The sequence below is a fragment of the Felis catus genome, chromosome B1 (assembly GCF_018350175.1).
Source record: "Felis catus isolate Fca126 chromosome B1, F.catus_Fca126_mat1.0, whole genome shotgun sequence".
NCBI classification, from domain to species: domain Eukaryota; kingdom Metazoa; phylum Chordata; class Mammalia; order Carnivora; family Felidae; genus Felis; species Felis catus.
In genome coordinates, this window is record NC_058371.1 from 172756768 (window position 1) to 172900331 (window position 143564).

Below are 143564 nucleotides of genomic sequence, written 5' to 3' on the forward strand. Positions count from 1 at the left end.
CACCGACCACGAGATCATGACCTGAGCTGAAGTCAGATGCTCAACCAACTGAGCCACCCAGGCACCCCTCAATGTTTTAAAATTGTATAAATAATGTCCTATGTGCCATTTTATTTTTGAGAATCATTTATGTTCATAGATTGTAGATCTAGTACATTCATTTTAAAGTCCTTATAGGATTCCATTGTACGATTATTCACAACTTATCAATTCCCCAATTGATGGACATTTAGTGTATTTCATGTTTCACTATTACACATAGTGCTGCAATGGCCTCCTTTGTGTATATTGTCTTATATTGCAGGCTAGAAATGGAATAGCCAGGTCACCTTTTTTAGATACTTGAAATTGTCCTCCAAATTGGTTCAACTGAGGGAAGCTGAAGGTCTCCATAAAAATCTCCTTCTTGCTTTTTTTCTTGCTTCTATTCTTGCTAGTACCTGCACTCATACATGTTCCTCATAGTACAAATAATGCATGTCCTCCTTGTAAGGGACAAGGAGTTAATGATTTCTTTAGTCTTCCAACACAACAGATAACATCAAAGAAAGGACTGGGAGAGAATGATCGGATAAACCCATCATGTGCCTATTCCAGACCATTGGCGCTAGACATCTCAACACCAAGACCCTTTGGCTCCAAGGAATAAGTGAGTTATGGAGGATACCTGGACACTTGTCTTTCTTGTAACCAGTTCTTGGATGCCTGAGAGGACACCTACACCAGACCACAGTCCTCAATAAAAACTTCAGACCGGGAGCAAAGAAGAGACTCTCTTTCCTTTTCCTTTCTGAGTCTTCCAGATGCTCTATCTGTATGTGCACTGTCTCTGTCTCATCAACAAACTCTGCTCTCACTCCATCCTGGCTATTTCTATCCAGTGTATAGCCAAGGACCCTCTTGGCTGGTCCTGTGGGACCCCCTCTGGGTCCATGGCCCCAGCCTGCCTACATCACAACCATTCATTAAACCCAACTTTTTTTGAGTATGTGCCTAGATCTGCTCTAGCTGCTCTAGAACTTGCATTCTGTTGAAAAGGAGATAGACTCTAACTAGGTAACATATCAGGTGGTGGCATAAAGCAATGTATAGTGTCCATAGGTCTAGAATATCATGGGTGGGAGTAACCGTGGTCAGGGAAGGTCTTGACAATAAAGTGACATTTCAGTGTAGATTTTAAGGAAGTAAGGGAGTGAACAATGGTGATATGTGGGGACAGTTTCAGGCAGAGAGGACTGCAAGAGCAGTGTGGGGGCATGCTTGGTGCACTCAGAGAATGGTCATGTGGCCAGTGTGGCTGGAGCAGAGGGAGGATGGGGCAGAGTGGAAGGAATGAGGCCATCGAGATAGTGAAGTCTAAAAGATGAGGCAGATAAGGCAGATAAGGCAGTGCCTTGCAAACCATAATAGGGATTTTGGCTTATACTTTGAGTGAAATGAGAACCCTTACAGATTTTGAGTAGGAGTGTGCCGTGATTCTAGTGTCTGATTGTAATTGGGTTGGGATAGGGTGAAGGTTGGTGGGTAGCAGGAAGGGCAGAAGCAGACAGACCAGTTAGGAAGTCATTACAGTTATCTGTGTGAGAGATGACTATGGTTTTGGCCACTTTGGAACGGTGGAGGGCACGAGGGGTGTTTTGCTTATGGAGATGTTTCAAAGAAAAGCCCAGCCAAATTTGCTCAAGGATTGGATGTAGACTTGGAGGAAAAGAAAGAAGTCATACATTAGTTCAAGGGTTTTGACCTGAATGACTGCAAGAACAGAAGTATCACTTATTGAGATCAGTAAGGATGCAAAAGGGACAGGTTTGAGGTTTGAGGTAATGAAGATTCAAGCACTTGATTTGCAACAAGAAAAGTTTAGCAAATGTTTAGCAGGCAGTTGGGTGTAAGAGTCTGGAGTTCAGGGGAGAAGTCTGGGCTGGAGATAGTAACTGGGGAGTCATCAGTAAATCAATAGTTTTGAAGCTATGAACCAGGATGAGAATGCACAGAGTTGCAGAAGAGAAGAGGCCCAGGACTGAGTCTTAGCTGTGCCAAGTCGGAGAGATAAGGAGAACCCAGAAGGAGACTGGGAAGGAATGCAGTGATTTAGCAAGAAGTTGGGAGGGAGGTGTATGGGAATGGCAATGAAGGAGGGGAGTATGGGGTCCCAGAAGCTAAGTAAGAAAACTTTTCAAGATCTTTTAACTGTGTTGAATACTGCCAATAGATCTGATGAAAACTGAGAATTGGTCAGTCCAACTGAAAATTGGATTTGGCAATGTGGACGTCGTTGGTGACCTTAATGAGAATGATTTCTCTGGAGTGATAGAGGAAGAAACCTGATTGGAGTAGGTTTGAGAGAATGGAAGGAGACTTTAGAGACAGTGAGGACAACAACTCTTTCAAGGAGTTCTGGTGGAAAGGGGAGCAAAGATGAAGAGACTGAGGGTTCAAATATGAGAGAAGTTGTAGCATTATATGCTAATTAGAACCATATATTAGAGCAAAAAAAATGATGATGTAGTAGAGAAAAGATCATTGCAAGAGTGAGAGAGTGATTTCCTTGAGTGGACAAGCAGGGATGGAAGTCAATGCTCAATGGGGAGGAAGCTCTTGACTGAGTTCATTCAGGTGAACAAAGGAAGACACGTACAACAGGTAGACACATACAAGTAGGCTAGTAGAGTCTTGGGGGAGGATGTGGAAATGCTCTTCTGCTTGCTTTGCTTTCCTGCATGAAAAATGAAGCATCATCAGCTGAGAGAGGGGAAGGAAGGAGGTGTTGGCAGCATAAGAGAGGAAAGGAGGTATAAGATAGGGGAGAGTGAACAGGCTTAGGAAGTGGGGGGGGGGGTAGATAAGGTAGTAGGATTGCTGCTCCCTCTTGAGGTTGGGACCCAGTCATGAATTTCGAGTAAAACAGTCAGCGTGGGTATTTTCTCCAACTGCATTGAGCTGCTCAGGCTCTGTGTAGTCCAGTGGTGAGTTGGATTTAACCTGGGTAGAGGAGAGTGGAATAAGGTAACTGAACGTAAATGTAGAGGGATGATTAAAAGGATGGATCATGAGCTTTCAGTCCAATGCAGCGGGGCTGAGGACTTGTTGGCAGCAGAGGGAGAGAATTAGAGGTCATAGCTGGAGAGCGGGATGCTGGCGAGTGAGATTATGAAGAGGGTACAGCCATTGGCAATAATAATATTTAGGGTATAATGAGGGAATGGATGGCTGAGGTGGGTTGCAGTATAAGATCATCAGCAGAGAGAATATCAAAGAACTAAGACGTGGGGGTGTGTGGAATGAAAGTATCTCTACATAGTTATTGGAATTACTGGAATTATGGCAGGGGTGGTATTGTACTTGGACGGTGAGCATTGCTGAAATACTCAGTGAATGAAGGAATTGATGGGACTCTGTGGGTGATTGCAACCAGGAGGGGTAGGTTTCAAAGACTGATCTGGAGGTAGCAGTGAGAGTCAAGGACACCTACATCATTTCCAGGCCTGAGGTGTGAAGGGTGCAGTTGACGAAAACAGGGGCCACTAGAGGGCGATGTGTTTAGGATGACATTTACATCTCAGTGCCCTGATCCTTCTGAACTGAATCACCTGGAGAGCTTTTAAAATAATACTGATGCCTGGTGCCATCCCGGACCACTTAAGTCAGAATCTCTGAACATGTATGAGAGTTCCCGTTTCCTCATGATCTGACCAACATTTGGTATTAGATGTTTTAATTTTTGTCCATCCCAGGTGTGTACAATGGTGTCTCCTCGTTGTCTTGTTTTGTATTTTCCCATATTCTAATAAGGATTCATTCCTTACTATATGTTGAATCTATTTCTTTTTACTTTTCTGTTGTCCATCTGTTTATATCTTCGCTAATTTCCCACCATTGGGCTTATTACTCATTTTCCTATTGGTTTGTAAGAATTCCTAATATATTTTGGATATTAATACTTTTGTGGTTACATGTGTTGCAAATAATTTTCCTAGACTGTGACTTGTCTTTTTTTTTTTTTTAATTCAGCATATTTGGATTTTTTTTTTAAGTTTATTTATTTTTGAGACAGAGACAGAGCATGAACAGGGGAGGGGCAGAGAGAGAGGGTGACACAGAATCGGAAGCAGGCTCCAGGCTCTGAGCCATCAGCCCAGAGCCCGACACGGAGCTGGAACTCACGGACCGCTAGATCGTGACCTGAGCTGAAGTCGGACGCTTGCTTAACCGACTGAGCCACCCGGGTGCCCCAGCATATTTGGATTTTAATACAAATTTTAAGTTATCAATTTTATTTTTAATGGTTTGTATATTTTATGATATAATTTTAATATAACCTGTTTTTAAAGCTGTTGATGGGGTGCCTGGGTGGCTCAGTCGGTTAAAAGTCTGACTTAGCTCAGGTCATGACCTCATGGTTCGTGAGTTCAAGCCCTGCATCTGGCTATCTGCTGTCAGCACAGAGCCCACTTTAGATCATCTGTCCACCTCTCTGTGCGCCCCTCCCCAGCTCATGTGTGCGTGCACCCGCGCGCATGTGCGTGCTCTCTCTCTCAAAAATAAGCATTAAAAAAAAAATTTAAGCTGTTGGTAAACAAAAGTAATTGTTGATTGATTTTTCCAGGGAAAGGAAGGCCAGTGTTTTAAAAAGTAAAAATCATCAAAATAATGTTTTGCTTCTCTATTGGGATAGTATATTTGCATTTTTAGACTGTTATTTTACCTATCCCACTATGACACTTTTGTTTTTAAAAAATAAAACTAATGCATGCAAATAGTAACAAAAAATTCAAAAGGGACAAAAGAGCATAAAATGGTGAATATAAAGCTCTCTCTCTGTGGGTTCTTCTGCTCAAAGGTAACAATTTCTTAATTATCCTCTCAGAAAAAAAATATTTTTATGCATATATCAGCATAGGTATGTAGATTCTTGTATTAGTTTCCTGTGGCTATCATAACAATTTCCCATAAAATTGTGTGGCTTAAAACAGAGATTCATTCTCTCACCGTTCTGGAGGCCAGAAGTCCAAAATCAAGGTGTTGACAGGGCTACTGGTTTCTGATGCAAAACTCCAATCTCTGCCCATTTTCTAGCCTGCTCCTCTCTCTCTCCTTCCCTCCTCTGTGTGTCTCTTAAGGATAGGTGGACGGCAGCCTGGGGTAGTGCTGAAGCACACAGATGCTGGTGCTAGACTGCGTGTGGATTCAGACCCCAGCCCCACCGGTGACCAGCACGCACAACATTGATTGGACAGTTACCTGATTGCTCCTCCCCCAGGTTAAGTGAGGATAATGATAGTACTTACCGCATCTTTATGAGGGTTAAGTGAGGTAATATTTGTAAAGCACTCAGAACAATGCCTGGCAAGGAGATAACCTAAGTAAATAGACCAGATTTTATGAAAATGATAGCATGCTCTCCATACACTTCTGCACCTTGCTTTTCTTCACTTATTAGTATATCCTGAAGTCTTTTCATCTCAACAAGGAAAAATGTAAGGCTTATATAGAATTCCAAAGCTCCTTAGTATTGTAACTTCTCTTGTGTTCCCTGTCCCACCCACTTTATATTCATTATCTTCCCTAAAAATCATAAGTACTCCCATTTTAGATAAGTAAATGGAATCTTTGTGAGGTTAAGTAATTTGCCCAAGACCACACAGCTAATATTTGGCATTGTGAGTTCAGCCCAGTATGATCTGTTCCTCTGCCGTCCTGTCTTCCATGTTACCTGACTTCTGTGGGTTTTGTCATGTCCTTAAAGATGTTTCTCAGAATTATAACAGCTCCGAATAGCAGCATTATGAAATGTCCTAGTGAGGGTTTGTTAAGTCATTGTGCAATGTGACCAAATCTGCAGTGATGTGTCTGTGTGTGCGCACGTGTTGTGTGTGTAAATACATGTGTGTGTTTTCTTCAAGGCTTTAGTCCACTGTTGCTTAAAACTCCCTTAAAACCCCAGCTGGCCCCTTTCTCCCCTGCCTGTTGCACAAAGCTGGTTTCCCAGTGTCACAGATACCTACTACTCCCTAGCTGTTTCCTTTGGTTGGTCCATCAGAGACCCATCGGCTCCTTGCTGACCCTCCCCACCTAAGAAGACTTCCTGTTATGTTTGATGACTAAGAATGAATAGTAAGAAGCTGGCCTTCCCTTCCTCCTGAAAGCAGAAGTGATTCTTATCCAAATGTCTCACTTTGTTATGGGTCAGATTGTAGGGTCTTAACTTGTTTTTTGTATAGATGAGGTAATGCCAGACAGTGATTGTAGAATGGTTATTTAACTCATATGTTCATTTCTTTACATATTAGTCTTGGTTAAGTGGAAAGTCTGGGGAATTGGATATCCTGGCTGCCTAAAGTATCTGGTTAACCAGACACCTTCTTTTTGTATTAACCTTTGTTGATTGTTCTAAAATTATTCTAAATGTCCTTCAGAAAATTGATTTTTAGTCCTGCAGCATCTGTGTTATTTATTATTCTAGAATTAAGAATTAATGCATCTAATAATACAAAATGTTGGGGGTGCCTGGGTGGCTCAGTCTGTTAAGCATCAGACTCTTGACTTCAGCTCAGGTCATGATCTCACAGTTTGTGAGTTTGAGTCCCATGTCAGGCTCCTTGCTGACAGGGTGGAGTCTGCTTGGGATTCTAGCTCTCTCTTTCTCGCTTTCTGCCCCTCCCCCATTCTCTCTTTCTCTCCAAGTAAATAAACTTAAAAAGATCATAATACCCAATGTGGTCAGAATGTGGAGAAACAGGTTCACAACTTCCCCTAGATGTGGCTATATATGTATCAACTACCAAACTTCCCTTGAAAGTTGATTTTTTAAAAAACAAATCTTGGACCTAAGCTTATTCTGCCTTAGAGTATCTCATCCAGCTAAAATAATGCTCCAAAATTGCTTGATAATGGTGGGTTGCAATGATTTTTGGAAATGTTAAATATCCTGATCATGGAAAACAGGCAGTGTTCAATAACTTTCTCCTCTGGGTGACAATTTCACGTTCTGGCTGCACACTTTGCAGATAAACATTACCTTAGAAAAAGCATTTTTTCTTCACACTGAAATTGTCCTAAGTCGTGTGCTCATACGAATTTAAAAATTGGATTACTGTTTTAGTCTGTAGCCCGGGAAAATCTGCTGGCCCACATGCTTGTCACGTGACTGTTGAAAGGGAAATTCCTGTCTAGGAGTAATTCCAGGAAGGTCCAACAGATGGCAGAAAACGGTTTCTATGGTCCTGCTCTACTTCCACGAAGGACGCGCAGTTTGTCAAGCACTTTTATCTTCCTGATCACTTAGAAGTTACTTTCTCTTCTTCTGAGAAGGAAACACGTCGGTAAGTAAAAAGGCTTTTATGGCTTTTTCAAATTGTGGAATAATTACTTCATATATGCAGGAACATATCAACAATTACATAGGAAACAGGTACTAAAAAATGTTTCTTTGAAATATTTGCAAGATGATTTTAGGTGTCTTTTTAAAAATGTTGTGAACGTCCTTGGAATTCAGAAGGCGGATAAAAAGTAGGGGGTCTTTTTATGACTGTCTTGAAAAGGTATAAAAGTCACTAGCACTGCAGCCATAGTTCAGGGAAAAACAGGATGTTGGTTCTGTTTTCGTCTACATTTCTCATCACCTCTCTCCAGTTGGTCTCTTTCAGCAACATGCGCAGCAGTTTCTGCCACTCCACAACTTATGTATTTTTGTAGTAGGCATGGGCATTTGATCTTCCCTGCACACGGTACTGTATTTGTTCCTTGGTCTCTGTCACTAATGTAGAAGTATTTTGAAAGCAGTGCTGTTCATAGTTCTATCCCTGGCTCCTGCCGTCTGGCATAGTGCTGACACGTAGTGCCCTCTGAATAAACATTTATTAAATGGAGGAAGTGGCAGAGACGGGTCTAGCCCTGATTTCTTCCAGGTCTCTTATCTAAACGTTGACAAATAAAGCAGTGTCTTTCTTGCTTATTTGCTAACTTGACTACGGACTCACACTTAACCTCACTTAATATTTTTTCATCTTGTTTTTTTCATAGACTGGGATTTTCATGGATCCTATCCACCACAGTTTCTTCCCCCTTGAAACAGGGCTTCTTCCATCTGTCTTTTTTTCTCCCTCTTTTTATTTGATGCATTAAAGAAAGAAAAAAAAAAAAACGTTTACCTTTTATCTCTCTTTACTTCCTTTTAAAACAAATGATGAACTCTCTGAACTTCTGCTCCCCTTTTCCCCCTCTCCTTTATTTTTCTTAAATAGAAAAGCTCCTGACTGGCTTGTTAAGTGTATACACGAGGAATCACTTGAGGATATAAATGCCCTTGGAGGAATATTTGTGTTTGGGGGGCAGGATGCTCACAGGGCAGCTGGTCAGCTTTCCGACAAGGTGGCTAAGTTTCAGTCCCTTGAACAGACACCGTGGAGGGACCTCTGGGTGGGTTCCCATCCACAGCGTCAACTATCTAGCATCGTGTGGAAGACGTTCTCTGTATATGTCGATATCCCAAATAATACAAGCATGCTTCTTTAAATATAAAATATTTTTACATTAGCTATATTTGAGGTAAATCTTTTGAGTTAAAAACAGTTCAAAATTAAAAATTTTGCAAATATACACAAAAGTATAAGAAAGAAAATTAAATGTATCTATGATTCAGAGATGCAGAGATAATGACTATTAACATCTGATATATTTCTTCCCATCCTTTTTCCCTAGGCTTTGTGTATTTTGTCAGATTTTATCACATTTTACAAAATTAGATCCTCCTACATGTACAATTTTGTATTCTCTTATTCACTTAACATTATATTATTTATAATTTATATTTAAAATAAATAGAAATTGGGGCGCCTGGGTGGCGCAGTCGGTTAAGCGTCCGACTTCAGCCAGGTCACGATCTCGCGGTCCGTGAGTTTGAGCCCCACGTCGGGCTCTGGGCTGATGGCTCAGAGCCTGGAGCCTGTTTCGATTCTGTGTCTCCCTCTCTCTCTGCCCCTCCCCCGTTCATGCTCTGTCTCTCTCTGTCCCCCAAAAAATAAATAAACGTTGAAAAAAAAATTTTTTTTAAATAAATAAAAGAAAATAAATAGAAATAGAAATTATACTTATATAACATATTGCTTCAAAAGTGCAATATTTGAGGCTGCATGCTATCCCATGTTATAGGTTTAATAATTGATGAAACTATTTTCTACAGTAGACATTATCATTTTTTTCAATTTCTCATCACGCCAAGAGCATTTTCATAGCAATGTTTTTAGGTGTATTTCTGATAATTCCTTTAGAAGAAAATTCTGAAAAGTGGGATTGCTAAATTAAGGGTAGGCATGTTTTTAAGGAACTTCTATATGTGACCAAATTGTCCTTCAGAAAGGTTGTACTAATTTTTCATTTCTGCCAGTAGTAAACAAGAGTTCTTATTTTAGTCCCACTTGCCAACACTGGCTGTTATATTTTTGAATATTTCAAATTTGGCAGGTAACAATAATAATACCTCTTTTTTTAATCTTTAAGAAATAAAAAATCCCATTTGATTCACTTTATCTTTTTACGGTTAAAAATCTTAAATTATAGACATCCTAACATTCCATCTGTAAGTGCTTCATTTTATATCTCTAAAAGAAGGACATTTTCCTACATGACCAAAGAACATTATAAAAAATTAACATTTATTATTTTTTAATAGAATCTAATACTGGGTTCATCTTAAAATCCTTTCTCCCCTTGTTATTCAAGTGCCTTCTTTGCTGGGTCTGTCTAAACTGATCATGATTCATCTAGATGTTATGTCCTATTTTGTTTTAATGTGCATTTTTAAAAATTGAAGTATAGTTGATATGCAATGTTACATTAGTTTTAGGCATACAACATAGTGATTCAACAAGTCTAAATGTTATGCTATACTCACTATAAGTGTAGTTACCATCTGTCACCATAAAACCCTATTATAGTAACATTGATTATATTTCCTAAGCTGTACCTGTTATCACCTTGACTTATTCATTCCGTAACTGGAAGACAATATCTCCCACTCCACTTCACCCATTTGCCCATCTCCCCACCCTCTCCCCTCCAGCAGCCACCAGTTTGTTCTCTGTATTTATGGGTCTGTTTTCTACTTTTTGTTTGTTTATTCATTTGTTTTGTTTTTTAGAGTCCACATATAAGTGAAATCATATGATATGTGTCTTTCTCTGTCTGACTTACTTCACTTAGCATTATAGATCCATTCATGTTGTTGCAAATGTCAAGTAATAATTATGGTTGAGTCACAATTCCATTGTATAAATATACCACATCTTCTTTATCCATTCATCTATGGTTGGACACGTGAGTTGCTTTCATATCTTGGCTTTTATAAATAATGCTGCAATAAACATAGAGTGCATTTTTATTTTTTGTGAGATTGGGCATAATTCATATTATTAACTATTGATTTTGAAATTTTTGGTAAATGTTCTGAGCAAATAATGTGTTCTTCTTAATTTTGATTGTTGAAAATTAAAAAAATACAGGTAACAGCTAAAAGGAAAATAAAATTCCCTTATAATCCTACCATGTAGAGATGATTACTATTAATATCTTGATATGTATCTTAATTTTTCCACATATATCTACACGTATTTATTGCTACCTGTTTAAAAAATAAACTTTATGTCACTTACATAAAGATAGTAGCAATTTCTCATGGAATTCGATTTTCATTATTTTTAAAGGCCATGTAGTCATGTTTAGTTAAATGGAGATAGTAATGATTTATTTGACAACCCACTATTTTTAGACAGTTAGATTTCTTTTTCAAAAAATAATTTATTTTGTACTGACTGCTTTATCATACTCTTTTACTGGTTCTAACAGTTTTTCCATTACTTCTCTTGGATTTTACACACTAACAATCATATAATCTAAAAAGAGTGATATTTTTATTTTTTGCATTCCTGTATTTCTGTCTCTCATTTCCCTTTCACCTTAATTGCAATGGCTAGAACTTCTAGAACAGTGTTAAATAACAGTGGGCATCTTTGACATTGAATGTAACAGAAATGCCTTTAAGTTAGATACTTAATATATTTTTCATCAGGTTTTCAAAGTATCTCTTCTTTTTTTTTTAATGTTATTTTTGAGAGAGAGAGAGAGACAGAGAGAGAGAGAGACAGAGACAGAGACAGAGACAGAGTGTGAGTGGGGGCAGGGCAGAGAGCAAGGGAGACACAGAATCCCAAGCAGGTTCCAGGCTCTTAGCTGTCAGCACAGAGCCCTATGTGGGCTCGAATTCACAAACCCCAAGATCATGACATGAGTCAAAGCTGGATGCTCAACTGACTGAGGCACCCAGGTACCGCCCTTTTTTTCTTTAAAAATTTTTTAAATGTTTATTTTTTAGCGAGAGAGACCTAGCGTGAGCAGGGGAGGGACAGAGAGAGAGGGAGACACAGAAACGAAAGCAGGCTCCAGGTTCTGAGCTGTCAGCACAGCCTGAGGCAGAGTTTGAACTCACAAACTCCAAGACCATGATCGGAGCTGAAGTCAGATGCTTAACCCACTGAGCCACCCAGGTGCCCCTCAATTTATCTTTTCAATATCTACTTTAATTAAAGTTGTATATTTGGTCAAAGATGAATGCTAAATTTAACAAGTAAATTTTTAACATCCATGGAGATGCTCATCTGTTCTTTTCCTTTTATCTATTGATGTGTTATTGTCATAGATTTGCTAATAATAAGCCATTCTTACAATATTAGAAACATATTAATTAATCATTATGTGCTATTCCTTCAGTACAGTGCTAGATGGATTAGGGTTTCTTCACTCTAACTTCTCCCCACCCTCAAATGATTGGAGTTTGTCTCCTTCGTTGTATTTTCTTTTTTTTTATTAAAAATTTTTTTTAACGTTTATTTATTTTTGAGACAGAGCATGAGCAGGGGAGGGTCAGAGAGAGAGGGAGACACAGAATCCGAAACAGGCTCCAGGCTCTGAGCGGTCAGCACAGAGCCCGACGTGGGGCTCCAACTCACAATCTGCGAGATCATGACCTGAGCCGAAGTCGGACGCTTAACCAACTGAGCCACCCAGGCGCCCCTCTTTTGTTGTATTTTCTAATAATTACTCTTAATTTTATAATATACATACTTAAACTTTTATTTTTCTTGAATTAACAGTTTGAATTAACTTGTCTCTATCTATAGATTCTCCTCAATCAGGCAAGGATCACAACCTACTTGTAGTTCACTCTTTCCCTCTCCCCCACTGTCTACTAATTCCCTTGTAATTATTGGCAATTTTAGTTCCAGATCATTATTAAAATTTTTGTCATCAATACTTATTGGAATTTAGCAATAAACTTTCCTACTTTCTTTGCAAAATATTCGTTCTAGCATCCCTGTTATGGCTCTTTTGGGGATGGGGTGATGAAGTTATCAGCTTATTTTTCAGAGGATAGTCCATCCTCTGGTAATTCAGATGGTGGATCTGTCTTGCATGTCTTTTAGTATTTCTTTGATATATTCTGTCTCTTATGCTTCTTGTACTATGTTTTGGGGAAATTCCTCTTCTTGGTCTTCTCACTAATTCTCACATCAGCATTGCTACTCTACAATTCAACTCATTTAATGAGTTTTCTATTTCAATGATTAAGTTTTTAATTTCTATGATTCCTACTCCATTCTTTTTTAGAATTCTTCTCTCTCTCTTAGGATATCATTATCAATCAATCCTCAGTATCTGAGGATACCATTGATAGTTTCCTTGGGTGTTAACTTCTCTTGTATCTTGAGTTTGGTTACTTTCTATTATGGTGTTTGCTTTGTAAGTGCCATGCTTTTTGATTGTGCAACCCAAAATGTGGTTGAGGCTCCATATCAAACTGCTTCTTGATCTGTTTTCACAGCCTATTTATCAGGAGGGTGGACCAAAGTAGTCTGTATTAATTTTATATTGCTGCTATAGCAAATTACTGCAAACTTAGTGGCTTAAAAAACACATTTATTATCTTACAGCTCTGTAAGTTAGTACTCCAACATAAGTCTTTTTGGGCGTATATAAAGGTGTTGACAAGATTACATTTCTTCCGAGGCTCTAGAGGAGAATGCATTTACTTGCCTTTTTTGAGCTTCTGAATGCTACTTGCATTTCTTGGGTCATGGTCCCTTCCTCATGGCAGCTCAAGTCCTTCTTATATCATATCACTCTGACCTCTTCTTCTGCCTCCCTCTTTAGTTTTTAAGGACCCTTGTGATTACATTGGTTCCACTTGAAAAATCCAGGATAACCCTCTTATTTTAAGGTCAGCAGATTAATGCATTTAATTCCATTTTCAACTCAAATTCCCTTTTTCCATGTAATAGAATATTCACAAGTTCTGGGATGAAGAGTTGGACATCCTTTGGAAGTTAGTACTCTATCATAGTCCAATCTGCTTGTGGATCTCAGAGACTTTTCTTGGTTTCAGTTTCCCTAAAGACTTTTCTTTCTTTTCTTCCTGTGTGTGCGTATTTTTTCCACAATCATTCTGGGGATTTAGAGCAAGAGGAGAAGATCAGCGTATGTGTATATCACCCTGTTGACTCTCATACTTTCTAATGTTTGCAATTGAAAATGCAATGTTTTTGATGCAGAAAATGTTTAGGACATTTAAAAAAATGGTTTAAAAAGTTTATTGTGGGGTGCCTGGGTGGCTCAGTCAGTTAAGTGTCTGACTTTTGGTTTTGGCTCAGGTCATGATCTCATCATTTGTGAGTTCTAGCCCCACATTGGGCTTTGTGCTGACAGTGTGTGGATCCTGCTTGAGATTCTCTCTCTCCCTCTCTCTCTGCCCCTCCCCCACTCACTCTCGCTGCTTCTCTCTCAAAAATAAATAAATAAACTTTTAAAAAAATTTTATTTTTTACCCAAAAATATGACTTTGACAATTTCTGCTTTGGGGTATTTATTAAAAAATTTGACTTAAGAATCAATATTAGTAAATGCTCCATGAAACCTGGGGACTTAGATATATAATATACTTTTTTTATAGAGTCTAAGTCTCTATTAAATCCTTTATTAATTATTTCATCCAAATCCTCCTATGATTGTCTTATGCTGTTTGATCTAATTGTAACCCAAAGAAATGCACTAAATGTTTTCACTATCAATATCTCCTTGTGTTTTTAGCATTTTTACTTTGTAAATTTTGATGCAGTTATTCACTGTGTAAGTGTTCTTATCTGTTATATTTTCATTGTGGGCTATTTATTTTTACCAGCATGAAGTAGTAGCCTCTTTTATTCTCATTGCCCAATTCTCTGATACTTTGACCTAATGGAGTATTATATATACAAACTGTAATTTCTGATGATACGGCTCCCTAGTGTTCTTATCTTTAACCCCTTTACAAGTATTGTATGACTTGCACATCTCAGAATGTAATATGTACCCTCAAGTCCCTCCCTACTTCTTTTTCCCCCAGTTTTATTGAGATAATTAACATACAACACTATAAATTTAAGATCTGCAACATAATTGTGTGTATATGACCACCGCAAAATGGTCACCACAATAATGTTAGTTAACACATCCATCACTTCACATAATGATCTTTTATTTTTGGTTGTAAGAATCTACTCTATTAGCAACTCTCAAGTATATAATACACTACTGTTAACTATAATCACCAGGCTGCACATTAGATCCCTAGAACTCATTCATCCTTATATCTGGAAGTTTTTAACCTTTGACCAACATCTCCTCATTTCCCCTGTCCCCCAGACCTTGGCAACCCCTTTCCTTTCTACTATCTGTTTGGCTTTTTTAGATTCTACATATGAGATCATACAGTATTCATTTTCTCTGACTTTATTTCCCTTGGCCTAATGCCCTTAAGGTCCACCCATGTTGTCAAAAATGGCAGAATATCTTTCTTTTAATGACTAAATAATATTCCATTATATCTATTTCTATCTCTCTCTAAATATCTCACATTTTCTTTACCTATTTATCTGTCAGTGGATGCCTATGTTGTTTGCATGCCTTGGCTATTGTGAACGATGCTGCAATGAGTATGGGGATGCATGATTTTCAAGACAGTGATTTCATTGCTTTCAGATATATGCCCAGAAATGGGATTGCTGGATCAGATGGCAATTCTATTTTTAATGTTTTGAGGAAAAAATTAAATATTAAAATGGAAACTCCTTACTGTTTTCCACAATAGCTATACCAATTTACATTCCCACCAATGGTGCACAAGGGTTCCCTTTTCTCAACATCTTTGTCAACACAGGTTACCTTTTGTCTTTTTGATAATGTCCATTCAAACAAGTGTGAGGTGATAGTTCATTGTGGTTTTGATTTTCATTTTCCTGCTGATAGTGACAATGAGCATCTTCTGATATGCCAGTTGGCTATTTGTATGTCTTCTTTAGAAAAATCTCTACTCAGGTCTTCTGTCCATTTTTTAATACAATTATTTTAAAAATTTTATTATTACTATTATTATTATTATTATTATTATTATTAGCTATTGAGCTGTATGAGTTACTTACATATTTTGGATATTAATCCCTTATCATATATTTGTTTATTTTTGTTTTTGTTTCCTATAAAACATAGGCAGATGGTGTCAGATCCCAAAAATTATTGCCAAGACCAATATAAGGAAGATTTCCCTCCATGTTTTCTTTTAGAAGTTTTATGATTTCAGGTCTTATAGTTAAATCTTTAATCCATTTGGAGTAATTTTTTTTGTAAGTGGGGTAAGATAGGAGTCCACTTCTTTTACATGTGCATATATCCAGTTTTCCCAACACTATTCACTGAAGAGACTACACTTTCCTTATCAAGTATTTTTAACTCTCTTGCCAAATATTAGTTGACTGTGTATGCATGGGTTTATTTCTAGACTCTTGATTCTGTTCCATACTATTTGTCTGTTTTTATGCTAATAACATACAATACCATACTGTTTTGATTAGTACAGCTTTGTAGTATAGTTTGAAATCAGGAAGTGTAATGCCTCTAGCTTTATTCTGTCTTAGGGCTGCTCTGGATGGTTGGAGTCTTTTGTAATTTCATATGAATTTTAGAATTCTTTTTTCTGATTTTGTTAAAAATGCCATTGGAAATTTAAGAGATTGCACTGAGTCTGTAGATGACTTTGGGTAATGTGGACATTTTAACAATTTAACAATTTGAAGAATTTACCAATTCTGATCCATGAATATGGGTATCTTTTTATTTATTTGTGTCTTCTTCAACTTCTTTCATCAAAGTCTTATAATTTTCAGTATACGGGTCTTTCACCTCCTTGGTTAAAATTATTCCTAGGTATTTTATTCTTTTTGATGTATTTGTAAATGGGATTGTTTTATTTCTTTCTTTTTCAAATAGTTTGTTCATGAATAGATATGCAACCGTTTATAAGTTGGTTTTGTATCCTGCAACTTTACTGAATTTAATAGTTCTTGGAGTTTTTTTTTTTTATGAAGTCTTTCAGACTCTCTACATGAAAGATCATATATCTGCAAACAGAGATATGCGAACAGAAAGAGGAATAAAATTCTTTCCCACCCTTTGTCAGGAAGTCTATTTTCCTGAGACAAAGGTAGAATATACCATGTTTTCCTTAATATATTCCTGATACCTCTCATGAGTGTAGATGCTTTTGGATCCCTCCATTAATTTTCTACCCTTCTTTGTTTTTGGTGGCAAGGTGAGTTTTAAAAGTTTCTGTGTTTTCATGGCTGTTTTGCTGGCAATTGGGAGAGGTTCTACAAGAGAAGAAGTGAGGGACTTTTAACCATATGCCATTTTGTAATGAAATTCTCCAACCCAGAAGAGTTTTACTTTTTTCAAAGACTGGTTAATTGAAACACTACTTATCTCTTAACTATTTTACTATTTCCAATTCCCAATATACCCTTAGATGATGAACAGTGGATCCTTTTGTTAATAAAACTGAGCAACAAGTAGTCAAAACTCTGCTTTCAATTATTCCTGCTACACAAGGTCCTACTTAAGAAATGTTGTTGTCTGCTCTTGTCTCCTGGGAGCTTCTAGATATTTACTTGTGCAGATCACCTCCTGAATGGGGTAGAGTGAACCTCACATTCCAACCGTTTGTACCAGTTCCAAGTATGGGGTCTGTGGGTTCATGCACCAGCCTCCACCCTTCAGACAGTAATCTTTCCTCATTCACTTAGCATCAGTGTCATGAATATCATTGTCTGTAATTTGTCATAGTACAGTGAAACTTTCTGGGCTCTGGAAAAGCTGTTATCTCTTATATACAGCAGCTCCAAATTTACATGCTTTCTGACTTCTTCATTGTACTTTTTAATATCTCTCTATCTTTTCCTGTTTTTTTCAGTGTGTCAGCTGTAGGAACTTGATGTATTCAGATTATCATGTCTCTCTCAATTTGTTGCTTTCGGTCTGATATGAGTTGGAAAAAACACATATCCATTTTTATGGGAATTGTGTCAATGAATGAGATCCTATGACTAAAAAAAAAAAATTCCTGTGTCCACAAAGAGTAGAGTATATGTTATCTTGTCTACCTTTTCCCGGTTTGTAAGAATACTTCTAACGTCTACCTGTAGGTGGTTCCTAGGCAGGTGTGGTTGTGGGCGCTCCAGTGTATGTGCAGGATGCTGCCCAGGGGCCATCCCAGCTGCCATTGCTGCTTTTAGGATACTGCAGTTGGAGTTAGGCAGCTGTGGAGCCCCATCTGTCCTGCTAGCTTGTGTTCCCTGCAGGAGCTCATAAATTATTTTCCACACAGATCAGAGCTGGAATGGTATAGACTAATGAGTGTATTTCTTAGTTTCTGAGACTAGCTTCTTGCTTGCCCTTTTGCACAATTTTATCCCCACTCCTTTGTCTCAGTCACAAGCATGGGATCTGTGGGCTGGTGTGCCTGCTTCCACCCCTTCACCAGTCATGAATGCCCAGTTTGGACTATATTAATCATATCTTTTCAAATGGCTCCATAAACAGTGGTATCACCTGTGCCAGCCCAGCCACAACTGGTTTTGGTGAGGTGCAAGTCATGGAGGTGGAGGGAGTAGGTGGTTCTTCCTTGTGACACAAACTTGGCCTTATTCCAATCTTCACCCTCACAAAAGGACTTATCCTGTCATGTGCCACAGAGATTTAGCCATCAAGCCACAGGTAGATTGGCTTTCCAACCTGTCACCCACCTTCCTCTCTGTTCCTTTTATCTCATGTTGCCCTGGCCAGACTGGGTTGAGGATCTGAAAGTCTGGCCAGTGGTGGGCTTGGCTTCACAATGACCACGATGAGTTTTTCTCAGGCTCACCTAGTCATTCAGACTCACAGCCCCAATAGGCCACACTTGGTCCATTTTTCTCAGAAAGATATAGGAGAGGAAATACAACACAGGCTTCCTACTTTTGTACTTCTAGTTCATACACGGTCCTTTTAGCATGGATGCTGTTTACCATTCAAGAGTCATTTTACCCAAAAGTAATGTTTTTGGTAACACAGTGGACATTTTACATGTGTCAGATTTTCAGAAAAGAGCTAGAAAGTTAATCCTATGTAAGATTAGTCACTAGAGAAAGAGATAAATGGGTTTGTTAACCCTTCACCCATGAGCAGTCACGGGTTGTAGCAGATGGCAGAGTTATGGCCAAATTGAATACTGGTGTAGACTCTTGAGAATGTCTTGTAGTTTCTGGCAATAGCTCCTTGATTGCCCTTTTGTACAATTTTAGATTCTCAAAAGGAGTGATATAATATTTTGGAGGGATAAAAGGACTGCCCTTTAAAAGAGAATAAAGTATTCTCTGAGTCCAAAGAAAAGAGACCATAGTCACATAGTTAACTTCTAAGACAGTTGATTTAAGCCTTTGTCTAGTAAGTCAATGCCTATGTTTCTTCAGAAACTATTTATATTAACTTCTTCTCCTTTTTTATCCAATTTTTAAAATCCTGGGGCGCCTGGGTGGCGCAGTCAGTTAAGCGTCCGACTTCAGCCAGGTCACGATCTCGCGGTCCGCGAGTTCGAGCCCCGCGTCGGGCTCTGGGCTGATGGCTCAGAGCCTGGAGCCTGTTTCCGATTCTGTGTCTCCCTCTCTCTCTGCCCCTCCCCCGTTCATGCTCTGTCTCTCTCTGTCCCAAAAATAAATAAAAAACATTGAAAAAAAAATTTAAAAATAAAATCCTTTGTGATTTTATTTTTGTGTTCGGTGTAAGAAGTGGTCCAGTTTTCCCAACACCATTTGCTGAATAGACTGTCTTCCCCTCATTGTATATTCCTGCCTCCTTTATTGTAAATGAATGGGCCATGTAAATGTGGGTTTATTTCTGGGCTCTCTATTCTGCTCTATTGATCTATGTGTCTATTTCTGTGCCGGTATTGTTTTGGGTTTTTTTGTTTTCTTTCTTTCTTTCTTTCTTTCTTTCTTTCTTTCTTTCTTTCTTCTACTAAAGCTTTGCAGTGTATTTTGAAATCTAACACTGTGATACCTCTGCTTTGTTCTTCTTTCTCAAGATTTCTTTGGCTATTCAGGGTCTTTGGTTGTTCCATACAAATTTTCATATTATTTGTTCTAGTTCTATGAAAAATGATGTTGGCATATTGCACTAAATCTGTAGATTGCCTTGGGTAGTGTGGACATTTTAACAATATTGATTCTTCCAATCCATAAGCATGGAATATCTTTTAATTTTTTTGTGTCATCTTCACTTTCTTTCATCAGTGTTTTATAGTTTTTAGAGTGCAGACCTTTTACCTTCTTGATTAAGGTTATTCCTAGGTATTTTATTATTTTTGGTACAATTATAAATGGTATTGTTATTCTTAATTTCCAATTGTACAGCATAGAAGAAATGGATAAAATCCATTTGTAATAACCTACTGAAACAGAATCAGGAAGAAGAAAATGTGAATAGACTGATTGCTAGCAATAAAATTGGATCAGTAATCAAAAAACTCCCAACAAACAAAAGTTCAGGACCAGATGGCTTCACAGATGAATTCTAGCAAACTTTAAAGAAGAGTTAATATCTAGTTTTCTCAAACTATTCCAAAAATAGAAGAGGAAGAAAAGTTTCAAAATTGATTCTATGAGACCAATGTTACCCTGTTATCAAAACCAGATTAAAGACACTAAAAAAAGAAGAACTACAACCCAGTATCTCTGATGAACATAGATGCAAAAGTCCTCAACAGAATATTAGCAAACTGAATCCAATAATACACTGAAAAAAAATCATTGACCACTATCAAATGGGATTTATTCCAGGGATTAAGTGTGGTTCAGTATTTGCAAATCAATCAGTGTGATACATCACATCAACAAGAGAAAGGATAAAACCATAGGATCATCTTAATAGACGCAGAAAAAGCATTTGACAAAGTATAACATCAATTCATGATGAAAACTGTCATCAAAGTGGGTTTACAGAGAAAATACCTCAACCTAATAAAGGCCTTATATGAAAAACCCACAGCTAACATCATACTCAATGGTGAAAAACTGAGACCTTTTCCTCTAAGATCAGGAACAAGTCAAGGATGTCCACTCTCACCACTTTTATTCAACATGGTACTGGAAGTCCTAGCCACAGCAATCAGACAAGAAAAAGAAATAAAAGGAATCCAAATTGGCAAGGAAGAAGTACAGTTTTCACTACTTGCACATGACATGGTACTATATATAGAAAACCCTAAAGAGTCCAACCAAAAATTACTAGAATTGATAAATGAATTCAGTAAAGTCACAGGATACAAAATTAATATACAGAAATTTTGATGCATTTCTATATACTTCTCTGTTTAAATTAATGGACTCTATTTTTTTAGAGCAGTTTTAGTTTTACAGAAAAATTGAGTAAATAGTTCAGAAAGTTCTCATGTACCCCTTCTCCACTAGACAGTTTTTCCTATTACAACATTTTGCATTAGTGTGGTATATTATATAATAGATATATTAGTATTAACTAAAGTCCATAATTTACATTTGGATTCAGCCTTTGTGTTATATAGTTCTGTGGGCTTTGAAAAATGCATAAGGTCATATATCCACAATTATAATATCATATGGAAGGAACAGTTTTACTGTACTAAAAATCCTCTGTGCCCTGGTTATTCATCCCTCCCTCTCCAAAACCCTAAAAAACACTGATCTTTTTATCTTTAGTTTTACCTTTTTACAAACGTCATAGAGTTGGAATTATACAGCATGTAGCCTTTTCAGATTTGTTTCTTTTACTTAGAAATATGCCTTCTGGTTCTTCTATGACTCTTTGTGGCTTGATCACTTATTTCTTTTCAGGACTGAATAACATCCCATTGTTTGGATATACCACAGTTTGTTTACCTTTCAACCCACTGAAGGACATCTTGTTGCTTTCAGTTTTGGGGAGTTATGAATAAAGCTGCTACAAACATCTACATGCAAGCTTTTTTTGTGGACTAGATTTTCAATTCATTTGGGTAAATACCTAGGATTGTAAGTGCCAGAGAATATGGTAAGAGTGCACCTAAGAAACTGTCAGACTGTCTTCCAAAATGTCTGTACCATTTTGAATTCCCACCAAAAATGAATGAGAATCACTGTTGCTCCATACCCTTACCAATATTTGGTGTTGTTTCAGGATTTTGGCCATTTTAATGGGTGTGTAATGGTATCTCATTGTTTTAATTTGCAATTCTCTGGTGACATCTGATATTGAGTATCTTTTCATATGCTTATTTGCTATTTGGTGAGGTCTCTGTTCAGATCTTTTCCCCATTTTTAAATTGTGTTATTTTCTTATTGCTGAATTCAAGAGTTCATTGTATATTTTGGACACAAGTCCTTTATCAGATACGTGTTGTGTAAATATTTTCTCCCAGCCAGTGGCTTGTTTTTTCATTGCCTGAATTGTGTCTTTTGCAAAGTAGAAAAATTTAATTTTAATGAAGTCCAATTTAACAATGTTTTCTTTGATGGATTGTACTTTTGATGTTGTGTCTAAAAGGTCATCTCCAAACCCAAGGTCACCTAAATTTTCACCTATATTATCCCCTAGACGTTTTCTAGTTTTATGTTTTACATTTAGGTTTATGATCCATTTATGGCTAATTTTGGTCAAAAGTGTAATACCTGTGTCTAGATCCTCTTTCTCTCTCTCTCTCTCTTTTTTTTTTTTTTTTTTTTTTTTTGCATATGTATGTCTAGTAGTTCTAGCACCATTTGTTGAAAAGACTATCTTTTCTTTACTGAATTGCCTTTGCTTTTTTGTCAAAGACCAGTTGGCTATATTTGTGTAGGCCTATTTCTGAGTTATTCATTTTGGTCCATTGATCTGTTCATTCTTTCACCAGTATCATACTGTCTTGATTACTGTAGCTTTATAGGAAGTCTTGAAGTTGGGTAATGTCACTTCTCAGTTTCCTTTTTTTTGTTTGTTTATTTTATATTTGAGAGAGATAGAGCATGAGCCAGGGAAGGACAGAGTGAGAGAGAGAGAGGCACAGAATCCAAAGCAGGTTCCAGGCTCTGAGCTGTCAGCACAGAACCCAACATGGGGCTCGAACTCAAACTGTGAAGTCATGACCTGAGCTGAGGTTGGATGCTTAACCGATTGAGCTATCCAGATGCCCCAGGTAGTGTTAGTTCTCTAATTTTGTTCTTTTCCTTTTTCTCCTATAAATGGGTAATAGTTTATAATTTATTTGCATGCCTCTGTTGTTTAAAGTAGGCATTTTGTTTTTTGTTTTTTTTTTCAACGTTTATTTATTTTTGGGACAGAGAGAGACAGAGCATGAATGGGGGAGGGGCAGAGAGAGAGGGAGACACAGAATCAGAAACAGGCTCCAGGCTCTGAGCCATCAGCCCAGAGCCTGACGGGGGGCTCGAACTCACGGACCGCGAGATCGTGACCTGGCTGAAGTCGGACGCTTAACCGACTGCGCCACCCAGGCGCCCCTAAAGTAGGCATTTTGAATATTATAATGTGGTTACTCGGGTTCTCCTGTCTCCCAGGGTTTGCTGTTGCTGATTGTCGTGGGAGTACTGTTGGCTGTTTAGTGACTGCTCTAAACTATTTTGTAAAGACTATATTCTTTGTTATGTGTGGCCATTGTATTCTTGATACACTTGATTCACTTAGTGGCCAGCTAGTGCTTTGATAGAGATTTTCTTAAATATCTAGAGATAAAATGAAACAAAACTTTGGATTTTTGTAGATTGGTTCTGTGTGGAAACATTTCCTGGATGTTTATCCAGGCTGTTTACAACTCCGCCCTAGCTTTCACTTTCGGCTTTCACAGAGCCAAAGGTCAACCAAAGGTGAAAGTTTAGGATTTTCTTAGCTCTTTTCTGAACATGCATCCAGCCCTAGACATGGGTGGCTTTCTAGATTTCCTGGTTCACATGGAGATTTCCGAAGACTCTTATCTACCACGTATCTCTTTTGTGAGCTTCTTCCTTCCCTGGCTTTTTGATGTGTGTGCTGTTTGTCACATTTGCTATTCCTTGTTCCAGTGCCTGTGGCTAGTATATTTGCCTATAAAGATTTTCAGTAAACATTACCCAGGAGGTTTCTCCAGCCCTGAGAAAGTTCTGAAAAGGGTGAAACAAAGCCAAGCCCCTGAGTGCATCCCTCAGAGAATGCCTAGACAGGTTAAAACACAGAAGCACAATTTTTTGATGATAAGGTCTGTATTGCCTCCCCTGGTACCAGCAAGCTGCATAACTGGAGAATATATCACATTTAATTATGCAAACAGAAATGACTCTGATAGTGAATGAAAAGATCACTGGGATTTTGTGTTAGGAAGTGGAGGTCTGAGAGCAATCATCCAATATTTATATGTCTTAATGTATATTGTATTTCTAGAATTTGGACACATATCAAGATGCCCTGAAGAACAGCACAACCCTTTGGGGAATAGCCTTTTAAACATCATGACCAAAGACAAAGAATCTATCACCAGAAGCTTTTGCTTTGTGTACATTTTGACCTTAATAGTTGGAACCATAATCCAGTTCTCTGATGAAAGTGAATTTGCAGTAGACATGTCAAAAATGAAACTTACGCATGTTCCAAAAGACCTGTCACCAAAAACCAAAGTCTTAGATATATCTCAAAACTACATATCTAAGCTTCACATCTCTGACATTAGCTATCTCTTAGGGCTGGAAGTTTTGACACTTTCCTATAATAGACTCCAGTGCCTCGATTTTAGCATTTTCAAGTTCAACCAGGATTTGGAATATTTGGATTTATCTCACAATCAGTTGCAGAAGACCTCTTGCCACCTTATCAGGAGTCTCAAGCATTTAGACCTCTCATTCAATGACTTTGATGTCCTGCCCATCTGTAAGGAATTTGGCAACTTGACGCAACTGAATTTCTTAGGATTAAGTGGTACAAGGTTACGACAATTAGATCTGCTACCAATTGCTCATTTGCATCTAAGTCACATCCTTCTGGATTTAGAAGGTTATTATGCAAAAGAAAGTGAAACAGAAAGTCTTCAAATTCTGAATACGAAAACACTTCACCTTGTTTTTCACCCAAATCAGTTATTCTCTGTCCAAGTGAACATATCAGTTAACAGTTTAAGGTGCTTACAACTGACTAATATTAAATTGAATAACGACAACTGTCAAATTCTAATTAAATTTTTATCAGAACTCATTAGAGGCCCAACTTTACTGAATTTTACTCTCAAACATGTGGAAACAACTTGGAAATGCCTGGTTAGAGTTTTTCAATTTCTTTGGCCCAAACCTGTAGAATATCTCAATATTTACAATTTAATAATAGTTGAAAGCATTGATGAAGAAGATTTTACTTATTCTAAAACAGCACTGAAAGCATTGAAAATAGAGCATGTTACAAACAGAGTTTTTATTTATTCACAGACGGTGTTATATACATTTTTTTCTGAGATGAACATTATGATGTTAACCCTATCAGATACACCTTTTATACACATGCTTTGTCCTCAGACATCAAGCACATTTAAATTTTTGAACTTTACCCAGAATGTTTTCACAGACAGTGTATTTCAAAACTGTTCCAAACTCGTTAGATTGGAAACCCTTATCTTACAAAAGAATAAATTAAAAGGCCTTTACAATATAGGTCTCATGACTAAGCATATGACATCTTTGGAAATATTGGATGTTAGTTGGAATTCTTTGGAATATGATAGACATGATGGAAATTGCACTTGGGGTGGGAGTATAGTGGTGTTAAATTTGTCTTCAAATATACTTACTGACTCTGTTTTCAGATGTTTACCTCCTAAGGTCAAGGTACTTGATCTTTATGATAACCGAATAAGGAGCATTCCTAAACTAATCATGAAACTAGAAGCTTTGCAAGAACTCAATGTTGCCTCCAATTCCTTAGCCCACCTTCCTGACTGTGGAGCTTTTAGCAGCCTTTCTGTACTGATCATTGACCATAATTCAATTTCCAACCCATCAGCTGATTTCTTCCACAGCTGCCAGAAGATTAGGTCCATAAGAGCAGGAAACAATCCATTCCAATGCACCTGTGAACTAAGAGAATTTATCCAGAATATAGGCCAAGTATCAAGTGAAGTGGTAGAGGGTTGGCCTGATTCTTATAAGTGTGACAATCCAGAAAGTTATAAGGGAACCCCACTAAAGGACTTTCATGTGTCTCAGTTATCCTGCAACACAGCTCTGCTGCTTGTCACCATTGGGGTCACTGTGCTGGTGTTGACTGTTACTGTGACTGCCCTCTGTATGTACTTTGATCTGCCCTGGTATCTCAGGATGGTGTGTCAGTGGACCCAGACCCGGCACAGGGCAAGGAACCTACCCTTAGAAGAACTCCAAAGAACCCTTCAGTTCCATGCTTTTATTTCATACAGTGAACACGATTCTGCCTGGGTGAAGAATGAACTGGTACCTTACCTAGAAAAAGAAGACCTAAGGATTTGTCTCCATGAGAGAAACTTTGTTCCTGGCAAGAGCATTGTGGAAAATATCATCAACTGCATTGAGAAAAGTTACAAGTCCATCTTTGTTTTGTCTCCCAACTTTGTTCAGAGTGAGTGGTGTCATTATGAACTCTACTTTGCTCATCACAATCTCTTTCACGAAGGATCTAATAATTTAATCCTGATCTTGCTGGAACCCATTCCACAGAACTGCATTCCCAGCAAGTATCACAAGCTGAAGGCTCTCATGACACAGCGGACTTACTTGGAATGGCCCAAGGAGAAGAGCAAACATGGACTTTTTTGGGCTAATATTAGAGCTGCTTTTAACATGAAGTTGACATTAATTGCTGAAAACAATAATGCAGAAACTTATAAAAAGTCAGGAAATTCAATTTAAGAAACCATCATTAACTTGGATTCTGATGAACATGATGATTTTAAGTTTCTGTCTAGATGATACCTCTATTATATCTACACATTCTGGAAGACTAAATGAAAACTAGGTTTTAACGAAGCTGAGGACCAAGGCTGGAGGCTGAGGTGGTGCTCAAACTTGCCTATTACAGGTAGCTCAGTCTCTTCTGGTTCAACCATTCAGTTTTGAGTGGAAACACACAAGTAAATGGTCATTCAAGGACCTTTCCTCTCCCTTCTCCTTTCCCAAAGAGAGTCTGTGTGAGCAGGAGTTTATGGGACTTCATGGCAGCAAGGAAAGTCAAACTCAGAAGTGTACCCAATGGCCCTTGGAGTGTCCTATGGAGCCTCATTGAACTCTGGGTGAGCTTTGTCATCCTGTTCAACTTTGGAGCTTGGGAAAAAATTAGACCATTTATGGAAAATAAAGAATTTTTGTTCACATCTGAGGAAATTATTAAATTTCTGACGCTGTCACACAAATATGCAATTAACCAGTGGGGACTCATGACATAATAATTTATATATATAAAGGAAAATACAGTTGCCCCTTGAACAACATGGGTTTGAATTACATGGATCTGCTTGTAGTTCTTTTTTTTTTTAATGGACTTTTTACAGTACAGTACTATAATTACATTTTCTCTTCCTTGTGATTTTCTTAATGTTTTCTTTTTTATAGTATATTTTATTGTGAGAATACAGTATTTAATACATGTAACATCCAAAATGTACGTTAATTATTTACGTTATCGGTAAGGCTTCTGGTCAACAGGAGGCCATTTTGAAGTTATTAAGGTAAGTTGAGGTTATTGAGATAATTAAGTTTTGGGGTTGTTAAAAGTTATACACAGATTTGTGACTACACAGGGGGTCAGCACCCCTAACCCCCATGTTGTTCAAGGGTCAACTGTATAGCCTTTAGTTACAGGCTGTTAAGGACAAAGACATGGATTTATTTGTTTGCAAAGGAAACTCCGAGCCAACTTTATTTGTAACTGGTTATTGAATAGGAGTTTTCTGGTTGTCTTAGTTTTAGCAAATGCCTCAAAGCTGACAAAAGGTAATAAATGCCACCACATTTTAAGTGGAGATACTAGACATAGCCAGGCTGGATGTATTAAAGAATAGCAGAAAGAGCCTTGTAACTACCAACACATATCACCTATCTCCAGAATAGATTCAAAAGGGTGGTTAGATATCATTAAGTAGAGGTTCTAGACCTATGGGGAGATTGCTTTGGATTTCTTCCAAAGGTAAATGAGAGGGTCTCTAAGCATAATATAAAAGTATCCTGGCATCCCACTCTCAGCCTGCAGCTTATAGAATAACAAGAGTACACAAATTCAGTGCATGATGTGAGAGCTCTTGGAAGAGCTTGATGAGTGTCCCTGGGAGTTTTGTGGCAGGGGTGGGGATTGTGCACATAAAGATTGGTAAATAATGTTTTGAAAATATAGGTGCTTGATAAATTTTGTTGAAATGAATGGATGAGTGCTACCCACCTAGAGAATTCAGTAGATGAGAGGTTGATGTGGATAGCCCAAAATGGGAATATGAGGAGAGAAGAGAAGCAATGATTGCAACCTGACTTCCATTTTTTGTCATGGCAAAGTCTGTGAATTTCTTGTAGATCATGTTGACTATGGGAAGGGTAGGTGGGCTTGAGTTGTCATGATGGGACTTCAGCTACCAGGGCAACCTGTTTGCAAAGGGACTATAGTAATAGAAGCCATGGGGTTAGGCAGAAGAGATGTATGGGGGGAATTGCTGCAAGCAATCAGCCAGAGAATATGCCCCCTGCATCAAGGAACTGTGCAATGGGGTATCCACCTGAGACCTCTGAATAACCAACAGATACATCCTGTGAAAGAGACAACAGTTGGACTCTGCCATAATAAGAGCCGACATGATGGCTTGTCTGCCTTATCCAATAGTTAAATGCAGGGATATTTGCTCTTTGTCTAAAATACTCTTCCCTTGAAGTGGTCTGGGTACATCCAGAATATAAAGAAAGCAGAGAATATGGTGGAAGAAAAAAGAAACTGACCACACTTATTCCCTGATTCACTGCAAGAAAGACCTGAGATGGAGCCAAGTAAAATTTTAAATTAGGTGTGAGAGTGATATTACTTGGACTGTCCCGGACATTTTAATGCCTGAAATAGAGGTGCAATTATTATAATATGACTTGTCAATAAAATCTATGGCATCTGCCCAAGATTCAGGGTAGATTCTGAATAGATCCTGATAGAGAAAGATTCCACAAAACCTGGTTGTAAGGCAGTGGTTAGATAAAAAAATAAAGTCCTTTCCTTCTGGAGTTAGCTCATTCAACAATAACTGAGTTTATTTAATAATAAACCAGTTTCATAATTAATAGTTGTAAAGAAATAAGCTTTAAGGGAATTTTATTAGAGTCATTTTTTATTGGCATTAGCCCTCCTCTGCCTTTCAAGAGAGCACTTAATTCTCCTTCACAGGACCTCTCTCAAGTTGTAAATTTTCCTTCGGCTCTGTTGGACTGTTTTTTAAACCAACAAAACAAAACAAAACAGCAAACAAACTATGTCACACATTTATGAATAGCTCTGAATGGCCACAAGCATAAAATGCCTTTGAAATCCTCATTTTTATCTTAAAACTCCATGCAAATAGAATGTCCCCTTCCTTCATATTTGTGTGATGCCTTTCCATGCTCCAAATCTACTGCCACAAGTTGGGAAGTTTGCCTTAATATATTTTTAGTTATTAACACCGTGATGAGAATAAAAACTAAGCACGTCAATAAGGTGACAGGTTCAAAGGAATGGGACATGGCAAAGATGATTAGGGAGTGCTTCTGGCTTCAGAGGTTTTGGGCAAGCCTTGTTCAGCATAAAGGACCTCAGCCTGTGGCGGGGATGGCCCTTCAAAGGGAAGGCACAGTGGGCACAAAGTTGGAATTGAAAGGGAGCCATGAGCAAAGAAAGCATCCAACTGGCAGTCTTACTGGATGTGTTAGGTTTCCACGGCTGCCATAACCAATTACCACAAAGCTTAGAACACCAGAAGTTGATCTCTCACAATTTCGGAAGCCAGAAGTCCAAAATCAAGGTGTCAGCAGGCTTACTTCCTTCTGGAGGCTCTAAGGGAGAAATGTCACGTGCCTTTCTCCCAGTGTCTGGTGGTTGCTGGCAATCCTGGCCATTGCTTGGCTCGTGGATGTATCACCCCAGTCCCTGCCTCTATCTTCGCATGGCCTTCTCCTGTCTTCTTTTCCGTCTCTTATAGGGACACTCTCATTAGATTTAGGGCCCTTCTTAATCTAGTATGATCTTGTCTTAACTTCTCACTGTATCTGCAAAGACCCTGTTTCAAAACAAGGCCACATTCTGAGGTTTCAAGTGCACAGGAATTTTTTTTGGAAGGGGGCATTATTCAACCCACCACCCTGGGGAAGACACAACTGTCTCTGGTGGCTTGGAGACTCAACTGGGTGTGGCAGTAGAATAAGTAAATGCTATCTTGGAGAGAGGGAAAAATATGGAAGAAGCAGCTTGGGAAGTCCCAAGGTGCAAACGAGAGATAGTGGTAAAGAGATTGCAATGGATGGGTGGGGGAGAATGGGAAAGAGATGGTGGGTGACTGGAATATACATGGGCTAGAGTCTGGGTTTTAATGAGAGTGAAAACACAAAAAACAATGCTGAGAAAGGAGGAAGTCAGTTTCTGTCTAGATTTCTTGAGAGTGATTTGATTAGAAAAGAATGAGAATAAATCACAAAGAGACCTGGAGGGATTTCTAAGGCCATAGGGACTTTCTAGAGGTTTTTTTTTTTTTTTTTTTTTAAACGTTTATTTATTTTTGGGACAGAGAGAGACAGAGCATGAACGGGGGAGGGGCAGAGAGAGAGGGAGACACAGAATCAGAAACAGACTCCAGGCTCTGAGCCATCAGCCCAGAGCCTGACGCGGGGCTCGAACTCACGGACCGCGAGATCGTGACCTGGCTGAAGTCGGACGCTTAACCGACTGCGCCACCCAGGCGCCCTTCTAGAGGTTTTTAGTTATGGTAAGTTTCTAAGGAATCTCAACAGAGCCAAGCGTAAATATGAAGTAGTTTTTATTTTTCCCCACTCAGTTCTCCTCTTCTCATCCCTTAGTGATATCTCAAGCAGATTTCATATCTCTCTAGCCCTTCGAGGTATTAAAAGTGCAATCTAGGGGCAACAAGGAGGCTCTGTCGGTTAAGCGTCCCACTTCGGCTCGTGTCATGACCTCAAGTTTATGGGTTCAAGCCCCACGTTGGGCTCTGTGATGACAGTTCAGAGCCTGGAGCCTTCTTTGGATCCTGTGTCTCCCTCTTTCTCTGTTCCTCCCCTGCTCGTGCGCTGTCTCTTCTGGACCTGATGTAGAGACCAGGAATGAGGGGTTGGAAGGCAGATGTCCTTTTCTATAATTGTGTTGGTTAAGGTACAGAACAAGGAGACCTCAAACTCAAGGGCTTAAATAAGATAGAAGTTTCTTTCTTTCTTAAATGTAGGACAAATATAGTCAGGAGGTTTAGGATAGGTAGCTTTGTCTACTCCACAAAGTCATTCAAGAGCTCAGACTGGCCAGTTGGCTCTGTTTTCCATAGCTCTTGCCTCCATTCTTTTTACATGGAGTCACCGGGATGAATGAAGTCCTCCTGTGCTTTCTCTGAGTATGTGAACCAAGGGAAGGTGAGTGGAGATGTACCCCTTCTCCCAGGTACATGGTCACAGGTCTCTAATTACCTGTTGGCAAGGGTTACTCCAACAGAAACCTCCATGAGAGTAGATACCGGGTCCTCTGTTTAGTTACACTCCTAAACTCCCTGGGAGTTTCCTCAGAGAGGGACAACCCTTGGGTGAGGGGAGGGGTGTCCTGCACATTTGTGTATCAAAGCCAGCATTCACCTGAGGAAACAAATGCTTAGTCTCTCTGTCCAGTCTCCATAAATGATTCTACTGGCATAGCCCCTTTACTTGGCTTGAAAAGAAGAGAGGATGTTACTTCTCCCCTGAGGAGAAGAGGGTGCAGCCTAAGATCATAAACCCCGGTATCCCAGTGCTGCTGACTTGCTGCCGTCCCCAGCACTCTCAGGTGGCTGGGAAGTATGAGAGTGAGGCAGTGGTGGGGAGGGCCATTGTCTGGTTCAGCTGCTTTTTAGAATGCCCTGATGGAAGTCCTTGGCCTTTGGCAGCTCTCTTAAGAACAAGGGGTATATAACACTTTCTTGTCTTTGGTTTTGGATCCAAATCGTAGGGAAAGTTCCAGTCAATACCCTGTTATGTAATCAGTAGAACCAATAGATGGGAAGGGAAATTGAAATTGTTGGTGGGCTACTGAATTACATAGAAGATGAGCAACTTAAAATTCTATCCTAAATTTGGATTAAATAATCATAGAAAAGACATATCACTCATAGTAGTAGAAGAACAAGCAGAAAATAATAGCATGGATTTATGTCCATTGATTAAGAAAGTCCACTTAATGGATATATCCTAAAGAAATAATTGTTCAGACACATCCTAAGGAAATGCATGAAGATGCTGCTTATGGCAGAATTGTTTATAATAGCAAAAATTGAAAACAACTTAAATACCTAACATCAGAAGATTGGTTAAATACATTGTTAATTAAAATATGCATTGTAAATAAAATGGAATGTTATTTAGCCAATACTAAAATTGTAGGTGATGAGGAGAACAGAGGCAAAAGAAATGTGGATAAAATTAAATTTCCTCACAACTTGCAGCCCGTTGACAAATATTGAGACAGGCAGAACATGACACTCAAGGAATTCACAACTGCTCTAACTTTAATGTTTTGCTAGAAGCCAAACACCTTAGCTTGACAATAGCCTGATCTCCAGGATCCTGTAAATCTTCTTTAACATGTGAAAATCCTTTTGGAAATTTCTTTGTCTTTATCCCCCCAACTTAAAACTATATAATCAATCTTTCCTCACAATCACAGCGCAGCTCTCTCTGTCTACAGGTCCTGTCCCTGTGCTTTGATAAAAACACCTTTTGCAGCAAAAGTGTCTCAAGAATTCTTTCTTGACCATTCACTCCTGACCCACATTACATCATAGATATTTACTGACATGAAAAGATATTTATAATGTGTTATAAATTAAGAAGAGCAGATAACAAAACAGCATACAGTCTAATGCTATCAGTGTGTGTGTATGTACAAATTTTCTGTGTGTGTGTGTGTGTGTGTACAAATTTTCTGAACAGCAATTTGGCAGCAGGCATCAAGAGACTAAATCATGTTCATTTACATTAAAAAAGTTTGCATGGTTACTACAAAAATGATATTGGCTTATCTGTATACAGTGAGATTACCATTGATTTATTTTTTTCCTTATTATTGATTTATATTTTTTGATTCTATTCAGTTAACATATATTCCTTGGGTAATAAAAAAAGTAAAATAACGAAGAAACTTTTCTTGAGAACACATACACATATATTTGCTTGACCTTGTCGTAGAGAAGAACTTTCTAAACCTAAAAGCAATGTAACAGTAGTCTGCTGGAACTTGTCTGTATAGATTGTGAGAGCTTCCTGTTAAACATTCAGGAATTTTGCAATCATGTCAGTTGGCAGCTAGAAATCAACCATAGTGGAAATATTTATACTGCAGGTATTGGCAAATGCTACAAATCAGGCTTTTTGGGGGAGTGGTGGTGGTGGTGAGCAACCTGGTTTACCAGCACACAACTGAATGACAGTGCTAGCAAAGAGAAAGTCAGTTTTCTTGTTTATATAAAACTATGCATTTATTGGTTCAAAAGATCATGAAATGAAAAGTAAACAATGGGGGAAGGTGTTTGCAAAAAGTCTGACAGTGTCAGTGACATAAAATAGAATGCATAGTTAAATAGTAAAAACATAACCCTGCTAGAGAAATAGGCAAATGACATGAACAGGTAATTCACTAAAAGATACAAATTGCCAATAAACGTGAATAACTATCTGAGACATTTATAATAAAAGAAAATAAAAATGAAACATAAATATCACTCTTCATGTATGAAATTGTCTCCAAAATGTTACTTTTGTGGAGAATGTGGAGAGTGAGTATTCTGACCCCCTTGGGAGCAGGCAGATTGGCACAAACTTAATGGAGAGCACTTGGCAGCTATGTGTCAAGAACATAAACTTGTCCATGCCCTTTAACCTGTTAATTTCTTTCAAAAATATATCCTAGACAACAGTAGAAAACTCCAACCAAGATTGTGTACAAAGTGCTTATTGACATTTTATGAAACTGAAAGAGGGAACCTCCTACCAGGTGAATAGCTAGAGACAAGGATGGCCTTGGCCTACGATTTACTCAGGTAGCAGTTTCAAAAATTTGGCTGGAAAACTTTCAGTAATTAAGGGAGAATTAATGAAAAGGCAGATGTCCAGGTGATGCCATTTTTTATTCCCAGCCAGCTTGATAGGACACAATTTGAGCTCTAGGATCAGGTGGGTAGGAGGAATGGTGGTGTGGGGGAGAGTAGAGAGGGAGGGAAGGAAACAGAGGCACCCCCCCCCCCAAACTAAGGCACTGTGGTCATAGCATTGTTCTTGTCCTTATTGATTAAGAAACCATACTCTATACCCCTTCCTGATAAAAGTACTCAACAAACAAGGACTAGACGGGAACTTTCTCAGCCTGGTGAAAAGCATCAGTGAAACATTCCCAGCTAGCATCATACTTAATGGTGCAATACTCCACGCTTTGCCCCCTAACATAAGGAACAAGATGAGGAGTCTGGTCTCATCACCTCTATTTGACATTGTCCTGGAAATGCTAGCCATGACAATAAGGCAAGCACGTGTTATAAAAAAGCATGCATATTGGAAAGAAAGAAGATGACATTTTGCAGATGACATGATCTTGTTTGTAGAAAATATTTAGGAATCCACTAAAAAACTAATTAAAACTAATAAACAAGTGTAGCAAGGTTGCAGAGAAGATATACATACAGCCAATCTACACATGAAAAGATGCTCAACATCATTAGGCATCGGGGAATTGCAAATTAAAACCATAACGAAATACCACTTCATTCCCACTAAGAAGGCTATAGTAAAAGTCAGACAATCACTAGTGTTAGCAAGGATGTGGAGAAATTGGAAGACTTTCACACTGCTGGTGGTAATGTAGAATGGTGCAGCTGCTTTGGAAACAGCCTAGAACTTTTCAAAAGGCTAAACATAGCTACCAAATGATGCAGTAATTCCACACCTAAGTACATACCCAAGAGAAAATGTGTCCATAGAAAAACCTGTACCCAAATGTTCACAGCAGCATTATTCATAAAAGCTGTTAAGTGTAAGCAACTCAATTGTCCATCATCTGTCAAGTAGATAAATAAAATGTGGTATATCCATACAATGGAAAATTATTTAGCAATTAAAAAATGAAACACTGATAGCAGCCTAATATGGATAAATCTTGAAAACACCAAGCTAAGTGAAGAGACCGATTACAAAGAAGCACATATTGTAGATTCCATTTACATGAAATGTCCAGAATGGGCAAATCTATAGGGATTAGTACAATGTGTAGTGGCTTTCTAAAGTTGGAGCACATGCAGGTGTGGCCGGTGACAGCTAAGGCGTATGGTGTTTCTCTTTAAGGTGATGAAATATTCTAAATGGATTGTGGTAACAGTTGCATAATTCTGTGAATATATTTAAAACCATTGAATTGTGTACTTTAAGTGGGTAAACTTTTTTATGGTATGTGAGTTCTATCTCAATAAAGCTTTTGTTTAAAAAAGAAGAAAAAAAACAACCATAGGTCATATCTTAGAGGCAGGATATTTACAATGCCCTAGATCCAAAGAGAATGCCTGGGAATGGAATTAGGGATGGGCAGAAACTGCTATTGAGAGAAGGTGAGGAGTGGCCTGGAGTGTAAGATATGGGAGCTCTATTTGAAGTTAGTTCTCTGGGCTGCTATTAACTGGGCTTAGGTTTGTGCTTATTTGCATGGCTGTGATGACACTCCATCTAGACCTGGGCTTTTCAATATCTCCAGCCCACTGAGCACCTGAAGTGCGGGTAGTCCAAATAGGATGTGCTGTAGGTATAAAACACACACTGGATTCTCTGAAGACTTAGAATAAAGCACATATAAAATATCTCATTAATAATGTTTGATATTGATTACCTGTGGAAATAATATTTTGTAGCTATTAAAGTAAAATGTTAAACATTTTACAAAGAGGGGTGCCTGGGTGGCTCAATCGGTTAAGCATCAGACTTTGGATCAGGTCACGATCTCATGGTTCGTGGGTTCAAGCCCCACATCAGGCTCTGTGCTGACAGCTCAGAGCCTGGAGTCTGCTTGGGATTCTGTCTTTCTCTCTCTCTCTCTCTCTCTCTCTCTCTGCCTTTCCCCTGCTCATGCTCTGCCTCTCTCTCTCTCTCTCTCTCTCTCTCTCTCTCTCAAAAATAAATAAATTAATTAATTAATAAACATTTAAAAAATTTTTTTACAAAGAAATTATATTCTGAAAGGGCGGGCCTACACCGGCCGACTCCATCTTGTTCTGTCCTTCACCTTGACCACACCTCCCCTTGAGTAAACCCCCCCTCACCTGCCTAACAGGACTGGGACCCTTCCCCAGGACCCTTCCCCAGCCAATCGGCTGAGGCCATAGCCATTACCTCACCAACTGCCCCCAGGCCCCAATAAAACCTTTGTCCTTTTGAAACTGGCTCTCTCTCCCTGGTATCTCACCGCCGCGTCGGTGCAGGTAGGGGATTGAGCTCGAGCTAGCTCGAATAAAGGCTCTTTGCTTTTGCATCGGACTCGGCTCCCTAGTGGTCTTTGGGGATCACGAATTCTGGGCATAACAATTCCTGAGAATTAAAGTTTTCTTTAGGACACATGGATCAATGCATGGGTGTACATGATTACAAGTATGTGTTCGTCCAATGGCAATAGGGAGGAAAGAAGGAGGTGGGTGGGCAATCAGAGTGGTGGGAGGAAATTTGAAGGGAATCACAGGACTACAGAGTGCTCACAGGCTTTGCTTCCTGCCCTGTGGGTTTCCTCTCCAGACCTGGTTCAAAGTCAAATACGTCTGGGAGCTGAATTCTTACTCAGAAACCACCCTCGTCTCCAGTGAAGGGTCTGAGGGAAGAAATGGTAAGAGTGGAGGAGGGGGAGGTTCATTCTTGCAGTTTCAGAAATATATTTATAGATACATTTCCCCTATTAAACAAAGTGTAGGGGCGTGGTAGGAGGAAACAGAGAGATACACAGAATATTAGAAGAACCCCAAGTTCTGAGTTAAGGGAAGTTGGCCTTGCTCACTGGGGAAAAAGAAGCTGATCACAGCAAAAAATTGTATCCAGTCTATGACTGCCTGTCGTACAATACTAGGCTGGGGACAAGTTCTGAGGCAGACAGCTGGCATTTCTTAACCTTATTTGCCCATTTGTGGTGGTTGCTGATGAGGTTTTGGGGTGATGGTGGGGGGTCCGGAGCTGACAACCAAGAACATTCTTGAAGACGTCTTTGGTGCAAAAAAGATGATTTTATTAAAGCATGGGGACAGGACCCATGGGCAGTAAGAGCTGCCCAGGGACCATGAGGAGAGACTGGTTATATGTTATGGAGTTGGGGGAGGTAAAGTCCAGGGGAAGTTTCCGATGAGATTTTCATACGCTAAAGACTCCTGGGATACTGGAGGCCTAGCTATTGTCAAACTAAGGTTGTTTTCCCTCTAGCAAAGCATTAGCATTAAGACAATAGGGAGTCCCTGGAAAAAAAGCCTCAAGTATTTGTCTGGGCTGCAGGTTATAAGGAAATATAATTTTTTCTGCCATTTCTTTCTGCCTTTGTTTCCCACATCAGTTGTTGCTTTTGTTATGTGAAAAGAATGGCACTATCAGAATGAATTCCTAGAGTGTGCAGACAACTAACCAGAAGGAGATGTCTTCGACTTTACTGTTAGATAGTATGTTTCTCACATGGAGTTTTAAAAAATAACTTAAGTTTATTTATTCATTAAGAGAGAGAGAGAGAGAGAGAGAGAGAGGGAGAGGGAGAGGGAGGGGGGGGAGAACAAGTGCGGGAGGGGCAGAGAGAGAGAGTCCCAAGCAAGCTCTGTGCTGTCAGCACAGAACTTGACTCGGGGCTCCATCCCCTGGAACCGGGAGATCATGACCTGAGGTGAAATCAAGAGACGCTTAACTGACCGAGCCGCCCAGGTGCCCCTAAAAAATCACTTTTTGAACTAAGTTTGAAAATATCAATGGCAAAAAATTCAAGCACCAGACTGTCTCGGAAAACAAGTTTGTTAAAAACAAGGGACTAGTTAGCATCCATTCTCTATTAGCACATGAATGATCTTCTCTCTCTAGGAGTTTTAGCAGAGTGCTGATCTTGACCCCTCCCTCTTTAATGGGGGACTGATCAAAACGCCAGAATAGAAGCAAAGCATCTGAGACACAGCCGGGTCTGCTCTTCCTTTCTCAGCCCAGCCGCCACAATATGCATTTTGAATCCAGCCAATAATCATCTGTGGTTTATCAACAGCATGTGTTTCACTTCGCACAGAAACAGCAGTCAGCTGTCTAGAATGAAAGAGCCACAGAAATTCTATTTTAATACAGGCCTATCAATGAACCCACCAGCCCCTATTCTACATATGAATAGGAGAAAATTGGTTTACACTTCCTGTGTAATTTCAGTGGGATTCAGTAGATGGCACAAAAGAGCTTTTCTTCCCACCCCCAACATTTAAATACAGTTGCTAGTGAAATAAATGTTCCAGGAAGTACTTAAATTTCCTACAGATTGCCAATGCGACCGACTGGCAGGTTTGTTGGTAAGCAGCAATATATATTTTTTAAATATCCTATAGAAAGAAAATAATGGTTTAACTAGTGATCAGACACAAAAATCTCAAAAGTCTCTGTGATTAAGAGACACTGTGGGTTTGGGGTGTTTTTCTAAGTGGGTTATTTCTGACGCGTACTTACTGTGGTTTGCACTAGTGTTTAATTATCAGCTGCTCATCCTAAGTCAGAGAAAGGGTTTTTTTGGCGTGTCTTTGTTTTTCTCTGGATGACACCTCATCGCATGCATGGCTGGCTCTCAGGAGACTTATGTGAGTTGAAGGATGAATATTCCAGTCGCAAACACCTCACGGTTTTCTTACAGAGCTTCTCTCTGTTGGTTTCAGATGGCATCGTTCTTCTTCCCGTCCTTCCCCGTTTCTCCCTTTGCAATGAGAATGCTGCGGAAAAGGGGGGTGTGGGTAAATTAGTCCTGGAGGTGGTGCTGTCCTATAACCCCTCTGTTTTATGGACAGGTTTATTTTATTTCTCTGGGCTGTTCCACAAGATCTTCTTTTCTGTTTTCTCAAGCCACCGAAACCATTCTGGGTGCTACTAGTCAGATGGAATTGTAGATCTTGAAAATGTTTCCCAGGCTACACCCACTTTGATCAAAAGAGTCGAAAGTAACTGCATCTTGGGACATCTGGGTGGCTCAGTCCGTTAAGCTTTCAACTGTTGATTTCAGCTCAGGTCACGATCTCCTGGTTGGTCAGATGGAGCTCTGTGTTGGGCTTCAGGCTGTCAGTGCAGATTCTCTCTCTCTCTCTCAAACTAAGTAAACTTAAAAAAAAAAACAAAAAAAAGGAAGTTCATCTTTACAATAAAAAGGAAAAGTTTACAAAACCACTTAGGAAACAAAGCCAAAAAACTCTTGAACTGGTTCTGATCTTTTCAACTTAATAGCTAGTTGGCCTTGTGTAGAGAAGACTTGTAAATACTATTTGTGGTGCCGAACTTAATAGTGCCAGATTGATTGTATGGATTTTATCCATTCAATTTCCCCAAAGTCTCTAAAGATAATTCAAATGTATCGATGCATTGTCTCATATAAAGTGAGGCTAAATCTATCTTTTTTAAAATGTTTATTTTTATGGAATACTTGGGTGGCTCAGTCAGTTAAGCCTCTGACTTCGGCTCAGGTCATGATCTCATCGTTCATGGGTTCAAACCCCATCTTGGACTCTGCTGACAGCTCAGAACCTGAAGCCTGCTTCGGATTCTGTGTCTCACTTTATCTCCACCCCTTCCTGCTCGTGCTCTGTCTCTGTCTCTCAAAAGTAAATCAACACTAAAAAATGTTTTAATGTTTGTTTTTATTGGTGTATAGAAATGCCACAGATTTCTGCATATTGATTTTTATATCCTGTGACTTTCCTGAACTTCACGTATCAGTTCTAGCAGTTTTGTGGTGGAGTCTGGGTTTTCCATACAGAGTATCATGTCATCTGCGAAGAGTGAAACTTTGACTTCTTTCTTGCTGATTTGAATGCCTTTTATTTCTTTTTGTTTTCTGATTGCTGAGGCTAGGACTCCTAGTACTATGTTAAACCACAGTGGTGAGAGTGAACATCCTTGTTCCTTAGGGGGAAAGCTCTGTTTTTCCCCTTTGAGGATGATATTAGGAGTGTGTCTTCCATATATGGCTTTTATGATCTTGAGGTATGCTCCTTCTATCCCTACTTTCTTGAGGGTTTTCATCAAGAAAAGATGCTGTATTTTGTCAAATGCTTTCTCTGCATCTATCGAGAGGAGGTTCTTGCTTGTCCTTTCTTTTATTGATGTGATGTATCACATTGATTGTTTTGCAGATATTGAACCAGTTCTGCATCCCAGGTATAAATCCCACTTGGTCGTGGTGAATAATTTTTTTAATGTATTGTTGGATCTTATTGGCTAGTATCTTGTTGAGAAATTTTGCATCCATGTTCATCAGGGAAATTGGTCTATACTTCTCCTTTCTAGTGGGGTCTTTGGTTTTAGAATCAAGGTAATGCTGGCCTTGTAGAATGAGTTTGGAAAATTTTCTTCCATTTCTATTTTTTGGAACAGTTTCAAAAGAGTAGGTGCTAACTCTTCTTTAAATGTTTGGCAAAATTCCCCTGGAAAGCCATCTGGTGCTGAACTGTGGTTTGTTGGGAGAATTTTGATTACTAATTCGATTTCTTTACTGGTTATGGGTCTGTTCAAATTTCTATCTCTTCCTGTTTCAGTTTTGGTAGTTTACATGTTTCTAGGAATTTGTACGTTTCTTCCAGATTGCCCATTTTATTGGCATATAATTGTTCCTAATATTCACTTATTGTTTGTATTTCTGTTGTGTTGGTTGTGATCTCTCCTGTTTCAATCTTGATTTTATTTATTTGGGTCCTTTCCTTTTTCTTTTTAATCAAAGTAGCTAGTGGTTTATCAATTTTGTTAATTCTTTCAAAGAACCAGCTTCTGGTTTCACTGATCTATTCTCCTGTTTTTTGTTATTGTTGTTTTGATAGTATTTATTTCTGCTCTAATCTTTATTATTTCCTGTCTCCTGCTGGTTTGAGGTTTTATTTGCTGTTCTTTTTCCTGCTCTTTAAGGTGTAAGGTTAGGATGTGTATCTCTGACCGTTCTTCCTTCTTTAGAAGGCCTGGATTGCTACATACTTCCCTCTTCTGACCAACTTTGCTGTGTCCCAGAGGTTTGGGGCTGTGGTGTTATCATTTTCATTGGCTTCCATATACTTTCTAATTTCCTCTTTAGCTTCTTGGTTAGCCCATTCAGTCTTTAGTAGGATGGTCTTTAGTCTCCAAGTATTTGTTGTCTTTCCACATTTTTTCTTGTGGTTGATTTTGAGTTTCATAGCATTGTGGTCTGAAAATATGCACAATATTATCTCCATTTTTTGTACTTGTTGAGGGCTGATTTGTGTCCCAGTATGTGATCTGATCTGGAGAATGTTCCATGAATGTGTATTCTGCTGTTTTAGGATGAAACGTTCTGAATATATCTGATAAGTCCATCCAGTCCAGTGTGGCATTCAAGGCCATTGTTTCCTTGTTGATTTTCTGTTTAGATGATCTGTCATTGTTGTAAGTGGGGCGTTGACGTCCCCTACTATTATGGCATTGTTATCTATCAGTTTCTTTATGTTTGTGATTAATTGATTTGTATATTTGGGTGCTTTCACATTTGGAGCATAAATGTTTACAATTGTTAGATCTTCTTAGTGGATAGACTCCTTAATTATGATATAAGGCCTTCTTCATCTCTTGTTACAGTCTTTATTTTAATGTCTGGATTGTCTGATATAAGTGTGGCTACTCCGGCTTTCTTTTGGTGACCATTAGCATGATAGATGGTTCTCCATCCCCTTACTTTCAATCTGAAGGTTTCTTTGGTTTAAAATGGGTCTCTTGTAAACAGCATGTAGATGGATATTGTTTTCTTATCCATTCTGTTACCCTGTGTCTTTTGATTGGAGCATCCGGTCCATTGACGTTTAGAATGAGTGCTGAAAGATATGAATTTATTGCCATTATGTTCCCTGTAGAGTTGGAGTTTCTAGTGGTGTTCTCTGGTCCTTTCTAGTCTTTGTTGCTTTGGTCTTTTTTTTTTTTTAATCTTTTCTTCCCTTAGAGAGTCCCCCTTAAAATTTCTTACAGGGCTGGTTTAGTAGTCACAAACCACTTTAATTTTTGTTTGTCTGGGAAACTTTTTATCTCCCCTTCTATTTTGAATGACAGTCTTGGTGGATAAAGAATTCTTGGCTATATATTTTTCCAATTCTGCACTTTGAATATATCCTGCCACTCCTTTCTGGCTTGCCAAGTTTCTGTGGATAGGTCTGCTGTGAACCTGATCTGTCTTCCCTTGTAGGTTAAGGACTCTTTTTCCCTTTCTGCTTTCATGATTCTTTCTTGGCCTGAGTCTTTTGTGAATTTGGCTATGATAACCCTTGTTGATGGACAGTTTTTGTTGAACCTAATGGGAGTCCTCTGTGCTTTCTGGATTTTAATGTCTGTGTCTTTCCCCAGGTTAGGAAAGGTTTCCACTATGATTTGCTCACATAACCGTTCTACCCCTTTTTCTCTCTCTTCATCTTCTGGGACCCCTCTGATTCTGATGTAGTTCCTTTTTAATGAGTCACTGATTTCTCTAATTCTTAAATTGTGCTCTTTTGCCTTAGTCTCCCTCTTTTTTCTGCTTCATTGTTCTCCACAAGTTTTTCCTCTCTATTGCTGATTCACTGCTCTGCCTCATTCATCCTTGCTGCTGTGGCATCCATCAAGATTGCAGCTCGGTTATAACATTTTTTATTTCATTCTGACTAGCTTTTATCTCCGCAGAAAGGGATTCTAATCTGTTTTCAATCCCAGCTGGTATTCTTATTATCGTGATTCTAAATTCTGGTTCAGACATCTTGCTTTTATCTGTGTTGATTAAGTCCCTGGCTGCCCTTTCTTCCTGTTCTTTCTTTTGGGGTAAATCCCTTCATTTTGTAATTTTGAAGGAAGAAAAGAAATTAATAAGGTAAAAAAAAGTAAAATTAAAAAATTAAGAATACAAAAAAATCAAATAAAGGATGCTAAATCCTAGGTGTGTCCTGATTTGGTTGTTGAAAGGAGCTTGACAGGTTAGAGAAAAAAAGGGAAAGAAAAGAAAAGAAAAGAGGAAAATGCTTGCAAATTTGAAAAAAATGAATACAATTAAATTGAGTAAAATGAAATACTGGAAGTAAAAAATAAAATTTGAAAATTTTACAGAAAAGTAAAAAGATATAGTAGAAAAAATTAAAGAAAAATATTTTCAATAGAATGGAAACTAAAAATAATTTTTTTCTCTTTTTGTATTCAAGAATAAGAAAAGAAAAGAAAAAAAATTGGATAGATGGACCAGCAAAAAGACTGAACTATGATTGAAATTACATCGGTTTCCCCTGGAAGTCAAACTATGAAGCACTTTATAATCTGTAAACTAAGCAGGTGGAGAGACTTGTGTCGTTCTTGAAGAGTGAGGTTTGCCAAGTTGGGCAGAGCTCAGTGTAATGGCTCCATTTTCCACTAGAAGGCACTGCGTAGCTTACTGGGATGGATTGTTGTGGCACTTGTAGGTGTGTATGCACATGCGTAGGAGGGGTGAAGATGGCATCACCCAGGTGCCCAGTCTCTAGTATCAGAACTCTGTACTTATAGTTTGTCTCTATACTCTTTCCGACCAGCAGTTGCACACCCTTCCTTTGTCTCCAGCTTTCCGCTCCCTGTTTTTATATTATTCTTGCTTCCTTTCCCTTATGTTCATCTATTTTGTATCTTAAATTCCACATATAAGTGAAATCGTATATTTATCTTTCTCTGACTTATTTCACTTGCCATAATACAATCTAGTTCCATCCACGCTGTTGCAAATGGCAAGACTTCATTATTTTTCATTGCCAAGTAACATTCCATTGAATATATATGCCACACCTTCTTTATCCATTCATCAGCTGATGGACATTTGGCCTCTTTCCATAATTTGGCTATTTTCGATAGTGCTGCTATAAACATGGGGGTACAGGTGCCCCTTCAAATCAGCATTTTTGTATCCTTTGAATGAATACCTATTAGTGCAATTGTTGGGTCATAGAGTAGTTCTATTTTTTTTTGAGGAACCTCCATACTGTTTCCTAGAGAGTGGCTGCACCAGTTTGAATTCCCACCAGCAGTGCAAAAGGGTTCATCTTTCTCTGCATCCTCACCAACATCTGTTGTTGCCTGAGTTGTTAATTTTAGCTGTTCTGTCAGGTGTGAGGTGGTATCTCATTGCGGTTTTGATTTTCATTTCCCTGATAATAAGTGATGTTGAGCATTTTTCATGTGTCTTCTAGCCACCTGGAGATCTTCTTTGGAAGAAGAGAAGAAAAGAAAATCTTTTGCCCATTTCTTCACTGGATTATTTGTGTTTTTTGGGGGGGGCATGTTGATTTTGATAAGTTTTTTATAGATTTTGGATACTAACCCTTTACCTAATATGTCATTTGAAAATATCTTCTCCCATTCTGTTGGTTGCCTTTTAGTTTTGCTGATTGTTTCCTTCGCTGTGCAGAAGCTTTTTAACTTGATGAGGTCCCAATGGTTCATTTTGCTTTTGTTTCCCATACCTCCAGAGACACATCAAGTAAGAAGTTATGGGACTGAGGTCAAAGAGGTTGTTGCCTGTTTTCTCCTCTAGGATTTGGATGGCTTCCTGTCTTACGTTTAGGTATTTCATCCATTTTGAGTTTATTTTTGTGTATGGTGTAAGAAAGTGGTCCAGTTTTCCCAACACTATTTGCTGAAGAGACTTTTCTTTTCTATTGGATATTTTTTCCTGCTTTGTCAAAGATTAGTTGGTCATAGGTTTGTGGGTCTATTTCTGGGTTCTGGAAAACTATTCTGGGTTTTTGATCTATGTGTCTGTTTTTGTGCCAGTACCAGACTGTCTTGATGATTACAGCTTTGAAATACAGCTTGAAGTCTGGAATTGTGATGCCTCCAACTTGGGTTATCTTTTTCAGGATTGATTTGGCTATTTGGGGTCTATTGTGGATCCATACAAATTCTAGTATTGTTTGTTTGAGCTCTGTGAAAAATGCTATTGGTATTTTGATAGGAATTGCATTAAATGTGTACACTGTTTTGGGTAGTATAGACATTTTAACAATATTTATTCTTCCAATCCACGAGTGTGGAATGTTTTTCCATTTTTTGTGTCTTCTTTAATATCTTTCATAAGCTTTCTATAGTTTTCAGTGTATAGATTTTTCACCTCTTTGGTTAGGCTTATTCCTAGGTATTTTATGTTTTTTGGTGCAATTGTAAATGGGATCGATTCCTTGATTTCTCTTTCTGCTGCTTCCTTATTGGTGTACAGAAATGCAAGTGAGGGGCACCTGGGTGGCTCAGTCAATTAAGCATCTGATTTCAGTTCAGGTCATGATCTCGCAGTTTGTGTGTTCAAGCTCCGTGTTGGGCTCTGTGCCGACAGCTCAGAGCCTGGAGTCTCCTTTGGATTCTGTGTCTCCCTCTCTCTCTGCCCCTCCCCTGCTCATGCTCTGTCTCTCTAGCTCTCTTAAAAATAAATAAAACATTTAAAAAATTTTTTTATAAAACCACACTAAAAAAATGCAACCGATTTCTGTAATTGATTTTATATCCTGCAACTTTCCTGAGTTACATATTAGTTCTAGCAGGACTTGATAGAGTCTTCTGGGTTTTCCACATAGGGTATCATGTCATCTGCGAAGAGTGAAACTTTGAATTCCTTCTTGCCAATTTGGATGCCTTTTATTTCTTTGCATTGTCCAATTTCTGAGGCTAGGACTTCTGGTACTATGTTGACTAACAGTAGTGAGAGTGGACATCCTTGTCGTGTTCCTGACCTTAGGGGGAAAGCTCTCAGTTTTTCCCCATTGAGGATGATATTAGGGGTGTGTCTTTTTTATATGGCTTTTATGATCTTGACGTATGATCTCTCTATCCCTACTTTCTTGAGGGTTTTTATCAAGAAATGATGCTGTATTTTGTCAAATGCTTTCTCTGCATCTCTTGAGAGGATCATGTGATTCTTATCCTCTCTTTTATTAATGTGATATATCATATTGAGTGATTTGCAGATATTGAGCCAGCCCTGCAGCCCAGGAATAAATCCCACTTGATCGTGGTGAATATTTCTTTTAATGAATTGTTGGATCCAGTTTGCTAGTATCTTTTGAGAATTTTTGCATCTATGTTCATCAGAGAAATTGGTCTATAATTCTCCTTTAGTGGAGTCTTTGGTTTTGGAATCGAGGTAGTGCTGGCCTCAAAGAATGAGTTTGGAAGTTTTCCTTCCATTTCTATTTTTTGGAACAGCTTCAAGAGAATAGGTGTTTACTCTTCTTTATATGTTTGGTGGAATTCCCCTGGAACGCCATCTGGCACTGGACTCTTGTTTGTTTGGAAATTTTTGATTACTGATTGAATTTCTTTACTCGTTATGGGGTCTGTTCAAATTTTCTACGTCTTCTTGTTTCAGTTTTGGTAGTTTACATGTTTCTAGGAATTTGTCCATTTCTTCCAGATTGCCCAATTTGTTGGCCTATAATTGTTCATAATATTCTCTTATTATTTTTTGTATTTCTGAGGTTTTGGTTGTGATCTCTCCTCTTTCATTTGTGATTTTATTTTTTGGGGCCCTTTCCTTTTTCTTTTTCATCAGTCAGGCTAGGTGTTTACCAATTTTGTTAATTCTTTCAAAGAATCAGCTCCTGGATTTGTTGACCTGTTCTACTGCTTTTTTAAAAATTTTGATATCATTGATTTCTCCTCTAATCTTTATCATTTCCCTTCTTCTGGTTTTGGGTATTATTTGCTGTTCTTTTTCTGGCTCTTTAAGGTATAAGATTAGGTTATGTATTTGAGACTTTCTTCCTTCTTTAGGAAGTCCTGGATTGCTGTATACTTCCCTCATATGACTGCCTTTGTTGCATCCTAAACGATTGGGGCTGTTGTGTTTTCATTTTTATTGGCTTTCACGTACTTTTTAATTTCCTCTTTAATTTCTTGGTTAACCCATTCATTCTTTAGTAGGTTGTTCTTCAATCTCCAAGTATTCATGGTCTTTCCATTTTTTCTTGTGATTCGTTTCAAGTTTCATAGCATTGTGGCCTGAAAATATGCAAGGTATGATCTCGATCTTTTTTACTTGTTGAGGGCTGATCTGTGTCCCAGTGTGTGATCTATTCTGGAGAATATTCCATGTGCATTTGAGAAGAATGTGTATTCTGCTGCTGTAGGATAAAATGTTCTGACTGTATCTGTTAAGTCTATCCAGTCAAGTGTATCATTCAAAGCCCTTCTTTCCTTCTTGATTTTCTGCTTAGATGATCTGTCCATTGCTGTATGTGGGATGTTGAATTCCCTACTATTATGGTATTGTTATCAATGAGTGTCTTTATGTTTGTGATTAATTGATTTATATATTTGGGTGCTTCATGTTGGGGACATAAATTGTTACAATTGTTAGATCTTGGTGGATAGACCCCTTAATTATGATATAATACCCTTATTCATCTCTTGTTACAGTCTGTGTTTTAAAATCTAGATCGTCTGATATAAGTATGGCTGCTCCAGCTTTCTTTTAATGACCATTAGCATGATAAGACTGTTCTCCATCCCCTTCCTTTCAATCTGCAGGTGTCTCTAGGTCTAAAATGGGTCTCTTATAAGCAGCATATAGATGGGTCTTGTTTTCTTATCCATTCTGATACCCTATGTCTTTTGATTGGAGCATTTAGTTTATTGACATTTAGAGTGAGTACTTAAGATATGAATTTAGTGCCAGTGTGTTGCCTGTAGAATTGGTGTTTCTGGTGATGTTCTCTGGTCCTTTCTAGTCTTTGTTGCTTTTGTTTGATTTTGTTTTGTTTTGTTTTGTTTCATCTTTTCTCTATTCAAGGAGTCCCCCTTAAAAATTTTTGCAGGGTTGGTTTAGTGGTCATGAACTTCTGTAGTTTTTGTTTGTCTGGGAAACTCTTTCTCTCTTTGTATTTTGTTTGCTTTTTTTTTTTTAATTTTTTTTTAACGTTTATTTATTTTTGAGACAGAGAGAGACAGAGCATGAACAGGGGAGGAGCAGAGAGAGAGGGAGACACAGAATCTGAAACAGGCTCCAGGCTCTGAGCTGTCAGCACAGAGCCCGACGTGGGGCTCGAACTCACGGACCGCGAGATCATGACCTGAGCCGAAGTCAGACACTTAACCGACCAAGCCACCCAAGCGCTCCTCTCTTTGTATTTTGTTTTTTGTTTTTTTTTTAATTTTTTTTTCAACGTTTATTTATTTTTGGGACAGAGAGAGACAGAGCATGAACGGGGGAGGGGCAGAGAGAGAGGGAGACACAGAATCGGAAACAGGCTCCAGGCTCTGAGCCGTCAGCCCAGAGCCCGACGTGGGGCTCGAACTCACGGACCGCGAGATCGTGACCTGGCTGAAGTCGGACGCTTAACCGACTGCGCCACCCAGGCGCCCCTCTCTTTGTATTTTGAATGAGAGTCTTGCTGGATAAAGAATTCTTGGCTGCATATTTTTCCTCTTCAGTACATTGAACATATCCTGCCACTCCTTTATGGCCTGCTAAGTTTCTGTGTATAGGTCTACTGTGAACCAGATATGTCTTCTCTTATAGGTTAAGTACTTTTTTCCCCTTGCTGCTTTCATAATTCTTTGTCTGTGTATTTTGTGTATTTGACTATGATATGCCTTGTTGATGGTCAATTTTTGTTGAATCTAATGGGAGTTCTCTGTGCTTCTTGGATTTTGGTGTTTGTGTCCTTGACCAGATTAGGAAAATTTTCCACTGTAATTTGCTCACACAAACCTTCTGCCCCCTTTTCTCTCTCTTCATCTTATGGGACTCCTATGATTCAGGTGTTATTCCTTTTTAATAAGTCACTGAGTTCTCTAAGTCTTATATCATGCACTTTTGCCTCTGTTTCCCTCTTTTTTTCTACTTCATTACTCCATAATTTTGTCTTATATATTGATGATTCACTGCTCTGCTTGATCCATTTTTGCCATTGTGGCATGGATTTGAGATTGCATCTTGGTTATAGCATTTTTAATTTCATCCTGACCAGATTTTACTTCTTTTATCTCCACAGAAAGTGATTCTATGCTTTTCTCAACCCCAGGTAGTATTCTTTTTGCCACGGTTCTATATTCTAGTTCATACATTTTGCTTATATCTGCGTTGATTAAGCCCCTGACTGTCATTTCTTCTGCTCTTTCTTTTGGGATGAATTTCTTTGTTTTATCATTTTGGAGGAAGAAAAAAAACTAATAAAATAAAGTAAAAATTAAAAAATTAAAAGCAAAACAAATCAAATGAAGGAAACTAGATCCTAGCTGTGTTTTGGTCTGCTTGTTGAAAGAAGCTTGATGGAATACAGAAAAATTGAAAAGAAAAGAAAGAAAAGGAAAAAAGTTAAGAAAATTTTAAATTTAAAAAATTATGTAGTAAAATAGAATAAAATGAAATTAAGAAAATGAAATAGAATAAAAGTTTAAAAATAATAAAGAATAAAGTAAATAATTAAACATTTTAATTAAAAAATAAAATAAAAATAAAATTTTCTCTTTATACAAGACAAAGAAAAAGAAAAAAAAAACAATTTAAGCAAAAAAAAAAAATGAATAAATGAACCAGCAAACACAGTGAAACTTGAATGAAGTTAAATTCAGTCTCCCCTAGAACTGAAACTATGAACTATGTCCTAGAACTGGACACTTTGCAGATGGAGTGACTTATGCTCATCTTCTAGAGGTTGTTCTTGGAGAGCACAGTTGGGCGGGGCTTGGTGTAACATCTGCCTTCTCCACTAGGTGGTGCTGCTTAGCTTACTGGTGTGGATCAGCATGGCAGGCATGCTCATGCCCATGTGCATGCATGGGAGAGGTGGAAATGGCTTCACTCAGCTCCCTATTCTCTGGCACAGGAACTTCACGCTCTCACTGATCCATGATCAAGCACCCCTTCTTTGTCTCAGGCCTCTGTCCATTCCCTGCCTCTAACCTGTCCGTGTCCAAGCCATCCACCTCCCAGGTGGCACCTCCCTGCAGAGTTTTATCTTAGATGGGGTTGTGTTTCAAAACCCCACACTTCAGAGATCTATGCAGCTTGGATCCACACTGACTCTCTGGGGGAGGGTCTTGCTGAACAATGGCCAGGTACTGACTTGCCCCAGAAAACATTCATGAGATCACACAGTGGCAGAAGTTCAGAGATTATGGTATATCACAACACACAACTAGTGCCAGGTTTCATCCCACTCTGGAGTCATTTTCCCAATCCCAGCAAAGATGGTTGCTCTCCAGGGTCCGCTGGGAGCTTTGCCTTTGGGGAGGCTTTATGGCCTCTACCAAATGGTTTCCAAGCAGGGGAACCATTTCTCCCCATTGCACAGGGACTCCTCAGACGCTGCTGCCTGCATCTGGGGATTCGCCCTACTTCCTTACCGGAGCATCACCAGGCACTGAACTCCAGAACTTCAGACTTTGTGCTCTACTGTTTATAGAATCTTGGTGTTATTGAAACTCTCCTTTCTCCCCATCAGTGGTTTTGGGCAACACATTTCTTGTTCAGTCCTCTGTGTTTTCACTCTTTCTCTCTCTCTCCTACTACTTTCGGGCGAGTATTTTTCCTTCACTCTCCTGATGCACTGCAGTCTCCTCCTTTCTCTATCTTCTGTCTGCAAAAAGAGCTCCTTACCCTCTGTGGCTTTTCTCTCCCCCGTTCACCTCTCCACACCATGTACCTGCTGAGTTCTGTGGCTCAGGTTATGCAAATTATTGTGTTAATCCTCAGATCAATTTTCTAGGTGTACAAAATGGTTTGGTGCTGATCTAGCTTCATTGCAGAGATGAGACAAGCTGAGGGTCTTCATGCTGCTCCACCATCTTATATCCTCCCTTCCTACCATTATTCTTGATTCATTTACTCTGCTTAAGTTTTCCATGTCATTTACTACTACATGAAATTATATTTAGTCATTCGTTTTCTGTCTACCCACCAGAGAATAAACCCCTTGAGAATTAGGGCTTTATTTTGTTCACGGCTTTACCTCTAGTTCCTAAAACATGGCCAGTAGATTATAAATAAATACTGGATGAATAAACAAATGGATGAATAAATGGATTTTGAGAGACCTTTAGTTATCTAATTACCTTTTGAATAATACCAAAGTTAGGCATGAAGCCATGTGTAAATAATGGAAAGTAATGCAAAAAAGCCTGAATTCAACCCCATGTGAAAGGAACTCTTAAGAAAGCCATGAGGTGGTGCATGTCAAAAGTAGAAAACATACCAGCTGTGAATCCTAGCTTGAATTCTATATGATCTTGGGAAGGTTGTGGTCAGTGGACTTTCCATAAATATGTAAAACTACCTGTATTAGTTTCCTGTGGCTGCTATAACAAATTACCATACACTTGGTGGCTAAAAACAACAGAAATTTATTCTCTCATGGTTCTGGAGACCAGAAGTCTAAAATCAAGGTGTTGGTAGCACTAAGCTCTCTCTAAAGCCTCTTTCAGCTTCTGGTAGCTGTCGGCATTCCTTGGTTTGTGGCTGTATCTGATCCAATTTCTGCCTCCATCTTCAGATGGCCTTCTCTGTGTCTCTATTATCTCCATCAAATATCCCTCTGCTTTTCTCTTATAAGAACGCTTGTCACTGGATTTAGAGACCACCTGGATAATCCAGGATGATCCCCTCATCTAAAGATCCTTAACTTAATCATCTCTACAAAGATCCTTTTTCCAAGTTAGGTAATATTCACAGTTTCTGGTGATTAGGACAGAGTTACAAGGTGTATATCTTTTGGGTGACATCACCATTCAACCCATTACACCATGCATATTAAAAGTTATTTGATTAGAGGTAGTATAATTGTTTATCAATATGTGTATTTCCCTGGTTTCAGATTGTGTGACTTCAAAGAATGTAGACTTCATTTTATGAGTCCCTAGGAAAAAATGTTTCATGCCAGTCATGCCTAGTTTAATACAATTATTTAAAGTGGATTTTTTTTTTTTTTTTTAGGATTTGTACCTGTATCAAGATGCTCTAAAGGATAACAACTATTCTTAGGAATGTCTAATATTACAAAATGATGAAAACTAATTCTAGCATCTTCCATTTTGCCATCATCTTCATGTTAATACTTGAGACCAAAATCCAACTGACTGATGAAAGTGAATTTTTGGTTGACAGATCAGAATCAAGTCTCTTTCATGTTCCCAAAAACCTATCCCTGAAAACAACAGTCTTAAATATATCACAAAACTATATATCTGAGCTTCGGACTTCTGACATCGTCTCACTATCAAAGCTAAGGATTTTGATAGTTTCTCATAACAGAATTCAATATCTTGATATTAGTGTTTTCAAATTCAACCAGGAATTGGAATATTTGGATTTGTCCCACAATGAATTGTGGAAGATTTCTTGCCATCCTACTGTGAATCTCAAGCATTTAGACCTCTCATTTAATGCATTTGTTGGCCTACCCATATGCAAAGAGTTTGGCAATATGTCTCAACTAGAATTTCTGGGGTTGAGTGCCACACAATTACAAAAATCTAGTGTGCTACCAATTGCTTCTTTGCATATAAGTAAGGTTTTACTGGTCTTAGGAGACACTTATGGGGAAAAAGAAGACCCTGAGAGCCTTCAAAACTTTAATATAGAAAGTCTACACATTATTTTCCCCACAAGAAAAGAATTCAGTTTTATTTTGGATGTATCAGTCAGCACAGCAGTAAGCCTGGAACTTTCCAATATCAAATGTGTGCTAGATGATAATGGATGTTCTTATTTCCAAAATGTTCTGTTAAAACTTCAGAACAACTCAAGGTTATCAAATCTTACTTTAAACAACATTGAAACAACTTGGAATTTTTTCATTATGATCATCCAGTTGGTTTGGCATACAAGCATAAAGTATTTCTCAATTTCAAATGTAAAACTACAAGGTCACCTTGACTTCAGAGATTTTGATTATTCGAACACTTCACTGAAGGCCTTCTCTATACACCAAGTGGTCACTGATGTGTTCAGTTTTCCACAAAGTTATATCTATAAAATCTTTTCAAATATGAACGTCCAAAATTTCACAGTGTCTGGTACACATATGGTCCACATGGTTTGTCCATCCCAAATTAGCACATTTTTATATTTGGATTTTTCTAATAATCTCTTAACAGACATGGTTTTCAAAAACTGTGGAAACTTGGCTAAATTAGAGACACTTAGTTTACAAATGAATCAATTAAAAGAACTTGCAAGTATAGTTTATATGACCAAAGAGATGAAGTCTCTACAACAATTGGATGTTAGTCAGAATTCTCTAAGGTATGATAAAAATGAAGGAGATTGCTCTTGGACTACAAGTTTATTAAGTTTAAATATGTCTTCAAATATACTTACGGACTCTGTTTTCAGATGTTTACCTCCTAAGGTCAAGGTACTTGATCTTCACAATAACCAAATAAGAAGCATTCCTAAACCAATCATGAAACTAGAAGCTTTGCAAGAACTCAATGTTGCCTCCAATTCCTTAGCCCACCTTCCTGACTGTGGAGCTTTTAGCAGCCTTTCTGTACTGATCATTGACCATAATTCAATTTCCAACCCATCAGCTGATTTCTTCCACAGCTGCCAGAAGATTAGGTCCATAAGAGCAGGAAACAATCCATTCCAATGCACCTGTGAACTAAGAGAATTTATCCAGAATATAGGCCAAGTATCAAGTGAAGTGGTAGAGGGTTGGCCTGATTCTTATAAGTGTGACTATCCAGAAAGGTATAAAGGAACCCCACTAAAGGACTTTCATGTGTCTCAGTTATCCTGCAACACAGCTCTGCTGCTTGTCACCATTGGGGTCACTGTGCTGGTGTTGACTGTTACTGTGACTGCCCTCTGTATGTACTTTGATCTGCCCTGGTATCTCAGGATGGTGTGTCAGTGGACCCAGACCCGGCACAGGGCAAGGAAACTACCCTTAGAAGAACTCCAAAGAACCCTTCAGTTCCACGCTTTTATTTCATATAGTGGGCATGATTCTGTGTGGGTGAAGAGTGAATTATTACCAAACCTAGAAAAAGAAGACCTAAGGATTTGTCTCCATGAGAGAAACTTTGTTCCTGGCAAGAGCATTGTGGAGAATATCATCAACTGCATTGAAAAAAGTTACAAGTCCATCTTTGTTTTGTCTCCCAACTTTGTTCAGAGTGAGTGGTGTCATTATGAACTCTACTTTGCCCACCACAATCTATTTCATGAAGGTTTTGATAACTTAATTTTGATCTTGCTGGAGCCTATTCCACAGTATTCCATTCCTAGCAGCTATCACAAGCTCAAAAATCTCATGGCACGAAGGACTTATTTGGAATGGCCCAAGGAGAAGAGCAAACATGGACTTTTTTGGGCTAACCTAAGAGCAGCTATTAATGTTAAATTGATGGAGCGAGCAAAATAAATAGATCACACATAGATCAAAAAATATATGTGTGCTGCTTTTGGAAAAATGTTGCTGCTTTTGGAAGTTCCAACAATGACTTTATTTTCATCAACACAAATCTAAATGCAATTTTGAATGTGTGATGCAGATAAACACATGTACTTTCAGGCTCCAGTTCACCATTTACATATGGCAATGAAAATTAATGGAATAATTTTAAACAGTTAATGTCTAACACATAACTCATTTTTTCTTTTCTCCTTCCTTCCTTCCTTCCTTCCTTCCTTCCTTCCTTCCTTCCTTCCTTCCTCTAGCCCTGAATTCATTGAATTTGTCATGTAATCAAGAGAAGTAGCTGTTTAAACAACTTTAGTTTCTATAGCAGATATCTATAGCTATTGATGCCCTTCTCATTTCTACTCAGGTTTGCCCCTGCATGTTGAAAGCTACTTATTGCTAATGCTGTAGGCTCTTTGCCTGAAGGATTTTCTCTTGGCCATGATAATCCACTTTGCTCACACAAAGGGCAATTTAGAAATGCTGGATATTTTTCTTGGAGGGAGTTCTCAACCAATGTCAGGAGAACTGGCAGATAAATACCCCAAATTTCTCACCCATTTTGGGGATAAATCTGGGGTGTGCTTTATACTATCCCTGAGTTCCCCAGTAGAATGGAATTCTAATTCTCCATGGTAGAAATAACTTAATAAATGTATTTTTTATGGCTTCCTTTCTACGCTTATCTCATATCCTCATTTCTTCAAGGGTGTTTCCTGAGATCACCTCTGAAATAAACTACTTGTAGTTGAATAATTGTCTCAGGGTCTGCATTTGGAGGAACCCAAACTAAGAGTGAGTTACATCTCAGGTCAAATGGAAATTCTGAGTCTGTTTTTTTTTGTGGCTGGATATCTTGCTGAGATTCTAGCTGCCTAACCTAGCATGCACGGGTGACTTTACTCCTTTGATCAGAAGGAGGAATACAGTCCACATGTACTGTTTCTATACATAGTATTCTTGTCTTTAGGAACTATTAAACTAGGGCATGAACAGATTAGAACATTGCAAGGAATGGGCCATGTTAGATATGTTTTCTAGCACAATTTTATCATATTTTTTTAATATTCATGAATAATTCTCCCTGTCTATCCTTTTAGTCTAACTGCTAGCTCTGGGCAGGTATAGTCAGAGAGCATCTTGTCATAGCTGCACCATGTATCTCTCAGTTTATGCCCTGTGGCTTCATTAATAGCACTGCACATGATATTTGTAGAAGCCTGTTAAACCATTCTGATAGATGCATAAACCTGGAAGTGCCAGAGATATACCTTGAGGAGATTTTTTGACCACTTAAGGAATGGGACCTATTAGATAAATATTGCTGTCTTTTATTCTTGGGTAAACATAATTATATTCTACACCATTCCTCAATGAGTTCCTGGTGGGACTGAGGCTTACTCACTCTGAGATTTGCTTTTCTTTCTTCCTTGTTTCATTCTTCTCACTCTCCTCACTCTTGAGCCCTGAGACTACTTCTCCAAACAAATGACCTACACCCAAAGTTCTTATCTCAGTCTCCATTTTTGGAAGAATAAACCAAAATAACACTTACCTGTACTAGTTGCTTCTTGCCCTAATTTACTTAAAGTCGATAAGAGCATATTACATAAAGCCAGAGAAGTAAAATAAAAATCAATGAAGCAAAAATATAAAATGGTATTTCAGAACCATTTAGATTCTTAGAAGTGAAGGTTTTTTCACTGGGCACTGAAGGAAGACTTTAACTTTGGATTTTTCAAAGTATGATGATGAAAAATGGAAAGGCCATTCTAAATAGAGAGATGAAGAGAACAAAGATAGGAATACCCAGGCCTATTTTGGGACTAGTGTCCCAATTTGAATTGGTCATGTAATTTATGAAAAACAACAGTGAGATATAAGCATGAAAAGTTAGACTAAGATCATGTCAAAGTCCTGAAAAGTTAAGCTATGGAGTTAGAACTTAGGGATATAGAAAAGTCATCATTTAAATTCCTATGAGGTATTATAGCAGAAAGGAAACTAAAACCATGAAATATATGCTTAAAAATGTATAAAAGCTTTTGTTCTCTAATGGAAATTGCAACAGTTGTTAGGACTGAATTTTTCTGTTTTCTCTGGGATGATTGCACTTCCTGTATTGAACTTCAAGATTTCATAACCAAGCTTCAATACTCAGCACTAGTTGTGTATTAGTTTTCTAGGGCTGGTGTAAAACAGCACTACAACCTGAGTGGCCTAACCAATAGAAAGGTACTGACTGGCTCACAGTTCTGAAGACTTGACGTCCAATATCAAGGTCTTGGCAGTGTTGGTTCCTTTCGAGGAGTGGGAGGGAAGGATCTGTTTCAGGCCTCTTCTCCTTGGCTTATAGATGACCATATTTCTGTCTTTGTCTTCCCTCTATGTCTGTCTGTTTCCAAACGCCCCACACCTTTAAAAAAAGATTTTATTTTTAAATAATCTCTACACCCAGTGTGGGGCTTAACTTACAATCCTGAGATCATATACTCTACTGACTGGGCCAGCCAGATGCTCCAAATTTCCCTTCTTTTAAATAAGGATGCCAATAATATTGTATTAGAGACCATTCTAATGACCTCATCTTAACTAATAATGTCTACAACAACCTTATTTCCAAATAAGGTCACGTTCTGAGGTACAGGGGTTTAAGCCTTCAACAAATGAATTTTAGGGAGCAAAATTCAACCCATTGCATCTTGCAAGTATAAAAAATCCTTAAAGAGTAATAGAGTCAGTTAAAGTTTATCTAACAAATTAACATTTTAAGAATAGCAGTTACGTCAGTCCTGAATATAAATATCTGATCTCATAAATATTTTTAAGGGGGCTGCTAGAAGTTGAAATTGTATTGGTGGAATCCAAAGAATTCCAAGTTGGAAGATGAAGAATTCAGGTCAGGTCAAAGTATGAACAAATATATAGTAATGAAAATAATAAAGATTTGACAGGTAAATGAGAAAAAATATTGCAGAATGGGTAAATATCCAAGCACTGATTCAGAACATTTGGGTTTCAGTTCTAGCTCCATTACTTCCACTGCTTACTTGCAAAGACCTTGAACAATTTACTTAAACTTTCTAGGCCTAAATTTCATTATTTGTAAAATATGCCCTCAGAGTACCTAGCCAAGACCTTTAGATTTTGGTATGAATTAAAGACTGGTTACAATATGTGCCCCAACTGCACAGTTCACCTGGGCAAGGTTTCCAAATGGTTCTATTGAAGCCTTTTTCCTAGGATTGAGATAAGAGGAAGCACATCTGATCTCTTCTTCAGGATAAATAGAACTCATAATACACCCCAAACTCTCCAAAAATCCTCTTCTAATCTTTAACTCCTCTCAGACTCTCCAACCCCGTTTATTGGCTATAAGTCAGCAAAGGGTTACAAAACCAGTTATCTAATCTCATACTTCACTCCAGAAACCTTAACCAAATTGAGATTAAAATAGTACCATTTTTATCAGCCTGTTATACTAATGAGATTGCAGTCAAATGGGCATTTTATATAGTGATAATAGGAGGGCAAAGTTTTTTGGGAATATATATTAAGGGCTTTAAAATAATCATGTTCTTTGACCTGTAATTCTACTTCCAAAAATCTAGTCTAAGGAAGTAAGTTAAAATGTGGACAAGCATGTTAATTGCAGAGTCATTGTTAACAGTGAAAAATTTGAAACATTCTAAATTTCTAACAATGGAGGAATATACTGTGTTTAGTAACATATTTTATAATCATTAAAAATAGTGTATAGGGTTAAGATGATAAATTTTGTGTTATGTGTTTTTTACCACAATTTGAAAAAATAATGTATAGGAAGTTGTTTTTTTATTAATAGAGAATGCTTATATTACAATATAAATGAAAAACACAGGATGCAAAATATATGTATATCAAGGTTTCATATGTTAAAAATATGCAGGGAAAGAGGTCTAGATGAAAATATACAAAACATTATCATTGCTTACCTGTGTTTGGTGCTTAGTTTTACTTTTATACTTTTCTGTACTTGAAAATTTATAACCAACAAAAGGAAATTATATCAAAACTAAGTCTTAATCAGCTCCCAGATAGAAGGCAAGAAAACAATCTGGGGAGAGACAGTGTGGAAACAACAATCTGAAAAATGTCCAGGGCACACAGAGGGGAGTTATTCCCTATTCTAGAAATGCTCCTCTGAGAGGCAGCATTCACAGAGCCTCTCCAGGAACAAAGGAGATGACTGGTGCCATTTCCCTACCCCGTCCCTCAGCATAAACACAGAGCCACCTGAGGGAAGCAGCTCAGAGAGGACACTGACTGTCTAACTTGCTTACACCAAAGCCCACCCCTCTGTGCTGTTGCAGGACTGTTCTCAGTTAGGCTTGCCTCAGTCCCAGTAGAGTGGGCCCCTTCCCCAGAGGACCAGCACAAACCTCTGCCCACACCATATCTCCTGACCAGAGAGTTCTGCAGGGCCTCAATTCTGGTGGAGTTGGTGTCAGGTCTCATTTCACAAGCAGACCAGAGCACATTTAGATAATACTTGCCACATTCAGGCCAAGGACCAAACAGTGCCCATAGCAAGCAAGGAGAGCCTTTGCAGGTGACTGGCCTGAAGGATGGAGCAGCCAACACACAATAGCAGAGCACACACAGCACACACCAGAGACACTTCTTAAAGCACTAGGCTATGGGCACTATATGACCTCTCCTTCACAAGGCCATTACTCTCATGAGCAGGAGACAGAACTAGTTTTTCTAATACAGCGAAGAAGACAGAGATTTATTCAAAATGCCAAGATGGAGGAATTTATCCCAAATAAAAGAACAAAATAAGGCCACAGCCAGAGCTCTAAGTGAAACATATATAAGTAACATGTCTGATGGAGAATTTAAAGCAGTGATGATGAAGATACTCACTGGGCCTGAGAAAAGAATGTAAGACATCAGTGAGACATTTACCACAGAGATAAAAGAGTTAAGAAAGAATCAATCAGAGATGAAGAATGCAATAAATAAGATTGGAAATAGGTTACTGCAATGAACAGCAGGCTGGAGATAGCAAAGGAATGAATTAGTCACAAAGAAGACAAAATAATGGAAAATAATGAAGCTGAACAAAAGAGAGAATGAAGAATTATGGAACATCAGAATAGATATAGGAAACTCAGTGACATTGATATTACAGGAGTATCCAAAAGAAAAAGAGAGAAAAGGGGGGAAGAAAATTTGTTTGAGAAAATAATAGCTGAAAACTTCCCTAATTTGGGGAAGGAAATGGAGATTCAGATCCAGGAGACACAAAGAATGCCCATTAAAATCAATAAAAGCAGGCCCAAAAGAAGACATATTGTAATTAAATTTGCAAAATATAGTGATACAGAAACAATTTTAAAAGCAGCAAGACAAAAGAAGTCCATAATTTATAAGGGAAAATCTGTAAGTCAAGCTGGATATTTCCCAACAGAAACTTGCAAGCAAGAAGGGAGTGGCATGATATCTTCAAAGTGCTGAATGGGAAAAGTCTGCAGCCAAGAAAGTTCTATGCAGCAAGGCTATCATACAGAATAGAAGGAGAGATAGTTTCCCAGAAAAACAAAAATTAAAGGAGTTTGTGACCACTAAACCAGCTCTGCAAGAAATATTAAAGAGGACTCTGAGCATGAAGAAGAGACCAAAAGTGACAAAGACAAGAAAGGATCAGAAAAAATCTCCAGAAACAACAACAAAACAAGTAATAAAATGGGAATAAATACATATCTATCAATAATTACTTGGAATGTAAATGGACTAAATGCTCCAATCAAAAGACATAGGGTGTCAGAAAGGATAAAAATATGACCTATCGATATGCTGCCTACAAGAAACTCATTTTAGACCTAAAGACATGTACAGATTGAAAGTGAGGGGGTGGGCGCCTGGGTGGCTCAGGTGGTTAAACGTCTGACTTCGGCTCAGGTTACGATCATGCAGTTCGTGAGTTCGAGCCCCGCGTCAGGCTGTGTGCTGACAGTTCAGAGCCTGGAGTCTGCTTTGGATTCTGTGTCTCCCTCTCTCTCTGCCCTTCCCCAGCTCACTATCTGTCTGTCTCTCTCTCTCTCAAAAATAAATAAACGTTAAAAAATATTAAAACAAAAAAGAAGGTGAGGGGGAGAAGAAATATTTAACACTCAATTGGTTGTCAACAGAAATCCAGAGTAGCAATACTTATATTTGGACAAACTAGAGTTTAAAACAAAGACTGGGGGCACCTGGGTGACTCAGTCAGTTGAGCTTCCGACTTCGGCTCAGGTCATGATCTCACTGTTTGTGAGTTCGAGCCCCGCGTCAGGCTCTTTGCTGACAGCTCAGAGCCTGGAGCCTTCTTCGGATTCTGTGTCTCCCTCTCTCTCTGACCCTCCCCCATTCATGCTCTGTCTCTCTCTGTCTCAAAAATAAACATTAAAAAAAATTTTTAAAAAAAGCAAAGACTGTAACAGGAGACAAAGAAGGGCATTACATAATCATAAAGGGGACAATCCAACAAGAAGATAAAACAATTGTAGATATTTATGCACCCAACATGAAGCACCTATATATATATAAAACATTAACAAAGGAACTAATTGATAATAACACAATAATAATAGAGGACTTTAACACCCCACTTACATGAATGGACAGATCATCCATATAGAAAATCAACAAGGAAACAATGGCATTGAATGACACACTGGACCAGATGGACATAACATATATTCAGAACATTCCATCCTAAAACAGCAGAATACACATTCTTTTCATATACATATAGACCATTCTCCAGAATAGATCACATATTAGGTCACAAAACAGGCCTCAACAAACACAAAAATATTGAAATCATACCATGCATCTTTTTGGACCACAACACTATGAAACTAGAAGTCAACCACAAGAAAAAATCTAGGAAGACCACAAATACATGGAGGTTAAATAACATGCTAGTAAACAATGAATGGGTCAACCAGGAAACCAAAGAAGAAATTTTAAAAATACATGGAAACAAATAGAAATTAAAACACAACAGTTCAAAATCTTTGGGATGTAACAAAAGTGGTCCCAAGAGGAAAGTATATAGCAATATAGGCCTATATCAGGAAGCAAGAAAAATCTCAAGTAAACAACCTAACCTTACACCAAAAGAAGCTAGAAAAAGAACAACAAATTAAGCTTAAAGCCAGAAGAAGGAAGGGAATAATAAAGAATTGAGCAGAAATAAATGATATAGAAACTAAAAAAACACAATAGAACATAATGATGAAACCCTGGAGCTGGTTCTTTGAATCAAAATCAATAAAATTTATAAACCTCTAGCCAGACTTATCAAAAAGAAAAGAAAAAGGACCTAGATAAATGAAATCACAACTGAGAGAGGAGAAATAACAACCAACACCACAGAAATACAATTATAAGAGAATATTATGAAAAACTACATGCCTACATTTTGGACAACCTGGAAGAAATGGACAAATTCCTAGAAACATATAAACTACCAAAATGGGGGGGTGTCTGGATGGCTCAATCGGTTGAACAGCCGACTTCGGCTCAGGTCATGATCTTGCCATTTACCAGCTTGAGCCCCACATAAGGCTCTGTGCTGACAGCTCAGAGCCTGAAGCTTGCTTTGGCTTCTGTGTCTCCCTCTCTCTGCCCCATCCCCTGCTTGCCTGCTTGCACTCTGTCTCTAAAATAAATAAACATTAAAAAAATTTAATTAGTAATAATAGTAAGAATAATAAAAACCCCGACAAACAAAAGTCCAGGGCCAGATGGCTTCACAGGAAGAGTAAATACTTCTCAAACTGTTCCAAAAAATAGAAAAGGGAGCAAAATTTTCAAACTCATTCTATGAGGCCAGCATTACCCTGATACCAAAATGAGATATAGACTCCACTAGAAATAGAACTACAGGCCAATATCCTTGGTTAAGATGGATGCAAAAATTCTCAATAAAATACTAGCAAACTGATTCCAACAATGCATTAAAAAAAAGTCATTCACCATAATCAAGTGGGATTTATTCCTGGGTTGCAAGCGTGGCTCAATATTCACAAATCAATCAATATGATACATCACATTAATAAAAGGAAGGATGAGAACTATATAATTATTTCAATAGATGCATAGATAAAACATTTGACAAAGTACAACATCCATTCGTGATAAAAAAAAAAAACTCAACAAAGTAGGTTTAGAGGGAACATACCTCAATATAATAGAGGCCATATATGAAAAAACCCACAGCTAATACCATTCTGAACGGGGAAAATCTGAGAGCTTTTCCTCTACAGTCAGGAACAAAACAAGGATATCTACTCTTCCCACTGTTATTTAACATAGTACTGGAAATTCTAGCCATAGTATTCAGAATACAAGAGGAAATAAAAAGCATCCAAATCAGCAAGGAAGAATTAAAATGTCCACTATTTGCAGATGACATGATACTCTATATAGAAAACCTGAAAGACTCCACCAAAAAAATTGCTAGAACTGGTAAACAAATTCATAAAGTTGCAGGATACAAAATCAATGTACAGAAATCTGTTGCATTTCCATACTCCAATAATAAAGCAACAGAAAGAGAAGTTAAGGAATCAATCCCAGTTACAATTGTACCCAAAAAAGGTAAGATACCTAGGAATAAACCAACCAAAGAAGTATAATATCTGTACTCTGAAAAGTATAAAACACTGATGAAGGAAATTGAAGATGACACAGAGAAATGGAAAGAAATTCCATGCTCATGGGTTGGAAGAGCAAATATTGTTAAAATGTCCCAAAGCAATCTACACATTTATTTTTTTAATGTGTATTTATTTATTTTGAGAGAGGAGAAAGGACACAAGCAGGGGGAGGGGCAGAGAAAGAGGGACAGAGAGAATCCCAAGCAGGCTCCATGCTGTCAGTGTGGAACCCAACATGGGCCTCGATCCCATGAACCATGAGATCATGACCTGAGCCAAAATCAAGAGTCAGATATTCAACTAGCTGTGCTACCCAGGTGCCCCAGCAATCTACACACTTAATGCAATCCCTATCAAAATACCACCAGTATTTTTCACAGAGGTAGTTCTTTTACATAAAGAACTAGTAGAATAAAATAGAAAAGCACTAAATCCCAGCTGTTATATTGGCAATAAGATGGACAGTTCAAAAGAAGATTCAGTTGGAAAACAAACCAATGAAAAACTCTGACCTTACTAATGCAACCCAAATATCACTATAGTTTCTAGTTTTTCCTTTTATTTTCAAGTAAAACCATTCAAGTCCCCAACCTGTGTAGTTACAGGAAAGCAGTCCCTCCTGAGGATTTCAGGAGTGTGCTGAATTTCCTGGCTACCTCTTTTTGAACTTTCTGTGGCTCCCCAGCACTTTAGACCTGCTCATCCCTGCTTTCCTTCACTGCTCCAAAGCTCTCTGATAGACTTCATCCTCATACTAGGACACAGTCACTTCTTGAATTCCACAAATTAACACCCATACAAGTGGATGGCCACCCTTGATAAAGATCCATTATCAAAGTTAATCAACAAGGTCCCAGGCGCTATGTATTTGAGAGTCAGGGGAAGGAATGCTGCATGTGGATGATGTGGTTAACAGGCAGGCCTACAAGGATGCTGACCTTTCTTCCAAGACAACTTGGAGATACTTCTTAGAACTTAAATAAGATAGCCCTGTCCCCCATAGAAATTGAAGACTTGGAAAATATGCTAAGGGAAGTTTTAAGGAGTAAGAACGAAAGGATTGGGGCACCTGGGTGGCTCAGTCGGTTAAGCGTCTGATTTTGGCTCAGGTCACGGTCTCGTGGTTTGTGAGTTGGTGTCCCACATTGAGCTCTCTGCTGTCAGCACAGAGCCTGCTTCAGATACTCTGTTCCCTCTCTTTCTCTGCCCCTCCCCCCCTTAAGATAAATAGACATTTAAAAAAAGAACAAAAGGATTAATTGCCAATGTAAGAGAAAAAATAAGAAATAAGAGCCTAAATCTGGGAAGTCCACCTACATCTAATAAGTATTCTAGACAGAGAAAATGGAGGAGGAGACATTGTCAAAGTAATAAAGGAAAGATATTCCATTGAAAGACATGAAACTCTTAACTACACCCAGCAAAATTAATGGTACATGGCACCACCTCTTGAAATTTTAGGATAATTTTAGAATAATGTTAGACAATGATCCAAAAATTTTCCAGAGAGAAGGAGAAAGGCATATACAAGGAGTCACAAATAAAGATGGCATTACACTTCTCAGTACCAGAAGCTAGAAAATAAAATTGTGTGGGGAAAATTATTTGGAACTTAGGAATTTAGAGACAGCCAAACAATCGATCAAATATGAAGGAGGACATTAAGTTCCTGCTCTAAATTAACCCTCAAAACACTTTTTCTTAGGAAGTTACTGGAGTATGTGTTCCACTATAGCAGGTAAAGACCAAGAAAGACAATGTTATTAATTCTCCATGGTGTTTCTGCTATACAGATATAAAACACATAAATAACTTTAAGAACATAATAAATAGTAAATATCTAAAAAATAATTATGAAGTGATGAGTTTTGAGTATCTATTATTTTGTTTTTAATATAGTTTATTTAATTGCAAGCATATACAATTTAATTTTTAATAATAGTTGTTTTGGGCAACTGTTTCACAAAATTCTTAAAAATTAAAACTTTGCTCTTATGAGCTGGTATAACCCAGCTCTAGCACACCACTGGATATATTGGAAGATATCTGATTCAGTGTGTAATTTTTTCATATTCAATCAAAACATTGTAAGTATTTGGTTGAAAACAAAGAAATCTAGGGAGATTTCTCCTGTTGATGTGTCTTACAGGATGTTTGTTACATTATTGTGTTTCTCTATAACTTGGTCTAAAACAAACATTAAGTGGGGCGCCTGGGTGGCTCAGGCGGTTAAGTGTCTGACTCTTGATTTTGGCTCAGGCCATGATCTCATGGTCATGAGATCAAGCCCTGTGTCCAGCTGTGTGCTGAGCGAGAAGCCTGCTTGGGAGTCTCTCTCTCTCCCTCTCTCTCTATCCCTCGCTTACTCATGCTTTCTCTCTCTCAGAATAAATACAGAAACATTAAAAAAAAATACAACAAACATTAAGCAACCTATTAATAAAGCTATAATAATAATGGGCACCTGGATGAGAAATCCAGACTTCCCTCCTTTCCTTCTCTACTTTTTTTCCCTTTGCCACTCCCTTCTTTAGCCTATAAATTTTATTCCCCCCACCACTTATTTTTGATCTCCGTTCCTATCCTGTCCCTTGTCTTCATCCTGATTTTCTCCATTTTGTTGTCCCCTGTTCTTTCCCCTATGTTTTTGTTTTCTCCTTTAGATTTGCTATCTGTTCTGCTTTTAAAAGCCTTCCATTTTCTCTCTTTCCTTTTTAAAATTTTTTTAAAAGCTTTATTTTTGAGAGAGAGAGAGAGAGAGAGTGAGGGACAGTAGTATGAGTGGGGGAGGAGCAGAAAGAGAGGGAGACACAGAATCTGAATCAGGCTCCAGGCTCCACGGTGTCAGCACAGAGCTTGACATGGGGCTTGAAACCATGAACCGTGAGCTCATGACCTGAGCCAAAGTTGGATGCTTAACCAACTAAGCCACCCAGATGCCCCTGTCTCTTTCCTTCTTTAATCTTTCTTATTTGCTTATCTTCCCTCTTCTTTCCCCCATTCTACCTCTAATATGTATATGTATATGTATACATAAGCTTATCCCTAATGCCTTTGGGGTAATTTCTGAGGACACAGGTCCAGATATATGTTTCTACAATAGGGTCATTTGAAGAGTGAATAGGATTATTGGAGAAAGGGAGCAGGAGTTGGAATTAGAAGAGGTGAGGAAATGAGAAATATCAATATTTTGCATTAGTGGGGAAAATTCTGTGGGTGAACAGGAGTTCCAGTTTGTTTGCTAATTATAGGATGGTCATTAATTAGCTTAAGGCTCTAGCCGTATTTGTTCAATATGGTAACCACTAGCCATATTTGGCTGTCAAGTGCTTGAAATGTGACAAGTCTGAGTTGAATTGTGGTGGAAATGTAAAACATGTAGCAGACTTCTAACATGCTTTTTGAAAAAAAAAAAGAAATATCTTAGTTTTTATATTGACTATATGTTAATATTTTGATACAATATATCAATTGATTCAATATATATTGAAACTAACTTAACCTGTTTCTTTTTGTCTCTTTATTTATTTTTTTTTTAATTTTTTTTCAACATTTATTTATTTTGGGGACAGAGAGAGACAGAGCATGAACGGGGGAGGGGCAGAGAGAGAGGGAGACACAGAATCGGAAACAGGCTCCAGACTCTGAGCCATCAGCCCAGAGACCGACGCGGGGCTCCAACTCACAGACCGCGAGATCGTGACCTGGCTGAAGTCGGACGCTTAACCGACTGCGCCACCCAGGCGCCCCTCTTTTTGTCTCTTTAAATGTAGTTACTAGAAGAGCACCTGGGTGGCTTAGTCAGGTAAGCATCAGACTTCAGCTCAGGTCATGATCTCATAGTTTGTAGGTTGGAGCCCCATATCCGGCTCTGGGCTGACAGCATGAAACCTGGAGCCTGCTTTGGATTCTGTGGTCTCCCTCTCTCTCTGCCCCTCCCCTGCACACACTGTGTGTCTCTCTCTCAAAAATAAATAAACATTAAGTAAAATAAAATAAAATAAAATAAAATAAATATAGTTACTAGGTAACTTAAAGTTACTTGTGTGGCTTTCATCATCTATATTCTATTGGACAGTGCTGCTCTACTCGTTGATCATGAAGTATTTACCAAATCTCTGCAAAGTCTTTCTTTAGGTTTCCATTACATATTTAGGACCATTCAATTTATTTGTTCAAACAAAAATGTTTTCCCTTCCTTATACTTGTCAAGTATAGTAAATGAATGATAAAGTATTAGAATTTCCTAACCATGTGAGAATTTTGTTACCTTTTATTTTTGAGAAATATTAATTCAGAAAAAATACACTTTGTCACTATTTTCTCTTACTGATATTTCTAACTAAACTAGAGGAACTTTACTCAACACATACTTAGTACTAGACTATGAGCTAGCCTGCGGTGGCTTTAAGCAACCCCAGTCTCTTCCTTCCACCAGCTGGAAGCCTTGAAATACAGGACTTTCCTACCTGCCCAGATCAGGGACCTAGGCCTTATCAAAGGCAAGATGTAAAATAGGCCAGTATACTATCAGATATGGGTCCTCTGCCAAATAGAGATACTCCATTTTGGAGCTCCTTGGATACAAAGATTCAATAAGATTTCTTACTTTTGGGAAGTACCCTTATTATGAGCCTCTGTCCTGCCCATAAGCTATAACACCAAGAACAGGCTGTAGTAAGAAATAGAAGCAAAGGCAGCAATAAAGAGAAGCTGGCAGTAGAAAGAGGAGCAGATTAAGAAAGAGGAAGAGTCAAAGAGAAGTTGACTCATTACTAGAGTAGAGAACAGCCTTTGCCCACTTTGGAGGATACAATAAGATGGTCCAACCAGGGCTACTGTGCTAGCCATTTTTTTTTTTTTTAAGTTCTCTGTGAGATCTGGTAGCCTTCCTTACTTCTGGAGTATCTTTAAAATAAACCTCCAACCACCTAAGGTAACAAAGGGTTCTCTGTTCACTGAAACTTATATATGAAGGATATCTTAAGAGGGGAAAATTATGTGAAAGAGAGAATGTATGTGTTTGTATGTGTGTGTGGAGGTGTTACCATGGCAGATATCTCCGAAGCTCAGAGGAAGAGAAGAGGGGGAAAAAAGGGACAGATAAAGGGGAAAGATTTTTGGAGAGAATAAAAAAAATTACACCCCCAAATTATCAGTGAATATGGTTTTGAGCTTACTGTTACTACTGCTAAGTGTAAATAAGGATTTAAATATTTAGAAATTCCAGATGAAGGCAGAGAGAGTAGTACATAAACTTTTGGTCACCTGGAATAGTGAAAACACTGTGGCCTTTGACTCAGGCTCAGTTTTGAATCTTGACTCCATTTCTTACTGGATGATTACCTTGGGCAAGTTTCTTATTCTCTCTGGACTAGTTTCATCATCTGTCAAATGGGAACTATACGCAAGTTTTGTGGAGTTTCTGGTGAGGATTAGCCAATATCTTGTATGTAATACTTCCTATAATACTTCCTGTATTTACTTTAGAAAAGTAAATCAAGCTATCATGATGATGATGATGGCGATAATGACAGAATACTGCTTTAAAAAAATATTTATTTATTTTGAGAGAGACAGAGTACAAGCAGAAGAGGGGCAAAGAGACAGGGAGAGAGAAAATCCCAAGCAGATTCCATGCTATCAGCACAGAGCCTGATGTGGGGCTCGATCTTACCAACTGTGTGACCATGACCTGAGCTGAGATCAAGAATTGGATGCTTAACCGACTGAGCCACCCAGGTGACCCCAGAATACTACTGTTTAACTGGGCTCCACTTGTTTTTGATAAGTAAATTAAAAAATAAGTAAAGAAGGGGCACCAGGTGGCTCAGTCAGTTAAGTGTCTGTCTGACTCTTGATTTCAGCTCAGGTCATGATCTCATGGTTAGTGAGATAGAACCTGATATCAGGCTCTGCACTCACAGCGTGGAGTCTCTGTGGGATTCTCTCTCTTTACCCCTCCCCCCTCTCAAAATAAACAAATTTTAAAAAATAAGTAAAAGAAACTCCATTCACCGGCAGGGCAAAGTGTTTAAACATTTTGAGCTCTGAAAAAGGAAGAATGTGTCTTTGGACAGCAAAAAAAATATAAGTAATTTTTTCCATAAGAGGACCACAATAGAATGTGAGTGTCCTGATTATAGTGGTTTGAGAACTTCTGAAATGAAAGAGATTTTAGAGCTTAGTTCATCTGACAAACTAGGAATTCCCTCCCCATACTCCTAATGGGTGTGCCTCCAGTTACCTATTTTTATAGACATGTTTGCATATGTTTAGTGTGCAGTAGACTGTTCATTTTCTGTTGTTGTTTTTCTCTATGCTGTTATTAATTGTATGGTTTCCTCCTAAAGTATGTGCAGAAATACATGCATTACATTTTTTATGAAAAACCCCAATGTTATTATTTTGCTTTTGTTTTTATTTTTTTTTTTTTTAGAGAGAGAGCACAAGTGGGGGAGAGGGGCAGAGGGAGAGAGAATCTTAAGCAGGCTCCATGCCCAGAGCAGAGCCTGATGCAGGGCTTGATCCCATGACCATGAGATCATGACCTAAGCCAAAATCAAAAGTAGTTGGATGCTTAACCAACTGAGCCACCCAAGCATCCCCCACCAATATTATTGTTTAAAAAAAATCTCATTTTTAAGATTTTATTTACACTAAATATTTAGGTGACACTGCTGGATATCACTAGTGAAGATAAAAACTTCCAAATGGATTGTCCACAAGAGGAATGGCCAATTAAAAAATGAATGATTATAATAGGTTTATGTATATATGAAATTGGGAAGGGAGTACATTCTTAGAACAAGAGTTTTTTTTGAAGTTTATTTATTTATTTTGAGAGAGAGAGAAAGCACATGCAAATGGGGGAGGGGCAGAGAGAGAGAGAGAGAGAAAGAGAGGGAGAATCCCAAGCAGGCTCTACAATGTCAGTGTGAAGTCCAAGGAGGGGCTTGATCTCACAACCACGAGATCATGACCTGAGCCGAAATCAAGAGTCAGATACTTAACCGACTGAGCCACCCAGGTGCCCTGATCTGAACTTTGCAGGAAGGAACCTTCAAAGTGCTCTAAAATGCTTTGGGAAACAATATGGCAGTTCTGGAAAAAATTAATCCAAAAATTGCCATATGATCCAGTGATTCCACTTCTATGTATAAACCCAATAGAATTGGAAGCAGGGACTTGAACCCCCAGGTTCATAGGAATATTATTCACAATAGCCAAAAGGTGAAATGACCCAAATATCCATTGATGGATGAGTGGATGAAGAAATATGGTATATACACAAAATAAAATATTACTCAGCTTTAAAGAAGACAATTCTAATATATACCACAACAGGGAAGAACAGAGTCCTGCCTTACCATTCTTTAACAAGAGTTAGGAATAATTTTTTCTTTAACAAAACTTTCAATCTTGAAGTCAGAGTGAGAGCAGTTAGAGAAAGAAAGATACATAAAGGAACCAGAATGACAATGGAGGGTACATCACTGAGCCTTACCACCACTGCTATGTAGTGAGAAGGATTTCTCGAAGAAGAGGTTTTGATCATGGAGGCCAGACTAGTCCAATATGAAAGGTGAAATGAGATATGTGTGGACCTCACTGTTTTCAACGAAAGTATTAGAAACCTTTTTGGTTTTTTTGTTTGTTTTAGTTATTACTAGACCAGAAAGGGTAACTGGGCCCCAAAGAACTCTCATCAAGGGAGGTGAGATTTCAGAGAACAAACTGGAATAATTTCCACCCTGCCACCCCAACCAGAGAATGAAGTCCCAGGAAGCTATAGAGATGTGCCCTCTTAAAAGGTTAGATAAGGAGTCAACAATAAGTTTAATTGGGCAATCACCCTTTAAAGACTGTGACAGTTACACCAGGTAGTCACGCAACTGTGGCCAGATTTGAGGCAGGAGGGCTGAGATGATGAGTGTAGAATGCTTCTAGCATTACCAGTGAGTTTTGAGGTGGCTCAGTTATTAGAAGACAGAGAGAGAGAGAGAGAGAGAGAGAGAGAGAGAGAGAGAGAGAGAGAGAGAGAAGGAAATTCTGAGACACATTACAACATTGAAGAACCTCGAAAACATTACACACTAAATAAGCCAGTCACAAAAGGGCAAACATTGCATGATTCCACTCATATGAGGTGCCTAAGGTAGTCAAACTCCTGCAGAGAATGTAATAGTGGACCCCACAGGTGGAGAGGAAGGGGAATGTGGAGTTATTGTTTAATGAGTCTAGAGCTTATGGTTGGGAAGATGAGAAGATCTACAGATAGACAGTGTGATGGTTGCACAACCATAGGAATGTACTTGATGGCACCACACTTAAAAATGATTAGGGGTGGGGGCACCTGGGTGGCTCAGTCAGTTAAGTGTCTGACTTTGGCTCAGGTCACGATCTCACGATTTGTGAGTTCGAGCCCTGAGTGGGGCTCTGTGCTGATGGCCTGGAGCCTATTTCAGATTCTGTGTCTCCCTCTCTCTCTCTGCCCCTCCCCTGCTCATGATCTGTCTCTCTGTGTCTCAAAAATAAATAAATCTTAAGAAAAAAATTTTTTTAATGGTTAGGAGAGTCAGGGTGACTCAGTCGGTTGGGCATCTGACTCTTGATTTTGGCTCAGGTCCTGATCTCACAGTTCGAGAGTTTGAGCTCTGCATTGCGCTCTGCTCTGACAGTGCAAAACCTGCGTGGGACTCTTTCTCTCCCCCTCTCTCTGTTCCTCTCCCACTTGTGCTTGCTCTCTCTCCAAATAAAGAAACTTTTAAAATGGTTAAAATAGTAGATGTTATGTATGTGTATTTTACTGCCATTTTTTAAAAAAGTGCTTGAAGATTGTAATAAATTCATGCAACGTGTAATGCCACTAGCATGCAGTAGGGGGCAAAGGAGCTTAAGCTTCACTGAAAAGCTTGATTCAAGCACTCCTGCAGCCAGTTCTGGTCCAGCCAACAAATCATCCACACCTGCAGCTTTGCTAGAGCCGCTGCAAGCCAGGGGGTAAGAACTATTAGCCTTGTTTGCTCTAACACTCATGAGAAAGAAATAAGGGTGGGATGGGTCTTTTCTCAAGAAGAGATCATTCGAACACATGTACATGGGAAAGTAGCCTTACTCAGATTTTTAGTATTTATTATTTTGCCTATATTCATCTAAAGATTAACAATTAATGAGTGATGTTGGGGCTACTGATCTAAGGACTTGAACTGTCTTGTAGGTGCTTGAGGGTTTGGATTTTCTTTCACTGGTCGCTGATTAAACCTGGTCAGTTCTTCTACTCAGAATGGATGATCCCATCCTTGTGGTGAGGTTTCTCCAGCTTCTATTTTCCTGTAGTACATGTTAATATCATCTGCTTTGGCTATTTAAAGCATATTTGTTGCTCCTTTACTAAAGTTCTGCATTTGTGTTTGTGTCAAAAAGTAAGAGCCCATCTAATAGATTTTGTACAATGTAGATATCTTGTTCCGTTTCCTGCAAAAGTCCACGGTGGCTGAAGATGGCCATGTGGCCGCTATAGAGTACAGGATGATTAATAGCACCTAAGCACCTGATTCCTAGAAGAGCTTTATCACAGACCACCTATACTGAGTGATGAATTGAAGTTCTGTGTACGGTCTAAGTTTTATTTCAGTTCTCATGAGTTCATAACTTAGGAATGGATGTAGACAAAGTCTCTTGAGCTTTGTGATATCTAGCAGAGTGACCCCTAGTAGCTGCATGCCACTTCAGAGAAAGGCGCACAGGGTGAGAAGGGAGGAAGAAGCCACCATAACAGCTACCCCTGAGAGTGGAATCAACATGGGTAATCACATCCTAAAAAACTTCATTTCACAGTTTGAAAAGCCTTCAATCTGGGTGCCAGAAGGGACTAGATAGGTCTGGGTTCACATCCATACTCTGTGACTTATTCACTGAGTTACTTTGGGTAAGTTACTTAACCTCTGAGTTTTGGCTTCTCCATTTGTGAAATAGGGATAAAAATGGCCACCATTTGGGGTGCCTGGGTGGCTCAGTCGGGAAAGGGTCCAACTTCGGCTCAGGTCATGATCTTGTGGTCCGTGAGTTTGAGCCCCATGTCGGGCTCTGTGCCGACAGTTCAGAACCTGCAGCCTGCTTCAGATTCTGTGTCTCCCTCTCTCTCTCTCTCTCTCTCTCTCTCTGTCTGCCCCTCGCCTGCTCATGTATGCGCACGTGCTGTCTCTCAAAAATAAACAAACATTAAAAAAACCTTTTTTAAAAAGGCCACCATTTTGTTAAGTTATTGAAGGGATTGAACAAGATAGTGTATGGAAAACATTTAGCTCTATGCCAGGCACATAGGTGACACCCAAAAAATGTCATTCTTGCTCTTTCTTATGTTGCAAAGATTGTACAACATGCTATAGGTTTTAACCCTTTCTCTACTTTTTTGCATCACTGGGAAAAGAAAAGTTAGATGGTTAAGTATTCTTTGATAAATCACTAACAGTCATTTCATAGTGTCTTTTGATTTGGATTTTTAAATCATAAGCTATTAAAAGTCATTCTCTTTTTTACCTATTTTCAGCAGAGTTGTAATAGTAGGAGGAGTATGATAAAAATATGCAATACATATTGAATGCATCTTTCATAAAAAATTTATGTTATACTTTTTAAAATGTTGTAATGAAATGCCATAGTGCGCATGCATTGACTGAGAGATAGGACCTTTTTATTTTCTTACATTAAGGAAAGTTCAAAAGAGTTAGTTCCTCTCCCTTCTTTAGAATAAATTACAGATGAGGTTGTGGTATTGGGTAGGGAGAAGAGGTGAGTAATGTATAGAGATCATGACACCTCCTTTCAGGGGATTCTAGAAGTAGCAACTAGGTTAGATATTGTCGCATTTTTCAAGGGCTTATAGCCTCCGAACATAGGGGCTTTAAGTAAGTTGCTAAAAATTTAATTACTCTGTGAGATGATGATGTTAAAAACACTTTTGTCAGTTTAATGACTATAACTGTCAGTGTCCTGCCAAGGCACATTGGATCCTGAGACAAAAGCAAAATTCAGTAATACTGATCCTGTCTTCACGAAAAATTTTGATATTTTGTTCATTGTGAATTTTTATGTTAAAATTAATTTTAAAATATTCCATTAAAACATTGTTTATCTTGATTCTTGAATTTCTTGACACTCCTTAAAATTTGTGTCTGAAATCACCCTACCCTTGGCCTAGGTAACTGCTACCATTTGAATAAGCCACACATGGTAACAGTGATTTATATACGTGATCTCTTGTGCCTCTGCACAAAATTTATTTTATAGATGAAAAATTGAACCTTTCAGCAGTTAAATAAATAGTCTAAGTTAACACAGGCAGTAAATGACTAAGATAAGACTTGAACACAAATCTATCAGTCCCCAACACCAAACTCATGATCTGACCATCATGTATTACACCATATCAGGAATTCACAACACAAATTCATTCATTCAACACACATTTTTGAGAACATATTATGTGCCATCATGTGCTAAGAGATACAGAATTGAATTTATTTATTTATTTTAAAAGACTTTATTTTTCAAAGTAATCTCTACACCCAATGTGGAGCTCGAACTCACAACCCTGAGATCAAGAGTCACACACTTCAACAACTGAGCCGGCCAGGCACCCCTCATTCATAGATACATTTAAAAAGTATTTACTGAGCATGTGCTTTGTGCACTATTCTATTAGGTGGGGATACAGAAGTGAAAAAGCTCATCAGCTCCTTTCTTCTCTCATGGGTGTAAGATGTGGAAGAGACAGTCAATAAACAAGTGCTCTGTTTTGAAGAGAAATAAAATAAGGTGATGTGAACTAATAGCAAGTCTGGCCACTTTAGATTAGGTAGGTGGTCAAGTCAGGACTCTTAGAGGAGATAAACTTTTTTTTTCAAAAATTTTTTTATTGCTGAGAGAGAGACAGAGTGTGAGCAGGGGAGGGGCAGAGAGAGAGGGAGACACAGAATTCGAAGCAGGCTCCAGGCTCTGAGCTGTCAGCACGGAGCCTGACGCGGGGCTCAAACCCACAGACCGTGAGATCATGACCTGAGCCAAAGTCGGAGGCTCAACCAACTGAGCCACCCAGGCGCCCTTAGGAGATAAACTTTTTAAGCCAAGATCGAAATGAGAAGAGAGATCCAGCCAAGGAAGGGTTGGGAAAGAGTAACCCAAAGGAGAGGGGGGCGGGAAATCCAGTGCAAAGTCCTAAGGTCAGAGCGAGTATAGTTGTGGCCAGGGAGCAAAAAGAAGGACAGTATGACTGGAGTGTAGAGGGCCAGGAGAAGGGTGGTATGAAGAGAGATCCTAGAAAGAAGCAACAGCAGCTCATGGAGAGTGTTATAAACCAATTTCAGGTGTTTGGGTTTTACTCTAAATGTTAACAGTATGTAGTTAGGACATAGGTTGGCTGCTGTAACAAAATATAGTGGCTTAAACAAGACAGGGCTCAACAGAATGGTTCAGTCCATGTCAGTCCTTATAAGTAATTGATATAAAACCTAAACTGTGTGGCATTTGCAGACTTACTCATTAGGTTCCTTGGACTCTATGATGGGAAAGTTTAAAGAATCAGTATGACTTAGTGAGATATAATTTTATTATGATTAGGTTATTACAAGATATTTTGAAAACAAATTTACCTTGACTCACCCTAGAGAGACAAGGTAGCTGAGGGGCTAAGACACCAGGCACTGGACTCACCATCTATTAACTTTGTGACTCTGAGGCAGTCATATGACCTCTCTAAGCACCACCTTCCATATCTGTGAAAGGTGAACTGCGGTAGCAGTGACGCTGTAAGGCTGTTGTTGTAAGGATCAAGCTATATAAAATTAGTATTACATAGCTCAATGAATGTTAGTCGTTGTTATTAAAAAGACATCAAGTGGCCACTGCCTCATTTGCATGACAGAGTCAGTATGGAGTGGAGATGCTATCTGCCTTGAATAGATATAAATGTATGGATTCATCACCCAGGACAAGTTACTAAGGTCATCCTAAAGGTGGGTAATGGATTAATGTTATGGTACTGGTAACAAATTTATTTTCCCATATTTTTAAAGTCTGGAAAATTATCATGAACATAAAGTTGTATTATAGGGGCTCTTTTTTTATGTTCGTGGTTTGTTCTTATATTGATCATTGGATGCTATATTAAGTGTCATATAAAAAGGAGTGACCACGAAAAGGCTACCTGGGATGAATTGGAAGAATATTCTCAGTGGAAAGGTGAAAACCCCAGGCCAGTTCCAGGTTACCATCTTCTCAACCCCATTCCCCACCCAGTGTCTTTTGTGCTTTCTTCCCCTGAGCACACAATGGACAAGGAATATCAAAATCAAAGTTTTCTCTTTACAGTCATGTCACAAGATGGTCAAGCATTTCTGTATCCATTTTTCTATATTCTACAAAATAGTTTTAAAAAGTATTTCATTTTTAAGTTATTTTGGGAAATGTCCACATTTTCTAGAATTTCTAAACAACAACGACAAACTTAGGCAGGTTCTAGAGAAAGAAAAATCTAGATGAGCATGAGGTAATATTCCAGGTGTCCTCTTGTATGACTTCTGCCTGTTTTGTCCCCCCCACCACGCCTTCATACATATTATCTCATTTATTTATCTTGAAACTCTGGGAGGGGAGTACTATTTCCTGCATTTTACAGATGAGGAAACTCATGGATGCAGAATTCTGAGGACTTTGAGAGAAGAGTCAGACTTCAAGTTGTTTGGACACAGAACAGAGGCAATTAAAGAACTAAGTTTTTCATAATATTCATTATTCAATATATTTATTAAGTACCCACTCTGCTGGGAACTTTTCTGGGCACTGGGGCTATAGCAGTGAATAAAACAGATAGAACTTCTGTTCCTACATAGCTTACATTCTAGTAAGGGGTAAGAAAAGAGAGTCTATAAAAAAATAATAAATGTGCATGTTAGGTGGTGAGAAGGGCTAGAAAGAAAAATAACTTTTTGGGGCACCTGGGTGGCTCAGTTGGTTAAGCATCTGACTTCAGCTCAAGTCATGATCTTGCAATTCACGACTTCGAGCCCCACATCAGGCTCTGCTGATAGCTCTGAGCTTGGAGCCTGCTTTGAATTGTGTGTCTCCCTCTCTCTCTCTCTGCCCCTCCCCTGCTCATGCTCTGTCTCTCTCTGTCTCTCAAAAATAATGAACATAAAAATGTTTTTTAAAAAAGAAACATAACTTTAAGATAAGGAGAATAGAGAGTGGGGAGTGATATTTTGTAGAGGGTGGTCAAAAAAGTCTCTCTGAAGTGGTGATCTTCATGCAGAGATGTGAAGGGAGTGAGGGAGCATGCCACTTGTCATCTAGGGAAAGTGTATTTTGGAAAAAGAACAGCAAATCCAAGTTCAAAAATCTGATGTGGGAGCATGCTTGGAAAGTGTAAGGAATGAGCAGACTAGAGTTGGAGAAATGGATTGAAGATGTCAGCTGTTGCAAGGACTCAGGATTTTCCTCCAGTTGAAATAAGAAAATAGTGGAGGATTTGGACTAGAAGAGGGTCAGATTCTGATGTACATTTTAAAGATTCCTCTGTTCGTTGGGTGGAAATGACTGAAGAGGCACAAGGTTGATAGGAAAGACCCCCTGGGTCTCTATCAAGAAGTGGTTAGATTCTAATATTAAATTTGTAAACTCTTAAACTTTATGTCTTCCTACACCATGCACTGGGAAAACACCAAGGTGAGGTAAGTACCTTGGTGAGAGTTTTCCTGCTTAATACATGCGTGTATATCCTGCTTAATACATGTGCCCAATACACCCCAACCCTCACTTTCCTCAGGCTGGTCACTCCCACAGAACAGCAGGAGGAACAAAAGATATAATACTCCATGGCAAGATATGGTGTAGTGAGACCTCTCTGCTGTTCATGCTATCCCATTGTTCTGAGAAGCTATGTGTGTGTGTGCCCATGTACCTGTGCAGACATGGTGTATATATTTTGGCACTGTAGAAAGCCCCCAAGAAATGGAAACTGTTATTATCATTATTTCTCTTATTTGTCAGTGATCCAGATTGCTGTTGCCACCAACCTGAAGACATATGGAACCATAAGGACAGGAACCATTCTGTTTATTTCTGTTTTAGACCTTCCATGTGTATGGGTAAGCATTGTTGAAAATCAGATATTAGCTCAAAGGACTCTCTATGTCCACAAATGTAAAAGTTGAGGAACAATTCCTTGACGTTAATTCAGGAGCCCATAGTATTTGGTAATAAAAAAGTACCTTCATTGAGAGTTTAAATCTTGCACAAAAACTGCACATAGATGTTTATAGCTGCTGTATTCATAATTGTCAAAACTTGGAAGAAACCAACATGTCCTTCAGTAGGTGAATGGATAAACAAACTATGGTACATCCGGATAATGGAATACTATCCTGTGCTAAAAGGAAACAAACTATCAAACTATGCAAAGAATGGAGGAACTTTAAATGCATACTAGTAAGTAAAATAAGCCAATCTGAAAAAGCTATATACTGTATGTTTCCAGCCAAATGACAGTCTGAAAAGGACAAAACTATGGAGACAATAAAAATATCAATGGTTCTAAAGGGTTGTGGAGTACAAGGAAGATGAATGGGCAGAGCATAGAGGATTTTGGGGGCAATGAATGTATGCATAATGATGACTGCATGCCACTATACGTTTGTCCAAACTCATAGAATGTCCAACACCAAGAGTGAACAATAATGTCAATTGTGGACTTTGAGTGATTATACTGTGTCAATGTAGGTCCATCGATTGTAACAAGTGTGCCATACTGATGGAGAATGTTGCTAACTGGGGAGGCCATGCAGGTGTGGGGTTGGGGGGATATGGAAAAATTTCTATACTTTCTCCTCAATCTTTCTGTGAGCCTTAAACTTCTCTAAAAGAATAAAATCTTACAATTTTTCACTTTCAATTTTCTTAAAGCCTTCAGGCTATCCAAATGGGATGCAAGGGAGTGTTGAATATGGCCTGGCAATGAAATTCCGAAGTTGAACTGGGAGAAAGGCACTTCTGCCAACTATTATATGTATCCCTTCTGGGAATTCTGACTTGCCTCAGTGATGGGGATATGACAGCGACTGGCTTGGAAATCTGTAAGCCAAACTCTCAGATCATGTCACGATCTCAGATCATGTCAAAGACTCAATACACAGGTTAGAACTCTGTTCCAAACTCTTGGTGAATATAGTGAATTTTGGGCATCAAAAATAATCCTGTAGGATTTAAAAAATGACATAACCATTTAACATTATATCTCTTTCTAGGATTTTGAACTCATCTTCATCATTCATATGAAGGAACCAAGTGATTGAATCCTTGGAATTACAATGACACTTATCAGAAGCATTTATGTATTTTGTAGTACTGTTATGTCAGTGCTGGGCTATGCGTCAAAGCCGCCAGAAGACAGGGAATTGACAACCAACTGCTCCAACATGTCCCTTAGAAAGGTTCCTGCAGACTTGACCCCAACCACAACCACACTGGATTTATCCTACAACCTCCTTTCTCAGCTTCAGAGTTCAGATTTTCGTTCTGTCTCTAAACTGAAAGTTTTGATTCTGTGCCGCAACAGAATCCAAGAGCTGGATATCAAGACCTTTGAATTCAACAGAGAGTTAAGATATTTAGATTTGTCCTACAACAGATTGAAGATTGTAACTTGGTATTCACTGGCAGGTCTCAGACATTTAGATCTTTCTTTCAATGACTTTGACAGTGTGCCTATCCACGAGGAGGCTGGCAACATGTCACATCTGGAAATCCTGGGTTTGAGTGGGGCAAAAATACGAAAATCAGATTTCCAGAAAATTGCTCATTTGCATCTAAATACAGTCTTCTTAGGATTAAGAAGTCTTTCTTATTATGAAGAAGGTAGCCTGCCCATCTTAAACACAACAAAACTTCATATTGTTTTACCAATGAACACAAATTTCTGGGTTCTTTTGCGTGATGGAATCAAGACTTCAAAAATACTAGAAATGACAAACATAGATGGCAAAAGCCAATTTTCAAGTTATGAAACTCAACAAAATCTTACTTTAGCGAATTCCAAGACATCTATTCTATTGCTTAATAAAGTTGATTTACTCTGGGACGACCTTCTCCTCATCTTCCAGTTTGTTTGGCATACATCAGTAGAATGCTTCCAAGTCCAACATGTGACTTTTGGAGGCAAGGTTTATCTTGACCATAATTCATTTGATTACTCAAATACTGCAATGAGAACTATAAAATTGGAGCACATACAGTTCAGAATTTTTTATATTCCACAGGAAAGGGTCTACTTGCTTTTTACCAAAATGGATATAGAAAACCTGACTATATCAGATGCACAAATGCCACACATGCGGTTTCCTAATTATCCCACAAGATTCAAACATTTAAATTTTGCTGATAATATCTTAACAGATGACCTGTTTAAGCAACCTATCCAATTGCCTCATTTGAAAACTTTAATTTTGAAGGGCAATAAATTGGAGACACTTTCTTTAGTGAGTTTCTTTGCCAACAACACATCCTTGAAGCACTTAGATCTCAGCCAGAATCTGTTACAATATGAAAATGATGAAAATTGCTTTTGGCCAGAAACCTTGATCACTATGAACCTGTCATCCAACAAATTTGCTGATTCTGTTTTCAGGTGCTTGCCCAGAAGTATTCAAATACTTGACCTGAATAATAACAAGATTCAAACTGTCCCTAAAGAGATTATTCATCTGAAGTCTTTGCGAGAACTAAATATCGCATTTAACTTTCTAACTGATCTTCCTGGGTGCAGTCATTTCAGAAAACTCTCAATTCTGAACATTGAAATGAACTTAATTCTCAGCCCATCTCTGGATTTTTTCCAGAGCTGTCAGGAAGTTAAGACTCTGAATGCAGGAAGAAACCCATTCCGGTGTACCTGTGAATTAAGAGATTTTATTCAGCTGGAAAAATATTCACAGGGCATGATGATTGGATGGTCAGATTCATATATCTGTGAATACCCTTTGAATCTAAAGGGGACTCGGTTAAAAGATGTTCATCTTCCTGAATTATCTTGCAACACAGCTCTGTTGATTGTCACCATTGTGGTTATCATGCTAGTTCTGGGGACTGCTATGGCCTTCTGCTGCCTCTACTTTGATCTGCCCTGGTATCTCAGGATGCTAGGTCAGTGGACACAGACATTGCAGAGGATTAGGAAGACAACCCAAGAACAACTCAAGAGAAATGTCCAGTTCTATGTGTTTATTTCATACAATAAACATGATTCTACCTGGGTGAAGCATGAATTAATTCCCAATCTAGAGAATGAAGAGAACTTGATTTGCCTTCATGAAGGAAACTTTGATCCTGGTAAGAGCATTACTGAAAATATCACGAACTGCATTGAGAAAAGCTGTAAGTCCATCTTTGTTTTGTCTCCCAACTTTGTCCAGAGTGAGTGGTGCCATTATGAACTTTACTTTGCCCACCAAAATCTCTTCCATGAAAATTCTGATTACATAATTTTTATCTTGCTAGAACCCATTCCACTCTACTGTATTCCTACCAGGTATCCTAAGCTGAAAGCTCTTATGGAAAAGAAAGCATACTTGGAATGGCCCAAAGACAGACGTAAATGTGGACTTTTTTGGGCAAAACTTAGAGCTTCTATTAATGTTAATTTATTAGAAACCAGAGAGATGTGTGAACTACAGACATTTGTGGAGCTGAATGAAGAGACTCAAGGTTCTGTAATCTCTCTGATAAGAACAGACTGCCTATAAAAATCCTTCCTTCCCGTAGGGAAATGGGCCTTGCATACACCGCGGGGATAGAAATTGATACAGCCTTTATGATGGTTATTTGGCAATATCATTTAAATGAAAAATGACTACTTTTATGTCACTTCTTCGAAGGATTTCTAAGAATGTATCCTACAGAAATACAAATTTGCAAAGGCTTCTATAAAACGGTGTTCATCCCAGAATATTTGTAATACTGAAAAATTGAAAAGAGCTCATGTTTCCACAGAATAAAAACGAATTCAATAAATTATAGTTCATTAATGCGATAAAATGTTACACAGCCATTAAAAAGAATGAGGTAGTTCTATATTTACTGGTATGGAGAAAATTATATTAATATGGTGGTTTATATATTGAAATAAAAGTCTAAATGAATCTATATTCAGTACTTTGGCATACTTTGGTATACTTTGGCAATTTCACTTTGGTATAGTAACAGTGGTTTAGGCCTGGGAGGTTATATTACAGAAAACTTTTGGTTTCTATGTAGTATATTTCCATAATGTTGGAGTTGCTTAAGTGAATCTATATTTCTTTATTAGGTAGAAAAAACAAGAAAGATAATGTTTAAAGCCTACGCATCCTACTCATTTTGCTTGATTCTTCCTTTCTAGTCTCCCCAGTCATAGAAAGAAAACAAGCTTTTGTAAATTTTGCAAAATTATATTTCAAAAAATGTTACCTCCTTCATTAGAAAAATTTCTGACTTACCCACCTGATAAAGGAAGAAAATGGCCATGCTTGTTTAAGATCTGACACCAATCTCCTGTTACCTTCCTGCCTCCTATCATTGAGCCGTATCAAGTTATTGGCCCTTTTCCAGAACATTCAGTCTCTTTCTCTGCCCCCAGACCTTAACATATTGCATGACTGACTGTACAATCCAAATGTCAACTTTTTTTTTGAAAACTTCCTCACTTCTAAGTATGATGCCCCTTGATTCTCCATAACACTTCAAATATATTTCTATCACAAACTGATCATATATATTTTTAAAGTTTCCCATTCTCATTAGAGTATGAGCTCCTCAAAGGCAAGGACAGACTTCCCTCTGCCCTTATATCAACAGGTGTTTACTCAGTCCCTGGTTCAGAGAAGGTGTCAATAAGTGTTTATGGAATGGATGCCAGGTAAGCTAGAGGAACTTAGCAGGGACTCAACCAGCTTCAGGATAGAAAGTCAGGGGAAAAAGGCAGAGAATCCAGAATTGAAGTATTTCTGAGTATAGCTTGAATTAGGTGAAATTGCCAATATGTGGTTGCTCTTGACCTACAACACCTACTTCATCTCATTCAATCTAATAAAACTAATATCCTAAGTAGGGTAAAATTAGGCTCTGCATCTACCTTATTTCCTTATAGTTGTGATCTTATGAATTTCTCATGCTAGCAGTCATTTGAGAAATTGTATTCAAGATGGTCAACTTGAGAGTATAGAGACAGGGTTGGGTGTCAATCTCTAAGCCAGGTTGTGCTACCATTTGGCCAATGACCAGTCTACTTGGAGAAGCTAGAGCTCAGCAGCCTTGAGGCTGAGTGTCTCTCTTCTTCCTCCCTTATGAGCTCATGGTCTGTTTGGTAAAAGGGGAAACCCAAAGAAACCACAGTGCAGCAAGATCAGAGCATGGGGAGAATGCTTTTCCAATCAGGCTTTTTGCATCTGGGCCATTGCTATTAGTGTGATTCATGGCTTCTGGAGGAGTCAGACAGACACTGTATGAGAATTTTTAAATCTTGAGTAAATTATTCAGTGTGAGACATTTATCTTTAAAGATCAGTTAATTGAGAACATGTAAAGTAGGTAACATTAGTCCTGAAGTCAATAGGGTTGAGTTATTCCATGATAGAATCCTCAATTTAATAATGCAGTTTTAAAAATAGATGTATTTTGTCACAATTAAAAAAAATACATTAGGTATACCTCTAGGTAACTTCTTGTTTCAGCAGCTAGACTACCATGAAATCTTTTTTTTTTTTTAATTTTTTTTCCAACTTTTTTTTTTTTTTTTTTTGGGACAGAGAGAGACAGAGCATGAATGGGGGAGGGGCAGAAAGAGAGGGAGACACAGAATCGGAAACAGGCTCCAGGCTCCGGGCCATCAGCCCAGAGCCTGACGCGGGGCTCGAACTCACGGACCGCGAGATCGTGACCTGGCTGAAGTGGGACGCTTAACCAACTGCGCCACCCAGGCGCCCCAGACTACCATGAAATCTTACCTATCAGATCATTGTACTGTTCCAGAAACTTAAGATTTTCCAGAAAATTAGAACTTCCTAATTTGCTTGGTTTTGAGTCTTATTAGGTATATAATATTGACTCTTGTGGTATATAATAGAAAATGAATCATACATAGGTTTAATATTGGGACATGAGATTGAAGTAGCACCTAGCCTCATGCAGAACTGAGGATATACTTTTACCCAAGAAGTTTTAGATTTCATCGAGGGACCCACTCTCCTCAAGCATGACATTGATGAGGAAGTAAGCATACACAGACTGCATGCTGTAACAGAACCCAGTGTAATGCGTCTGATCATGTTTTGAAAATGATTCCAGGTCTTATGAAGTTGCAAGTTCCTTCCCATTCCCTTGCCATTTGCCAACCTGGAGCTTCTTCCATTTTTTCTCAAGGAGATTGAGCTCTGTATCAATATTGTTCAAGTCTTCTGCGGATTCTTCAGGATGCCTTCCCAACCACTGTGCATCTCTACAGATAAATGACACTATTTTCTGGGTGTCAACAGTCCAGTGTGGATAATGTTCTATATTCTATAAAAGTGGCAAAGAGGTCTATGATAAAATGGGATTATAATCCTCAAATTCCAAGTGGTTTGGAGGGAGATGAGTTTTAAATCTAATTTATGGCAAATTTTCTCTGAGGTGCAACTCCTTCGTGTATTATGATGAACCATTCCAAAAAAGCATAGATTAGGAATGTAAGTCTATGAGTGAGAGTTTAGAACCTATCAGATATAACTCTCACTTTCAAGTGGGATTGGAATTTTAAATGACTCACCTAAGCCTGAGGTCAAACATTGATCTTTTAACTCCTACACTGATGAGACTTTTCTTTCCAATCCAGGACAAGATGCCTCTTACTTTTTGTATTTGATTTCATCATTGTGATCTTTTCATTTCCATTCTCAACAACAGAGCCTTGGATTGGGCCCCTTGCATATCCCGCTTAGCCTGTCCAAAATTATTTGTGCCTGGACTCTGCAGTGTCTCCCCACTGCCTTGGACCCCTTCCTCCATCCTGGCTACCAACTCTTTTGAAGGGCCTTTGTTGAATTTCTAAGTCCTTCTTAGGGTCTGGTACTACCAAGACTGGCAGTGTTCTTCAAGTGAGATATCCCTGGCCCAGACCCAGACCCATATGGATCCTGGTCTTCATTTGTCCCCCTCAAGATGCTTTCTGACCCACTGCCTTACACATGAAGTCAATCAGATATCCTGAGGAGCTCTAGAACTCATGCCTAGGGGGCCCTCTCAGAGTTTGGTTGTTGGACCCCAATTTGAGTTGGACAATCTGGCAAGCAGATCACTGCTGCTGGCTGAAGCAGTGTGGGACTACCCAAGATTGGGCCAACAGAATGGTGCTAACATGCTGATTTGAGATGACTCTCACACTGAACACAAGATGACTTCAGGGGTCAAGGCTATCAATAGTCTACCACCAGCCCTTAGACTTGAGCCACCAGTGTGGGCTTGTGTCTATCTGTGTTTTCACTATAGTGCCACCTCTTGTCTATAGCACCATAGGATGGCAAGCATGGCAGCAGGTGTCTTTCACCCTGCACTCCTCCTCTTCCCCCAGCATCTGGCATCCAGGGTGATAACTGCCATTGCTGTAGGCTCTATGTCATGTGTTAGGCAGTCTTTCAAGGAAGGCCTTCAATATTGAACACAAATGGGCCTTATAATCAATGTCCTCTTTTACCTTCCACTGATGTGGTGACATTGTGCTCTCCCTGTCCTAAGCCATGTTGAAGAGGGAAGTACTTATCCTGGAAGAGTGGGACTGTGCTTCTCTCTTCACACATGAACCCCTCACCAACCCTCCCCCACTGGTGTTAGTGTATGGAAGGCAAGGGTCCATTCAGCATCAAAAGAGCTCCCATTCTGGGAATGCAATGATTACTACCTCAATAGTCCATGGGAAGACAAGACTGGAAAATGCCTTGTTCTATGTTTATACCATACAATTATGAATGGTAAACTTAACAAGACCAGAAAAGGAATATTGGTTCACATTGACCTGCATATTTTGGGGAAGGCTTGCATCAATGAAGCACAGTACCAACCATTGAGAAAGAGTCATTGGAAGGCAGTGTGGACAGATGATGCAGTGTCACGGCTATTAATGTGACCAGTGTTATAGACATACTATTAGGGAACTGAAGAGGCACAAAGAGCTATAATGTTTAATGTAAGTAGGCTCTGAAGACCCGTGTCCTTGTGGTTAATTACAGCACTGCTACCATTTTCTCCTGGTGGTATATATAAAATTAACCATGGAGGGTGCATTGGATAATAAAATGCCTTAAGAGATGGTTCTTGGATTTGAAACAAGAAGACATGGTGCTTGGATCTCACAAAGACTCTTTCAATGAACCACCTAGAAAATAAATGATATATAAGTAACTCTTCTCTATCCATCTTCATTAATAAGACACCAAGCCTCCTATGGGTCCGTACATTTTGAAACATTTTTAAATCAAATTATTTATATAGACACGAGTCTATATATATAGACACGAATATATATATATAGACACGAATATATATATATATATATATATATATATATATATATATATATATATATATTCCCAGAGCCCTGCACACCCTGGAGGCAGCTCTGAGAAGGAAAATATCCTGGCTCACGTGGCCAGAACTTATATTGCTTCTTATTTCTTGGCTACTCAAACTTGTTTTGGTTTTAGCAGAAGTCATTGAGCACAGGAGAGTTTTGTCTCAAGTGCTATGGCTCATGTGGTGAAATTCAGTGGTAAGATTAATGGATCTGACAGATTGGCAAAGGCAAATTCTAGCAACACAATATTAAGGTTATTGGAAGTTTCTCCTACAGTTTTGACAAAAAATTGAAGGAAGGGATGCGTTTCTTATTTTATATCAGGATGGGTGAAAGCTCTACATTATTAGGTTCTGTTTTCTCTGTGGAGGAAGTTAGATTTTTAGTTGTGTCTGGGAACTTTCTAAACCTAGTGACCTGAAGTATTTAACCTCCTGGCAGCAGCACCTTTGGCCCTGGGGGAAAAAATAGGGCAGAAGGAGAAGCTATATATACCAGTTAGCTCTAATTGTCCATTAGGCCCAATGTCTTCTTTTGATTCCTGGTCTCATTAGTCCTGGGGAGATCCAGAGACCCATTAGCCCTCAACCTTCTCCTGGTTCTTTGATTTCTGGAAAAGAGTTGAGTCAGTCTCCATGATACTGTTTTTTAGTATCGTGGCCCTGTGTGTAACAATACAAATTCGAACCCTTCTTGAGGTTTATATGTGCCAGCCACTGCTCTAAGGATGTTGTGAGTTATACTTGCTAACTGTCATAGATCTATGAATTAAATTTTATCATTATTCTTATGTAACAGATTAAGTACAGAAGGTACCCAAAAGTTAAGGTTTCATGGCTAATAAATGACAGAAATCCAAGGTAGTCTAATTATAGAGTCTGCTTTCCTGTGTACTATGCTATGCCGACTCCAAAGAGCCTGTTAACTATTGGTTTCACTCATATTTATATTCACCATGAAAATACTTGTTCATGCTAGACCATATTTTTGAATGGAGGGGTCTCGTTGCTTAAGAGTAAGTCTCATTATTTAGTATATAACTCAAATGCTGCCAGTCCTTCCTGGCCTATGGCTAAAATAAGGCACATCAACATCAGTGACCCCAAGTTTTTGTTCTTGGCCCACCGGCTTAAGCAGGGCTTCTGGCCTCCTGCAAAGGTCCCCATGAGTAATTCTAGGAGATCTCAAGGAGCCTCAGTTCTGCTCGTACACCACACTGACAGCTACACTCCCCATTTGCCACCACCATGGCCTGCCCACTGTAGCTAACTCAGGTGGCTAGACCTGGGGCCCTTCAAAGTCCTTGAGAGAGCCTTGCACTATTGACATTGCTGAATGAAGGTGCCTCCTAGATGATGCTAATGTCTGTGCTGAGGTGTTTTCTCTCAATAAACCCAAATTCATTTATCCTTGAGGTGAGGAGCCATGCTGAGTTCCATGCAGTAGTAGGAGGTTCGAAATCTCTCTTCCTAAAACAGGGTGGGTATCAACATCCCAGCATTCTAAAGCTGCAATGCTGGAATCCAGAATCTCACCAAGTCAATACGCTCAGCATCACTAATCATCAGGGAAATGCAAATCAAAACCACAATGAGATATCACTCACACCTGTTAGAATGTCCATTATCAAAAAAACAATAAATAACAAGTGTTGGCGAGGATGTGGAGAACAGGGAACCTTTGTTCCCTTGGAAAGGGAATTCCTTGTTGGTGGGAATGTAGATTGGCGCAGCCACTCTGGAAAACAATATGGAGGTTCCTCAAAAAATTAAAAATAGAACTACCGTATGATCCCGCAATTCCAAAGAAAGTGAAAACATTAACTAGAAAAGATATGTGCACCCCCATGTTCACTGCAGCATTATTCACAATAGCCAAGACATGGAAACAACTGAAATGTCCAGTAATGGATGAGTGGATAAAGAAAATGTGGTATATATGTATACGTACACACACACACACACACACACACACACACACACACACACACACACTGGAATATTATTCAGCTATTAAAAAGAAGGAAATCCATGGGGCACCTGGGTGGCGCAGTCGGTTAAGCGTCCGACTTCAGCCAGGTCACGATCTCGTGGTCCGTGAGTTCGAGCCCCGCGTCAAGCTCTGGGCTGATGGCTCAGAGCCTGGTGCCTGTTTCCGATTCTGTGTCTCCCTCTCTCTCTGCCCCACCTCTGTTCATGCTCTGTCTCTCTCTGTCCCAAAAGTAAATAAACGTTGAAAAAAAAAAAAAAAGAAGAAGGAAATCCTGTCATTTTTGACAATATGAATAGACCTTGAAGACATTAAGCTAAGTGAAATAAGTCGCACAGAGAGAGACAAATGCTGAATGATCTCACTTATGTATGGAATCTAAAACACAAAACAAAAACCAAACAAATACCAAACTCGTAGATACAGAGAACAGGTGGGTGGTAGCCAAAGGCTGGTGGGGGGTGAGTGAAATGGATGAAAGGGGTAAAAAGTTACAAACTGCCAGTTACAAAATAAATAAGTTCTGGGGATATAGTGTATAGCATGATGACTATAGTTACTAATAATTTATTGCATATTTGAAAGTTGCTAAGAGGGGAGATGTTAAAAGTTCTCATCACAAGAAGAAAAGGTTTTGTTACTAGGTATGATGATGGATGTTGTGGCAACCATTTCATAATGTATACAAATTTCAAATCATGTTCTATGCTTGAAACCAATGTAATATATTTCAATTATGTCTTACTTTAAAAAACTGGAGAGAAAAATAAGACAATCATACTAGTGCATAGAGTTCATTTAAAAATAACTAATAATTTGAAATCTAATGTCATATTAAATGACCCTGTTAGAAAATAGGTAAATAATTGCACACAAATCTTCACTATAAACCACCACATCTATAAGATAACATAACTGCTTAAAAAGTAAAAAATGGCTTATATACACAATCTCAGAAACCTCCATCATTAAAGAGGAACTAAAGAAAGAGGAAAAACACTGCATATTCATTACAGTAAAAATAGTACCTGGGCACCCTGGGTGGCTCAGTCTGTTAAGCATCCCACTCTTGATTTCGGCTTGGGTCATGATCTCACATTCAGTTGTGGGATCAAGCTCCCCATCTGACTCTATGCTGGGTGTGGGGTCTACTTAAGATTCTCTTCCTCTCTCTCTGCCCCTCCACCTCTCTTAAGAAAATAGTACCACGTGTATGTGTAATCAACCTAATGAACTGGTGAAAAATTTCTGTAACTATTATAACATGAAAATTTACATTTCTATTCATTTTGAAAACATTGCCAACTATTTATTTGGGCTCTTTTCCATAATATTTTTCTGAAAAATAGAATTGAAAAAAATCACTAAGTCTTCTGATGCTTAATAATAAATTTATGAGTGTGAAATTGTGAATAATCAGCCAATTGGGCAAAAATAAATTTGGTCCTTTGCTGCCTCCCTTTCGGCTTTTGTACAGTACTGTTCCAGGGTGCACAATTGTGCAGAGACCACAAAGTCATGTCATATTTCTTGGCTTTTACAATTTATATGGCAAAGTTGAATTAAAATTTAAAAACATTTTATTCTTTAGAAAGTTCAGAAAATCAGCTCCCCCAAGCCAAGCATGTGGCTTATATAATCAAAACAAATTAGTTGAATTACATGTGTTATGCAAGATTAAAAAAATATATATATACATATGTATATGTATATATATATATACATATATATATGTGTATATATATACATATACATATATATGTATATCTTCAAAACCAGGTGTGCAAGGGGGCGCCTGGGTGGCTCAGTCAGTTAAGTGGTGGACTCTGTTTCAGCTCAGAGCATCATCTCAAGGTTTTGTGAGTTCCAGCCCCTGGAGGGGCTTTGCACTGACAGTGTGGAGCCTGCTTGGTATTCTTTCTCTCTCTCTCTCTCTCTCTCTCTCTCTCTCTCTCTCTCTCTCTCTCTCTCAAAAATAAAATAAACAAAGCTTAAAAAAATTAACAATGCACATGTCAGCACCCAAAGCCTCAGTGCTGGGATCCACAGTCTTACATGAAGTCTGTTTGTTCGGCACTTGCTGTTAACCTTTGTAGGAGCCCCAGACCCGTCCAGGGGGCAAGGAGTATGATGAGCACCACATTCCTCCCATTTTCATTATTCCTTCTCACCTCTCATTTGCAACCCCCCCCCCCAACCAAGTACTCTTTCCTCCTCCTCCCTATGCCTATCAATATATGCATATTAACTGGGAGGAATGAACATCATTCAAATAGCCCAACTTTTAGTCTTAGTTTAGATTCAGTTACAACACACTGCTACATATTTTACAAATCAAATTGGATGGGGAGGTTTGCCCCATAAGGAGGCCCAGGAGAGGATGGAGTGGGGAAAGGAATATATTTTCCACTGTCAGAACCTTAGAAAAAACTTCGACCCCACATCTTCCTCAGTCTTCACAAGCGGGAAGCTCAATAAGCTTGAAACTGATTTGATATAATAGCTAAAACCTGAATAGATAGAATTTCGTTTTTAATTTTTAAAACTTGGCCTCAGGTGCCAAACGAAAAAGGACAAAAAGGATATACGACGGTCATTAAAAAGGAAAACCCAAACCAAACGAAAAAAGAAAAAAAGAGGAAAGGTTCAAGAGAAGAAGAAACAAACACGGCAGGCGCCAGCAATAATGCAACTTCTTTAGCAGAGTGCGTCTAAGCTTCAGGCCAGGGCCGCCAGGAAGTCAAACGCCCCCCCCCCCCCAACCGGGTTTACTAAGAGTTTCACTTCAGCAGTGGCTCTTTTCCCCCTCCCCTGCGGGTGTGGAAAGCAGAAGTTCGCGACATGAAAATAGATCCCACTGTGCACGCAAGAGTAATGCCATCAGCAAAGCGCCTCTTCCTGTCAGTGCACTTCAATTCTCAGCTGGCGCCGTGGAAACCCTGCCTTGGCTTGGGGGGTGTGGGGGGGGAGCTTTCCAGTGTTCGCTGCAGCATTTGACCACTTGGTGTTCTGTAAATTCTGCAATAAATTCCTAAATGAGCCCTTGTGCCAGAGAAAGAAGTGCAGGGAAAAACCATTCTGACCTTCTCCGGAGCTCACCTCGAACCGGGGCACCTGTCACATCAGTCATTCTTCAGACGCCGGGGGCGTAGCTGCGAGGGACTCAGGACATTGGGATGTCACAAGAAAGCTGCCCTGATTTTTCTTTTGTTGTTTCTCATTTTTCTTTCTTTCTCTCTCTTTTTTTTTTTCCCTCCTCCACCGCCTCGGAAAGCCATAGAATGAAGCCACTTTTCGGCTCTACTTCATTCTTATTCCTGTCCCAAATCAGGGGGGAAAGGTTGGGAACCAGGGGAAATCGCTGAAAGCCAGAACGTCGCTGCACCATCAGCATCACCTGAGAGCTTGTTAGCGGCCTCACCTGAAAGCTTGTTAGAAATGCAGTCTTTCAGGATCCATCCCAGACCTACTGAATTAGAATCTGCATTTTAGCAAGGCCCCCCGCTGATACCTGTGTACAATAAAGTTTGAGAAGGCTGGGAAAGAAAACTTTAAAAATGAACTGGAGTCTTGCCCCCAGGGGCGTGCCCTTGTGTGAAATTTTGGGGTCACAGCGACACCCTGTGGTTGCTTTGGTAGTTGCTGTTGCGCTTTCCGGTGGGTAAGCTGTGTCTGACAGCAGTTAGTTCACGCATCACCGGAGCAACAGGTGACTGTGTGGTACCAGTCAGTGCCCAGAGGCCTCTGTGTTGCGCCTCTCTCCACCACTCTGTCAGATGAAGAGATATGGGCCCTCTTCCGAGGATGCTTTCTACTGAAGCTTACGATGGCTTATAGGCTTAGCCATTCTCTGCGTTCGAAACAGCGGGACAACAGATCTCAAAGCCTTTCTTTACCCACCAGATTTGTCACAGAATTCACAAAGCCATAAAAACTCAGCGACACGAGATAGTTTTAGAGATAATCCAGATGAGTGGTCCTTACCCTTCCATGTAATAATAGTTGCTTTACTGCACTTTTACTTTGCTTCAAGCACTGGTCTAAGCACCTGCATGCATTCAGTCATTTAAACTTCACAGGTCAGTGGAGCAGGTGATACATATCACCTCTCTCTTGTAGATCCTTGTCTGATAATTTTGTCAGTAGTAGTTGTCGATTGAGAAAAATCTATACTAATAAGAAACTGTTAGGATGAATCCAGTAACTCTCGAAAATGCATTTGCATTGAATTAAACCCAATGGCTTCTATATATATTTTGGGAAGAGTAGTGCAGATGTATAAGATATGTTATTTACCCCGCCTCGGACTGGGGTTGGACACGGACTTGGGTCCCCTTGTAACAGCTCCAAGGCTCTCCAAAGGATTCATAGCTCACAGGCTGGGAATCCCCAGTGCAGAAGCATGCCCCAAATGCTTTGTCGATGCCATGCCATACGATCCTGAACACACCTAATTTTACCTGGTCTCTGATGCCTAGCAGGAACAGACCTGCCTTGGCCTTGGATGGCAGACTTTGGGGAATAGCAGATGATGAAACTGACTTCAGGGAAGTTGCCTATGGCTACACTTCTAGCTTGAAAAGCTACAGCATAGGGACAGAGTCGTGGCCAATCTCTTTCATCTGTTCTCCAACCTGTATACCCTAGGAAAAATAATTTTCCTGAAACACCGTTATGTTTGAGTTATTCTCCAACTCAAAATAACCCCCAATTATGCCCAGCTGGTTATGTGAGATAAAGCCCATTCTGATTGCCTTGGTTCTCAAAGCAAAATCTTGTACCAACTAACCTGTTTGTTGCTATTCCCTTCATGTCTCCCATGCTCTGTCGAGACTATTCCTCTTGTCCTCTGTGTTGTCAGTGGAGAATGAGGGTCTCAGAGGAGACCCCTAGGAGGCCAGCGTTGGCTAAGGTGACTCTCCATGGGAAGCACTGCTTTGGTTAAGTCACTTGGAATGCAGATAGATCCTTCATAGACACAGGAAAAGTTATATGGCCTTCTCTCGAGAGTAAACACAAGTTTACTGTAAAAAATACAGTTACTGATTTGACCAGGTAAGCGCATATACTCGTGGGTATTCTGTTCTACTGGCCCTTATTGGAAGAAATAGCATAATCAGAAGGAAACTTGGTCAGCATGAATCTTAGCCATCTCTTGTTTCTGGTTGCCCAGTATCAACTCCCCCTTCCTAAAAGTACATTATTTCCTTTTGAGGCATCCTTTTTCCCAGATATAGTCTGGGAGACAGTGACCAAGATTCCGGCACTTGCTGGTTGGTTGGTAGAGAGGTGGCCCAGACTCTTAGAACAGGAGACAATTGCGTGCTCTCTTCCTGGTATTTCAATCTTGACCAGAGGATCAAAGAAATAGAAAAGAATTCGATTCCATCCCCACAGTGGTGCCCTGGTCTTCCGGAGCCTTTGTTTAGACCCCCTGGTGGTCTTCGAACCCTATCCTCCAGGAATATCTTAGTTCCTGCCTGTTTCCCAGCTTCCACCTCATTGACTCTGTAAGCGTCCAACATCCTTCAAAAAAGAAAACAATCTTTTGATTAAGTCAATATGCTAGTCAGCTATTGCTAGCATGTGTTGTATTGAAAACAACCCTCAAAATCTCAGTTGTTTGTACCAACCAGAATTTATTTTCTAAACTCACAGTTCTGTTGGTCGGCCAGGGTGGTCGTGTCGGGCTTCATTTCTGGTTAGGTCTGTTCCAGGTACCTCTCATTTGAAGCAGTGACTCAGGGCATGGTCTTCTCATGGTAGATGGAGGAGGACAAGGTAGCCCACACAAGCACATTTACATGCTCTGTTAAGCATCATATATGTTATGCTACATTTTGTTGTCCAAAGCAAGTCACACGGTCAGACTTAAACGCAATTGTGTGGAGATGTGTATTCTGCTTACTCTACAGGTGGGTACTGCAAGGTCACCATTGAAAGGGGATCGATGTAATTGTGTTCTGTTACAAGGAGAGGGTGCAAGGTTAGGACCTTAACCTACCTTGGTTAGCCACAAAATAATAAAATGTTGACAGATTAATTTTAAGATAGTTAATCTTATCAATCTTTGCCTTAATGGCTTATGCTTTCTGACTCTTGTTTAAGAAATTTCTGGTTCTCGGGGTGCCTGGGTGGCTCAGTCAGTTGAGTGTCTGACTTTGGCTCAGGTCATGATCTCGTAGTTTGTGAGTTCAAGTCCCACATTGGGCTCTGTGCTGACAGCTCAGAGCCTGGAGTCTGCTTCAGGTTCTGTGTTTCCCTCCCTCTCTGCCCCTCTCCTGCTCACACTCTGTCTCTCTCTCAAAAATAAACAAACATTTTTTTAAAAATTAAAAAAAAAAGAAATTTCTGGTTCTCGGGGAGCCTGGGTGGCTCAGTTGGTTAAGCGTCTGACTTCAGCTCAGGACTTGATCTTGTGGTTCATGAGTTCAAGCCCCGCATCGGGCTCTGTGCTGACAGCTCAGAGCCTGGAGCCTGCTTCGGAATCTGTGTCTCCCTCTCTGTCTCTGCCCCTCCCCTGCTCACACTCTGTCTCTCTCTCCCTCAAAATAAATAAACATTAACAAAAATTTTTAAAAAAGAAATTTCTGGTTCTTAGACCCAGGCAGGCCATAAGGATAGTCCTCTTTATTTTGTTTTTCACACATAAGTCTTTAGTCCACAGGACAGCTGAGGCAGGAACCCAACTTTACATCTTTGCTAATGGCTGACGGATTGTCCCAGTATTGCTTATTTCATCCTATTCCCACTGATCCGTAATGCCTCCTTTGCCAAACGCCAAATTTCCCTAAATGCAGGAGTGTCTTTCTGGATTCTCTCTTATTTCATTGTTCTGTTCATCAACCCTTGTGCTGATATTGCACTTCTCAATTATCCCATCTTTATCTTCATTTAGAATCAGCTTGTCAAGTTCCACTATACACACTAAAAATACTGATCAAAATTTTGTTTGGAATTTCTTTGAAGTAAAGATTAATATGGGGAGAAAGAGGGTTTTCAAGATAGTAAATCCTCCTCCGCACGAACATGGAATATTTCTTCACTTATTTGGGTCTCTAATTACATTCCACAAAATTTTATAATTTTCTTCTTATAACATGCACACCATTTGTTAGATTTATTCCTAGAAATTTTATTTTTATGTTGGGATTTAAATGTGATCTTTTAAAAGTTACATCTTTTAACTATTTGCTGCCTATCTATAGAAGCCAGAAAATTTTGTCATAATAGCAACATTTATGTAACCCTTACCATGTGACAAGCACTGTCCTAAGCATTTTATATGTGTGGAATTCATCAATCTCACAATGACACTATGAAAGAGGTATTGTTATTATAACTATATATGAGGGAATTGATGTCCAGAGAAGTGCAGAGATATTAAATAAATTTTCCAGGATCACAAATGGTAAAGCCAGGATTCAAGCTCATTGTTCAACATCCAGGGCTATAACCACAACACTGTATTTGCCTCTTAACCTTGTTAAGCTCTTGCATTAATTTGAATGATTTGCTTGTCTATTTCTTAGGCTTGACATGTAAACAACAAAAACAATAAATACTTTTTGGGAAAAAACGTTTATTTATTTTGAGAGAGAGAGAGAGAGAGCACTAGCAGAGGAGGGGCAGAGAGAGAGGGGGAGAGAGAGAACCCCAAGCAGAGTCCTGTGCTGTTAGCTTGCAGCCCAACTCAGGGCTCGAACTCACAAACCGTGCAATCGTGACCTCAGCCCATATCAAGAGTCAGATGCTTAGCCGACTGAGCCCCCCTGAAGCAATAAATACTTTAGAAATCAACTAGCAGATATATAGTTAACACCCTACTGAAGTTGTGCAAGGGGTGCACGTGTGTGTGTGTGTGTGTGTGTGTGTGTGTGTGTGTGTGTGTGTGTTGGGAGGAAGAACTTTATTAAGAGCAGCATTCTCAGAGAGAATCGAATTCCCCACACCTTTGGGATTGCTGGTGGACCTCACGGAGGAGCCAGGCATATCGGGTGCTGAGGCACCAGCCAAGTCAGGGCATCCTCAGGGAGGCCTGAATGGGGAAAGAGGCCCAGGGCCAAGTGCAACAGACAGTGTCAAATGACAGGGCTTCTCCTCCCCCCACCTCCAACCCCAGATTTGGGCTGAATCAAAGGGCCATTCAGGCCCCTCCCTTTCACAGACCAAGGCCAAGGGGGCTGTCCCTCGAGGCTGAAATGCAACAATCCCCTGGGCTTCTGCTCCAAACAGGCTTGTGTTTGAAACCACAATATACTTGGCTCCGGTTTTACACGCATTAGTTCCTGGTGCTGGAAAAAAAAAAAAAAAAGGAACTAGAAGAATGAAAGGGGAGGTCTTGAGGGAGGGGGAATTCTTTTTCCAGTCTAGTGAATGAGGTTAATAAGTGGAAAAATAAAACTACTCTCCGTGAAGGGTATTTGGAAGGGTTACCAGGCCACAGTAATTAAAAGCAAATTAAAAGGCTATATCATTCATGCAGCCTCAATGGCTTCTCTCAGCGCTGAGGGAACTGAATCTACCTCAGGGCAGTGGAGGCAGAGTGGGGAGGAGGGAGAGCAAGGAGGAGAAGGAGGGGGAGTTGGAGAGGAGGGAGAGCAGGGCGGAGGAGAAGAAGAGGGAGTGGGGAGGAAAGAAACAGAGAGGAGGGGGAGCAGAGAGGACTGCTTGTCCTCCCATGTGGGGTGGCAATCCACAAGCAGCCAGGACACCCACCTGTTTCTCTCTGTGGCATCCCGAATGCTAATTCACGAATTAGGGAATTGATTGATTATCTTCCCAAACCCCACTACAAATTGGACATTTGTTCACACATTTCAAAGGAATGTTTTCTAGGCCTTTGCATAGTGTGGAAAAAACCCCACCAAACCAACCTTAGGTTTGGTCATCTTGAGTGAGTCACTTGAATCTGACTCTCAGTTCCCTCTCTGTAAAATATAGGTGCAAACTAATCTATTTTGTCCAAATAGTGCTCTCCTGAGTTCTCTCCGAAACCTGGAACAGGTAGAGGGAAGGGAAATGGAAATGTTCATTAAGCAATTCAGCCCATTGCGCTTCTGTCATTTTTGACCTCAGACCATTTTCAACACCACCTAGTTGAGCAGTTAATCCTAACAAGCCTGTTTCTGTGACATGGTAATGGTGTGTCAACAATCCTGGGTGACCGCGAAGGTCAGAGGCACTGCCTCTCATACTGGTTTGGCCCACATTGCCACCCTGTGGAAGGTGTGGAAGGTTCCAGCCAGCATCAGGTCTTTCTCAGGGAAACCTTTTCATAGGCCTGGTGGGTGGTAAGTACTTGCAGGTTCTGTGTCAGCAGACGAAGCCCTGTGGCCTGTGTTGAAGTGGACTCCCACAGATCTACATCGGTGTTTTCACAAATGCAGGTGAGACTTTGCATGAGATTCTGCAACAATTTCCCCGTGAAACCTTTCTTGAACTCCAAAGTCAGGTTATGATGTTGTCCTATGTTTTCCAACGCACCCTGGCTACTTGCTACCCTAGAACTTAAAGTTGTTAGGGGTATTGCCTGTTTACCCACTCTTCCTGTACCCTTTCTCTGGCCAGAAACCATAGCTTTTCACTAGGAATCCCCAGGGCCTAGCAAAGTCTTTGCCCGACAAAGGCGATTGTATTTTCTGAAAATAGCAACAGCAATATTTCCGGTTTCACGTGTTCTTCTACAAACTTTCCACTCCCCATCACAAGGCAGAATCTATTTCTCCTCTGCTGAGACCCAGGGTAGAGAAAGGGCGGGCTCCATGACTGCCTCAATAAATAGAATCCTGCAGAATGCTTGACTTCCAAGGCTAGATTGTAAAAAGAAATAAGGCTTCTGCCTGATGCTGTTTCCCTTGGGATGTTCACCCTTGAAACCATCCACCAGGTTGTGGGGAGCAAATGATGCCCCCAGCTGAGCCAGCTTCAACTGCCAGGCAGGTGAATGGAGGGGCCTTCAGATGATAGCATCCTGTAGCCTTCAAGTGTTGCAGTTGAGGCATCAGACATTGTAGGGCAAGACAAGGTGTCTCTGGTTTGTCACGTCCAAATTCTTGTCCCCCAAAATCTGTGAGCATAATAAATGTTTGAAGTGCACCACTAAGTGTTGGGGTTATTTGCTACTCAGCCCTAGTATTTGGAGCAGTGGTCAATGATAGACACTAAACACATTAGTGAATGGCCGGACAGTGTTCCATGAGATCCCTGGACCCTCCCAGGAGGTAGAAAAGAGATACAGCTATTCCAGGAAATAAGTGGAAATGCATTGTGTTTCTCTAAAGTTTTAAGGCATAAATATCCGTAAATACCTACTATACTATAATAGAAAAAATTCTTTTAAAAATCAGGATATAGGGGTCCTATCAATCCATGAAATGGAGGAAACTTAGATGCATTTTACTAAGTTAAAGAGGCCAATCTGAAGAGCCTATAGATTGCATGATTCCAACTAATGTGACATTCTGAAAAAGGTGTAACTATGGAAGCAGTAAAAAATATCAGTGGTTGCAGAAGGTTGAGGGGAGGGGATGAATAGGCAAGGGACACAGGATTTTTAGATTACTGAGACTATTCTCTATGATACTATCATGGTGGATATGTGTTATTGTACATCTGTCCCATAGAATGCACAGTGTGAAGCATGAACGTTGATGCAAACGAGAGGCCTTGAGTGATATGTCAGTGTTGGTTTCTAGATTCTAACACATGTACTACTCTGATGCTGATGGTGGGGTCAACTGTGTTGGTGTGGGGACAGGAGGTATATAGGAAATCTCTGTGGTTTCTATTCAGTTATGTTTTCTTTCCACTCAATTTTTCTGTAAACCTAAAACTGCTCTAAAAAATAAATGCTAAGGGCACCTGGCTGGCTCAGTGAGTAGAGCATGCAACTCTTGATCTCAGGTTCGTGAGTTTGAGCCCCATGTTGGGTGTAGAGATTACTTTAAAAAAATAAATAAAAATGAAAAAAAGGCTATTTTTTTAACGTTTATTTATTTTTGAGACAGAGAGAGACAGAGCATGAGGGGCAGAGAGAGAGGGAGACACAGAATCTGAAACAGGCTCCAGGCTCTGAGCTGTCAGCACAGAGCCCAACGCGGGGCTTGAACTCACGGACCGCGAGATCATGACCTGAGCGGAAGTCGGACGCTTAACCGACCAAGCCACCCCGGCGCCCCAAAAAAGGCTATTTTTTAAAGGGGTCATTTAAATATGGTCTTATTTAAGAGCCTAGGGATTCCTTCTTCCCTCTCCCCAACCTTCTCACAAATAAACAAGCTGTGGATTTTTAATGTTTGCTTCACTGCATTGGAGCTTGAGGGTAAAGTCCAACCACGTACATCAGGGGTACCTCGGGACTTAGTCTTTCCCTTCCTTCCTCTCTTTGGTGGACTTTGTGTTATCTGGGAGCCGGTGTGTTTCTAACATAATTTAAGGAGTCCTCTGTTTCTACCTTGAGTGACAGGGAAAAAAACGTGAGCCTTAAAAGGCACAGAACTATATAGATGGCTTAGGAAGAGATTAAACAAGGATCCTAGGGCAGATTGAGTAACAAATAAAGTCTTCATTTTTCTTGTTTCTCCAACATTTATTAATTAGTAACTGTTTTCCATAAAAGTATCAGCAGGATCATCATTCTTAAAACTGACCAACATAAACATGATGTTTAATTTTGTGTTGTAATTCATTAGATGGCATAATTGGCTCTTACTGTTATGTCTATTTGTTTAATAGATATCTCTTCAGAAAATACAGCAGGTGACCATGTAGTTTCCAGATTATCTGCATGGAAGGTTAATGTATATGTACCTGTGTATGTGCACACACTTGCTACATGTCTTAGAAGAAGAGAGGTTTTCTCTCTGTGCCACAGAAACTTCTACCCTCCAAGGAGCAGAGGTTATTTTTTCTATTATTTATTTTTTATAATTTACATACAAGTTAGATGGTGCAACAATGATTTCAGGAGCAGATTCCTTAATACCCCTTACCCATTTAGACCATCCCCCCTCCCACAACCCCTCCAGCAACCCTTATTTGTTCTATATATTTAAGAGTCTCTTATGTTTTGTTCCCCTCCCTGTTTTTATATTATTGTTGCTTCCCTTCCCTTATGTTCATCTGTTTTGTATCTTAAAGTCCTCATATGAGTGAAGGCATATGATATTTGTCTTTCTCTGACTAATTTCGCTTAGCATAATACTCTCCAGTGCCATCCACATAGTTGTCAATAGCAAGATTTCATTCTTTTTGATTGCCGAGTAATACTCCATTGTGTGTGTGTGTGTGTGTGTGTGTGTGTGTGTGTGTGTGTGTATACCACATCTTCTTTATCCATTCATCCATCGATGGACATTTGGACTCTTTCCATACTTTGGCTATTGTTGATAGTGCTGCTATAAACGTTGGGGTGCATGTGTCCCTTTGAAACAGCATACTTGTATCCCCTGGATAAATAACTAGTAGTGCAATTGCTGGGTTGTAGCAGAGTTCTATTTTTAATTTTTTGAGGAAACTCCATACTGTTTTCCAGAGTGGCTGCACCAGTTTGCATTCCCACCAGCAGTGCAAAAGAGATCCTCTTTCTCCACATACTCACCAACATCTTGCCTGAGTTGTTAATGTTAGCCATTCTGACAGGTGTGAGGTGGTAGCTCATTGTGGTTTTGATTTGTATTTCCCTGATGATGAGTGATGTTTAGCATTTTTTCATGTGTCAGTTGGCCATCTGGATGTCTTCTTTGGAGAATGCCTATTCATGTCTTTTGCCCATTTCTTCACTGGATTATTTGTTTTTGGGGTGTTGAGTTTGATAAGTTCTTTGTAGATATTGGATACTAACCCTTTATCTGATATGTCGCTTTCAAATATCTTCTCCCATTCTGTCAGTTGCCTTTTAGTTTTGCTGATTGTTTCCTTCACTGTGCAGAACTTTTTATTTTGATGAGGTCTCAACAGTTTGTTTTTGCTTTTGTTTCCCTTGCCTCCAGAGATGTGTTGAGTAAGAAGTTGCTGTGGCCGAGGTCAAAGAGGTTTTTGCCTGCTTTCTCCTCTAGGATTTTGGTGGTTTCCTGTCTTATGTTTAGGTCTTTCATCCATTTTGAGTTTATTTTTGTGTATTGTGTAAGAAAGTGGTCCAGGTTCATTTTTCTGCATGTTGCTGTCCAGTTTTCCCAGCACCATTTGCTGAAGAGACTGTCTTTATTCCATTGGATATTCTTTCCCACTTTGTCAAAAGTTAGTTGGCCGTACGTTTCTGGGCTCATTTTTGGGTTCTCTATTTTGTTCCATTGATCTGAGTGTCTGTTCTTGTGCCAGTACCATACTGCCTTGATGATTACAGCTTTGTAAAACATGTTGAAGTCTGGGATTGTGATGTCTCCAGCTTTGGTTTTCTTTTTCCAGGTTGCTTTGGCTATTCGTAGTCTTTTCTGGTTCCATACAAATTCTAGGGTTGTTTGTTCTAGCTCTTTGAAGAATGCTGGTGTTATTTTGATACATATTGCATTTGAATATGTAGATTGCTTTGGGTAGTATTGACAGTTTAACAATATTTTTTCTTCCTATCCAGGAGCATGGAATATTTTTCCATTTTTTTGTGCCTTCTTCAATATCTTTCTTAAGCTTTCTATAGTTTTCAGTGTATAGATTTTTCACCTCCTTGGTTAGACTTATTCCTAGGTATTCTATGCTTTTTGGTGCAATTGTGAATGGGATCGATTCCTTGATTTCTCTTTCTGTTGCTTCATTGTTGGCGTATAGGAATGCAACCAATTTCTGTGCATTGATTTTATATCCTGCAACTTTGCTGAATTTGTGGATCAGTTCTAGCAGTTTTTTGGTGGAAGCTTTTGGGTTTTCCATATAGAGTATCAAGTCATCTGCGAAGAGTGAAAGTTTTACCTCCTGGCTGATTTGGATGCCTTTTATTTGTTTGTGTTGTCTGATTGCTGAGGCTAAGACTTCCAATACTATGTTTAACAACAGTGGCAAGGGTGGACATGCCTGTCTTGTTCCTGACCTTAGAGGAAAAACTCTCAGTTTTTACCCATTGAAGATATTAGCGGTGGGTCTTTCATATATGGCTTTTATGATCTTGAGGTATGATCCTTCTATTCCTACTTTCTTGAGGGTTTTTATCAAGAAAGAATGCTGTATTTTGTCAAATGCTTTCTCTGCATCTACTGAGAGGATCATGTGGTTCTTGCTTGTCCTTTCTTTTATTGATGTGATGTATCACATTGATTGTTTTTGCAGATATTGAACCAGTTCTGCATCCCAGGTATAGATCCTACTTGGTCGTGGTGAATAATTTTTTTAATGTATTGTTGGATCTTATTGGCTAGTATTTTGTTGAAAATTTTTGCATCCATGTTCATCAGGGAAATTGGTCTATAGTTCTCCTTTTTAGTGGGGTCTTTGTCTGGTTTGGGAATGAAGGTAGTGCTAGCTTCATAAAAAGAGTTTGCAAGTTTTCCTTCCATTTCTATTTTTTGGAACAGCTTCAAGAGAATAGGTGTTAACTCTTCTTTAAATGTTTGGTAAAATTCCCCCTGGAAAGCCACCTGGCCCTCATCTCTTGTTTTTGGGGAGATTCAATTTCTTTACTGGTTATGGGTCTGTTCAGATTTCTATCTCTTCCTGTTTCAGTTTTGGTAGTTTACCTGTTTCTAGGAATGTTTCCATTTCTTCCAGATTGCCCATTTTATTGGAGTATAATTGTTCCTAACATTCTCTTATTATAGTTTGTATTTCTGCTGTGTTGGTTGTGATCTCTCCTCTTTCAATCTTGATTTTATTTATTTGGGTCCTTTCCTTTCTCTTTTTAATCAAAGTGGCTAGTGGTTTATCAATTTTGTTAATTCTTTCAAAGAACAAGCTTCTGGTTTCATTGATCTGTTCTACGTTTTTTTTGTTGTTGTTGTTTTGATAGCATTTATTTCTGCTCTAATCTTTATTATTTCCTGTCTTCTGCTGGTTTGGGGTCTTATTTGCTGTTCTTTTTCCTGCTCTTTAAGGTGTAAGGTTAGGATGTGTATCTCTGACCGTTCTTCCTTCTTTAGGAAGGCCTGGATTGCTACATACTTCCCTCTTCTGACCGCCTTTGCTGTGTCCCAGAGGTTTTGGGTTGTGGTGTTATCATTTTCATTGGCTTCCATGTACTTTCTAATTTCTTCTTTAGCTTCTTGGTTAGCCCATTCAGTCTTTAGTAGGATGGTCTTTAGTCTCCAAGTATTTATTATCTTTCTACATGTTTTATTGTGGTTGATTTTGAGTTTCATAGCATTGTGGTCTGAAAATATACACATTATCTCGATCATTTTGTACTTGTTGAGGACTGATTTGTGTCCCAGTATGTGATTTATCCTTGAGAACATTCCATGAGCACTGGAGAAGAATGTGTATGCTGCTGCTTTAGGATGAAATATTCTGAATATATCTGTTAAGTCCATCCAATCCAGTGTGTCATTCAAGGCCATTGTTTCCTTGTTGATTTTCTGTTTAGATGATCTGTCCATTGTTGCAAGTGGGGCGTTGATGTCCCCTACTATTATGGTATTGTTATCTATGAGTTTATTTATGTTTATGATTAATTGATTTGTATATTTGGGTGCTTTCACATTTGGAGCATAAATGTTTACAATTGTTAGATCTTCTTAGTGGATAGACTCCTTAATTATGATATAAGGCCTTCTTCATCTCTTGTTACAGTCTTTATTTTAAAGTCTAGATTGTCTTATATAAGTATGGCTACTCCGGCTTTCTTTTGGTGACAGTTAGCCTGATAGATGGTTCTCTATTCCCTTACTTTCAGTCTGAAGGTGTCTTTAGGTCTAAAATGGGTCTCTTGTAAACAGCATATAGATGGATATTGTTTTCTTATCCATTCTGTTACCCTGTGTCTTTTGATTGGAGCATCCGGTCCATTGACGTTTAGAGTGAGTGCTGAAAGATATGAATTTATTGCCATTATGTTCCCTGTAGAGTTGGAGTTTCTGGTGGTGTTCTCTGGTCCTTTCTAGTCTTTGTTGCTTTGGTCTTTTTTTTTTTTTAATCTTTTCTTCCCTTAGAGAGTCCCCCTTAAAATTTCTTACAGGGCTGGTTTAGTAGTCATGAACCACTTTAATTTTTGTTTGTCTGGGAAACTTTTTATCTCTCCTTCTATTTTGAATGACAGCCTTGCTGGGTAAAGAATTCTTGGCTGCATATTTTTCCGATTCTGCACTTTGAATATATCCTGCCACTCCTTTCTGGCTTGCCAAGTTCTGTGGATAGGTCTGCTGTGAACCTGGTCTGTCTTCCCTTGTAGGTTAAGGACTCTTTTTCCCTTTCTGCTTTCATGATTCTTTCTTGGCCTGAGTCTTTTGTGAATTTGGCTGTGATAACCCTTGTTGATGGACAGTTTTTGTTGAATCTAATGGGAGTCATCTGTGCTTCCTGGATTTTGATGTCTGTCTTTCCCCAGGTTAAGAAAGGTTTCCACTATGATTTGCTCACATAACCGTTCTACCCCTTTTTCTCTCTCTTCATCTTCTGGGACCCCTCTGATTCTGATGTAGTTCCTTTTTAATGAGTCACTGATTTCTCTAATTCTTAAATTGTGCTCTTTTGCCTTAGTCCCCCTCTTTTTTCTGCTTCATTGTTCTCCATAAGTTTTTCCTCTCTATTGCTGATTTGCTGCTCTGCCTCATCCATCCTTGCTGCTGTGGCATCCATTGAGATGGCAGCTCAGTTATAGCATTTTTTATTTCATTCTGACTAGCTTTTATCTCCCCAGAAAGGGATTCTAATCTGTTTTCAATCCCAGCTGGTATTCTTATTATCGTGATTCTACATTCTGGTTCAGACATCTTGCTTGTATCTGTGTTGATTAAGTCCCTGGCTGTCATTTTTTCCTGTTCTTTCTTTTAAGGTGGATCCCTTCATTTCATAATTTTGAAGGAAGAGAAGGAATTAATAAGGTAAAAAAATTAACATTGAAAAAATTAAGAACAACACACAAAAAAAATCAGATCCTAGGTGTGTTCTGGTTTGATTGTTGAAAGGAGCTTGATAGATTAGAGGGAAAAAAATGGGAAAGATAAGATAAGAAAAGAAAAGAAAGGAAAGGAAAAGAAAAAATGAAAATGCTTGCAAATTTGAAAAAAATGAATACAATTAAATTGAGTAAAATGAAATAACGGAAGTAAAAAACAGAATTTGAAAATTTTACAGAAAAGTAAAAAGATATAGTAGAAAAAAATTAAAGAAAAATATTTTTAACAGAAATGGAAAATAAAAATAAATTTTTTCTCTTTTTGTATTCAAGAATAAGAAAAGAGAAGAAAAAAAAGAAAAGAAAAGAAAGAAAAGAAAAGAAAAGAAAAGAAAAGAAAAGAAAAGGAAAGAAAAGGAAAATTGGGTAGATGGACCAGCCAAAAAACTGTAGTACAATTGAAATTACATGGGTTTCCCCTGGAAGTTGAACTATGAAGCACTTTATAATCTGTAAACTAAACAGGTGGAGAGACTTGTATCATTCCTGAAGAGCGAGGTTGGCCCAATTGGGCAGAGCTCAGTGTAATGGCTTCATTCTCCACTAGACGGCACTGCTTAGCTTACTGGGGTGGATTGTTGTGGCACTCATAGGTGTGTATGCACATGTGCAGGAGGGGTGAAAATGGCATCACCCAGCTGCCCAGTCTCTAGTATCAGAACTCTGCACTCTCCCCGACCAGCAGTGGCACACCCCTCCTTTGTCTCCAGCTTCCATCCACTCCCTGCTTTTACACTGTCCGTGACCAAGCCGTCAGGTTGACAGGTAGCACCTCCATCCTGAGTTTTATCTCAGATGCGGCAGTGTTTCCCAACCCTCACTTCTGAGGGACTGCAGGTTGACTCACTCAGACCTTCTGGGGGAAGGTCTCATTGAACAATGGCCAGGTGCCGGCCTGCCCCCAGGAGCGTTTGGGAGACCATGCTGATGCCAATGCCCAAAGACTGTGGCTAGGTGCCAGCCTGCTCCAGAAAAAGTTAGTGCAGTCTTATAGCAGCCACATTTCAGGGATTATGAAAAATCACAATACATATCTGGCACCAGGCTTACTCCTTAACGTCCTTGTTCCAGCACCAGCGAATGTGGTTATTTTCCAGGGTCTGCTGGGATCTTTGCCTGTGCGGAGGCCGCACCACTTCTACCAAATGTCCTCCCAGCAGGGGAACCACCTCTCTCCATGTGGTAGAAGCACCCCGAGGACCTCACTCTCTGCTCCTGGGGATTTTCCCTTCCCACCACAGTACTGCCAGGAATCGAGCTGCAGAGTTTCAGACTCTGTGCTCCCCACGTTTATAGAGTCTTAATGGAATTTAAACCCTCTCTCCTTTCTCCCTTTGTTGTTCAGTCCCTTGCATACTCTTTCTTTTCTATCCAGCTGCTTTTGGGGGGGGGATGCTTTCTGTACTCTCCCTGCCCTCACCATCTCCATCTTCTCTCTGCAAGCAAAAACAGCTCCCTGCCCTCCATGGCTTTCTCCCAGTTCACCTCTCCACACCATGTACCTGCTGAGTTCTCTGGTTCAGGTTGTGCAGATGGCTGTGTTAACCCTCAAATCAGTTTTCTAGGTGTGCAGGATGGTTTAATGTTGATCTGGCTGTATTTCAGGGACAAGAGATGCAAAAAAACAGAGAGAGACAGAGCATGAACGGGGGAGGGGCAGAGAGAGAGGGAGACACAGAATCGGAAACAGGCTCCAGGCTCCGAGCCATCAGCCCAGAGCCTGACACGGGGCTCGAACTCCCGGACCGTGAGATCGTGACCTGCCTGAAGTCGGACGCTCAACCGACTGCGCCACCCAGGCGCCCCTAAAAAGCACTTTTAACAGTGCCTGGAACTGTTGTTATATTAACTTTTTGGTTTTAGTTATTCCCTATTGTCTTCTTACTATAAAAACATTATGTTTAGCTGTGTTACAACACCCCCTTTACACACACAGTTTCCTCTCCTGGCCAGTATTTTTTTTATCATACGTTTTTAAGCTCTATTATTTAGTGTTTGCATAATTATAATCTTGAATATAGATGGTTGAACCACATAGAATATTATGACTACATTTTCTTTCTTACTGGAGTTAATAATTATCTTTTTTTTTTACTTGTTTGTTTGCTTAGTACAATTAATTGTACAATTGGAATTGACACCAATTCCAATGTCTGTGTTTTTTTCACACCAGCAAAAAATTCTCTGATACCAATTGAATGTCCTACAATTCAATTCAATTCTGATACTAAGTACCTGGAGATCGTGCCAGATCCCACCGGTTAAGGGCTCAGTCCACAATACTGCCCCCTTCCGCACTTCAGATGCCAATCCCAAGTCCAGGTTGTCACCTGTGCTTCTGACCTCTGGGTATAAATCAGAGGTTCCCACTACCCCTTCCTTGGATTAGATTAATTTGCTAGAGTAGCTCACAGAACTCAGAGAAACATTTTACTTACTAGATTACCTTTTCTTCAGAAAAGGATATAACTCAGGAACAGCCAGGTAGGACAGCTGCATAGGGCAAGGTGTGGAGAAAGGGTGTAGAACTTCCATGCCCTCTCCAAGCCTACCATTCTTCCTGAATATCCATGTGTTCATCAACCAAGAAGCTTTCCAAACCCACTCCTTTTGGGTAATGATGGAGGCTTTTTTACCTAGACATGATTGATTAGATCATTGGCCTTTGGTGACTGATTCAACTTCCAGCCCCTCTCCCCTCCCTGGAAGTCAGGGGGGTGGGACAGAAAGTTTTAACCCTGCAATCATGTGGTTGGTTCTCTGGCAACCAGCCCCCATCCATATTACATATTACATAAGGACTGTCTAAAAGTCATTTCATCAGCATCACAAAAGACACTATCACTCGTACCACTTAGGAGATTCCAGGGGTTTTAGGAACTCTGTGCCAGGAACAGGGACAAAGACCAAATATGGATTTATTATAAATCATAATGTCAGACTTCACTTTCTGTATACCCTACTTAAGTCATTCCCAAACTGTCCACCAGAAATGTAAATCTCTTCTCAGTATGTTGAGGGGAAGATATACTTCCCAGTGCTCACTTTCCTCCTTCCCTACAGTGACTGGCTGTCTCTAAGTCTGCTGCACAGCTGTCACCCTGGGGTTGTCTTTTACAATCAATTCAAAATCCCTTTCTGTTCTCCTGTATATTAGATCCTCTTTTTTTTTTTCCTTTCCATGAAATCTTTCTTGCTTTACCGTTTCATTTTGAGTGAGCACATCCTTCAATACCTTCTTGGTTACAAATGTTTAAAAATTACCTCATGTTCACACATGATTGACAGCTGGGTTGGGTATAGAATTCTAAGTTGAAAATATTTTTCCCTTAGAAGTGTGAAAGTATTGTGTTTTTTTAGCTCTCAGTGCAGTTCTTGAGAAGTCTGATATTTTTTCTTTTGAATGAGGCTTGTTACTTCATCTCTGCATGTGTTTAGAATCTTCTCTTTGTCCTTGGAATTACAAAAATGTATAATTACATGTTTTGGTGTGGGGCTTTTAAAATCTATTATGCAGGAAACTCAATGAGTCCTCTCAATATGAAAACTCATGTCCTTCAGTTCTGAGGATTTTTTAAAAATTAGTTTTTGAATATTTCAATACCTCTATTTTCTCTGTTTTCTCTTTCTGGAACTTCTATTTTCTTCAAACATTGTAATTTTTGGTCTGGTCCCCCAAAATTTTTTGTGCTATATTTCCATGTCTGATATTTTTCTGCTTTCTGGCACATTTGTCAAAATTTATCTTCCAATCTTTCTGTTATATTTTGCATGTCGGTTGTCATAGTTTTAATTTCTAAGAGCTCAACAGTTGGTCTTACAATGAACTTTTACATAATGTCCTAATTTCCTTCTCTTCTTTTCCTCTGAGCATATTAATGATAGATTTCTGAAGTTTTCTTCTGCTCCTTGCATTGTTTCTATCTATACTGAGCTCTTTAAAAACTTATTATTTGTTTTGATCTGTTTTCCAATTAGAAAGTTTTCTCAGATGTTTGATCATCCTTAGCTCCCATCTCACATATAAGAATGAGACACTAAATGGGGGACCTGTGTGGCTCAGTTGGTTAAGCATCCGACACTGGCTCAGGTCATGATCTCACAGTTCATGGGTTCGAGCCCCAAGTCAGGCTCTGTGCTGACAGCTTGCAGCCTGCTTTAGATTCTGTGTCTCCTTCTCTGCCCATCCCCTATTCATGCTCTGTGTGTGTGTGTCTCTCTCTCTCTTAAAAATAAATAAACATTAAAAAACATTTAAGAATGAGACACTAAAAAAATCATGGGAAGCTGTGTGGGATGTGTGTGTGTGTGTGTGAGAGAGAGAGAGAGAGAGAGAAAGACAGTGTGTGTGTGTGTGTGTGTGTATGTTTGTGTGTGTGTGTGTGTGTGTGTGTGTGTGTACACATGTGGTGTTGCAAGCTACAGGGAACTTGCCAGTGGCAGGAATTTTCTGGAGGGTGATCTTGCTGGGCTGTCAGCAATCTGAGACTGGAGTGGAGGAAAGGGGATAAGAGTCCACAGTTTAGGAAGTAAAATTCTCCTTCATCCTCAATTTTCTGTATGATGCTCTGGCCTACCTTCTTTAGAGAGCCAGCCTCCGGATTTCTGGGGTGGGGGTAAACAGTTGGCAGATCTCAGTGCGAGTGTCTGTGTGCTTCTTGTACCAACTCGTAACCTTCTGTTCTCAGCCTCACTTTCACCACAGAGCCACCACCTCCAGAGCCTTTCCAAGGTCCAGTGACTCCAATCAGCCTGCTCCAGGCTGCCCAATGTTGGCATTGGTTCAGCTTCCTTTGGTTGGCTAAGTCAGGAAGTACTTGTTCATAAGCTTTCCAGCCTCCAAAATATTTCTTTCCTTTTCTGCTTTATTTTCTCTTTATGTGGGCATATGTGGTCACATGCCCGCTTTATTTCCTGTGGGCATATATGTATACACACACACACACATAACCATTCACTGTCATTTTGGTGGGACTGGTGGTGGGTGGGGTAGGGGAGACATAAACTGTAAATAATATTTTCAACTTGCCATTTTTTAAATTTTTTTTAATGTTTATTTATTTGTGAGAGAGAGACAGAGTGTGAGCGGGGGAGGGGCAGAGAGAAGGAGACACAGAATCTGAAGCAGGCTCCAGGCTCTGAGCTGTCAGCACCGATCCCGACGGGGGGGGCTCGAACTCACGAACTGAGAGATCACGACCTGGGCCAAAGTCGGACGCTTACCAACTGAGCAACCCAGGCGCCCCTCAACTTGCCATCTTTAGCAGGAGTTTTGAGTGATAGAATTCAAACAATGTAACGGTAAAATCTAAGTGGAGCTGCATTAATTTAATTCCTATTGGATTCAGTGTTGACTTTTAAAAGGGGTTGGTAACTCTGGCTGTTTTCATAGGGTTTTATATTTCCATAGGTGTCCTGTTTATGTTGCATGTTTAGATCAGGAAAAAAAAAAAAAGAAGCGCTGGAAATCAATAAATCATCTCAAGCATTAGAGAAAGAAAAGCAAATTATACCCAAGGAAGCAGATGGAAGGCAATTGCAAAGATAAAGTCCAAATGAACTGGGAAACAATGTACAACACAGAAATTCAGCAAAGTAAAGTAAACCCTGGTGAGACTGATCATGAACAAAAAAGAGAAGACCTAAATTACCAATATCAGAAATGGGGGGGGGGGGCGGGGGAGTCTTCACCTTTAAGTCTAATATATCATATTATGAACAATTATGTTTTCAAAAATTTTATATAAGCTGGACAAATTCTTAGAAAAAATAACCTGCCAAAATAGACATTAGGAATCTGAATAGTCCTTTAAATATTTTTTAAAACTGAATCTGTAATGTAATCCTTCCCACCAAAAAAAAAAAAAAAAAACCAAACCCACAAAACAAAACAAAACAAAACAAAACTCCTCCAGGCTAAAATGGCTTCACCAGAGAATATGACTAAAGCTTGAAGAAATTAGACCAATTTTTTTACAATCTCTGCCAGAGAACAGAAAAAGTGGAACAATTTGCAAGCTGTTTTAAGAGGCCAGCATACCCTTGGCACCCAAATCTGACAAGGACATTATAAGAAAAGAAAGTTACAGGCCAATTCTACACATACATGAAAAACATCCAGAATAAAATATTAATAAGCTGGATGCAGCCATGTATGAAAAATATAAAACATCATGACCACATTTATTTATTAAGGGGCTTATACCAGAAACCCAAGGTTGATTTCCTCCCAAATATCAATACAGTTCATCACCCAGCAGAAGAAAGGCCACATTTGTGTTGAGGCGACTGTTCCATATGCTCTCCTTGCAAGCAGAATTTTGAATACCTTGCTATTTTTCTCTACAACGCACTAATCAAGGCAGGAGGTAAGAAAATCTGTCCAAAATCTAGCTAGGGTCTGTTCATTGGGATGGGAGGAAAGAGCAAGGCAAGACAGAAAGTATGAAGTTCTGGGTCTAGATCTGGACAATGAGGAAGCCGAGGAGGGCAGGGGGAGAGGCCACAGCATCTGGAAAGTAAGGTCCTCGGTAGGTAACAAATTCCCCTCCCTTCCGATACATACAAAGCTTTCTGGAAGAGAATCTACCTTCCGATTTTCAAAATATATCAGTACAACCCAAGAAGTATTCAATGTTTAATAGTAAGTACCCCGTCCAACTTCCTTTTGATAACATCACAGTTGGATGTTCCAGGTTCCATTTTTCCCAGGGTTGAAGGTGATGGTCATCTCTGACACACTGACCCAGAGGAGAGTGAGGTTGGGGCTTGCAGAAAAGCGTCGAGAAATGCCAGTCTTTTCTCCGCTCGGTCACACCGGTCAGTCGTGAGAGGTCGACCTCTTTGCAGTACGACTCTATCTGAAGCCAGCTCTCCATTGTTACTTCTTAGAATCTTGGGTTATTCTTTTTTTTGTTTGTTTTACCTACTCATTGTTTTTCTTTTTCTTTTTTTTTTTTTAAAAGAGGTCTTACTCTATCCCAGTGGTTGAGAGCACTGCTTCTGGAGACAGCTCTGGGTTCAGTATTAAGGATGAAACTGAGTCAATGTAATCAGACACAACCCTTGGTGTCTTCTGTTGTGACAGCAGGTTTGAAGTAGAAAAGCAAGGATGAGTGACTCCCTTCTTCACCACCTCACTACCAGGTTATAATTCTGCCACATAGATATTTATTAAGCGAACATCTATTAACAAGCAGGTACTGAACCATTTGTGTAAACTGTTCTTTAGTCTGAAGGAAGGCTCAGCTTTCTGTGCCTCCTCTACCGCCTGGTGCGATAAGGTCTTTCAAAACAGACTCACCAAACCCCTAGAGACAGGGTTCTCTTCGCTTGAGAGCTGGTGTTTGGCTTGAGAGCGAGCCAATATCCTCGGAATCCATGACTGTTAGGGACTTAGCCTGGAGCTTTACACTGAAGGGTGAAAGCCACAGGAGTCAAGGGTCCGTGTGTTTTATTTGTGTAGTTGTGGGCCGTGCCTCTAGAAGAGTTTAGTTAGGGCACGTATTTTCAATACCTTTAATTTCTCCACACAAAACTCGTTTCTAAAACCCATCGGGCTACTTCGCCAGCCACTATGATCACACATGAAAACCCATTTCTGACATTCTCTATGGCAGTTGGCAAAGCAGTAGATGTGGACTGAGGCACGTGTCGTAGCTGCCTCCGGAGCACAGCCTTCCCGATTAGAATGTGCGCTGGTTACTATGCATTACAGACCACGTGAGTTGTTGCTTAACCCAAGTAATACATATATCACATTGCATATATGGAAGTATTTAAAAGCAAGTTATAAGGGTGTCTGGGTGGCTCAGTGGGTTAAGCGTTTGACTCTGGCTCAGGTCATGATCTCATGGTTCATGAGTTCAAGCCCCTCATCGGGCTCTGTGCTGACAGCTGGAAGCCTGGAGTCTGCTTCGGATTCTGTGTCTCCCTCTCTCTGCCCCCTCCCTGCTCGTACACTGTCTCTGTCTCCATCTCTCTCAAAAATAATGAATAAATAAATAAACATTAAAAAAAGTAAGTTATAGACATTGAAACAACCATCTCTGCCACCTCCTGGGAAAGGCATTCAATATCTCCATGCCTCATTTTTCTCCTTTGTCTGCACACATGAATTGTTGGGTCAACCAAAGGAAATAACGCATGTAAAGTACTTAATATTGTACCTGACATAGAAAAAGCAACTAATAAATGTAAGTTAGTATTATAAGCGGCATAGTATATGCTACTACATATCTTCTACCTGCCTTTCAGAAAGCCCTGGCTCTCAGTCCACATTGTGGTAAGGATCAGGGTCCACCTAGGTACGTTGGATGTGACCACACGTCGGGGACTGGATCGTCACAGTGAAGCGGCCCTCAGCTTACAAACCAGGAAATTGTTCTTCCTTAGTATTTCCAGAGATGACTCATGATAATCAAGCTCATTAGAGACTGATGTATAAATCCAACTTTCAATTTATAAATCATAATGGGAAACATAGCTACAGAGTACATTGGTTATTCGAGTTCCTGAGAGTCAGTGATGATATCTTTTGTATGAGTCCATTTTTATGAAATGGATGAATTCCTGAAGACTTTGCATTGTTCAAAACTCACATAATTCAAAGCAAACGTTCCCATATTAATAAATTTAAAGAGTACTTTATGTCCCAGAGCACATAAATCTACACCCATTGGTGTACAACTTCATTTTAATGATGTCTTTCATTTCTTCAGCATGATCTCTCATATTTTTGTAGAAGCGAATCTGCTAGGTTCTAAGCATATCATATCATCATGGCTGTTAGGTCTTCTTCAGAGCCTTTTTATGATATCTAAAGTCTGTAATAAATGCATTGCTCTTGGTGCTTTTCTGCACCACCACATCATAAATGCTCTGATGACATGGTTGTAGGATACGAAAAAAACATTTCAAATTATAATAACCGCACAATTGTCACCAAAATCACTTGATGAAGTTCTAAGCCATGTGAATAGCAGCATAATTTATGGGATACTAATAAAAGGAAGAGAGGAGTTCTGTGTTAGAACCAAAGTGTTACAGTTTGGGATTCACTTGTCTGAGCAGGTTCAAAATTGAGCAATTCTTCGTTTCTTTTTTAATTTGGGAAATTTGCATGGTTTCTCATTTTGAGCACCAAATAAAACCTTGTGAGTGTTTTGTATCACACAATTACATGTAACTCCAATTTGCTTAAAATGTAATTATGGTACTGACAAGTTGTTGTTTGGGAGAGTCTTTTTCTTTTCAAGGAGGGTTTAGCAGAAAAACCTTGGCTTTGAAACCACCAGACAGATCGAGGTCTCATGTAGTTTTCTTTCATATATTAGCTGTGTGGGACTCAGTTTCCTAATGTATAAAATGGGAATTATAAATGCGTGTTATATAGGGTGATTCTGGATTTGAATATTAATATTTACTACCTATTAAGCATTCCTAGTGGCTCAGTCAGTTAAGCATCTGACTCTTGGTCTCGGCTCAGGTTATGATCTCACAGTACTTGAGTTCGAGCCACACTTTGGGCTCCATGCTGACAGTGAGGGGCCTGCTTGGAATTTTCTCTCTCTCTGTCTCTCTCTCTGACCCTCCCCTGCTCACTCTCTCTCTCTCTCAAAAATAAATAAATACACTTAAAAAAATAGTTACCACTTGTGAGAGGGCTTACCATAGACCAATCAATTCATATATATTATTGGATTAACCTTACAGAAATTCCATGAAGTACAAATTGCTATTCCACTGAGGAAAAGGGCTTGTGAAAGTTAAGTAAACATGACCAAAACCAAATAACCAAAAAGCAGCAGAACTGGATTCAAACTCAGGTTTGAACTGACTTCACCTCAAGAGACACTACTCCTTTTTCCTAGAACTAAATGAGATGATATTTTTAAAATGACCAAGAACAATATCTTACACAAAGTAGATGATTAATAAATGACAATTATTGTTACCATTGTTTTTAAATGTTTATTTATTTCAGAGGAGGGGAGGGGAGGGAGATGCATAGTGAGAGAAAGACAGAGAATCCCAAGCAGGCTCTGTGCTGTCAGCGCAATGGGGCTTGATCTCATGAACTGCAAGATCATGACCTGAGCTGAAATGAAGGGTCTTGCTCAACCAACTGAGACACCCAAGCACCCCTATTGTTATCATTATTATGGGCACCTCCTCCCTCATGTCCAAAATACACACACACACACACACTCACACACACACAAAGAATCTGTATACTACAAATTGCCTTAACCTTCTACCTTATTCATTTGATCACTCATAGCATATAAACATATAATATGAAAGGAGAAATGGAGTCTTTAAGGCCTTTTTAGAGAGCTTACAACAACCAAGAAAAATACCTACTGCTTTTCTTCCTGGAAATAGATGACTCAGGCAAAGTCACCAAGTTATCTGCCAGTAAACTGAGTCTGTATTAGTTTCCTATGGCTTCTGTAACAAAGGAACACAGACCAGGTAACTCAAACAACAGACATTTATCGTTTCATAGTCTACAAGCTTCCTTCCATTGGCTGTGAGAATCTATTCTCGTCTATTCTGACAGAATCTATTCTGCGTCTCTCTCCCAGCTTCTGGTGGTTTGCTGTCAATCTTTGGTATTCTTTGGCCTCAGAAATATCACCCTGATCTCTGCCTTCTTCACGTGGTGCTTTCCCTGTGTCTCTGTCTTTTCACACTGTCTTCTCGCTGCGCATGTACATCTTCATGTCTAAACTTCCCCCTTTTATAAGAATGCCGGTCATATTGGAATTAGGGCCCACCATAATGGCTTCATTTTAACTTGGTTACCTCTGTTAAAGACCCAATTTCCAAATCAGGTCACATTCTGAGGTACTAGAAGTTAGGACTCCAATGTATCTTTTGGGGGAGGGTTACACTTCAACCAATAACAGTGTGTACACGTGTGCATGTGTGTGTGTGCATGCGTGTGTGTGTGTGTGTGTGTGTGTGTAAGAGAAACCATGTAAGCAAGGCTAGTACTGGATGAAAGAAAATTGGAAGAGGGAAGGATTGTTGTTGGGGACTGTAGACTTACCGGCTACATGTCTCCTGGCCTCTGTTACGTTGGATATGTTAGGTCGTGACTCTTTGGGTTACAAGTGACAGAGACTCAACTTGAAGTAGATAAGCAAAGGGAGAAAGTGTTGGGTTATGTAATCAAACTACAGAAATGGCAGGAGAGGAATGGCCTTAAGAATTAAAGGACTTGAAGGCCATCAAATCTCTTTCTCATCCTCTGCTCTTTTTCCTACACGTTGCTTTCATTCTTCTGGCTGTTTCCATGAGGCTGTGGGCATGATGCTAGACCACTCCACACTTCCATCCATACTGCCTTGTAACCAGAGACTTAAAAAGTTCTTAGTTGGTAAAAGAAGGGTGCCAACAGGCTCTCCTTGAATCACATGCTCTTCTTTAAACCAACCCCTGACTCTGAGGGGATGAGGAATATGATTGGGCCCACCTGGAACATGTGCCCATCTCCAGTCATGGGTCTGGGCTACTAGGACAGGCAAGTTGAAATTCGAAGGTGTAGTTGCCCAGAGAAGAGGACAAAACAGTCAAGGTCCTCATCACAGAAGGGCTCTGGGCATGTTTTCAGCTTGAGGTGCAGCTAGAAGTTTGGCTTCCTACAAGCTTCCCTGGGGACTCATGTCTCCAGTGAAGGTCTGACCTATGCTTTTGCCCTGTCCTGGGATCTCACGGTGAAGTCACACGTTGAAGTCGGTGGAACCACAATATGGAAGGAGCATAGGCTCCTGAATCCCTGCTTGGAGGAGAGCCGCCAGCTCACTGGGAACCCGATTTCAGACCTATCTGAGGGAGAAGCGAACTTCCATTATTGGAACAATTACAAATTTCAGAGCTTTTCACAGCTGCGAGTGCTGCCCTACCAAGCCATTCTTCCCTCTCTTCACCATTGGTGTCATTATCCCTGGCTCCCCAAACAGCGGTAGAGGAGTCCTGGAATCAACAGAGCTACGTTGGGATCCAGACTCTGCTGCTTTCCAGTGCTGTGCCTTCAGGCAGGTCACCCATCTTCTCTGAGGTGTGGTTTTCTGATCCGTAGAATAACTGTGCCAACTTCACAAGGCTGGAGTGCAGATTGAACTACACAGAATCTATGAAAATAGTTGTTGATTCTAGGTGTTGCTAGTATATTAAAAAAATTTTTTTAATGTGAGAGACAAAGAGGGGGGGTGTGCATGCCAGTGCACAAGCAGGGGAGGGGCAGAGGGAGAGAGAGAGACAGAGAGAGAGAGAGACAGAATCTTAAGCAGGCTCCAAGCTCAGTGCAGGGTCTGACATGGGGCTTGATCCCATGACTCTAGGATCATGACCTGAGCCGAGATCAAGAGTCAGACGCTCAACTAACTGAGCCACCCAGGCGCCTATATATATATATATATATATATATATATATATTTTTTTTTTTTTTTTTTAACTGCCACAGGGTGACTTCATCCCAAATGACTTCCCACCAGGCTCTGGATGCACTGGGAACTATCTTGTCAGTAAGAAGATTCCTCAGCCTCAGAAAAAAAGCCTTCATGACTTAGAACACTAAATTATGTCCTTGGGCTGTGGTAAACTGCTGTTGCCACTAATCCTCTTTCTACCAGGAGGCAAACCCCAGCAGATAGTAAGTCCCAGGCCCTTGTGCTGCCTCTCTGGAATGCCTCAGGTAGGAATACTTCTCTGTTCTAGGCTCACACCCTTTGCTTCTCTGATTCATTTACTCCTTCATTCATTTGTCCATTCTCTGTGTGTCCATCCGTCTGCTTATTCATTCAGACCCGGAACAAATATTTAGTGCATGCCAGCTCTGTGCTGGAGATTCAGGAGTGGGAAGGAAAGGCATGGCGTCCTCCCCATGAAGCTCTCATTCTAATGAGAAGTCCGAGAAGAGAGTGGTGAGTGCCGTGGCTGGTACAGGATGCTTCGGAGGCTCAGAGGAGGCACGTGGTCCCAGCGCTGGGGTCAGCAAAGGTGTCCCACAAGTAGCAATGCCTAGCACAAAGCTTTTCCAGGCAAAAGGATGGCAAAGCTCTTTCTACCACGACTGCTAGCCAGCTACCCCCGAAATCAAGCTACTGGGTCTTCTGCTTGCCAGCGGCATCACTTAGATATACCATCACCACCAATCACCGCCACCTCCCTTTCCAAGCCCTGCCCTGCCCAACTTCCAAACTTTTTAAGAATACAGTGGCCGGTGTAGTCCTGTAGCTAGCCAAAAATTCTTCTGTGCCTCACTCCTTCCCCACAACTGCCAACATTCCACTCAAAGAGGCATGGCTATCAGTAAGGCATTCTGTATGGATGTGTATGTACACATGTATAGTCCTTAAAGTGTTCATCATACACATGCAAATGCCTTAAGATGTAAACTATAAGCATACATGTTTTCATACATATATGCACAATGCGTGTGTGTGTGTGTGTGTGCACCAATATACCTATGTATATTCACCAAATTTCCAAGAACACTAATTGTTTGGTTGGGGTTCCTGTTGCTACCTCAGACACCAAACTTTATTAAATTTCTCCAACAGCAATAATAAAAGGCGGCTCACAAGTTATTTTGTTATCAGAAAACAGCCAACAAACCCAACAGACTTGGCTGACCGGCTGGAAGTGCCCGGCTGATACATGTTATTTTACCTTTCTCCTTCGAGAAAGCTTTATTGTTGGAATAGTGTTAATGATTTCTTCCCTTCCTTTGGTGTCTAGAATAATGTGTGCTATCATGCATGCCAAGGTTTGGGTGACTAACGGCTGCCAGTAATTGCATATTTATCGAGGGGTGGAGGGGGAGATGTATTTTATATGTTTCATTATCTCTACCATATTCCCTCTCTGAGCTGTCTCCCTTTAGGAAGATTGTTAGAAGTTGTTAGAAGCTCTAGATTGTTAGGAGTTGTTAGAAGTTCTAGTTGTTAGAAGTTGTTAGAAGTTCTAGATTGTTAGGAGTTGTTAGAAGTTCTAGTTGTTAGATTGTTAGAAGTTCTGACGGCTATGAGAGTGACATTTAGGGTTGAGAGAGAGGAAGGAAGCTTCCTCGTAGGTTTTATTAATAATAATAGTGAGAATAATGATGATAGCAATTATAATAGCAATTATCAATACATATATAATTAAGAGCTATGCTGTTTTACACATATTACCTCATTTATCTCTCAGTGTTTCTCATATTACTTCATTTATGTCTCATAACTGCTCTTTGAGGTAGATTCTAGTATTATCCTCCTGATTTACAGATGAGGAAGGTAAGGCACAGAGAGGCTTAATGATCTGCCCAAAGTCACACAGCAACGGCAGAGATAGGATTGGAACTCAGGCAGTCTAGCTCTGGGTCCACCTTCCTCACCCCTAAGCCATGTTGCTTTTTCACTCCTCATGTGCACTTTAGTCCTACAAGGAGGAGAAGGAGAGCCAGGTATCAGAGGGGAGCAGGAGGTACTCAGGAAAACCCTGAGAAGATGCTGGCTCTGAACTCGACCCCCAACGTCTGGGTCCACCCCCTCCAGCAGGGGGCGCCTATAGTCCACGTTTTCTGTGTGCCCTCTTAGGGACAGCCTCCTCAGCTGTTGAGAACCAGAACTCCTGACCCTTATCAGAAAAAGCCCTTATCTTAAAACTTGGTCTATCATTCTTGAAGTATTTATAGTGTACTAATCAAAGGAATGATCCAAAGTGTGGAAATACTCAAGGAATGAATACAGGGCATTTCTTGGAGGACCTTCAGTGGCCATTGATAACCACAAGCCCAATAAACCTGCATAGGCCCCAAGCTTATGCAGCACTTCCTGGCTCTAGATAAACCACAGAGGTATTAGAGGTAGGGATTTTTCTCACCACACTCAGAAAGCATGTGATTCGAACAAGCCGCAGCTCTTGGAGTGGCCTCGAGCACGCCCCGTCCCCCCACCTGGTTTGTAAGGTCATGGAGCTTGTGATGTACGCACTACACTGCCCTTTGGAACTTAGGTTGAGGTGTTTTCTCTCTAGCGACCTTTGTTACAGGCTTCGTAGGAGCTAGCTCAGAGGAGCAACCGAGAAGGCCAAACTTCAACCTGGTCACGATAGATAGGAGACCGGGTTTGACAGGATTTGTACCTTTCGCAGTGGTGGGAGGAGAATGGTTCTGCCAGGGGTCCATACCCTCTCTCAGGCTCTGCCTCCACCCTTGTAATACTCTGCAGTAAAGACTGCGAGAGGGGCCTCACTTTCAAGGTGGCCTCTCAGACTAGGAGCAGGAACAGACTTGATTGCTCTGAGAATGCCAGCTTCTCCCACCCTACATATTCGCTAGCAGCCGGGGACGCTCCCCAGACAAGTGATCCCTTTTCTGAATATACTTTGGTACAAGAAATCTGATTCAAAAATTTTTAAAGATTTTTTAATGTTTATTCTTGGGAGAGAGAGAAAAAGACATAACATGAGCAGGGGAGGGGCAGGGGCAGAGTAAGAGAGGGACACAGAATCCGAAGCAGGCTCCAGGCTCTGAGCTGTCAGCACAGAGCCCGAAGCGGGGCTCGAACTCACAAGCCATGAGATCATGACCTGAGCCAAAGTCGGTCGCTTAACCAACTGAGCCACCCAGGCGCCCCGAAATCTGATTCAAATTAAATGAGAGGTAAAACAGGAAGAGAAATAACCCAGTGCCAGCCTCCTTCCAGGGAGGGGCTAGAGATCTCCTGGGCTCAGATTCTAGTTATGCTTCATAGGGGCTGGGCAGCCCCCAGGAAGTTTAGCTACCCTTTCTGTACCTGTATTTCTCACGCGCAAAAGGAAGAGAGTAAAATCCATCTCATAGGGTCGTTTGAGCACGTCTAGTGAATTAAGGCATGTAAAGATTAAACGCAGTGTTTGACATGTAGGAAGCACTCAATAAACCTTAGCTGTTGTGGTCAAACCTATTCGTGCAAACCAGCACTCCTCGGAAAAGGAATCTTGCACTCTGTCACCACTGTGACCCTCGTTGCTACCAGGGCAGTGTTTTCTGTTCTGGCCAAGCTTCCTGTCTTCCCCCCAGGACATAACGCCCCCTTCACGTCCTCCAAACTGCAAACTCCCTCCTTCAAGGTCGTTGACTAGATGCCAGGCGGAAGTTTTCTCTCCTGGAATTCGGTCCCTGGGCATTTATCCTCGTGACTAACTGGCTTGGGATTGAGGTCAGTTGAAGTTCAAGAGGGCCTCAATTCTGACTTTTACTGTTATTGATTTGTGGCATTTATAAGCCAAAGTGCACGGCCTCCAGGGCCAAGACTGCAGGCACAACAATGCGTCCCTTCTCTGGTGGCCCTGTTTACCTTCCGGGAGCGGGCAGGGTGTGGCCAGAACTTCTGGGGTGGCAAGAGCACCAGGGTGTGGTGAGAACACTGGGTGTGGCTGCCCAGGACAGGCCTTGGAGAAAGGAGCTGAGCCACCAGTCACGGTGGCCCGGGTTGAAATGCTGAGGCCACCTGTGGGTCCTGCTCTGTTGTGGAACAGCTGTGGGGACTCGGATTCTCTGCTCCTCAAACACAACAACAACAGCAACACTAACAGCATGCCTTTCCTGGGTTCTTGTTACCCACATGTGGCACTCCAAGTGCTCCCTTAATCGTTAGGATCATGGGCTATGTGTGAGTCCTGGAACCACCACTCACTAGCTGTGTGACTTTGGGGACTTTACTTAGCTTCTCTATTCCTCCACATCCTCATCTGTAGGAAGTGAGGTGGTTAAAAGCACCTTTCTCGAGGGCAGGGCTTGACCCCACAGCCCCCATGCTGGAGTCCAGGAAGCGGAAGGTAGAATTAGACCATGCGATGTTGGGGTAGGGGAATTTATCTTCGTGACTTTAGGATGCTGGGTCCATGTAGGTATAAGTATGCGAAGTTAAGAATCCAGGAAAGAATCTCTAGAGAAGGAATTAAAAATAAGATTTTATATGAAAATATCCACCTTGATCCTGAGAGACAATAAACCACCTGACACCAGTAGTAATTGAGCAGAGTCTTGAGCATTGGAAACCAAAATAGAACTCACTAAAGTCAGCAGGAACAAGGCTGAGGTCAACTATGGAAAACATGTTATGTACTATAGGAAGGCTTTCAATCAAACAAATAAATTATGTGTAAATTATAAGAAGAAGCAGGAGGAAGGGGAGGAGCGGGGAGGGGAGGGGGATGAGCAGAAAAATTACCTTCCTCCTTGGGTTGTTGGAGGATTAAGTGAGAAAGTCCTAGAATAGTTTCTGGCCCAAGGTAATGTTGAGTAAGTATTAGCAGTTGCTAATGTAAATTTCACATGCATGACTTCATGCCGTACTCATAACAAACCTGAAATAAGTCCTCTACTGAGGAAAGGCTTAGGGCACACTGAAAGAAGCAAGCAAAATTGGGATCTGCTCCCAGGATTATCTGATTCTGAATCTCAAATCCGGATCCAAAATCGCTGTGTCTTACTGCCTTTCATTTGCCAACTTCAGCCAAAGAAATCTTGCCTGAGCATCTTACTATGAGCCAAGCTGTTGTGACCTTATTTAATCGGTTGAAAGATTCCAATTTGCTGAGTTCATAAGCACTTACAGAGCTCTTCTGAGTGGGCACTGAGTTGGGTCCTGGATCTACCTCCATGACTGAGATGTCAGTCTTGCCCACGAGGAGCTCCCCGGCCAGTCTGCAAACAGAAAAGCCCCTGTGTGGTGATCGAACACCTTTAGAAGTCTAAGGATTCTCTGTGCTTGCAATTCCATTTGGACAGTTTCTTGAACTTCCTTACCTCTTTTGAGGGCCTTAGCTAAAAACATCTACCCCGTTTTGCTTGAAATTCCCACATCTAGATTGAGGTTTAAAGTAGACGGTTTAATAAGATGAAAAAAGGAGTAAACTGGGGGAAAGTGACCATCCTTTGTCAGTTATCAGTTAATCCTTGAAAGACTAGAAAGATTTGGTAAGGGTTTGAGAAAAGGAAAGACCCCTGTGGGGTACACATCCCTCTGGGCTCAGGCCTTCTCTAAGTAGTGGATTTGGAAAGTTGCATCCAGATTCCGGAAGAGAGGTTGGGCAAGTGTTACTCATTGAGAAGCTAGGGAGAAAGTAGTAGATGAGATGTGCTACCCTCAGGTGTAACCCACCCCCAAGATGTGCTGCAGGTAGCTGCCCAGCGAGACTTGAAACACCAAAATCAAACCCGTGCATTTATGAAACAGACCTTGACAGAATACTCGACAAGCACTATGCAAAACCGTGGAGATTTCAGATAAAACCAACCCCAGTCCCTATACCCCAGGTATAATCTGGGACTAAATGTAAAAAGAAAGGTGTAACCCAACCAATTGAATTAATCTGAGTGTTTAAAGCCTTGATGTGACAATAAAAGTGTGTGGCCAGCATAGAGTCCCCAAAAGGGAGCATTCGAGGCCACTCCCTTAGTGTTTATCCAGCCCCTGGGAGGGCCCAAGTTCCAATCAGGAGAGATGTGAGCTAGTTGCCTCGGCCAGAGAAAGCTTTCCTGGGCTCTCCATACGAGGTCACGTTGGGACTTACGGAGGCTTCCTCTGTGCCCAGGGCTATTCTAGGCACTTGACACCTGATGGTTCATTTAATCCTCACAATGAACCTATGGAGTACATGTTCGGTGCCCCTCAAAACTCCAAAACTTGAGGCCTTGAGAGATGGAATGATGTATTCAAGGTGACTGTATCATACAGCCAGATAGATGGCAGAGAATGACAATCTGGCACTGGGGCTAGAATGAACGGCATGAGCAGTTCTTCCACAGCGACAAAAAGTCTTCTCATGGGAGGTTTGGGTTCCTTGGTCACTTGATCGTGGGTGGGGAGGATGCACTGCAGGCATGCCTCTCATTGCAATCTGATTATATGGATTGGGCTTGTGCTCTAGTCTCAAATCAATGTGGGCCTCAAGAATCAGTTTCCCTTACCCTGATAGCCTCAGGGTGCACAGAAGAAAATCTAATTCCCTGCTGGGAACAGGAAAGGATCAAACCCAAGAGCAAATGAATCAGAGTTCCGACAGGAAACATGATACAAGATCTTACGGTTCAAGAATCAGGACTAGAACCCAGGGTTTTTGCCTTCTGTCATGAAACTTTATACTTGGGAAGTTAACAGAAAGGAAGACTTAATACAGGAATGAGGTTCTGAGGCCATCAAGCCACACTTACAAACAACACTTATGAGAAGTACCTCTGGGGCACCTGGGTGGCTCAGTCGGTTGAGCAACTGACTCTTGGTTTCATTCAGCTCAGGTCACGATCTTGTGGTTCATTAGTTGCACCGCCACATCAGGCTCCATGCTGTCAGCACAGAGCCCACGACGGATCTTCCACCGCCCACCCCCATCTGCCCCTCCCCCACTCGTTCTTCCCCACCTCTCTCTCTCTCAAATATAAATAAGTAAACTTAAAAAAAAAAAAAAAAGAAGTATCTCACAATTGAGGAGTTAAATGGGTACTGTGGATCTGGTTTTCTATCAACCGTCCTCACCCATGGGGCAGGGGCTCCTTCAGAGTGGGAACTGTGGGAAAGCCCTGGGGTGGATCGGGTGGATGCCAGGGGCTAATGAGAGTGGGTAAAGTCGGGCCACGGGCCTGGCAATGGGGCTGAAGTTGGGCAAGTCCGGTTTCAGAATCTCGAGGTAAGCGTTTGAGAGCAGGTAGACTTGCGGAACCCCCAGAGTTTGGGAGAGGTTGCGAAATGGGTTGAGTTAAACCGAAACTGGATACTTGATAGTCTCTGAGAGTGGAAGTTCTTAGAGTTTTTCTGTTAGCGTCTCAGGACTTTCTGTGGTTAGGAAAAGAAGGGCCCAGGGCCCCAGGGGTGTGGCCTGGGTGCTGTCGGGAGTGTGCGAGTTCAGGAGGTGAGTGGATCGTAAGGCTTCTGACCCCATCCACTTCCAAGCCCTAGAGGTTTTAGAGCAGGACCCAAGGATGCAGTTATTCAGAAAGGGCTTGGGTTAGATCTTACTGACAAAGTTTCATGGGAATAGGGCTTCCTGGGGAAGAGGGTGCCTCTGGAGCCCAGGAAATCTGAAAAACCATAAAGCATTTACTGTTTCCATTCCATTCAACTCAACTCAACTCAACTGAATTCAATGAATTCAACGAAGCATGTACTGTGCTCCAGAAGCTGGGAATACAACAATGCACAAGATAGACACACTCTTCTCCTGCCTGCACAAAGTGTATAGTCTAAAGGTAGACACAGATAAAAACACAATGAAATCAGTATTGAATTATAAGTTGCAGCGCTTGCCAGGAGACAGAGGGGACAGAGAATAGTGGAGATGAGCTGCTTTACAGAGAAAGGGTTCTCTAAGGAAGTGACTTTTCCTCTTCAGTGTGCATGGGCTTCTCTCCTCCCTGCAGTTCTCACCTTCTCCAGAATCAGCACTGCCTAATCCTTCTTGCTTCATCTAGCCTGATGCTTCTGAAAGATTTTGTTTCCTGCTGTATCTAGATTTTCCAGTTTTTTTTTTTTTTTTTTCCTGGCAGTAGCTTTGGGCTACTTTAGCCCACACAGAGGAGGAATTCACAGCCCTTACTTCCACACATTTCTTTCTTTTTCTAACTACACAAGTTGTACACAAATACAATATCCTTATACAAAGTAATTTGAAATAATTAGCAGTACAGCAATAAATTGTGACAGTTCTCTTTGCGCCTGTCCAAGACTTTCTGCCAATAGGTAACAAATAAGGATGAACTCTTCTTACCCTCTTCGATGTCTCTCCTCCATGGGAAGCTGTGACGCTCGTGTCCTCTCTTTCCCTCACTTTCTGGTGTGTTCAGGGGAGGAAGGAGGTGGCTGCACTTAGCTGGTGAGTTTGGGACGAGTACTGAATGTGCTCAGCTCGAGTTTTGCCTTTCTTCCTCCTGGGAGTGAGCTGTCTGTAAGAAAGGCAACTTCTCTGCCCGGAGTGTTACCCAATCCCACCACCCCTTCTCTGCAGTAGGAAAGCCACCATCAGTCATATACTAGGCAGGTATGTTAGCCCAGTCCTGGGCTTCAATTGATAGGCCATCTGGACCTCACACAAAGCGTGCCCTCCAGCTTAGCCTTTTTCTGTAAAAAAGGGAGTATTTTGAACCACATGTGATATGCCTTTGGTGGGATGGAATTTCCATCCCAAATCTTAGCTGCAAGACAGTGCAGGAAATGTAATTTTTAGTTTTCCAGACTCTAGTCCAAGAAGGCATGTTAGGAAAAGGTAGCATGAATGTGGAGGGCTAGTTCACCCTATTCTTCATGGGTGAGAGAAGTGTTTGTGATAGTGTATCTTGTGTCTACACTGGGGAAGCTCCTTAGTCTTGGAAGCACCCTAATCAGATGCCCACAGTTCAGGTGTGTGGTTCTATATTAACGTTCTATTATCTACCTGTACTCACTGGAGTCCACTGATTTTTACCAAGAGCACCTGACAGATGTGACTTAATCCAATTAGTTTAGATCAGTTTGCAACACATTCCTAGAAATTACTAAATGTTGATGAACACTTTCAAATTACTTCCAAAAAAAGAAAAATCTTTATCAATCCTCTCATTAACAGGGGTCAAGAATGTCTTTTTCCTGTCACCTTAACAGCTCTGGGGTCTCTTTCCTCTTTTCATTGGCATGGCTTCCTATGCATTCTGAGAGCACAAATAGTAATGGAATGAGTGCAATAACCATGGTTTTATGGAACAAAACTCTACATTGCACTAAACACTTTACAAACCCGATTTCATTCCTTTCCATTCAACCCTGTCACATAATATGAACTGCCCCTATTTTACAGAGCAGGCAAGTGAGGTTTGAGAGGTTAAAATGCTTGCTGGGAGTTCAGAACGGCAAGGGATACTGCAGGAATGTGAACAGGAGCAATCCCCTCTTTCTTTTTATTTTTTAATGGTTTTGAATCCAAAGCAGGGTCCAGGCCGTGAGCTGTCAGCACGGACGGAGCCTGACGTGGGACTCGAACCCAGAGCCATGAGATCCTGACCTGAGCCGAAGCCGGAAGCTTAACCCACTGAGCCAGCCAGGCACCCCAGGGCAATCCCCTCTTGAATGAAGCCAGTGTGCAGAAGTGTCAAAAAAGAAGAGACTTAATGGCAAGGGTTCTTATTGTTTTAAATAGTATTTCGTTATTTCAAATAGTCTCTCAAGGTCAGAGTTGTGACTACCTCCAGCGGTGCAGAAATGAAGGCTTATTTGTTAGAAGGAAAATCATCCTTAGGATTTAAGCAGCTTTCTATGAATTCTAAGGGGATCCTGTTGATTTAATTGCTCACCTGAACTGTCTGTATGGGAGAGGAATGGAAGTACTATTGCCTCCATTGTTAGAACACGGAAAACAGACCTTCCAGTTTGCAAGTAGCCAGTCCAAGATTCCAATGGATAGACTCGGCCGTTGACTTCGCATTTGCCCGTGGGGGTAGCTTGGAGGAAGATGTAGAGGGCGCATGTGCACGTGCCTGCGTGCCCGTGCCTCATTTACAAAAGCTCCGAATCGGAGTGCCCGGCGAGAAATAGAATGTGTATGTTTGTGGCGAAAGGGCAGTGGTAGCCATATGGAGAAGCTGACCCTGACCGTCCTTTCTTGGAATACCAGGAGACTTTAAAAGCTGACAAGCAGGTCGTAGGTTGCCAGGATGAGCCTTGGGGATCATGGTTTCTTCATTTATTGAAGATTAGCTAATGAGGACTCGGTAGGTTCCCTCTGTCCTCTCCTCCCCCCCCCCCCACCTCCACGTGCACCTTGCCCCACCCCACTGGGCTTCAAAGCACCACTTCCACTACTGAGAGAGTCTCCAGAGGTGAGAGCTTAGAGTGTGCGTCCTCTAACAGCGTCTGCAGATGAGTTCTCATCAGCCAGGTTTGCAGCCCGATAGGGTCCGACGTGGATTTACGATGAAGCTTCAAGGGATTCACTTGCATGAGTCCTTCTAAGTTGTGGGAAGGCACGAGTGGCATGCTCCCTTGCCATTTGTTTTTGCGAAATGTGCAATAGTACAATATTTTAACTGCAATCGGTCCAAGTTGCTCGCTGACTTCTGCTCATGTCAATGGGACTGAAATTGCTGCAGGCAGGCTCTTTAGGGACTCACTTAAAGGGATGTTATCTAAGGAATTTCATTTTGTTTGGGGTTAGTAGGATGCATTCATGTTTTCACACTACTTCTAGGCTGAGTTATTGTCAGCTCATCCTGGTATGGGAATAATATCCAGGAATACTTTTATCACCCAGTGGGCTGACTCAGCCTGCATGGAAACTTGCTGCAGGGTCAGAGGTCGTATCGCAATAAGATTGTGTCCTGTGGCGTCTGGCCCAGATACGCCAGTGGAAGAATGAGGTTTGAAATGGACAGGGTCAGAAGCCAATCCATAGAAAATTCTTCCAGTCATCAGGGCACGTAAAATCATAAGCAGGGGACTCAGTTCTCATCAATACCTGATCCAAACCGTTCTTTCCTATCAAGAATCTACTTTTTTTTCCTTTGTTTATTTGTTTTGTTACTTAAATTCCACATATCAGTGAACTCATATGGTCTACACAAAACCACACTGTTGAATACAGAGAACTGGTGGTTGCCGTAGAGGAGGCAGGTGGGCAGTGGGTGAAATATGAAAAGGGATTAAGAGTACACTTATCACGATGAGCACTGAGTAATGTATAGAATTGTTGGGTCATTATATTGTACACCTGAAACTGATATAGTACTGTATGTTAATTAGATTTCAATAAAAAAACGAATCTAGGGGCGTCTGGGCGGCTCAGTCAGTTAAGCATCTGACTTTGGCTCAGGTCATGATCTCGCTGTTCGCGGGTTCAAGCTGCTCGTTGGGCTCAGAGCCTGGAGGCTGCTTCAGATTCTGTGTCTCCATCTCTCTCTGCCTCTCCCCTGCTTGTGCACTGTCTCTCAAAAATAAATAAATGTTAAAAAAAATTTTTTTAAACGAATCTACTCAATAATGCAACAATTTATAAATGAAACGTGTGTGTGTGTCTGTGTGTGTATATCTATATCTATATCTATATATCTTCCCTTTATGAAGGAGTCTCATGAAATAGATTTTTTTTTCAGAATTTCTGTATTTATAAGGCACCAAGCTGTAGCAGTTTTATAAAGTGACTACATTGGTGCACAAAGTCACATGTTTTATACATCCAATTATTAAAAGTAAATACCAATTGTAATCAACCACACTAAAGACTTGCTTGTCTTTCTATTCTCTCTCTAAAAAAAAATATGAAATTGTTGTCATAGAAAGAGACTGTTAAAGACTATGCATCTAACAGGTGTGCTGTTTCGAAGGGACACATGCACCCTCATGTTTATAGCAGCAATAGCCAAAGTATGGAAAGAGCCCAAATGTTCCTCGATGGATGAATGGATAAAGAAAATGTGGTATATATATACACAATGGACTATTACTCAGCAATCAAAAAGAATGAAATCTTGCCATTTGCAACTACGTGGATGGAACTGGAGGGTATTAGTTTAAGTGAAATTAGTCAGTCAGAGAAAGACAAAAATCATATGACTTCACTCATATGAGGACTTTAAGAGACAAAACAAATGAACATAAGGGAAGGGAAACAAAAATAATATAAAAACAGGGAGGGAGACAAAACAGAAGAGACTCATAAATATGGAGAACAAACTGGGGGTTACTGGAGGTGTTGTGGGGGGGGATGGGCTAAATGGGTAAGGGGAATTAAGGAATCTACTCCTGAAATCATTGATTCACTATATGCTAACTAATTTGGATGCAAATTTTAAAAAATAAAAAATAAAATTAAAAAAAACGTGATTCAAAAAAAAGAAAGACTATGCATCTAAAAAATGAAGAATGTAAGAATTGTAGAGATGGTCAGGAAGTTTGCTAAGAGTTACTATGATATTTTCATAGATTTTATAATGTTTAATGTATCTATTGGATTTTGAATTTTATAGTTTATTTGGATTCAGATTTCTTTTCTCATTTGAAATAAATATTCACAATCATAGCTGATTTTGTGTTTGTGTGTTTTTTAAAAGTTTATTTATTTTGAGAAAGGGGGGGGCGGAGGAGCAGAGGGAGAGAGAGAGAATCCCAAGCAGCCTTCCACACTGTCAACACAGAGCCCAACACGGGCTTGATCCCACTAACTGTGAGATCATAACCTGAGCCCATATCAAAAGTCAGGTGCTTAACTGACTGGGCCACCCAGGCAGCCTGTGTTTGTATTTTCATATTCTTTTTTTAAGAATCCCTTCCCTTCCTGAATAGGGAAACTTCAGGTCTCACAAAACCTAGATCTACCCCTGACTAAATTACACTGCATTTCTGAGACTCACTTCCCGCATGGCTGCCTGCCCATCTCTGCCAGCCCATCCCTCTTTGTCCTGCCACTCCTTCCAAGAAGGTTGGATTTCCCCTTGATTTTTTGTCATTCTCACTTACCAAGATAATCTTCTATTTAATCCCAGCCAACTTGTCTGCCCATGTATTAAATTCTTGTAAAATCAGCAGCAGAGATTTTTGCAATGCCTGGCAGGCAAAATACTTGTAGGCATATTACATTTAGTCTAATTAAAAGCTCAAATGGAACCAATTGTTTCACTCCATCCTTTATGGGGGAAGAGAGGCCTTTAAAGGAAATTAGCCAGATGCCTCTTTTCATTTCAAACATTCAGTTCAGCCGTTTTCTCACATTTTAGTTTTAGTAAAAAGAAAATTCCGATTAGTAAGGTTGAAAGCTTCTGTTTATTTAAAGAAAATATATGTACAACAAACCTAGGCTGGGTTGCAGTCTTACATGATTTTTTAAGGTAGTGGTGGAGGAAGGCAGCTAACAACTATACAGCTAGTATACAAGGTACTACACTAGTCTACATTTTTCTGTGTACAGTTGAGTTACTCATGCATACACTAAAGATGACCTTGGGCTCTGAGCTGAAGTCTTCCTTCCCTTTCTCTCTCTTCCTTCCTTCCTTCCTTCCTTCCTTCCTTCCTTCCTTCCTTCCTTCCTTCTTTTCCTAACTCCACTGAAACACAATTTAACTTGTGGCTTTAAATATGTATATATATATATATATGTTTATTTTTGAGAGAGAGAGCACAGGGGAGGCGCAGAGAGAGAAGTGGACAGAAGATCTGAAGCAGGCTCTGCCTTGACAGCAGAGACCCCAATGTGGGGCTGGAACACATGAACTGTGAGATCATGACCCGAGCCGAAGTCGGATGCTCAACCAACTGAGCCACCCAGGTACCCCAATATGCATGTAATCTCTTTTTTTTTTAAGTTTATTTATTTTTGAGAGAGAGAGAGAGAGAGCACGAGTGGGGGAAGGGCAGAGAGAGAGGGAGACACAGAATCCAACGCAGGCCTAGGCTCTGAGCTGTCAGCACAGAGCCCGACGTCAGGCTCGAACTTGTGAACTCCAAGATCATGACCTGAGCCAAAGTCGGACGCTCAACCAACTGAGCTACCTAGGAGTCCCTGCATGTATTCTTATAAAACATGTAGTTTTGTTTTGTGTATATATGTGTACCTAATTTATATGAATGGTGTGTGATATTAATGTTGTTTACTACTTGTCTCACACCATCCTGTTTTTGAGATCTATCAATATTGATTTACATGTGTTCTCTGTATCGTTCTTGTAAAGATGTTGGAAATATCTTCTTCCATTCTGTTAACGACTGTTAACTTCATTGAAAAAAAAAATTTTCTGGTGCAATCAAATCCATCAAAACCTTGCCATGAGGTTTATACATGTTCAGTCTTGAAGAAATCTCTCCCTACCTGGAGTTCACAGTGATGGTCTCCTACATTTCTTCCTTTAGTTAGCTTTTAGTTTTTTTCTTTATACCAGATATCTGTCTTTGTATATGATGTAAGGTAGAATATCCAGCTTATTTTTTCTCCAAATAGTTATTCAGTTCTATTCAAGTCATTTCCTAAGTGGTTTTTCATCCATTCATGCGTGGTACTGCTGTTCTTACATAGCAAGTATCCATATGTGCAAGGATGTATTTCTGACTTATCTGTTCAGTTTCATTGGTCTGTTTTCCCCTTCCTTCTCTAGTGTATTACTAAATTGAATCACAGATATCTGGAAACTGAAAAAAACACCACTAAGTAACTCTTGGGTTAAAAAAATAAAAATTATATGAACTCCCAGGGCATGCAGGTGCATGGGCCCAACTCTCATGGGAACCAAAGCAGCCTTCATTACAAGATGACCCCAGGAATCCTTCAGCAGCATTTGGTTTTCTTCTCTTTAAAGGAGACTTTCCACCAGGGAAAACGTAAGCCTGCACCAGTTAAGCACAGATCTCCCGGTTCTTTGTGTTTATACCCACTAGTTCCCAGGTGTACTTCCATATTTTCTACAGTTTTCAAAAGAAGGTATAATCATCAGTATCACTTCTCCCACTTTTAAAAATTAAAAATACTAAGTGGCAGAATGTAGAAAAAAAGTCGGACTTTGGAATGTGTGGGAAGAAAGAAAGAGAAAAACCAGGATTTAAGTTTTTAGGGACTTATTTATATTCCCATATATTTAGTTCTTGCTTAGTTCATTCATATGATATTATCCATTGAGCCCTTCCCAGAAAGATCACTAGTGAATTTATTTAAAAAAATTTTTTAATGTTTATTCATTTTTGAGAGACACGGTGTGAGCAAAGGAGGAGCAGAGAGAGAGGGAGACACAGAATCCGAAGCAGACTCCAGGCTCAGAGCTGTCAGCACAGAGCCTGATGTGGGGCTCGAACCCATGAACCATGAGATCATGACCTGAGCCAAAGTTGGACACTTAACTGACTGAGCCACCCAGGCCCCCCTGATCTCTAGTGAATTTAAATTAATTCTTTCGGAAGCATTTTTGAGATCCTGCACTTTTCCCATAAGTAACTTAAAATTCTTGCCTTTTTCAACTCTTCCCCATAAATAATTTATTAGTGAATAAAAATGTGACATTTAGAAAAAATAAAGAAGACAAATAACAAAATACTTGGAGCTGAGCAAGCAACAGCCCCATCTCAGATGCCCCCCACTCTATATGGCATCTCTGTTTGAATCAGAAAGAGGCACCTGTTTTGGGCGATCCCAACTGCGAGGGGCTATGAGAAGTCAGTTAAAGGTTCCTTTAGGCAAAGAAACAACATTCCTTCCTTTCCTAAGAACCTCCACTCACCCCTTCCAGGCCTGATGGTCGCTGAGCAGAATGTATTACACTATGGGGCTACTCTGCCTGTGTGCCAAAATTTATGGAACCCAATTAAAGCAGAACTTGGAAAGAAATTTATAACTTTGAATACATTCTAAAAACAAGGAAACAAGGAGATTGAAAACAAATGAGTTAGACAATTTTCTCAAGCAGTTAAAAAATAGCAACAATGCAAACCCAACCAGAAGGAAGGAAATAATAAAGAAATTATCAGATACTAACAATTATCAGATACTAAAGAAATTATCAGATACTAACAAAACTAACACAAAGCACTCCAGAAGATTAATTAACAAAACATATTTAGCTGTTTGAAAAAATTGGGATGATAGACTTCTCTCAAGATTGATCAAGAAAAGGAAAAAAGAAAACAGAAATACATAAAATATATAATAAAAAGGAAAATAGCTATAGACATGGAAATTAAAAGAATTAGAATATACTATTATGACTGTTTTCAAAGAATATTGACTTTCAAGAACCAGATACATTTCTGCAAAAATTTCAAAGTGAAAAATTGGTGGAAGAAAGAAAGAGAACATTTAAATAGAGTAATGATTATTTAAATACCTGATTATTTAATAGTTATTAAAAACAAAGACCTCTACTGTCCAGGATTTGGCTCAGGCAGTTATTCATAGGAATTTTACCAAACTTCCAAGAATTTCTATCTCTTATAAGATATTCCAGAAAATTGAAAAGGAAGGAAAACTGTCCAACTCCACTGAAAGTCTGAATATACAAACAGATAATGTCCAGATCATTGGTAAAAATGGAAGTCTGGCCCACAATATGCAATAATCAACCCAGGAAATGAATCCATTATTACAGTAACAAACCCAGGAAGCCAATGTACTACCTGCAAGTCAGATTTGTAGAAAGTCTCCATTTCTAGTGAAGTACTACATGTAGGAAGTACTATCTCTAGTAAATAGTCCAGGAAGTCAAACAATAGCTCCTATAACGATTATTCCCAAATAGCCAAGAGTTGATTAATAATTCCTGACTATTGTCCCTGATTTTTGTCCCTACTTCCAACTTAGGACCAACTGGAAAAAACCAAATATATCGCCCTAACCAATCAGAATACCCTGCTTGTACTTAGCCCTCCTATGCCTTCCCCATGTCAATAGCCTCTAATCGAGGCATAGCTGAGGCCATTTTTTTTAAGCCACCATAAAGCTTTCCCTCTTTTCTACCTGCTTTTGAGTCTCTGCCAAAACCTAAGTGATGGTGGCTAACTCTCTTGCTGTATTAAGCTCTGAATTAATTAAGCCCTTGCTTGTTCTCATCTGGTTGGTCTTCATTTATTCCCACGTGGTTTAGGAAGCTAGTGAAACTGATCAGGCAACTGTAAGTTCGTTTTGTATTGCGGTAGATGTAAAATCCTAAATAAAACATAAGCTACACAAATTTTGCATTTTATTAAAACATGCATATTTATATATCCCATTTACAGGCAGACTTTATAAGAGAAATACAAGATCAGTTTCACATGAAAAAAATCTATCACTGTAACGTGCCATATTAATGATCTAAAAGGAAAAAAACCACAAGAGTGTAAACAGGTGAAGAACATTTGTTAAACTTTTTGCCTAGATAAAAAATCCTGTAACAGAAATCATGCTTAGTGGAGACATTTTGGACACATTTCCATAAAGATCACAATAAGACAAGGAAGCCACTAATGCTTAACACAATATTGCGGAATTCGGCCAACACCATAAAACAGGAGGAAAGCATGCGAGGTATGAGGATTGAAGGGGGAGAGTAAATAGTTATTATTGCAGGCATTGTAGTTATCCCCATTAAAGAAAACTTGATAGCATCAGCAAGCAAAGTAATAGAACTAATAAGATAGTTCAGCCTGTTTGCCAGATACAAGATCACCTCATAAAACCAATAGTGTTCCTTTCTAGTATAACAGAAATAAAGAGAAATGAGCAGGTCCACTCCAAACATTTGAGAATACAAATGAAAACCACATCATAGATTTAAATATCAAAAATTTTAAAATCAAAGCTATTTAAATTAAGCTATAAAATGGGAGTATATTCGGGGCGCCTGGGTGACTCAGTCAGTTGAACATCCAATTTCAGCTCAGGTCATGATCTCATGTTTCATGGGTTCAAGCCCCGCGTTGGTCTCTGTGCTGACAGCTCAGAGCCTGGAGCCTGCTTCGGAATCTGTGTCTCCCTCTCTCCCTGACCCCTCCCTGGCTCTCTCTCTCTCTCTCTCAAAATAAAAAGAAACATTAAAAAATAAATAAATAAAATGGGAGTACATTTAACAATATCTATCAGCAATCTATCACTATTTGCTTGTCTCACTACACCACCATCAGAAGGCCAACATTTCTTTCTGTCACTAGGCTAAATGGCACATGGCCAGGTCAGGATCCGTGGAAATATACTCCCAGAGATCTGCATGCAGATGACTTAATGGGGAATGATGCCTATGATATAGAATGAGACTTGCATGAGAGTGAGGGAAACAGGATTCGGGCAGAGGGAGAAGCCGAGAAATTTTATTTTATTTCATTTTTGGAAAAGCTCATGAAATTTTATTAATTTTTTAATAAAACAAAACCATTACAATTCTAGTATTTAATATCCACCCAGTTGCCAATGTAAAAATTTAATATCACGCTTCATGCATGTTAAACCTTACACTGTTTTTCTTTGTCTTTCATTTTTCGGTGGTTTAATGATGATGGGTCCAGGAGTGGGGGGTGGAGGATGCACATTTCTTTGGGTTTATCTCAAGACATTTTTTGGGAATTGAGTCAGCCACTTGAATCTGATGAGGTTTTGCTGTGGTGGTTACTGTTTGTGTTTTTTGTCTTTCAACAAACTGGGGTGGGGGGGTGGGGTTCAGACATTATTTTTTTCAAATATTTCTTCAGCCCTGCATTTTCTTCTCTCCTTTGGCACTCCAGTGATATGAATGTTAGATCTTTTGTTATTCTCCTTCAGGTCCTCCAAGGTTGTGTTCATTTTTTTCAATCTACATTCTCTATGTTGTTCAGATAATCTATTATTGATCTATCTTGAAGTCAACTGACCCTTCCGTGATCTCTGCTATTGAGCTCATCCAGTGAGTATTTTTATTTTGAATATTGTATTTTTCATTTTTAAATTTGTATTTGATGCTTTTTTTAAAAAAAGATATCCTCTATTTCTTGGCTGAGAATTTCTAGTTTTCATTTGTTTCAAGAGTATTCATATTTGGTTTTGGAGATTTTTTATGATCGTTCCTTTAGAATCTTTGTCAGATAATTCCAACACTTTTTGGGCATAAGTATCTGTTGATTTTTTTTTTTTTTAATTCTCATGCAAGATGAGATCTTCCTGATTCTTGCTATACCAAGTAATTTTGGATTGTATCTTAGAAATTCTGTGTATTATGTTATGAGACTCTGGTTCCTCTTTAAATCTTCTATTTTAGCAGGCAGTCAACACATTTAGATTTAGGACACACATCCTGGCCCACTTTTGTGGGCTGTGGTTTATATGTTCACTTAACTTTTGAACCTTTGCGGTGCCACTCTGTTCTGCCCCACCGCACACTGCTGAGGGGCCAGTCGGTAGCCTGGGTGGTATTCCACATGACAGTCAATTCTCAAAGCTTCTGCTTTGTTGATTATGGTCAATGTAATGCTGGGCTCATTCAGTGATGAGCCTGGGACTTCATACTTAGATTCAAACTCTCTTTTTCCTGCTCCCTTCTCTCCATAATCCTCTCCCGACTCTCTAGTTGGAAAAGGGAGGGGATGCTGCCTCTTTGCTGCTTAGGGTGGGGTGGGCATTGTCAACAGGGCTCATCCACATGGTCTCCACTGCCACTGCACCACTACAAAGGGAGCCACTTCTATGCTGACATCCACTTCGTGCAAAGTAAAAGATGGGGATTGGACTCCGTCCTATAGACTCTGCAGCATGGTGGGCAATGGAGGAGCATTGCGTCTCTTACGGTACTTGCCTGCACTTGGACAGTTATGGTCATAAAGGCTCCATCCTGTAGATCTGTCCTCTTCTTGGTTCTTTGTCGAAAGGGAGTGGGTTTTCCTTGGGTCTTCTTTTTTTCTCTCTCTCTTTCTGTCTCTACCTGGTAGTGGTTCCAGGTTGTGGGCTGTTCTAGTTTCCAGACCAGGCTCTATGGCAGGAAAACAAACAGAAAACAACCCCAAGGAATTTGCTGCTGTGCTTTCCCTCAAGTCCTAAATTCTGTAGCTAGTCTACCATCTTCTCTTCACCCTTCAGAGTCTACTGAGAGTTGCTTTTTATGCCTTATTTTAGAGTTTTCTGTTGTAACTAGCTGGAGAAATAGAGTGGAATGCATGTATTCATACCTTGACTAGAACCAGAGACCCTTTTCTTACAGCTTCAATTAATTCTATTACATCTTTCAAGGTACTTATTTTAGAGTTTGTTTTGGACAGTTCCACCACATGAATTTCTTGTGTTGTGCCATTTTGCAGGGACAACTGACTCTTGCATCTAGTGCATATTTCCTCGTGCGTTTTGCTAGTTTGGCTTCGTAAATCAACGTAGGGCTTTCTCTGGGTCATGGGTTACGAGTATGTCCTTCCAAACGTATTTTGTGTTTACTCATATCCAGGGATTTATACAGGAAGTCTCAGTTTCAGCTACTGTAATTAAAATCATGTGGTGTTCGTGAAAGGATGGACACACAGAATAGGGAAACCCAAAGTCCAGAAATTGATCCATATGTATATGGTTAGATGATTTTTTTGACAAAGGTGCAAAGACGATTTAAGAGAGAAAGACTGGTCTTTTCAAAAGTGGGCCAGAACAATTGGACATTCATATTTTTACAAATGGACCTTGACTCATACATTATATACAAAAATTAACCCCCGATGAGTCAAATGTAAAACCCCAAACTACAAAACCTCTACAAGAAAAAATAGAACATTTTTGAGACCTTGGGTTAGGCAAAATTTTCTTAGATAGAATGCAAAAAGTGTGATCCATAAAGGAAAAAAAAAACTGACAAATTGAACTTCATCAAAATTAAAAACATCTGCTTTTCAAAGGTACTGTGGAGAGAATGAAAAGACAAATCACAGACTGGAAGAAAATATTAGCAAAATAGCACTGACATAGAGACTTCTTACAATTCAATTATAAGAAAACAAACAACCGCCAACCCCCAAACGAGCAAAAGACTTAAACAGACTCTCCATCAATGAAGATATATCGATGTCAAATAAGCACATGAAAATATGTTTATCATAAGCCATGAGGGAAATAAAACTTAAAAGCACAATGAGATACGTTCTACCCATTAGGATGGATAAAACAAAACAAAACCCTTGACCTTACCAAGTGCTGGTGAGATTGTAGAGTATGCCTTGCTGGTTGAAATGCAACATGGTACAGTGACTCTGGAAAAGAGCTGACTGGCTTGTTGTAGAGCTCAACATTACCTACCACACAACTTAGCAGTCCGACCTTAATCATTTGTCCAAGAGAAGTGACAATTTACATTAACTCAAAAATCTTTATGTAAATATTTGTAGCAACTTTATTGGAAATAAATCCAATATCTCAAACTGGAAATAATCCAAATATCCTTCAACTGGAGAATGTATAAGCATATTGTGATACCTCCATATTAAATAATTAAAAGGAACCAACTACTGATGCATGTAACCACGTGGATGAATCTCACATACTGCCAAGCTATAGAAGCCAAACCAAGAGGCTACAATCCATTCTGGAGAAGGCAAAAGCACAGGGATACAAAATAGACCTGGAGGTGAGGACTGACAGCAAAGGGGCATGAGAGACTATTAGGGAGGGTGGAATTGTTCTATGTTAAAAAAAAATTATAATAATTTAAGTATCGTTGGCATGCAGAGTTACATTAGTTTCAGGCGGACAACATAGCGATTTGATAACTCTATGTGTTATGCCATGCTCACTGCAAGTGTAACTACCATCTATCGCCATGCAACACTATTATGATACCATTGACCATATTCCCTATGCTGCACCTTTCATCCCCGTGATCGACTCATTCCATAACTGGAAGCCTGTATCTCCCACTCCCCTTCACCCATTTTGTCCATCCCCCCCTTCCTCTTCCCCTCTGGCAACTACCAGTTTGTTCTCTGTATTTATGTTCAATGTCTCAATTGTGGTGACTGCATGACTGTATGTGTTTGTCAAAACTCATTGGAATGTACACTAAAAATAATAATTTTACTTTCTGTAAATTATACCTCAAATATACTTGGCCACTTAAAAAAAATGTTATCAAGCCCCATTTTTGGAAGTCAGCAGAATATCCTCCACCTTTACAACTTGGATAGTTCTGGCTGTGCAATTACGGAATTAGTAGTGTTTTTCCAGTTCAGGGGCCTGGGATGGTAGGGGAGCATCCAAGAAGATGGCTCCATATAAGCAAACACAAGCATGTGTGGGTGACAGCTTAAGAGAAGGTGCCAAAATAGCCTGGAGGTCACCCAGACCAGAACCTGTGTATTGGTTAAGAGAGCAGTCTGTCTTGATTAAACAGCCTGAACTTGAACCTGGCTCTTCCGTTGCCTATCTTTGTGACCTTGGGCAAGTTACTTGATCTGTCTGTGCCTCAAACTCCATCTTTACAGAGAATGATGCCTTACAGTGTTAAGAGGCAGATAAATAATTAATACTCACAAAGTGCTCAGAACAGTGCTGAGCATACAATAAATGCTCAGTTAATGTTAGTTACTATTACCCACTTCCTCCTTCAAAACACCTTTCCTCCTAAGTACCATTTTGTGCCCTGCCCTGAGACTGAACATTGCACACCTTAACTAGACTCATCTTTGGATGATCTGAGATCTAGTGAGGGAAGGTGGCAGACAGGCAAACTGACAATGCAGAGTATTGAATGCTAATAATTGAGGAAAACACAAAGATTATGGGGACACAAAAGGAACTAGGGAGAGAATATCTTCAGAGGTGGGGAGGATTCACCCAAGGAAAGGCCAAAGGGAAGGTAACTTTTGGGTGTCATTTGGAAAGGTAAGTAAGAGTTTGGTGAGTATCTTCCTAAATAGCTTGTGCACCTATCAAGTCAGAATCCGGAGAGTGTTTGAGGGTGCTTTGGGAAAAAAAGAACAAGGAAAAGAAAAGTTTAATAATTATAGGTGAGGCTTTAAGGGGAGTAGGGCTGAATTAAGAAACCAGAATCACATGATCAGATTTTTGTTTTGTAAGGATAGTCCTGGTGGCTGGTGTGGAGAGGATGGTCGGAGCGAGATGGTGAGTGAGGGACTCCACTGATAGTCCCAGAGGCCTGGGCTAGGGCAAGGGACCAGCAATGGACATTCAGGAGAGGTTTCAGAGGTGGCTAACTGGATGTGAAGGGCTGAGAAAAGATGTTAGTGCCAGAGCTTGGACCAGAACTCAGATTCACCTAATCTGTCAAGCACTTCTGATGTTGTCTCTGTGTGTGCTGTGGAGGGCATGAGGTGAACAAATCCCACCCCAGCCCATGGGGTTTTCATTCTGGTGGGGAAGGGAGTCTTAGACAAATAATCAGAGTGTAATGAGTGATTTCAGGGAAGGCAGGGTCAAGTTGTATAGCATGAAGGAGAGGCTTGAGGATGATGTGGGAGAAGCTGGTTTGGCTGTTTGGAGGGATTACATGAGCAAAGCCATAGAGGCATGTAGCTGGCAGGGAAGCAGTTGGACTTTGCAGGAGGAGATATGGAGCAGATTGGCAAGTCTTGAAGGTCCTCAAAGGCCTCTCTCTAAGTTCTCTAGAGGCTGAGTTCTTAGCCTGCTGGAGTTCCTGAGCATAATGGTTAATTTTATGTCAACTTGACTGGGCTACAGAGTGCCCAGATTAAATATAATTTCTGGGTGTGTCAGTGAGGGTGTTTCTGGATGAGATTAACATTAAAAAAAAATGTTTATTTATTTTGAGAGAGAGAGAGAGAGAATCCCAGGCATGCTCTGCGCTGTCAGCATAGATCCCAACGTGGGGCTTGATCCCAAGAACCATGAGATCATGACCTGAGCTGAAATCGAGAGTTGGATGCTTGACTAGCCACCCAGATTAACATTTTTGAACCTATGGATTCAGTCAAGTAGACTGTCTTCCCCATGTAGATAGGTATCATCCAATCCACTGAGGGCCTGAATAGAACAAGAAGGTGGAGAAAGAAGGAATTTGCCCTTTTGCTTCTTCCCTGTGTGCTCAAGCTGGGACATTGGTCTTCTTCTGCCCTTGGACTGGGATTTACACCATTGGCTCTCCTGGTTTTGGAACCTTCGGATTAGAATTAATCACACTATTGGTTTTTCCATGTCTCTGGCTTGGGACTTCCTAGCCTTCATAATCATGTGAGCTATTTCCCCAATACATCTCTTCATGTTCTCTTTCTCTGGGGAACCCTGATTGAGTCACTGAGTCTTAAGAAGTGTGAGAGATATGGTCTAGGAACCTGAAGATCCAGCTTCTGTCTTCTATCTTTAACCCGGACCACTCAGGATACCAATAGGGAATGCAAAACCAGCACTCACAGCAATAAACCTGTCTAGATTTAATGAGAACTGCCACTTGCCAAAGTAGTAAATTTAAACAGAATTCTAATTTATAGCATCCACCACTCTAATTTAGGAGTTACTATGTATACAGAACCATTACCAATGACTATGATTATGATTGGGTCATGTATAGGACCAGGTAACAGGCTGTTTATGCATCCTAAAATGAATGGACCCTTGAAGGACAATCCATTGTTTTGTGCATACACACAGGTCACTCTTGTCTCTAACAGTTTAACTTTTACATCTCTATGTAGGTGTTTTTACTATCACCTCAATTTGTCCTTCCCTGAACAGTCACTTCTTTGCTCGTAGGAACCCTAGAATTGATAACTTGCCCCCAATAAGTCTCCTAATCTCTTCAACCTGACAGCATTTAAAATATTGGGCAATAAGTATGCATTTGTGTGTGTTTGTGTGTGTGAACATGCTTTGCTCACGCATTCCTCAACAAATTTGGTTTCTTTGCATTTGTCACCATTCTGATCACTCACCCAGGCAGAATCGAACTTTCACATGGTATCTCCTTAGAAGGATGGGTCTGCTTTTGAACTCAGCAAATGCAATGTCATTCACACATGAAATGTGGTGGGAAGATTATAGTTAATCATCTGCACTAATGCAAGCCAGTGTTCCATTGGGATGTAATGGTCATATGTTATACTTTTTGAGTTTGCAGTCAACTATCTCAGTGTAAAAGCACTGAAGTTTCCTGGAGAAACCTGATAGAGTGCCCCAAAATTTGGGTTCAGCCTTCTCCCCAACCTCCTTCCCCTCTCCAAGCTGTGGTGTCGTGTAGTAAATGCCAGCCAGACATCATCTCATGTTATGCTAAGATAAAGGCTCAAGGTAGCTGCTGAGAGATCAATAAGCCAGTATCTTAGTTTCAATTACATTTAAGGGGAGGGGGAGAGTAAAGAGGTTATTCCATTTTCCTTTAAACAAGAACTCTAAATCCCCATCAGAAACTATTTGTTGTTCCTGGGATGCTGAGGACATAGCAGTGTCCACGGACATGGCTTACTGAAGGCTTGAAAAATAATGTTTACCCAGAATTATTTAATGCTGTTACTGTCTTTCCCCCCAAGCTGTGAATCCTGATCTTGTACTTAAAAATGTAAAGTATTATACATTGTATCTTTTAATACAAGGCACTGAAAACCCTTGTTGGACAAAGGTGGGT

At 39.8% G+C, this 143564-nt stretch overlaps 3 protein-coding genes across 16 annotated transcripts; all 3 read left to right on the forward strand.

Annotated features, from left to right (window-relative positions):
* Positions 1 to 7184: 7184 nt before the first annotated feature.
* TLR6 (toll like receptor 6) lies at positions 7185 to 26758 on the forward strand. The gene is made up of 2 exons (XM_003985467.5): positions 7185 to 7322; positions 23815 to 26758. The coding sequence occupies exon 2, from the start codon at positions 23883 to 23885 to the stop codon at positions 26295 to 26297; it is 2415 nt and encodes an 804-aa protein (XP_003985516.1). The 5' UTR covers positions 7185 to 7322; positions 23815 to 23882; the 3' UTR covers positions 26298 to 26758.
* TLR1 (toll like receptor 1) lies at positions 7196 to 55789 on the forward strand. 4 transcript variants are annotated; one of them, XM_045056468.1, is made up of 3 exons: positions 43094 to 43270; positions 44306 to 44400; positions 51760 to 55789. In XM_045056468.1, exon 3 carries the CDS (start codon positions 51827 to 51829, stop codon positions 54194 to 54196), a length of 2370 nt encoding a protein of 789 aa, XP_044912403.1. In that variant the 5' UTR covers positions 43094 to 43270; positions 44306 to 44400; positions 51760 to 51826; the 3' UTR covers positions 54197 to 55789. The 4 variants fall into 4 exon arrangements, with proteins under 4 accessions (XP_003985489.4, XP_011280223.2, XP_044912403.1 ...); XM_003985440.4 differs by lacking the exons at positions 43094 to 43270; positions 44306 to 44400 and adding an exon at positions 7196 to 7322; XM_011281921.3 differs by lacking the exons at positions 43094 to 43270; positions 44306 to 44400 and adding an exon at positions 38035 to 38170.
* A 15963-nt stretch (positions 55790 to 71752) lies between these two features.
* TLR10 (toll like receptor 10) lies at positions 71753 to 82131 on the forward strand. Of its 11 annotated transcripts, none has more exons than XM_019829636.2 (6): positions 71753 to 71931; positions 72149 to 72235; positions 77977 to 78074; positions 78300 to 78414; positions 78889 to 79118; positions 79230 to 82131. In XM_019829636.2, exon 6 carries the CDS (start codon positions 79293 to 79295, stop codon positions 81720 to 81722), a length of 2430 nt encoding a protein of 809 aa, XP_019685195.2. In that variant the 5' UTR covers positions 71753 to 71931; positions 72149 to 72235; positions 77977 to 78074; positions 78300 to 78414; positions 78889 to 79118; positions 79230 to 79292; the 3' UTR covers positions 81723 to 82131. The 11 variants fall into 11 exon arrangements, with proteins under 11 accessions (XP_019685195.2, XP_044912405.1, XP_044912408.1 ...); XM_045056470.1 differs by having other exon boundaries at positions 78303 to 78414; XM_045056473.1 differs by having other exon boundaries at positions 72149 to 72195; positions 78303 to 78414.
* The last annotated feature ends 61433 nt before the right edge of the window (positions 82132 to 143564 follow it).

What these genes read in the sequence shown, in the direction of transcription:
- TLR6 (XM_003985467.5), top strand. Translation starts at nt 23,883, where the DNA reads ATGACCAAAGACAAAGAATCTATCACCAGAAGCTTTTGCTTTGTGTAC.
- TLR1 (XM_003985440.4), top strand. Translation starts at nt 51,827, where the DNA reads ATGATGAAAACTAATTCTAGCATCTTCCATTTTGCCATCATCTTCATG.
- TLR10 (XM_045056469.1), top strand. Translation starts at nt 79,293, where the DNA reads ATGACACTTATCAGAAGCATTTATGTATTTTGTAGTACTGTTATGTCA.